Here is a 144,179-nt window from a genome sequence, read left to right on the forward strand (position 1 = left end):
GTGTTTTTGGAACTAACTTGAGCTAACGTCTTGCAGACATAAGGTTTATCTATTACTATCTCGGCCGCGTCCACACTAGCATACTGAGGATCCTTGCTTTCGGCCAATGCATAGCTAACCGTGGGATTCTTATACAGCGTTCCCTGGGATGGTGACTTTGACATCTTATCTTCTCGGAGCAAATAATCATACTGCTCAACGTGTTGAGCAAGTTCGTACATATCTCAAATATTTGCCCCCAGAAACTTCTTTTTGTATTCCACGTCCAAACCGTTTAGGACGATCCTAACGAATTCCACTTCGGGGAGAGGTACTCGGCACCAATTTCTGGCCGACTTAAACCTTGTTAGGTATTCCATTGGAGATTCGTCGGACGCTTGAGCCATCCTGGCCAACAATGATACGGACATTTCCATCCCCGGCCGATAGAATTGTTCGTGGAATTTCTCGACTAATTCTTCCCAACTCTGTACGAAGTTTGGTGGAAGATTAATGTACCAAGCGAAAGCTGAGCCTGTCAATGAAAAATTAAACAGCCGTAATTTATAGAAGTCGCTATTGACGTCTCCACACTGCGCCGTGAACCGAGCCACATGTTCTAATGAGGATAAAGACGATTCTCCGACCAAAAGACTGAAATCAGGGATCTTGAAACCTCGCGGGTATTCAAACCTCTCTACATAAGCCGGGTATGGATGGATGAATTTTGGAAATTTCGGTCCCTTCTTTAGGGCCGAGTCAATCATTCTTTGGACCTCGATCATGTTTACGGAAACGGCTTTTTCTCTCTGGCTTGGTTCGTCGGATCTATTGCCCGGTCCACCTCTTTTATCTAAATTGATTGGTTGTGGCCGGGCAGACCCTTTCTCGACTTGTACTGGAACATTCGTAGAAAGCTGTTGAGGCTGGCCGACCTGGCCATTTTCAAAGGCTTTGCTCACCAATAGTTTAAGCATCCTGGTCTGTGTGTCATTGTTACTTCGTATTGCGTCTAGTAAATCATTCATCTTTTGACCAATTGACTGCTCGACCTGTTGATATTGTTCATCGAGTCGTCTCCGAAGAAACGACCTTGTTGGTGGATCAGAACCCTCACCGTCATCGTTGTTGTAATCTTCCACTATTCCTTCAACGAACATGCATGCTGTTTGGTTAGGGACTTCTGAGTTGCGAGGTTGTCCGCCGAGATAGATTTCATTCTCTCGGCGTGTCGCGCTTGTGGCCTTGGACAACGCAACAATGATCGGATTTTTTGCCGGGTGCAAATCCTGCGCAAGGCCTTGCACTGGTAAGTCAGCTGTTGACTTTTCCATGATTGTTTTCTTTTTTACAGACCGTGTCTCAATGGTCATGAACTCCGAAGGTCTAGCACAATGGTCTCACTGGGCGTGCCAAAATGTTGGCGCTAAAAATTACAAAACCTACGTGGCACGCAGGCCGAGTAAGTAATAAGCTAACTACGTCCTTCGGTTGAATGCGAGGCGTGCCAACTTGTCGGCTGAGCTCGGCCGAGGAGTAAAATTTGTTGATGTCGCGTTGAGCGCGTTGTTGACTTCTTTATCTTGCGACTGCGACCGAGGAAGGAACACTCTCGGTCTTTGGGTTCTAGAGCCTGAATACAAGGCTGCTAGTTTTGCGAAGTTCACAAATCGTCGGCACCCGATTCGGCCACTGTGATTATATTCGTAAGAGTATAAGCACGTCGAATCGACACCAAACTATACGGACACAGGTACTAAAATGTGATGTATGTCTTGATGGTGAATGTAGTTTGGCTGTCAGAATGCCGAACTCTGAAACTCACTTGTGAGTATCCAATCATAAAATCACTCAGCGTCCAGTACGTTGAATAACGTAATTCGTAACACCTTACTACGCTGAGAGGGCTAGCAAGGTGACCTCTACCAACAAGGGTTCGAAGACCCTTCTCGACCGAGACTTAGATAGGTAACCAGTCGGCCTCGACGCAGTGCTGTTTATCCAAACTAAAGGTGCTTCTCGGTCGGCTAATTCTGCAGCAACATTGCTGTTTATCCAAACTGAAGGTGTTCGCCGGGTGCCTCCACAGTGCTGTTTATCCAAACTGAAGGTGTGTCGGCAGAAAAAGAAAAGGAAAAAATCTCAAGGTATTTGAGAGGCTTTGCGCAGGGCAACTGTATGTATAATTGAAGGTTCTTCTTTGTTGCATGATTTCTTATATTTATAGCACCCATTCCTTGAGACCGAATCGCGCCCTTATCTGGATTGGGAGTCCTTGTCCCGTTCCAACTTTACTTCGAACAAACCTACTCCCATTAGGACTTTGAACTTTCCCCTCTTCCGAGGCTTTATTCTTTGCTGACCGGGAATCCTAGTTGCACCAGGACTTCCTCAACCTTTTTGCTTATCTGGATTACTCCTTCTTAGGATAGGACTCGACCGACCCTGCTAACTGGCCCTGAATCTATCAAGCAGCCCATAGTAGTTGACATAGCTTTAGGTCGAGCCCAACCCTATGCTCGGCCCAACAATATTATTTCGGGCCCAAACAGTCTCATTTGACATTTTTTGGGATAAGAAGATTGGAATCCCGAGAGAATTTATAATTAGAAATGAGGAACATAGCGAGTTATACTTGAGTTCATAACTTGCTTTTGTGCGCATTTTTGGTTTGGCTCTTTTTAGTAAAAAATCAAATGTTATTGGTAGAGTGTGCAGTCTAGATTTAATAACAATGTTTCATGCCCTTATTCAAGTAAAGCTCTGACCAAGTCATTTGGCTCCATGGGAAGCTAGTGACTCTGAACAGCATATCCATTAACATGGAGGATCAGATTTCGTTGTCCATCTGATCTTCAAACGTTTGTCAAATCATGTAATCTTTTGGGACCAAACTAAATATATTTGGATAGAACTCGATTCCACGAGCACGTAGATTAAAATTGTTTGCGAATTGGAATTATAACAAAATATATATAAGCGAGCGAAGGTAAGGGTAAAATATTCATTTGGACTGATAAACGATTAAACGGGTATCCGTTTATAACTGCGGGTAATACCCATAACCACCCATTTAAATTTTACTGGTAAACAGTTATACCCATAACCGTTTATTTGTTTAAACGATTACCTATAACCGTAACCGTGAATTTTAAATGGACAGGTAACCGCGGTTACTCATACCCATGGGTATTTTGCCCATCCCTAGCATTCTCTCCGGATCTTTTAATCGTGTTCGTCTATCGTATATCGTGCTGTCAGAAATTATTTAGAAATTATGTATTTAAAACTGAACACAAACAATATTTGACAAATTTATGCTTGCAGGCACACCATCTTTTGTCTCTCAAATCTCTGTGAAAATTTTTGGGGTTTGTTGATGCGAGTTTGAATGGATTTGCTTGGCTTTTACTTGTGAATGAGCCTTTTTGTGAGGATTCTCTTTGGGTTCTCTTTGTGAGGATCCTAGAATTCTTTAATCGTATCTGTTTATAGTATATTGTGTGGTAAAAAATTATTTTATTTAAAATTTAACTCAAACATTACCTAACAAAAATTGATCGTACGATGTACGATGAACATATATGATTAAAGAATTTCCGAACTTCTCACAAAGAGGATCTAGAGGCACTACATCTTTTTTTCTCTCAGAACTCTCTCAAATCACTCTCTGAAATTTTTTGAAGTTTGTTGATGTCAGTTTGATGGATTTGCTTCGGCTTTTTTTACAATGGTACAGTCTGTTCTCTCAACCCTCTCTCTCTCTTTCTCTCTCTCTCTCAGACACTCTCTCATGAAATATGTAAAATGTAATTTGTGTGCAGATAGATAGGTAAATTATTGTACGACTCATAAATCAATCCAAAAAAAAAAAAAAAAAAAAAAGAGGGAGTAGAATTCTTTCTTCTATTTTTTTCCCTCCCCTTTCCTTCCTTCCTATTTGAACGGTCATGATTAAGCCACGTCAACATCTTATATTAATTTTTTATAGTAAGAGAAAGACAAAATAAGAGAATATGAGAGGAGAGGAGGGAATGTGATGGAAAGAGGAGGAGAGAGAATCCTAGTTTAAAAAAATGACAGGTGAATTATTGTACTACTCCTGCTCCCACTGCTCCTTTTGCACTGCACGTTGGGTCTCTTTGGTCCTGACTCCTCAAATATCATGGATCAATTGTTTGTTAATTTGATCATGTGATTCTGCATTTCTCTTAGCGAATCATAGCAAATAAAGAATACAAAGCCTAAAAATTGAGTAAATCATTAAAAATTGAGTAAATCATTCATTTCTTATGGTTTAAATTCTTATAATCATATAAACAAACTCATAAAGTTTAAATTCTTATAATCAAGTAGCAAGTAAAATCACAAACTTGAATAAATCCGAGAAAAAGTGGAAATTTAATGTAAAAAGGATTGATCACTTGTTAAACTTGCATTTCAACTAACACAACAATGTCCAAGAAAAACTGGACGGGGTAGTCTCAAGCTTTTCTTGCTTCAAGGCCTCATGGCTTTCTTGCTGTCCATTTTCGCTTCTTTCATTTGAAGTTTTTAGTTTCTTATTTCTCAAAACCCTTTCATCACCTATTTCTTTAGTTTGCGGAATTTGTTGTGGCACTTCAATAAGTCCACTTGAAACCTTATTTGTTTTTTTAGACAATCTTTCCTTAAAAAAAACCAGAAAATCATTTATCGTATAAGTACATGAAATGCTGTATAAAACGAAACCCCAATAAAGATTCTAAATGCATCAGGATGCATTAAAACTATTCGTAGTTGTAATTGTATTAATCTGGTATGAATCAATTCACCACAATATAATATTGGAAAGGAGAGACAATGCTCCTCAACAATTTCCTAACAAATTGTAGACGGTGTTGCAATTTAAAGTTTTCCAATAACGTTCTCTATTTTCGTAGGGTCATAGGATGCATCTTGCCGGAAATGAACTGAAATAGGTACATTGCCTTTCCTATGATTCACAACGAATGGGGTGGTGACGTACCTCATGTACAGCAGTCATGAATATATGGTATAACTCACTACCATAATGTGACCTTGGTAGAATGATGTTTATGTTAGACGAGGTCAGTATGCTGAGGAAATCACCGCAACTTGAGGAGTTTGACTTGGATCAAACTCTTATCCTCTCAGCTGTTCCTAGTTTCTAGGACTTGTTTGTTTGATTGGTTTTCTGTGGTAATTTGAACATGTGGATGTAATCTTCTCTTTGGTTTTCTGTTTGTATTTTGTTTTTCAAACGCTCCTTGTATCTAGGGTTTTCAAACCCAAACTGTAATCATGAAAGTATTATAAATACATGCATTCCATAATTGATGGGGTATGCAATTATAGTGAAACACTGAGTTAGTAAGTTTTACAGTTTATTCCCTTATGCAGATTGAAATTCGTACTCTGAGCACTATTTAACTGTTATTGATCTTCACTGCAATGTTACTATTTCAGTTCAAAATGGAGAACAAAGTATGAACTAATCAGCAGTATGTCATAATTCAGTCAAGTATAGTGATCAACTATACAACTGAGAAATTTGAGAGTAATAAATATAGTGTTCAGTTAGAGGGTTAATGTCAACAACTGAGAGCAAAAATTTTAGAGATGGTATATTCTCAACTGTACACTACACTTATCACTTCCCAGTTGAGAGTACAGTGTTCAAATGACAAACTGCTGTAGGTGTGTGTGTGTGTGTAGGTATATATATGAATATGAAAAACTGACAAACTGCTGTAGGTATATATATGAGTGCAAAAAACTAATAAAAATGACAGACTGCTGCAATTTGTAATAACATTTCTGGCACAACGTGAAAAAAGGTCTGCATAAGGCCTCTGTGTTTTCTATAAAATCACATCCAGTGCCCTTCGTCATAATCAAGATTCTAAAAAACGCTAGGCTCTAGTCATGCGGCAGGTTGGGGCCTAACACCTAGGGAACTAGGTCGACTAGACGGATATAAGTAAATCTGTTATATTTCGTGTAAAAGTGTCTACTTATATTTAAAATATATATAATTTCATCATAAATTACAAAATAGAATGATATATATATAATTGGAACATAATGAAAACATAGGGAACAAGAATATAATGTGTTTTTATTTAAGTGTGCAACAAATCTCTTACAATTTATTGTAAAAAATAAAATGCAAAATGAAAGTTATATATTTTCTGTCTAAGTGAATCGTGACCTAGGATGGTCTGGAAGGATTAGGCGAGTGTCTTGGTGGTCTAGGCAGACGCCTCAGTAGGTCTAGGTGACCTTTCTTAATTTTTAAACTCCTAAACATTAATTGGGACAAGAACCAGACACCTAACATCTAAGAAGGGCCTAGACAACCCTAGGTGGGAATTTTTATAACATTTTGGTCATAATGCATATCAAAACCGTAGTGGAGCATAATTTAAATTTTGTTTGAATAAGTTGACCAGGGAAACGTTAGTTTTTAAATTACGATATAAAGGGAACGGAAAAACATCCACTGTATACATGTGCGATGCCCGGGAAGCCGCAAACTTAAGCATCAGACCAAAAATGAAAAAAATGAAAAGGCCACGGGCACCTCCAACTTTGCCACTTTTTTGCCGTTTGAAGAAAGGGGAAGGGCAATATGGTATACAACCAGCTATATAGATTAAGATTATAATTGAGGTTTAGATATATTGATTAATACCTGTCGTTTAACATGTTACGTTATGTCGAGAGATTATGAACTATAACTATTCGTGAAGTACTATCATATATGAATGCATGACATAAATATTCACATGTTAGCAAAATACAACCTGTCAAACGTCGAGCAAAAAATTGTTTCTTTGTGTGATTTTAACGGTTGTTTTGTAATTTATTTATGAGTTTCAGTAGCAAAAGCATAAAATTTGCATAAAATTTTCTAAATTTTAGTTTTTGTTCTTTACCATATATGTATGGACATGCATCTTAACTTAGCATATTAAAAACACAAAAAAGAACCACAAACTAGTGGCTCAGTGGTAAATGACGGATTACGAGACTTCCTTAAAACTAAAAACTAGAGATCTCGGGTTCAAAACCCATTGTTGGTGTGGAAGCCAGACTTGTGGTCAGGGGTAGGCTGAAATGCCTCTGTAAGTCTTCCCGGGCCTCGGAAGGGGTGGATCGGAAGGGGTGGATAACCGTGGTTTGCCACCAGTTGTCCTCCTTTTAAAAGGAAAAAAAACACATAAAAAAGATAACTAAAGAAAGGGTTTTATTTTTTATTTTTTATTTTTTATTTTTGTCAAAGGATAAATTTTATTAAATTCTAATAGAAATGTTTACATCTTCTGCAAATATTAAAAAGAAATTCAGGATCATAAGCATCCCACATGAACGAACCACCACGCGAGGTAACATAGAAAGCCATTGCATGGGCAGCAAGGTTGCCACTCCGCTGAACATACATAAACTTCACCTCCCTAATTTGCATCAATTGAACATTCCCCATTTATCATGTTGATAAGAGATAGGGCATCATACTCTATCTCTACCATCTCATAATGCATGTCCCTACAAATCACCAAAGCTGCACGAATTGCAGCCACTTCTACCATAGCTGCATCATTGAAAAACTCACCTCTCACCCCACCAGCCATGTGCAAAAGTCCCGCAAAATCTCGCACCACCGACCCATAGCCACCTAACATTGATTTCTCATGCCATACCCCATCACAGTTAATTTTCAAAGTCCCAAAACTAGGACGTTTCCATCGAATTTGTTGCCCAGCGAAATCCGACGTTGAAGGTTTCCCGCAGTGCTCCTTCTCCCTTGTCTTTTTCGGCTAGGCATCTCTAAACTCTTGAATATGGCTTCGTGATAAAACGATCTCATCCTTTGGAGTTTTATACGTACCTTCAAAAGCCAATGCCTTCCGACATTTCCATATTCTCCAAAGGCCAAAAAACGACTTCATGTAGTAGCTCGTCTTTTACCGCTTCATCCTTAAACCATGCTTCAATCTTCTTCCAAGCTTCCAGAAAATCCACCCCTTTGACGACATCCACATCCATCTGTAAAGGCCAGCAATACCAAAAGATCCGGCTAAATTCACACCCAAAGAGCAGATGCTCCTCCGTTTCCTCAAATGAACCACACGAAACAGATGTCGTCTCCACTCGCATCCTCCTTCGGGCTAGATTCCTCCGTACTGCCAAAGTATTGTTGCAACACCTCCATATAAAAAACTTCAGTTTATTTGGCACTCTTAGCCTTCATACATCTTGCCAAACACGGTCAGACACCATACTCCTACTTCCCATCCTTGTACCCTTCCTACCCAATTCCCTATTCGCTTGAAGATCCATAGCCACTCCATAGCCACTTCTGACCGTGTACTTTCCATTCCTAGAATAATGCCAAATTAGTTTATCATGACAACCATCTAAACTAATTGGCAACCCAAATATAAGTTTTGCTTCCTCCTCTTCAAAATAGTTAAGTACCAACTCCTTTTTCCACGATCCCATAGAATGCTCAAATAACTCCCCTACCATCACTGGTATCTCCGCATGCCTAGAACGTATATGGAGCGTACATAACTTTGGAATCCAAGGATCATGTACAATCCTGATACTCTGCCCATCTTCAACCCTCCATCTTAGCCCCCGCTCCAAAATGCAACATCCCTGAAGTATACTTTTCCAACCCCACGAAGATCGCCTCCCTTGTTTTGCCTCCATAAATGATCTATCCGGGTAGTATTTTTCCTTAAGAACACGAGCCAAGAAGGGGTGTTAAAGTCACAATATATATATATATATATATATATATATATATATATATATATTCCATAATCAAGCAGCTTAAGATGCTCTCTCTGCATAATGTAGAAATCTTCAAGGAAATATATTCCATAATCAAGCAGCTTAAGATGCTCTCTCTGCATAATGTAGAAATCTTCAAGGAAAGTCTCTTCTCACATATAAGAAGAGGAGACATGAAATATCACTCCAATATCACTATTACCAACATAAACATGCATTATACTATAATCCATGTATATATTAATATACATGAGATATTTATATATTATACTACAGTAAGAGCACCAACCTATAAGAAACTCTAGTCGCAAAGTATAGTGGGAACGATAACTAACTATGATGGAATGAATGTACAAATATAAGACTGACGATGCTAGAAGTAACTAAAACAGAAAGAGGAAACATTAATCTTCCAATTTATTACTATGATGGAATGAATGTGCATATATATATAAGACTGATGGTGCTAAAGCAACTTAAGCAGAAAGAGGAAACATTAATCTTCCAATTTATTACTATATCCAAGGTCCGCAGAACATGTACAAAGTTCACGTTCCTCACGCTGCTTCTATTAATCATTAAAAAAAAAAATCATTCCTTATTTCTCTCGTACACATTCACTTCGCGTTCGTCTCTAGCACAACAAATAAAAACTAAAAGCAAAATGAATGGCTATCAAACGACTCTCATTTATTATTTGTTAAATGTTACTAGATATCTACGATATTGTTTCAACTATCTCAAGAGGCAACCACACAATGGGTAAGTTGAAAAGACTACGCGCAATAGATTGAACCAAAATCGCGCTCTCTCCCTCCCTCAACCTCCTCTACAACCCGTCTACCTCTCTCTCTCTCTCTCTCTCTCTCTCTCTCTCTCTCTCTCTCTATGACAACATGGGTCTCACCCACATTGCCTGCGGCAAAGACAGAAGGGTAAACTGTCATTTGACTGCTTGAACTATTACCCTAGTTGAAATTAATCTCTGAACTATTTTTTTTGGTAAATTAACCATTTGAACTATTTGAAATCAGCCTATTAATCTCTTGTCGGTAGATTCCATCCACTATTTTGTCAAATTCAAGGGCAAATTAGTCTTTCCATTGTTAATTTTGATTTGTCAGCTATAACCATCAATAAAATTATGACATATGGACACAAAATAATGTGTAATGGTCCGTTATGTAACTGTAGACATCGAAATTTCGGTGAAATGAATGTTAACCAATAATTAAAATTTCAACGCTTACGTGTCACATAAATTTTACATGTAGCGTGTGACTCAACGAAAAATCGAAATAAATTGGAAAGGTCATCAAATAGGACACGTGTCAATATCTGGCAGAAATGATTTATTTCATCTGATTATTTAAATCCAAAAATCAAGTTTTGGAATTCTATAAATAGGAGGCCAATGCATTCATTTCGAAGGAAAGAAAGAAGAGGAGGAAGGAAGAAAGAAAGGAAGAGGAGGGGAAGAAGAGAAAGAAAGAAGGAAATTTACATTACACCAAAACCTTGAGGCCCCTGGAAACTCTAAAGCTCTCAAGAAAATCCCGAAGGATCAAGAAAGCACTCTTCGTTCTTCGTCAAATCCTCCTTCAAGATCAAGCCCCGACGGCCCCCTTGAAGAAAGTGTTCATCCGTTCATCCTAAGATCAAGCCCCAACGGCCCTTTGGATCAACAACCTCAACAAATCCACACATCCAATCGTTCTTCAAGATTAAGCCCAAAAGCCCTTGAAGATCCGCTCATCCATCAACCTTCAAGATCAAGCCCAAAAGCCCTTGAAGAAATCCATACATCCAGTCTTCAAGATCAAGCCCAAAAGCCCTCGAAGATCCGTTCATCAACTGTTCATCCCTAGATCAAGCCCCGACGGCCCTTTGGATCAACAGCTCATCCACAAACCTTCACCCTACGAAGATAGAATCAGAGGATCAAATTACAAAGAGATTGTAACCCCAAAATCAATACAAACAAAAAATATATTTTGTACACGTATTCTTGTTTCTTGTTGCAGGAAATTTTCGTGTTCACAAATTTGGCACGCCCAGTGGGACAATCTCTACCTCTCATCTCTGTCTCCGTTCAAGATATTCAAGCACAGTCCATGGCTTCAAACAAAGAACAAGTCATGACTATCGGCACTACCTCCATTGAAAAACAGCTGGTTCAGATGAAGGAAACAATTGCAAGGCTGATAAAGACTGCAGAGGAGAAAAACTTGCAAACCGCCGGACTCATCAACCGTCTGGAGGCGCAACATGGTGTCATGGTGAAACCAAGCTCTCTTCCAACTAAAAGGACCGAAGAAGGCTTCAACCCAAATGCCTACGAACTCATGTCAAAGGCTAGGCATGACTTTGCTTCCTCTTCAAATCTTGGAAAGAAGGTTTCAAACACCGTCAACGACAAAGATCGCGACCTCACCAAAACTCAAAAGAAGTTGAAGGAGCATGGTTACGGAGTTGACAACAACCAAAGCACACCTCCAAAATCAATGGCATCAAGCAAGGGACAAGCCGTTCTTGCAACCACCAAGGGAAGAAGCATAAGCACTTCCGCCACGAATGGAGCATCTATTGGCACCACAACCACTCATCAACATGCCGCTTCAAAATTGGTACCGCTAAGCGAGCAAAGGGAACATCAAAGGCGCGAGTCTATCATCAACCTAACCTTGCTGGGGGCACCAAAGCATGCTACTAAGGCGCATAAGATGACATCCCAAAATGGCCAATGGGTTTCTTCATCAGCACCCTGGATGTCTGAAGGAAAGTCATGCCTATTGGTTGCACAAGTCATGACCATCGGCGTCACCTCTGTTGAAGAACAGCTAGCTCAGATGAATGAAGCAATCACAAAGCTCACACAGACTGTGGAAGAGAAGGACTTGCAGATTGCCGCACTTGTCAACCAACTAGATGCGCTGCCCGACGTAAAAGTCGACCCAAATATTGGCCTATTAAAGAAAGAAGGTGACGAAGAAGAGGAGCCACCAGTGGAGAAAGTTGAAGAGAAGCCGAAGCCAGACCAAGCAATGACATCCATGGGATCTCTCTCTATCCAGCAGCTACAGGAGATGATTGCAAGCACTATCAAGACACAGTACGAAGGAAGCTCGCACGACTCCGTACTGTACTCAAAGCCTTACTCCAAGAGGATTGATGCTTTGAAGATGCCAAGGGGTTATCAGCCCCCAAAATTCATGCAGTTCGATGGAAAAGGCAACCCGAAACAACATGTCGCCCATTTCGTTGAAACTTGCAACAATGCTGGGACAGAGGGAGACTACCTCGTCAAACAGTTCGTGCGTTCGCTGAAAAGTAATGCTTTTGACTGGTACACTGACCTCGAACCTGAGTCTATCAACAGTTGGGACCAGCTAGAAAGGGAATTCCTCAACCGTTTCTACAGCACTCGTCGTACTGTAAGCATGCTAGAGCTGACCAGTACGAAACAGTGGAGAGATGAGCCTGTCGTCGATTACATAAATAGATGGCGTTCTTTAAGTCTGGATTGCAAAGATCGGCTTTCTGAAACCTCCGCCATTGAGATGTGCGTTCAAGGCATGCAGTGGGGACTACACTACATCCTTCAAGGCATCAAACCACGAACATTTGAGGAGTTAGCCACCCGCGCCCATGATATGGAGTTAAGCATCACCCGTCATGGGAAGAAAGAACAGATCGCCGACTACAAGAATGACAAAGTTTTGGGGCCAAAGGTGGATAAGGCTGCGTGGAAACCCACCAAGGAAGCAATGACGGTCAACACAACTCCAGTCAAAATCCATACACGAGGCAAGGCAATTCAAACCGAAGCTTTTCGTGATCAAGAGATACGTAGACGCACTTTGAAGGAGCTTGAGGAGAAGACTTATCCATTCCCCGACTCTGACGTGGTTGCTATGTTGAAAGACTTGCTTGACAAAAAGGTGATCGACCTACCTGAGTGTAAACGGCCAGAAGATATGAACCGTACTGACAGTCCAAGGTACTGTAAATTCCATCGCTTCATTAGTCATCCGACGGAAAAGTGCTTTGTGCTAAAAGATCTCATCATGAAGTTGGCTCAGAAGGGGATCATCGAGCTAGATCTTAATGATGTGGTGAAGTCAAACTATACCACTGTCACTTCTGGCTCTTTGAACTCAAAATCTTCACCTCAACCGCTGGGGGCATGCTCCAAAACCATGTCAGTCAAGTCAAGTGAAGTTGAAGGATGGACTTATGTCACTCCAAAGAAAATGCACAAGAAACATAGGTCTCCTCCACAAGTTCACCAATCGGAAAGGGGGCAAAGCAGCTACCGTCAACCTTCAAAGCTACATGAAAGTATTGAGGATGATGAAGTTATGACACAAAGATCGGCCGTTGCCATCACGATGCGCGATTTCTTCCCCAAAGACTTCTTCAATCACTCAGTCAAGACTTCTTGCTATAAAGATTGCAAGGAATGCCTCTCTAAGATCGTTTGACAAATTCCAAAAGCTCCTCGTTCGCACGAGCCTAAAAGGCGACAACCAAACGCTCCTGGCCCGCAAGAGCATAAACTGTGTACGGCAAAATCATCACCAAAATCATCATCAAAAATCATCACTCATTTGAACTACGTTACGACTTGATCTCTTCTTTGAAAGAGTACGTAGGCAGCTCGAACATTCAACTTTGAGTTCAGTCATATCAAAATAAAAAATAAGGGTTGTATTAAAGACTTACAAATAAAAGTCAGTTTTATTACAAGGAAAAAATATTATTTTTTTTTTTAAAAAAAAAATTACATATTCTTTGTATAAATATATATATATATATAGACACCTACAAGTGGTCATTGTCCACTTCAAAAAAAAAAAAAAAAAAAAAAACAGAAGGAAATATATACAATATATATACAAATCCAGGCCCTCATCAAAGTCCAAAGGCAGATTCTCTCTCCCTTCCCTTCCTGAGGTACCCTCTGAGATTTCTCTCTCCAATCTCATTGTACCTTCACACCCTATAGAAAAAAAAAAAAAAAAAAAAAAAAAAAAAATCTTCAGAAAATCTCCCAAAAATGTCGCTCACAAGCAGCAGCGCCCTGATTCCCACCAAATCCGGCTTCGTTCAAGGTCAGTCTCTCTTACCCTCTTCCAGAACTCACCAACCCTCTCTGCCCATCAAGTCCGTCTGGCCAATCGTCGCCGTCCACGCCGCCGAGCCAGCCAAGAACCCAGTTGTCTCCGATAAGCCGCCGAAGCAGCAGGCTGCTCAGACGGCGTCTTCTTCTTCTTTGGCGACGAAGCACAATGCAGTTCCGGCGAAATGGAGCTTGGAGACATGGAAATCTAAGAAGGCGCTGCAATTGCCGGAGTACCCGAATCAGGAAGATCTCCAATCGGTGCTTCGAACCCTCGTTGAAGCCCAAATCCGGGCCCAGGCACAGCTTCGACATCGCTTCCGTTTCTGCACCACATCTTCTTCTCTCCTTCTGCTTTACTCTCCTCTCTCTCCCATCAATCGATGGAATCCATGGCTATTCCCCCCAAATCTCAATTCCGACGCAGCCCAGTTCAGCGTCATCCACTCATTGGATCCCCGAACGCGCTCGTTCACTCACTCGCTCAAAAATGGTGAGTCGACTCGTTCTCGCGTTCGCACTCGAACTCCGAGTTCGAGGATTACTCGGCTGAAGACGACGGCGGTTTGACCACACCTAAGGCCTCCTCCGTCTATGCCGGTGACGTCGACGAGCTTCTCCAGCGCGGCGATTCGTCTACACCAACTGCAGCTCCTCGGCCCAAGTCACCATCTTCTGCAACTTCTGCAACTTCTGCTTCTGCTTCTCTCATAAGCGCTTTTGAGCTCAAAAGGGTCACTGAGAAAGTGTTGCTGTCTGGAATGGCTCCCAGGTTGAGCTCCTGAGGAACATTAGAAACCAGAAAATGATGCGGTCGTATTCACATTCAAGGGTGAAAACCCTTCAGCGGGAGTAAGCGATCAACTCTTCAGTGAGCACGACATGTTATCTGGAGCTTCAATCTTCAACATGAAACGATTAATTGGCAGGGTTGACACCGATCCAGTTGTTCAGTGAAGCAAAAGCCTTCCTTTTTTGGTTCAAACATTGGGCATAAGGGTGCGTCCACTGATCGCAGCCTTGGTGAACAATGTATGGAAATCCACCACTCCTGAAGAAGTTCTGGCAATATTTTTTGTGGAACTCAAGGCAATGGCAGAAATCCAGCTAAAGCGGCCCATAAAGAATGTTGTTCTCACCATTCCAGCTTCATTCAGCCGATTCCAGCTGACTCGTATTGAAAGAGCTTGTGCCATGGCTAGGCTTCATGTACTCAGACTGATGCCTGAACCAACTGCTGTCGCGCTGTTATACGCGCAACAGATTTCAAATCAGAACGTAAACACCGGATCTGAGAAGATTGCTCTAATCTTCAACATGGGTGCTGGATACTGTGATGTAGCTGTTACTGCTACAGCTGGAGGAATTTCCCAAATAAAAGCCTTAGCAGGATCTGCCATTGGAGGGGAAGACTTGCTTCAGAGTATGATGCGCCATCTGTTGCCAGATTCCGAGACTCTTTTAACTAGCCACGGACTTGATGACATAAAGTCAGTTGGCATACTTCGAGTTGCAACACAGGAGGCAATCCACAATCTCTCCTCCCAAACTAGTGTGCAGATTGATGTTGACTTGGGAAATGGGACAAAATATGTAAGGTTGTGGATCGGGAGGAATTTGAGGAAGTTAACCGAGCAGTGTTTGATAAGTGTGCGAGCCTCATAAGCCAGTGCTTGCATGATGCAAAGGTTGATACCGAGAAATCGAGACAGTTGTGGCTTAAATGATATCGACAAAGCATGGAAAATGATGGAAATTGCAAAGTCAATAATGGACGCTGGTAAAAAGTGCAGCGGCAGTTCCGTCAACACAACAAGTGATTCAAGAAAACGAACTAATGTAAATCCTTGTTTTGGTACATCAAGTCAAGCGCAATCCTCATCTTCCGCAGGGTATTATCGACCAATAAATCAAGTTGGTTGTGGAACACGTGACATTAAGTCGAAACAGCACGTTCATACAAACACTGGCAGCAGCAGTGGCGTCCAGCACCCAAAACTTCTTTTTAGAATGTCAAGTGCTTCAAAAGAAGCAACAAATGTAACATCGAGTCTTGATATTTTGAGAAGCCAACAACTTGGAGCCTGCGATCGGAGAAGAAACCATCATCCTCCATGTTTGAACAAGTGGAGGAGAAGAACCCATCGTGCCCAGCGATGGTCCCGAAACCCGCCGATGATGCAAGGACGGTTTCGAACAAAACAACAGCAGTGACGGACGAACAAGCAGCAGCCTTTCCTTCTTTGCATAACGCTGCAGCAACCGCCGACGTCAGGCAGAAGCCCAAACAGAGACAGCAGCTGCGCCATGTCTTTGCCGTCATCAACACCCTGCAACTTGTGATGTCCAACGGAGATTTCACCAAAACACAGCAGCAAACCGTCTTCCCACAGCTTCCTGCAGCCTCTTGGGTGTCTAAAGAAGTTTTTTTTCGACATCTCTCTCTCTTTTCAGAGATGCAATGGAGAAGAAGCCATCACTCTGCACGTTTGAACAAGTAGGGAAGAGGAACCCAACATGCCCAGCTATGGTCCCAAACTTCTGTCGGTCGACGGGCCATGGTCGTCTTCAAAAGCTTTTTGGTGTTCTTCATTGAGACAGAAACCCGAAGAAAGCCCAGCCAAAGAAGAATGGGCGCTAGTGGTTGCTGACCAAGTTTCATTCGAATTCCAGCTTCAATTAGGAATTGAAAAAAAAAAAAAAAAAAAAAAAAAAAAAAAAAAAAAAAAAAAAAGCTCCAACAAACAAAGATGATTCGTGATGTTAGTCGAAGACCCTTCTGCCGCATCTCAACCTGCAGCATATGGACAAGGATTTCTGATCCACTAACTACCTCAAGCTCCTCACTCCGGCCACCGTGGTCGAAATCGGCGAAGAACTTCAGTGACCGCTGTCAAACGACTAGCCGATCGTGAAGCTCGACGCTTTGCACTACTTCAAGCTCTGGCTGCTTCTGCACCTCCGTCATGGCTGCTGCCTTTGAATGTGATCAACAAAATCAAAGTTTGTCAACTCACACCCAAAGATCTCATCCGTCTGCTTGCCTCTGCTGCTGCCTTTGAATGGGATTGACAAAATCAAAGTTTGTCAACTCACACTCAAAGACTTTCTCCGTCTCTTACCTCCTACTACTCCAAGCTCCCGGCTCCAAGCTCGACCCCGTGCCCTTCATTGCTGAAGCACCGGTATCCCGAAGCTCTGCTCCATCTTCTGCCCATCATCAAAATATATATAAAAAAAAAAAATAATAATAAAAAAAAAAAAAAAAAAGAGAAGGGAAAAGAAGACTAATGATGAAAGACATAAAAAATTATAAAGAAAGGTAATGGTGGAAGACATAAAAAAAGATAATGGTGGAATCCATCAGCCCATTTTGAAAAGAAGAGTAAAAAAATTAGAAAAAAATAAATAAATAAATAAATATATATATATATATAATAAAAACAATGATGGTGCTTCTGGAACCATGTGCAAAAAGAAAAAAAATATATATATATAAAATAAAAAGAAAGAAAAAATGATGGTGCTTCTGGCACCATCTGAAATATATATATATATATATATAAAAGCTTCACCACCACCGAAAGTAAAGAAAAGAAAATATAAAAAAATAAAAAGGCAGTAATGATGATGTTGGGAAGTAATAATGATGTTGGGAAATGATGATGATGTTGGGAAGCACTGTAAAATGCCAACTGTTTAAAATAGCAGATTGGAGGGCATGCCAACTGTTTAAATTAGCAGATTGGAGGGCATTCGGCTCTCACAATGCCAAAAGCTGAAACCACTCACAATGGCAAGCTACTGTTAGCAAGTCAAGAAGAAAATAAGGAGAAGGTGGTACATGGCACCACTTGCAAAAGTGTGTTTAAAAAAAAAAAAGGGAAATAACACATCTTGGTGATATATATGTTTTATCTGTATTTAGCACAATACACTAAAGCATGTCCATTAATCTCCAAGAAATTACAAGTGTGTACAAAAAAAAAAAAAAAAAAAAAAAAAAAAAAAAAAAAAGATGGAGCTTTCACAAAGGATGTTCACGTGAAGCCCCATTACTTGGCAAAACTCTAGAAGCGGAAGGCATCGGAGCGGGAGGCATTGAAGCTAGAGCATTCCAGGCCTCAATACTGGGTGGAACGTTAGATGACCCAGGAAAAAGATGCCTCTGGAAGAAAGTCGCAAGCCTGTGACGGTCACTTTGACGGTCACTTTGCATTCGACCATTGGATTCTTGCAGCTCATCAAGCTTCCTCTTCATGCCCGACGAATAGTTATTTGCAAGCACATGCAAACTTCTATTCTCGTACTTAAGCAGTTTGATCTCTTGCTTAAGACTTTCCACCTCCGCCATCAAGGATTCAACTTGGCGGGAGCGAGCAAGTAGGCGTTGGCCCATGTTGGACACAGAGCCTGCGCACTGAACACTAAGAGCGAGGGACTCTTGAACGGCCAACTCATCGGACCGTCCTGAAAGCAGCCGACTATCTTCAGGAGTGAGGAGGTTCCTAGCTACTATCGTAGCTGTTGTTGCGTCCTTCATCACAGAGTCTTCACCTGTAAGAGGACCGTTAGAAGATAAAAAAGAAGGGCGCCATACATTACCTTGACGGGGCACAACCGGATCGCTGCTGAGACTCAAATCTAAGCAAAGGTTCGATGAGTTAGTCATTTTTCAAAGGTGTTCAAAGAGAAGGGATATAAAAAAAATTTCAAAGGGTCGGAGACAATTTTTCAAGAATGGGCAATCTTCAGAGTGTGAATGTTGGGGTGATCAATACCGCTATAAAAAGCCAAGGCGACACGACCACCGATTCAAAAATCCGGATTTTCCTGCGTGAAGTTCGGCGACGCGTTCGCAGCTTTTCAGAAAACGCGTTCAACTTTGTCAAAAGATATCTGACAAAGTCGAAAACACGTGGAGGCCATCATCGCGACTACACGTCTTTAGCCGACAAGCGCAAAGTTCGGCGACGCTTTCTCTGCTTTTCAGAAAACGCGTGCAACTTTGTCAAAAGTGGCGCTCGTTCAGAAATCGAAGAGGCGTCGTTCAGATATCGAAGAGACGTTTGTCGACAAGGGTAAAAGAACGGTACCACCACTTGCTATTAAGAAATCCCTATATGTGTCGACCTTCGTCTCTTATGGCAAGGCAGACCTGAAGAAAATGCCCAACTCTTCCTCACCTCTGAGGGCGCACTCCCAGCAAAGCCTCTTGAAATACTCAATTTTTTCTCCCCCAAACAAGATACCAGATACCTGGAGTACAGATGACCCAGGAGGAAACGGTAGATCGAAGCATGTGGAGACAAGCACAACAAATACATGTGCCGATTCATTCACCGCTTCTTCAAAAGCAAAGGTATCTCATATCATCAAGGACGAAAGCATAGGTATCTCATATCATGCTTTTTCCCTATCTTTTCCTTTGCCCTTGTTCTCACCTGCCAAGACAAGGACAGAGAAAGCAATATGTCGGAACCTCCACTCAAACCAGTTGCCACCAAGGAGTGAAGCACCATTTAAATGCAAAGGTTGCATTCAACTCCTGCATCAGAGGACAAATACTACAAGAGAAGATGCTAAACCTGCATAAGGAAATACCACTTCTGCAAAGGGTGCAAGTAAGGCAAGTGAAAATGATACATCGAAGCATGTGGAGATAAACACAACAAATATATGTGCTGATTCATTCGCTGCTTCTTCAAAAGCAAAGGTATCTCATATCATGCTTTTTCCCTGTCTTTTCCTTTGTCTTTGTTATTACTCGCATGGCAAAGTGAAAGAGAGCAGTCAGCGGCACTTGGAGTCAGTCTTCCGATATGGAACCGACTACCTGGAATCTATTCCTGATTGCTTACCTAGTATTGCTCTCGAGTAGTCATCTTCAACGGTTGATACACTGCCAGAGAAGGGACAAGGAAACCTCAATCTTTCCAACCCTCTTCAATACGAATTGGAAAGATTGAACAAAGAAACAGGGCAGCACCTCCACCTTGTACTTGCCTGCCATATCCTGAAACCGCTCGTAGACCTTCGGGGGGAGACCAAAAGAATCCTGCTGCCCAGTTCAAGAGTAGCACAAAGGAAAATCAACGAGCGGAGGTGGCCAGAAGAATCCTGCTGCCCAGTTCAAGAGTAGTACAAAGGAAAATCAACGAGCGGAGGAGACCAGAAGAATCCTCCAGCCCAGTTCAAGATCAAGCCTCAATGGCCCTTGAAGAAATCACAAGTCCGATTCAAAATCAAGTGTTCACCACCCTTGAATCAAATTCAACTCCATATAAAAGGAGCAAGTTCAGACCTTCGGAGGAGACCAAAAGAATCTCCAGCCCAGTTCAAGGTTAAGCCTGTGGAAAATCAACGATTGGAAGAAACCAGAAAATCTTCCAGTCGAACTCAAGATCAAGCCTCGATGGCCCTTGAAGAAATTTCCAGCCCAATTCAAGATCAAGCCCCGACGGCCCTTGGATCGACATCTACATTAAAGAACTTCAAAACGCATCTCATACATGTGACAAGCACATGTCAACGACGCGCCTTGAAGTGGGGGCATTTGTAGACATCGAAATTTCGGTGAAATGAATGTTAACCAATAATTAAAATTTCAACGCTTACGTGTCACATAAATTTTACATGTAGCGTGTGACTCAACGAAAAATCGAAATAAATTGGAAAGGTCATCAAATAGGACACGTGTCAATATCTGGCAGAAATGATTTATTTCATCTGATTATTTAAATCCAAAAATCAAGTTTTGGAATTCTATAAATAGGAGGCCAATGCATTCATTTCGAAGGAAAGAAAGAAGAGGAGGAAGGAAGAAAGAAAGGAAGAGGAGGGGAAGAAGAGAAAGAAAGAAGGAAATTTACATTACACCAAAACCTTGAGGCCCCTGGAAACTCTAAAGCTCTCAAGAAAATCCCGAAGGATCAAGAAAGCACTCTTCGTTCTTCGTCAAATCCTCCTTCAAGATCAAGCCCCAACGGCCCTTGAAGAACTTCCACCAACTCAAAATCAAGCCCCGACGGCCCCCTTGAAGAAAGTGTTCATCCGTTCATCCTTCAAGATCAAGCCCCAACGGCCCTTGAAGAACTTCCACCAACTCAAGATCAAGCCCCGACGGCCCCCTTGAAGAAAGTGTTCATCCGTTCATCCTAAGATCAAGCCCCAACGGCCCTTTGGATCAACAACCTCAACAAATCCACACATCCAATCGTTCTTCAAGATTAAGCCCAAAAGCCCTTGAAGATCCGCTCATCCATCAACCTTCAAGATCAAGCCCAAAAGCCCTTGAAGAAATCCATACATCCAGTCTTCAAGATCAAGCCCAAAAGCCCTCGAAGATCCGTTCATCAACTGTTCATCCCTAGATCAAGCCCCGACGGCCCTTTGGATCAACAGCTCATCCACAAACCTTCACCCTACGAAGATAGAATCAGAGGATCAAATTACAAAGAGATTGTAACCCCAAAATCAATACAAACAAAAAATATATTTTGTACACGTATTCTTGTTTCTTGTTGCAGGAAATTTTCGTGTTCACAGTAACATTTGGTTTTTTATGTTTTCTTATTATGCTATATGTTTTATACATTATTTTGTGTCCATGTGCCATAATTTTATTTGAGTGATGTTATTCCCACCCCAATGTCTTATCTTCCTACCCACCTTTTAATGATTTTTTTTTAATTACAAATTTGTCCATTTACAAAAAGACTGATAAAGACATTAATTATCTTGTTTTGTTTAATTTAAAAGAAAAACAGGTTGGGCATGGGAGACAATTTGTCTACCTTAAACCCTAACTCATATTTTCATCTCCTTTCATTCAGAGAAAGTAAAAAAAATAGCAATGGACTTAGAAGATGACTTTTTCATTGAACAGGTAGAAGATGACGCTTCTACGAAAGAGGTAGAAGATTATGTTTCCATTGAAAAGGTAGAAGAATAATTTGTGTGTAGGTTATGTGAATTTATCCATCGTATTTTTAAATTTGTCGTTGTCAAATTCTTTTGAATTTGGATAGCTCTTTCGTTTCCATTTGAATTTGCAGACTTTAGTGGTTTTCATTTACATATTATTTGTTATATTTTTTAAGAGACAATTTTATAATTTCATATGTACGTATATATTAAAGGTTATTTTGGGAATAATAGTGGGTGAGAAAATAGCATTTTAATTTTTTAACCTTTTAAGGTGGGTGAGATTATAGCGTGGGTGAGAAAATAAGATAATGAGGTGGGTCTAATAGCTCTCTTTTATTTGTGGTTGCTATTGACAAGGAAGAATTGATGATAAAATGACTAATTTACCCTTGAATTTGACGAAATGGTGGACGAATATAACTGCAAGGGGTTAATTGGCTGATTTAAATAGTTTAAGAGATTAATTTACCAAAAAAATAATTCAGAGAGTTAAACTGCAATTTACCCAAGAAAGAAACAAATGATGAAACAACCTAACCCAAATCGCCCCAAAACCCTAAGGACAAAATGACTACCCTACCCCACTAACTTGTCATCCTCACCGTGTGATCTGAACCCAGATGGTCAGTCTCGTCATTTTGATTCCTAAAGGACCGGGCTTAAACTAATTGATGAGAAAGCCCACAGAAGGCATGATGGGCAGCCCAAACCCGGCCCCATTCGGATGACATTGTTGCAAATAAGGTGAAATTGGATGACAATTCATTGACTGTAGCTAAGCTACAGCCAATTCCTCTTCTACTTTAGAAAAGATAACAAGCAATTCAGACCATTCAATGCTGCGGGTTTTAAATATGTGTTAAACCCGTGGAATATATGAAAATCTATTTACATCCTCACGTTCAATAAGGAAAAAAATGTCTTAAACATGTTGAATATCTTACATAGCTTATACCTATTATGGTAGGAACAAAATAAGAATCTCCAAATAGAAGGACAAAGGATGTAACACAACAGATAGCTCACCAAAAGCTCCAGCCCTTTAATAGTGGTGACACATTTCCGCATATTACACATGACCTTTTTAATCGTAATTTCATTCTTCTCCTACCAAAAAAATAAAAAAATATAAAAAAATAAAATACATGACAGAATAGATTTTAAAAATCAGATACTTGTTCAATCTCTGGAACTAAAACTTTCAGTTATATATATATATATATATTAATTATGATCACATTTTGATTATTTTTTGAACAATCTATATTTATCTAGATTAAGGGAAGGGGGTGAGTTTAGCCTCACAATGGACTAGCAACAATGTGGTTCAAATTCGCCTTTTGCGAGAATCGAACCTAAGATCTCCCACTTACAAGTAAAGAGGAATATTACTATACCGTAATATTAAATAACACATTTTGATCATTGACATAAAATAGAAATCATCGTATATTTGCACAATCAAAGATTTATGGAACTTACAACCGAGAGCCAGAGCTTCAACTTCTGTTGAAACCACCCTTCTCTCGAACCCTTGGCGACTGATTCTTGCATCATCTATACAATAAAACTTGGTCAATCAATCAAAGATTTATAAAAGTTTTGAATTTTTACCTCAATTGCAACATGCAGACCCAAAATTTGATCCAAATGAAAGTTGGAGAATCCTAACAAGAACAAGGGTGCTAAATTACTGAACTTGGATATTTCTTAAAACCCCTAGCCATGATATTTTAAATTCTTAAATTTTCTGAGCAATGAAACACTATCAAAACGAACATGATTAAAGAAACTGCTAACAACAATGTTAGAGGTCATGAACTCTATAATAGGTCACTAACCATTCAAATCGAGATATGATTTCTACAATATGAAATCAAAGAAATTAGTAACTCGTTTACTAATCCATAATTAGAATGAAAAAAATTGAATTAAAACATTTCATGAAAGCCATAGCACATGCTTCAGAACATTCACATAATCATGAGATATTGTTACACAATTTAAATTCTTCAAGAAAATGAGCCCATGTAATCATCAACTCACACTTTTAACAATGAAAGTTTACAAAATTCAAGGCTTGAAATCAAACAACCATGCCACCAAACAAATTATTAGAACAGGATGCTTCTTGTGCCTAAACCCATCAAATAACACCTTATCCTTTATCAGTTATCCGAGGCATCAACATTCTAAGACGATTTGACACCACACCACACAGCACAACAAAATTTATTTGACAAAACCAAAAAATGAATCCAAAACCTCCACCAAAATACATTCACCGTTATTACCTAAAGCTTGACATTGATTGTCATTTGCAAATGTGGTTTAGATAATTAAATTTACAGTTTGTAATTTACATATTTCAATGTAAATATAATCTTTTATATTCACTAAATAAATTCAAAAAAAAAAGATTCAAAAAAAAAAAAAAATGAAAATAGGAAATATCACCTATTTAAGTATGCGGTGGTTCTGGCCCTGCATTCTTAGTTCTGTGAGATGCATGGTGGATATTAACTAAGTATGCAATATGTCATGTTTTATCAATGTCAACATTTCATTTTACTAAAAATAACCACAAAGATTGAATAATAAAACACAACTCACCAAGAATAAGCCTGCACTGCATCAACATGCACCCAAAGGAAAAATAAAATACATGCACCCAAAGGAAAAATAAAATTATAAACAAAAAGCGATTAAAAACAAAATCGCAGAGAGCAAACATGCAGCAAAAACAAAAAAAATGTTAGAAATACCGACCTTTCACTGCGATTCTAGCGGAAACTGTGAGGCTGATTCAACCTACAGATCAGGTGCCACCCTCTCCTAAAACCAAACCCAAACCCAAACGCAAGAAAGCTAAATAACAAATGAATTGATTCAATAAATTCACAAAATTAGCCACTTGAAATCGATCGGAGACTCACCGGGAAACCCAACCTTTTCTACCTGCTATTGTAAAATAAAATTGCAATACTCCAAGCAATCCAATAATCACCAGAACCTAAACCTTCCCAGTCATTCAAATTCACCGTTGCATTCATCAGTTTGCTCATTCATTCACACACAGTTATGAAAATCTTTTCTACGACCGTTGGGAGTAACGTTTAAAAAAAAAAAAAATTAAAGAAAATGAAATCCCTAATCTGGAATTGTGAAGGGCCACAACTTTAAAAACAAATAATAATTCAAACATTTTAATAATTCAACAACCAGAATACTCACATCCTTCGGGTTGATGACTGCCAAATGCAAAGAAGAGTAGTATTATAAATATTACTATTAAGCACTCAAATACGAATCCTAGAGTCCACAAACCCGATTGGATCTATAATTTTCTGCAGTAAACTTATCTTATCTGGTGGTTGCACCATTAAGTGAAAATATATAATGGCACAAAGGTCTTGCCCTTCCACATGAATTCAAAACTCATAATTATAAAACCCCAGAAAATTATAGTAATGTCACAATTTTACAACGTGTCAATCATTTATTGAACAGAATGTGCACTTTTAAATTTATGACAAAGCGTTTATTAGACAATAATGCCACTAAAACTAAAACTTAGTTGCATAAGAGAATCTCTCATTTGAAACCATCTCCAGTCCAATATCATAGGGTCTTAAACATACATTAGATAGTTTGCATAAATAAATAAATAAAAAGTGACAATGCATTTTGTTCAAATTTCATAATTTGACTATCCAATCTAGTGATATTTTATTCATAGATTTTGAAACTCAATCCAATTGGACATATGCTTGAAATTTAGTCCAAGCCAATATCAATTGCATTAATTCCGTCAGGTATTAAGTTTTCAAGTACAACTCTATCCAATTGGATATATGCTTGAAAGCTAATACCTTCGCAGAAATTGGAGCAATCCTATATCTCAAATTTTATTATTCAGTCACATTGTTTCCCAGATTTCTCATACATAAACATACGATTCGAATCCTATCACTCGAATCGCTACTGGACTTCTGACAATATGCTCACCATCTGTCCAAGTTAGGCTCCCAAACTTGTAACCTCCATTCACTCTCTCGGTAGAGAAGAAGGTAACTTTGAAGGAAAGAATTTGGCTGGTTATATTGAAACTTAAACTTTGAGGCTCAACTGTCATTTTTATGCCAGAAGGAGCCTGCACCAATACCGTATACTTCGAGTTAATTTGTCCCACATTTGTCACGGTTCTTGACACAGTTGTCGCCCTTTTGAGGTTTGGGATTGTGATAGATGGGAGGTTGAAGTTCATTCCATGACCTTTCGTTAAGCAATTTATTGTGTTCTTGGTTAATCTAGTAATCGATGCGCTAGTGTAACCAAGGGAGCAGAGGAACTGAATGTAATCCTTTGTACTAGTATCGAAGATGAGCCCTGGATCAATTGCCTTGTTGGGATCAACATGCCCTCCTCCCATGTCGAAAGGGTCAGCTTCCTTGCGCGTCAAGCCTTCAGCTGAAATACTTGTCCCATCTGTTCCAGTTTGGGAAGCTGCAATTTTCATAAAAGTTGAATGGTTAGTGTCGAAATTACATATGGTGTTGATGATTTTGGTTTGATGACTTGCCAGTAGTGACTAGAGCTGATTTTATTGCAGCAGGAGACCAATTTGGGTGTGCAGATTTAATGAGAGCTGCTATTCCTGCGACATGAGGGCACGCCATTGAAGTTCCTGATAGCAGCGCATAACCGCTGCGATGTTCAGTGTCAAGTGGGCGAAATGCAGCTATGATGTCTACTCCCGGTGCAGCTATGTCCGGCTATGTTCATAGATCAAATGACATGATGAAAATATGAATATAAAAAACGTATTAGTACTTTTATTTATGTATTTATTTCGCGAGCCTTGCAGTACCTTAAGCACTTCTGGTGTAATGGAACTAGGTCCTCTAGCGGAGAAAGACGCAACTCGCGGAGAGACCCATTTCCCAACGGTAGTTTTCGGATCACTGAGCTTTGCAATCGAATGCCTTCATAGCGTAGTGGAAAAATTAGTTTGTGTCATATATGTGAACATTTAACTTCTAATGTTGTATCCATCTTCATATGTCTTACCTTGCTCTTCTGATGTAGGAAAGTATTTGTGTCCCTACTTCATAATCTACACTGATGCATGGAATGTCGCATGAACTGAGCCCGTCATCACGAAACTGTGAGAATATAAGTCCAACCCCTCCCACGTCCTTCACGGTGGTTGCAGCAGACTCGATGTCCTGTTGATCTGATTTTGAGAAACAAAGTACTATTTTCCCTGAGGCTAATGTTGCATTGAGACTTCCAGGCTGACAATCCTTGCTTGAAGTAACATGGAAGATTGTGACACAAGGTACATAAACACAAAGATAAACCAAGATAATAATCGAAACAAAAGAATATGTCTCACGCTGAATCATCTGTCGGGTCTATAGCTATGCGTTCAGAGTATGTGATGCTAGCGAATTCAGGGTTGTATTTTCCAACATCAATAGATTGACCCTGCAAAACACAACCATTGCAAGAAATCTTAACCAACTGCTTTATATTCCAGACGTTTAACCCCAAGGATGATCTAGTTTACCCAGAGAGTTTGATTGTTTCCGAGTGTAATGGCTGTCGGAAAGGCCCTGTCGATTGTGGTGGCTGCAACAGTGATGAGCCATGGGGCAGTGTTTACAATGGTTTGAGAGATAGGGCCATCATTTCCTGCTGAGCAAACTACTGTAATTCCCTTCGTCATTGCGTGAAACGAACCAATTGCGATTGAATCACGCTGATCAACGTACGAGAACAAAGGAATCTCATTGCCCACAGAAAGAGAGATGATGTCTACTCCATCATGAATGGCCTTGTCAAATGCCTTCAGAAGATCAGCATCGGTGCATCCTTCGAAGGCCCAGCAGGCCTTGTAAATTGCCAAGTGAGCAAGAGGGGCTCCTCCTCTGGCTAGCCCGGAAGCAAGTCCTCTGTAGTTGGCATTCTTCACAAAATACCCAGCTGCAGTAGAAGCCGTATGAGTGCCATGTCCAATTCCATCCCGCGGTGACAGAAAGTCCACATTGTTGGTTTTATTGAGATTTTGGAACTGATTCTTCGCACCTTTTCTAAACCATCGTGCACCAATAATTTTTTTGTTGCAATTTGTGGAGTTGAAGTATTCCCCCTGCTGGCAAATGCCTTTCCAATGTGATGGGATAGGACCCATGGCATCATCATTAAAGCTTTCGGATTCAGGCCAAACACCTGCACAGATAGTCGCATTGGTATTCGACTACAATTTTAACTGTACTAGTATTTATCTGAAGATATGTTTGTACCTGAATCTATTACACCAATGATAGTTCCTTTGCCCATGCTCTTTGTTAAAAGATTGTCCGATGAATACTTATGAATCCCAATGAAATCCCAACTTCGGGTTGTGTGGAGCTTGTGAACGCGATTCGGGATCACTTGGACAACTTCAGGAAACTCTGCAGCTTACTGTGTTAGCCATGATTGCTGATAAAATAGTATGCTCATAATGTAATCTCTTGCTAAATACAATACCTGCTATTTCTTCTGCCTGAGATTCCGTTAATCTTGCAGCAAAGCCGGAAAATCCATAGTTGTAGCTGTATATAATCGATCTATATGCATCTTCTTTGCTTCAGATAACCCAAAGGAGATTTTTATCTTTATCTTCCATATCACCGAATGCAAATCATATCGACATTAGAACTAAAAGAACGAATAATGTAGGATAAAGCCATACCTCCCAAGCAAGGTGGTTAGCATTTTATGATGGAACTTTTTTGTCAATGCAGGATCATCATATTTCTTCTCTCCCAGATATATAATGTGCACCTGAAAACATTCCTTTGTCAGAAACCCGTGTCCAAGGAGCAAAAAGAAAAAAGGAAATGGAGCTAAAACTTGGAAAATACGCAATACACTCACTTCGCTTGTGGCATTAACAAATGTTACGGAGACATGGAGATAGTGTTGAAGTAAACAAAGAGCAAGAACCACAAGAGAGTAGTTTTTTTGTCCGCACATCCGGTTTCTTCTTGTATCGGAATCCATCAACGTGTGGATCAAAGACATGAAAACTCTTGTGATTTCCTACTGCAGGTATTGCTTCATGGTAAAATCTGCAGACTTTTATAATCCAGCCATTCCCTGCATCTCCAAATTATTTTGCAATAGTCCTAATGGACATGTGAAAAGTGGAAAATCCTTTTTACTGTTCTACTTCTGCCCTTTAATATTTGCTCAATCCATTGAAAAAGATGCAGGGCCAAAGACTTTCCAGTGTAAAGCTCCACATACGAAAATCATGCATTACCATGTGAGGGTATCATTTCGGGTAGGAATTTTTTGCTCAAAACTTTGAATAATTTGCTTTTATCTACTTCCCCAGCCCTTTGTTGTGTCAACTTGAACGGTAGGGCACACACTTTCAGTGATGTATGCCGTCAACCATGACCACCATTGCCAAGCATAATCTTTTCCAGCTCGTACAAAAACACGAATAGATTCTCTAGACAAGACATCTTTTTTTATTAAAGGACGGATATTGGGTTGATAATGCATTGAGAAAATATTGATAAGTTTTGATGTTGACATGCGTCAAAAGAAAAAGTATGAGAATGTGTATCGTATTATATACAAAGAACAAACATTTTGCCTAGAGAAAAAGTATGTCAATGTGGGTTATATTTTTTTTTTTTTTTGAGAACAAAAAAAAAAAATATATACACAAAGAACATACGTCATTTCTAGGAAAAAAAAAAAAAAAAGTATGCCAACGTGTATCATATTGTACACACTGTTGTCTTGGCATTTTTGTTTATGTACAGTGTACTTGAAGGATGTAGAGTTTAGGTGAATCATTGTGGTGCTGCAGTGTATTGCAGGAGGGCCCCTTATACACCTTTATTGGACTGCCTTTTAATTTTGGGGTCGAAATTGGACTGCCATTTTATGAGAGGGCTGACGTGAGATTCCCCAGCACACAAAGTTAAGAGTGCTGCTTTTGCCTTACATTAGTGGGACTCGGTATTCTTTTTCAAGATAAAGAAGGATTGTTTTTGCGACGAAAGGCATTTCTATAGAAGCCCCATAATGTTTGAAAAGGGAAGCATGATGACAACATAAGGTGAGTGTGTCGAGGAAGTCGATCCTATCACTAGTTGTATATAATTATATGTTAGTCTAGTATTATGCAATTAGATTTTCACATCAATTGTATATAAGTATATATCTATCTTTCTCATCACATATTACGTGACGAGAGAGATAAACATTAATAGTACACAACTCTAGTGACATCCAAGAATTTCTCGAGTAGGATGACGTAAGAAAAGTTGCAGTTACAATTGACATTTTTCTGACAAATTGAGCATGTTCATCATTAAAAGTTAATGCTAAGAAAATTTGGTGAGATTCCTAAAGCAGGTTTTAGCCCCTTAATCTCCCCACTGGGGAACCTGGTTCTCTGTTCCCCATTGCACCCACACAAAAAAAGAGAATCAAATTCCTTTGCTCTCCACTTTCATGAGAATTTCAATTCCACTTTGAAAGACAATGGAGTCTATAGTTGTTCATCAAGCATTCATACTCCCCCTCATATTATTTACAACCGTGTATTGTACAATAAACAAACTATGCTCACAAAGGAGAGGGGAAGCAGACCTAATCTTCGGAAATATTCCCGTTATTATACGTACTCACTATTCGATCATGTGTCTGTATTAATACAATTTACTGGATGAGTATATGATCTGCTCAATTGTCATCAGTATAGGATCGTATGATTTGTGTTCTAACAGATGTGGGACTTGTCACAGCATGCACCCCATCAGTCCATGTCAGGCTTCCGAAAAAGTATGCTGTATTCACTCGGTAGGTGGTGGAAACCGCAACTGAAAAGGAAATTGTCTTAACTGTAGAGTTGAAGATCAATGTCTCTGGCCTGACTAGTACATTGGTGCCTGGTGGAGGGTTAATTTAGGCTTTGTACGTTGACTTGCCAGGACCAACGTTCGTTACACTTCGAGTGGGTGTTAAAGGATTTCTTACTTAGATTTGGAATGGTAATTGAAGGCAGGTTCACATCAAGAATTGAAGGCTTTGGAACAGGACATGATGTGGCTTGTTTAACAAGTAGAGAAATAGCTGAGGTATTGTAGCCAAACGCACAAAGGTAGTTTATGTAGTCATTGGTGTCCATAATGTATATGAGGCCAGGGTTTGCTGCCTTGTTCGGGTTCACTAATCCTCCTCCATAATCAAATAGATCCGCAAGCTTCTGCGCTGCCCCTTCAGCAAAGATTGGCGCTCCAAATGGATCAGTCTTCCATGCTGCAAAAGAAAAGAAAAAAGTTTTGCTATTATTAATGTGCCGATCTAATCTCGAAACCATCCAATTTCGTTACATTATCAACACTGACTAGTGGACACTAACTATTATGGTTGTAGATCAACCTGTTGTGACTAGTGCTGATTTCATTGCAGTAGGGGACCAATCAGGCTGCAACGATTTTAGAAGTGCCACATGGCCTGCAATGTGGGGAGTTGCCATTGATGTCCCCGACAGCAAGGCAAATCCTCCATCCATTGCGGGATCATAAGAACTGGCGGCTAATATACCCACACCAGGCGCGGCTATATCTGGCTGCGACCAACAAAAAGCTATATTCAGCTTAATCTAAAGGTGCATTGCTTAACAGGACTAATGTGGTACCAAATTCTACCTTCAAAATTGCAGGAGCGATGGAATTAGGTCCTCTAGCAGAGAAGTGAGCAACTTGACTCGATACAGGCTTTCCTGTCACTGTCTTAGAAGGGCTCAGTTCTACAATAGATCTGTGTACCACAAAGAACAACATTGTCACATTTTTTTTTTTACAAAGAGAATAATGATTCTAAAATGATTAGTTGGAACTTTTGGAAAGATGTTTTGATTTTTAACGTTTTCTATGGCTTATGACTTAAAGGTGAAAATTGTTTCAGTTAATTTTGTTTAAGTTTCTAGTTTGTTAGTTTTTAATTTGTTTTGCTTGAGGACAAACAAAAAGCGAAGTTTGGGGGTATTTGATGAGTCAATATTTCACTATATATTTTACCCTTATCTTAGTATTAATTTATTAGTTATTTTGTGTGAACTTTGATACTTTGATATGTATTTTCAAAGTAGAACATCCGACATCCTCTCGAGCAAAACATGATGAAATGAATGAATTTTGGAGTGATTCAAATTGGAGGACGTTCATGTGTCTCTCAACTTGTTCATGTCAAAGTTTCATAATTTTCTACCAAGTGGTTTATTTATGGCAATGAAATAAAATAGCAGCGTGCACTGCTGTCAAAGTAACGTTTTGGGCTTATTTGGGCATTTTGGCGTCCAAGATGATGCCTTTTGGGTTCGAGGCCTTCTACAATTATGTTCGGGACATCTCAAGTTTTAATTCAAGTTGTTTTGGGTTTGTTTTGAAGCCCTGGAAGTCCAAAAACGTGGCTGATTTGTGGCTGGGCAAATTTCCTAGTTAGAATAGGAATGTAATTCCTAGTTATCCTTTTGTTATTTTATTTCCTAGTTTTTTAGAAAACCTTTTAGGGTTTTATTTTGTGGTAGTATAAATAAAGATATTTAGCCATTAGGGTGAAAAAAAAAAAGGAAGAAGAAGGAGGAGAACGCAAGCACACTTTAGAGAGTTTTTCAAGTTTATTTTCTAGGTGTTTTTCATCCTTATTCTCAATAATATTTTGTTTTATGATTGTTCATAACTAGTTTAGTTTGCTAGGGTGAAGCCTTGAGCCTTAGTAAGAATATGTAGTCTATTTTTAATTTACTTATGATATTATGCATGCATGTTTTGAATTATTGATCATCATTTTAAACTATCTAATTTTCTTAATGCTTGACCACCATTAGGATCTTTAGAAAAGTAATTTGATGCAATTTTGGCTAGAAGGTTCCCTGAAATTGACGTTGGCTTCTTGTGGTTAATAGTAATTTCACTTACGATGAACACCACATCTTAAGGGTTGCATGGTTTTTCAAAGGATTTTTATAAAACTTAATGAGTCATTCATGTTCATATTTGTTCCGAGCGTCCGGACGGGTTACATGTTAGATATACGTTATATGTTAGAGGTTATAAGTATAATATATTAAGAAAACCTAACCTTCAAAATATGCATGGATAATTCATAAGTAATTGGAAGAATTATATAGGATTGTTAAGGTGAACCCTAGGGCTTTTACAAATTGATTTTCTTTAAATTGTTCTCTAGTTTATTTATTTAATTATCTTTATTTTAAATTCATTTTTATTATGTTAAATAATAAAATCAATACTTTCTAAATTTTGTTTTAAATAATTAATTAAGAGTTGGTGTTAAATACAAATTATTCATTAACGACTTTGTTTGAGCTGCAATACTACAACAATCTTGTATTCTTGCAAATATTTTTAAGTGTTTTTATTGTATTTTTGCAAATATTTTTAAGTGTTTTTATTGAATTCTTGCAAGTATTTTTAAGTGTTTTTATCCCTACTTTTACTGATGGTAAAAATCCTATCAGACTAGAGTCCGGATGGCAAATGTGTGCATGTACTTTTGCTGATGGTAAAAATCCTATCAGACAAGAGTTCAGATGACAAATGTGTGCATGTAGACAAGCTTAATTAATCACCAACCGTAGCACTTGTTTTTGTGAATGTTAATTATGGGATCAGATCCTCTCCGGATCCCTTCTCTAGGGATCCCGGGGATCCTTCAATCACCAACGTTCAATAAAAGAGGAATGGTCAAGATTAATTTGATTTTTTTTTCTTTCTTTTTCATCGTCTTCTTCACCTTCTCTCAATCCTCACCTTCTTCTCTTCACCATTACCAGTAAATCGACGTTGCTTGCGTGACATCTTTCTCTCTCCGTCCTATTTTGCTTCTCAGTGTCACCTTCCCCTCGCCTCCTGCACAAGTAGAAAATCAATCAAGCCAACTCATTAAACACCCCAAAACCCGATCTTTACCCCCGTCCTCCATCCCTAATCCCTACTTCTTTTCTTCACCCTTATAACTCATGAATTAAATTTTCCGAACAGCCACATAATTGATTGCAAGAAGAAAAAAATTGTCAAATTTCATGTTTGATGTGAAATCATGAAACCAAGGGAGGGAGGAAGAGGAGAAATATAGTTTGGATCGATCTTCGCTTGAGCCATCTCGCGAAGATCGGAACTCAGAGGCTTGAGGAGCACCCCTAAAAGGGAAGTCGTGGAGACGCCGTGCTCATCACTGCAATGTTGAAAGAGAAGGGCGAGAGGCAGAAGTTTTGATGCGAAATTGGGTTCTAAGCTTTTTGATGGAAAAAATAGAGAGAGGAAAGAGAGAGACTTTTTTATCTTAAAACTATTAAAAGAAATTGATTACTAGCCATAGGATATCATCTAACGGCCATGAAATGATTGGTCCAGAGAGGAATGCATCCTGGTTGGTCATAGGCACATAGGTTCAGGGCCAGACCTACTACTCCAAGGATAGATTTTTCAGTGTGATCGGTACACGGAATGGTATATTACGTGTCATTATACAAATGGTGGGATATGTGTACCAAAATGTTAATAACTTAAAAAATAAAATTTACCACCACTTTTATTAAAACACGTGGTGTAACGTTTGTGTTCACGTTACAACTAAAAATTTCTCTACTCCAAGAACACTCATCCATAAACCGATTACTGGTACAAATAACATTTTAATATACAATATATACAATCCATATTAAATAAATAATACATATTTACATCTATTTATTTTGATTTAATATTTTTCATTTATATATATTTTTACAGTACAAAAACACAAAAGTTTGATCCCCGGGGAATCCTTAGAATTACCACTGCTTAGCTTTCAATTCGTCTCTAACCATCAAATGAAATGTGAATAACCTGACCTCCTTGATGCAGCATGGAGAAACAATCCATCTGGTCTACCGATCTTTGCAGAGGGATCTTCTCAAAAGTGGGCTGATCCGTTTGATTACGGAGGTGGAATTGTGAACTCTAAAGGGGACTACATAAAATACCTTTGTGCTGTTGGCTACAACTCCTCAGGTATCTCTCAACTTGTAGGACAAGTCACAGCATGTTCTAGTACCAGGCCTTCAGTTCTTGATATGAACCTGCTTTCCATCACCATTCGAAATTTGAGAGAGAATATAAACCTCACCAGAAGCGTCACAAAAGTCGGTCCAGTCAACTCAGTGTATAAAGCTCACATAGACCCTCCACTTGGCATTAGTGTAGCTGTAAGACCTGACACTTTGGTCTTCAATTCTGCCATTAAAACAATCACGTTCACAGTTGAAGTTTGCACTACCCATCGAGTGAACACCGGATATTACTTCGGCAGTCTTACTTGGATAGATGGGGAACATGTGGTAACAAGTGCCCTATCAGTTAGAACACGAATTCCGTACTATACAGAGGAATGACGCCGCTGGATTTCTTACTACGTAGAGGTTAGGAAATTTCAATGTATTCTCCTCATCGGATGATAAGTAAAGGTGCTGTGTAGTAGGATGTTTATATGCTAATCCAATTAATCAGAGAATAAAGATGCTTTTAAATTACCTTAGTTGTTTCTTAATATTACACTATCTTCTCAGATTACATTAAATGGAAAGTTCTTAGATCCCGATCCTTTTAATTTGTTTGCAGCATAAACTTATTCATTTCCTAGGTCAATAATCTTCCAAAGTTCCAAACTAATCTTTTTGCTTTATGTTTAGTCTTAGTGTGCGCTAGTAACTGCAGAATGTGACTTCATGTCTTGGAAAGTCTGGGAAACTGGAACCATTCCTCCATTATCACATTAGCACTGTTTTAAACATCGAGAAAGAGAGGATGGAGGTGGATGAGCCTGAAAATTTAAGGATAAACAAGTTCAATTAGTACTGTTTTAAAATATATATAACGATGGGATCAAGCAGATGATTTAGAAACGTTACAAGGTACTTAACGAATTATTTACTCATTTTTAAACCAATAGGTCAAAACCTGCGTGCATAATTGGTTTGATCATTTTGGGCAGAAAACACCCCAAAACACTGAACTCAGCGTTCTTGTTCCTTTACCAGGTACTTTTGAGTCTTCACTCTTCAGTCAATTGATAAAGGAAAGGAAAGGCCATATGTGTACCTTAATTCTTTCTCGTTACAAATCTAATCATTTAGGACAATTAGAGTTTGGTAGTTAATATTTTGCAGATATAAAAATTGGTGAAAAATGTGCTTGACATATTGTTTTGTGAAAATGAACCCAAAAAAAAAAAAAAAAAAAAAAAAAAAAAAAGAAAAACAATGTTTAGCTAAGTTCAAAACATCAAATTGATGTTTCATATGTTAATAAATAATATAATTCAAAATAATAGAAAATACAAGATAAATTATAAAACAAAATTAAGGTTTCAAGGAAACATAAAAGTTATGGCAAAAAATGAAGTCATGTATATGCCCACCACCATCACCCATGTCACTATGACCACCTTCACCTCCAGTCTCGCCATCATCACCACCATGGCCATAATTACCATATTCTTCACCATCATCACAATTATGGCCACCACCACCTGCCATCTCGCCATCACCACCACTGTCATCATCTCACCATCGTCACCAGTAACAACACTGAAGAAGTTCCTAATCATGTCATCATATTTTGAAAACACCAAAACAAACGACACTAAAAATTTGACATTGTTTATAGGAAAATACTTGGCACTATTAGTTTTTTCATGTCTTATTAGCTAGACCAGTGCGCACTTTGGGGGAGAGTAATAGGGGGCATTGCACAGGGTCTCTAAGCTTTTGCACACCAGGTCCCTTCACTTTAAGATTGTATAATTGTGTAAATCATTATAATTGTGGAATATAAAGGCATAAGGTCTTTTCCAGCACATGTATGATTGTGTAAATCATTAATAAATTGTATTTAGATACTAGAAGATCATTTTCTTTTGAAATTGTTTTACTTGTAAGGCAAGAAATCCCCCTTGGTTTACTATAAATAAGGGCATAACGTCTACGGAATAATATACATTAACTCCTCAAACCCTTCTCCATATTGTCCATAACACATCCTCTCTTACTCTTAGATAAAATAGGTCATAACACGTCATCAGCATGCTCATGGCCCTGCGGTAAAGAGAAATTGTTCATTTCAATTAGAAGAGTATTACATTTCAATTATTGTTATTATGATTAAACCTTTTATTTTATTGAATTCATATATTTTATTGATTATTAATTAATTTATTTATTATGTTGAAAGAGATACACGCTTTGAAGATGGAAACCCGGAATCTAGAAAAGGAACTTAAACCATCTCATAGGTCGTCCTCACTCAGTACAAAGGTAATTGTAATGCAGATCCTACAAATCCATTCACAATATTCATTATCGCAATCCAAGTTCTTCTAAAATACGATCTTAATGTCGATATTTTTTTTGTTTTTTAAGCTTGATTGCATGAACCTTCACCATAATGCATGAATCCAACCTTTTGCTTTACAAATTATAGATTTTGCTAAAATTGTAATATGTGTGAAAAAGGAAAGAAAAAGGGTTAACCCTAATTTGTGCTGATGTCATGGTTGGAAGCAGCAATCTTCCTCAACCTGAAGTCGAGCAACCAGAAGGCCATTGCCCATCGTCAGGACGACCTGCAGTCATCCACCAACAAATGGAATTGTCTCCGATGACTGGGTGACACACCCCGACCCGGAATGTCCACTAGGACCCCAAATCGAGTTGTGTTGGCCGACACCTAGAAGGTGACGAAACCATAAAGTGTGATAGTGTAAAAAATGTGAATAAATTTGAACCTAAAAGTTTCTAAAAGCCAGAGTGTGCTACGAGTGGGAGCGAACCCATTTCACACGCGATGCCAGAGCATAAGTAAAGTACAATAGTGTCGGTAAGAATCATACCCTTAAAAGTAGCCACCAATACTAAGATTAGCCATATATCCTCATCGATACAAACTCAGCAGTAAAAACCTGAATGGGGTACAAAACAAAAAGTGTGAGTAAGCAGTAAAACCAAGCTTCCCAAAACTATTACCTTTCTAACAGTAATAACCCCTCACTGTAATTCCCTTATCGTTTTCTACAGGACAGTACTACACACACACACACACACACACACACACACACATATATATATATATATATATATATATATATCTATATATCCACCCATGCTACAAAAAAACAAAGGCCAAAACCACGGGTATGCTGTGTCCATAGACTCTACAATGGATTAACAAGTAGGCCAAATGAACTTAATCAATATAAAATGATACATCAGTCGGAATCACCTAACGTGACCCGTATGACTGTACTCATATCTCATCAATCAATGCAAGTATATAAGTCGGGAGTCATCTCTAGTGACCTGTACGACTTATCCATATCTCATCAAGCATCCCTGCACAAGAGTCGGAACCACCTCTAGTGGTCTGTACGACAGGACTGGGTGTAAATAAGTACGCTCAAGTGCTACGATCACTTGAAGACTGGGCGAATAATCGGGGGTCACCTACGAGTCGGAACCACCTATAGTGGTATGTACGACAGGCATGTGCACCTACCTTGAGTCCAAGGTGAGCGTAAGGTGCGGGAGGTGAACATCACGTGTGTGCCTGGCCACGGGCGGGAGCACTAACACCGGGGTGTAAGTTTATGAGCTCTCAATGCATCTCAATATAACATGTACAACTCATGGCAACCAGTACGACAATATCGGAGTTGCCTAACACATAAATGTAGTCATGCTATAACTCCATCGATTCAACTAATACCATAAACTCACTTGAACTTACCTGGGTGTCTTGCGTTCACCTTTGCACTTGAAAGCATTCCCAATAATTATGTGTAAGTAATATACATATGGATATACCATGATGCAATCTAATACTCAACCATGTCGTAGCATTTTCAATTATATACAATACGGTGTGAAATGTACAACCAATAACGCCCTACTCCCGAACTACTTATTTTCAGGGATAATTATCCATGACAACCCATTTAACACTAATTTAACTAACTAATTCACAAAACTAAAACTTGCCTTTACCAATTTCCTTCGCATTACTCAATTTTCCAAATAAGGCTTTTGTCTCAAATATATTATGGTTGCATCTAACGTCTCGTTAGACTGCCTACGTACCCTAAACAGAGATTAAGCCATTCGTAGTTCATATTAGTACTTCAAGCATTCACAATAATTATATGAAGGTAATATACCTAATCAATTTAAAAGTGTCGATGGAACTATCAATAATATGTACGATAAAAGGAAAAGGTCCACTCACCTGGAGTCCACGCTATGATTCTCTAGCGCACGCATCGAGACGTCCTGAATGATTGGTGCCTGTGACCAATTATCGAATCACATCTCAGAACTCTTGTCAATAGAATACGTAATTCACATAAAACTCAACCTCAAGGGCATTCTAAAGTAGTTTGAGACCCATTGACCACAAGTCAACAGTCGATCAAAGATCGACGGTAAGGTCTACAACCCTGTATAACTCGACCCGGAAGATCTGCATATTAGATTTCCAATCCACAACTCCCTACAATCCACAATATGTTTCTAGAATAACATATTAAAATTTCATTACGATCCAACGGTCGGATCTCCACCAATTGCCCAAAACCAAGTGGTGGTTAACATTTATTTTACTAACTTACAAATCCAATTCGAGAAGATCTGTATGTTAGATTCCCGATCCATAAATTCCTATGATCTTTAAATATTACGTATTATAATGTATCCAAGTTTGGTGACGATCCCACGGTTGGATCGTCGATTCACATTTTTATCAAGTAACGTATCGTAACGAATTTAGGTTCCAATGATCAACCTACGTCATTCAAATAACAAAACTGAATTCAAAACATTCGACATAGCCTAAAAATAGCATTGGGGGCCCACTGGCCACGCGCCGCCGCAGGTGGCGGTCGGTCGCCCCGACTCGCCGAAAAATCCAACTATTTCAAAAAATTCTCAAACTTCACAGAAATGAAGATCTCAGTGAGTGGAGCAACTTTCATACCTTCCACGAAATCCAAAAGTGGACGGAAGATGGTCAATTTTTCCCACAAAGCCGGTGGATGCCTAAAACTTCCCGACATCGATTCGTCGTCTACGGTGGTCCAACAGGGTCAAGGTTGGTTGGTTTTGCTCCTGGGATGATGGGCTACAAAGCCCAAGTGGTGGCATCGGCCATCACTTTGCCGATTTGCAGGAAAATCAAAAAGTGTGCCCGGAGCACCGTGAGAACTGCCAACTTTCGTGGCCTCAAACCGCCACATACCGTGGTTAATCAAGGTGGTTCTTGGGTGGGTTTTGTAGAGGGGAATGAGAGCTTCAAGATGGTGGTGGCTTCGTCGAAAAAATCCATCGGAGTTGGTCGGAATAGGCCTTGGAAAATGGGTGGTCGCGAGGGGAAAATGCACGGGAAAGCTGGGAGTTTTTTTTTTTTTTTTTTCTTCTTTCTTTCTGATTGGCTGAGGGCTTTCCTCCTCTCCTCTAATTGGTTCTTGTCCCTTTAATTTAATTGGTCCACTATTCCCACAAGGTGGGAATTCAAATAATTTATAACTAAACTTTAAATAACCATTTTCAAACGTCTATAACTATACCGTTATAATCTGGACTCGCAAACGGTTTTCGCCTATGCGTTCACACCAACGAGTACTACAAGAATATGTTAAAAGAATAAGTCATACGTCTCTCTAGACAATGGTCAACATAAGTCAAAATCTTTGCCTCTATGGCATTTTTGTAAATTCACGCTTTTAAAATAAAATAAAAACGTAAAATTTGGAACGGGTTGTCACACTGGGTCTCTGAGATTTCAGAAGAATCAACCTAAAGTTTTGTACTAGGAGGAATGCTTTGAGTGTAAACATTTTTGTACTAGGTTAAAGAGTTTTTTTATATAAATCGGGTTTATGAATCATATAGAATAATCGTAAGATGTGGCTTGCTTCTTTAATCAACATTTGGTGTGGCGTGGGAAAAAGAAGAAGACTTGTGGCTGGTTCTTGGTAGAAAATGGGTGGTCCCTATGACCCGTCCCTAACTTTACGATTTTATTAATTTCAAATGAGTGAATTGACTAAAATGCCTTTAGAGGCAAGGATTTTGACTTCCGTTGACCATCGTTTAGAGAGACGCATGACTTATTCTTTTAGTGTATTTGTGGTGTACTCGATGATACGAACGCGTGGGCACAACCGGAATTGAATTTGGAGTTACAACATAGATTTTATGGACTTACGATTCAAGGGTATTTTGGTAAATTCATTATTCGAGATAAACTACCGATTTATTATTTTAATATTTTTAATTGTATGGTATTTCTGCATGGTGGAAACCACCCACGTGGGTTTCCTATCCCATTTCTTCCCATGTTCTCACTCTCCGAATCTCTACTTTGTCGATTGTCTCTCTCATTTCTCATTTCAAACTTTCTCTTTGTAAACACAGAGAATGCCCGCCTTCACCACCACTCCTTCGGCAAGCTCCACCACCACCAACGACCACCACCTCACCGTGCACTTTCCCTTTTCCTCCTTCTCTTAAACTTGGACACATTATCTCTCTCTCTCTCTCTTGGTGCTCACTGCACAAAAAACCCAACGAGGATCCGATGATCCCCTTCACTTCTCGACCTTGGTAAGGACTCGCACTCCTCCATTTTCTCTTAGTTTTCGATTTCTAGCTCGATCTCGAGCTTACTCGTAAGTTTTGGGCAGCTTTTACACAGATATCAACTCGAGGGAAATACTCCCCAGTTTTCGGCAAGGAACTTGAGATTTTGCAGGATTTCTCCGACCAACTCCGACCACGGTTGACTCAGGGAAAGGTATGATCCTAAACTACACTCATTTATCTTCATTTTGGTAGGAAGAGTGTGAAAAATGGTTGAGTTTTGAGCTTGAACGGAGCTCTGGTTTGCTGCCTAGATTCCAACCCAATCTGGCGACCCATAACCAGGTTAACTCGGTCCGATTTAAAAAAAAAAAAAAAAAAAAAGGCTCAAACCCAAACCCGGGGAATAATCTGTTAAAGTTAACTGTTGATAGTCAGTTGACTTTTGTTGACTTTTTCGATATTTTCTTGGAAACCCTCATAGGTTAACTTCGAGGTCCCGAGTCTGTTTTTGCCATCCATTTACTGAAATTATAAAGTTATAATGTAGTTGACCATCGGGGTGTCTCGGTTGACTTTTTCGTTGACTTTTTACAAATTCACACTCCGCTTTCTCAAATTCAAACGTTTTAATCAAGTTTTACTAACGGGTCCCAATATTATGCTTAGGTGCAATTAGTATCAGAGACTTCGGCTTTCCAAGTTCAAATGGCTATTTCCTCACCAGTATCTGTGAGTGGGTCTTTTCTTTTATATAGTATGTGTGTGTGTGTGTGTGTTTGCTAGTTTCCATTTATATATTTGATAAAGAATTTTCTACGTTACACCTAGATTAGGGTAACGTATATAAAATTACCATATTGACAGAGTTCATGCAATTATTCTACGTCCTACAGGATGCACATGTATGTGTATTAGTATGGATGCTGTAATGGTATTTACGATTATGAATAGTATTCAATTGACGAGGGTTATTGAATTATTGAATTATCGATTTACCATTGCATGATCATATTTGCGTTATCTGCTCATCATGTGCTGTACTGGTATTAGTACTCACCCGGGCCATGGCTAGTTTTTCACGTGTATGTTCACATTGTACCGTACGCTCACTTTGGATTCATTGTAGGTGCCGGTCCTGTCCTAGATTGCTATAGGCAATTAGGACTTGTATGTGATGCACATAATGCCAGTCTTCACGTGATTGTAGTACTAGAGCGTAAATCATTATTACACCCAGTCTTGTTCATGTCAGAATATCTTTGCATGAATTCATGTGTCAGCATATGCTGATGAGCACTTGATATGATATGTTTGTTTATACGAGATTATATGATTACTGGATGTTAGGGGTTTATATATGTAATATTGTGACGTATCGATTCTTGAGATATTGCAGACTACGGTAAGTATTTTTATACTATACGTAGTGTGTATATTTTGGAAACTATACTTGTTTTGGAAACTATGCAGTAAGTATTTTCATACTATACGTAGTATGTATATTTTGGAAACTATACGGTAAGTATTTTCATACTATACGTAGAAGGAAAGTTTGAGTTTGGAGGCTGAAAGAGGAATCATTGCAATCCAATCGCAACAGAACATCATTATCTTTTATGCAACCGCTTTAACTTGATTTCGTCTTTATATATTTTCACTATTTTATGTTTAGCAATTTGTTTCAAATTTCAAGGATGAATTTTTTTTTAAGGTGGGTAGATTGTGACAACCCGTCCCTAACTTTACAATTTGATTAATTTCAAATGAGTGAATTGACGAAAATGCCCTTAGAGGCAAGGATTTTGACTTCTGTTGACCATCGTTCAGAGAGATGCATGACTTATTCTTTTAGCGTATTTGTGTAGTACTCGACAATATGAACACGTGGGCATAAGTGGAATTGAATTTGAAGCTATAATGGAGATTTTATGGACTTACGAAGTCCAAAGGCATTTTGGTAAGTTCATTATTCGAGATAAACTACCCATTTATTATTTTCATATTTTTCATTGTATGATTCTTCTGCACGGTGAAACCCACCTACATGGGTCTTCTATCTCCTTTGTCCTTGTGTTCTCTCCTCCTCACTCTTTGGATCTCATCTTTGTCGACTGTCTCTCTCTTCTTAACCCTCACCTCTCTCATTTCTCATTTCAAACTCTTTCTTTGTAAACACAGAGATCGCCTGCCATCATCATCACTCATTCGGTGAGCTCCACTGCCACCAATGACCACCATTTAGCCGTGCACTTTCCTTTTTCCTCCTTGTCTCAAACTTGGACACATTCTCTTTCTCTCTCTCTCTCTCTCTCTCTCTCTTTCTTTCTCTCTTGGTGCTCATTGCACAAAAATACTGACGAGGATCTGGTGATCCCCTTCACTTCTAGACCTCGGTAAGGACTCGCACTCCTTCATTTTGTCTTAGTTTTTAGTTCTAGCTTGATCTCAAGCTTACTCACAAGTTTTGGGTAGCTTTTACACAGAAATCAACTCGGGGGAAATACTCCCCAGTTTCCAGTGAGGAGCTCAAGATTTTGCAGGATTTCTCCGGCCAACTCCGGCCACGACTGGCCCACGAAAAGGTATAATCCAAACTACACTTGTTTATCTTCATATTGGTAGGAAGAGTGTGAAAAATAATTGAATTTTGAGCTCGAACAAAGCTCTGTTCGCTGCCTAGATTCCGGCGACCCGTCCCAGGTTGACCTGGCCCGATTTAAAAAAAAAAAAAGAAAAAAAAAAGAGGCCCAAGACCAAACCCGGATCCAAGCTTGGATCCGAACCAGCCGACCCGGACCGATTTAGGGATTTAGAGGGAATATTCCAGGGGAATATTCCGTTAACTATTGACAGTCAGTTGATTTTTGTTTACTTATACGCATAACGCCAATCTTCACGTGATTGTAGTACTAAAGTGTAAATCAGTATTACACCTAGTCATGTTCATGCCAAAATATCTCTGCATGAACTTATGTGTCAGCATATACCGATGAGCACTCGATATGATATGTTTGTTTATACGAGATTATGTGATTATCGGATGTTAGGTGTTTATATACGTAATATTGTGACGTATCTAATTCTTGAGATATTGCAGGCTACGGTAAGTATTTTCATACTATACGTAATATGTATATTTTGGAAACTATACTTGTTTTACGGCGATGGGTTATAATGTTTTCAAAAAGGTTTTCATAAAACTTTATTTTTAGGCCCACTCACCGTTGTTTTTCGTCCTTCCAGGATTTAGGGCTGAGCTTTTGTGTCGACGAGGATTCTTAGGAAATCTTGGTATAGGTAGTTACCTTCGATGGTATGATTCTCATCCTACTTTACAGTACTTTACTTATGTTCTGACATCATGTGTGAAATGGGTTCATTCCTGCTCACATGCGCACTCTTATATTTAGGCACTTTAAGTTTAAATTTATTCACATTTTCCACATCACTACACCTTATGGCTTCGTCATAGCTTGATTCGGAGTCCCTGTGGACATTCCGGGTTAGGGTGTGTCAGTCCCAAGAAAATATTTAAGATATAAAGAGTATGGAGTATATCTAGAAAGTATGGGGTCTATTGAGAGTGTGGGATGTGAGGGTATTATGAGAAAATATATGGGTATATTAAAAAAAATTAATTAAAAAAACAAATATGAGGTGTATTAAGTATGTGAGTTGTATTCAATAATATATAGGGTGTTAATAAAATATGCCTTGTGTAAATTGTGTTGTAATTAGGTAGCTATGTGAGAACTTGTAAATTGTTATTTAATATGTTTTTGTGGTTTGGGAAAGTTGTATTACCATTGATTAAGATGTTTTCGCTAAGAGTAGCTAAGTAGAAACTCACCAAAATTACGAGCTAACTTTTCAATAAGGTGAACTGTCAATTTAGTTCCTGAATTATCAACTTAGTGAAAATTAGGTCCCTAAACTATTTTTTTTATAGAAAAATCAATCCTTGAATTATAAAAATCCGCCAATTTTATCTCTAATATTATATTCAAAGATACTATATTCAAATTTTCATCAATTTAAGTCACGTTACTTGCATGTGATATACATTGGAGGGTAGATTAGTAGTTTTTTTTTATAAAGAAATAGTGTATGGAGTTAATTTGGAGGGTAAATTGGTAGTTTTTCATAAGAAATAGTATAAGTTAACATTAGGGGGTAAATTAGACGTTAGATTCACAACCTATATGAAATGTTAAGGGCTTATAGGCGAGAAAATAACGTTTACACTTTAAAGTGTGTCAAGTGACTTAAGTTGACAAAAAATTGGATAAATTAAATTTGAATATAAAAATAGGGATGAAATTAGCAATTTTTAATAAATTTAGAGAATTATTATACCGGAAAAATAATTTAGGGAATCAATTTTCACTAAGGTGATAGTTCAGGGATTAAATCAACACTTCACCCTAAATAATAATATAGGGTGGTTTTTTGGTTAAATTAAAGTTAACCTCAAGCTCTTTTCATCAAAACTCCCAATTTTTTACCACTACTTTTAAGTTGTTGTAGTGCTCACCACCCCACTACTACTGTTAAATTTTGAGATTTGTGTAATTGATAGATTAAATCAAACTCAGTTAATGGTAATTTACATAGTGGTGAATATCACTACCAGTTAAGAGTAGTGAGCAAAAATGCAATCAGTTTGGTTAATTTGTTGTAACTTGCAACAATTCGTGAAATATAGTAAAAATTCAACTGTGAAATATAGCCAAGTACAAATTCACCAAAATTACAAGCTAAATTTTCAATAAAGTAAAAATAAATTATTCTGCAAGAAGAATGTGCGAATTTATTACATTTTATTCAATTTTTTTCCACTTGGCAAGCAAATTACTTTTTATTACAATTAAGATCATGGAGAAATGAATTTCTCCATTTACACTTCCAAAAACATATTTCTTTTTTTTTTCACTAGGCACAGCCGCGATTATAAGCACAATTTGTCGCATCTACTACTTCATTATGAAACTCTTTTTCTTTATGATCAAAATGAGGGCATATGCATTGCTCTTTTACGCATTTGCAGTTCGGCACTGAAACATGCGAATTGCACTCTTGGTCCGACAAACATGGAATAAAGAATTCTCCGGACACCTTAAAAATTGATGAACCTACAAAATGCGATGAGCCAGTACAGTTTCATTAGCCCCTTCTATATTTGTAGCAAACATAAAAATAAAAAACAAGTTAGCTAGCGCGCGCACACATATTATTGAGAGAGAGAGAGAGAGAGAGAGAGAGAGGGAGAGAGAGTAACAACATGTAATGACAAAGAGAAGCAGCTAAAAGGTCATCTTGATCGTTGACATTTTAGGTTATGTAATCAGTCAAAACCTATGAGGGATGATTTTAGCTTGTGATGTGAAAGGTGGGGTTTGTGGGTATCAATATATTGGGACAGAATTTAGCAAATTTAGAAAGAATTTTATTCCTAGAAGAAAATTGTTCACGAGATTATGTATTAATTTGAAAATTAGGTTTTTCTTATTTAGAAGATAATTTCATTCTATGTCGAGATTTTTATTTATTACGATAATATTTTTTTTTATATTCGTTGAAATGAATCTATTTTCCTTTTCAATAAATAGGGTGTCTATATCGATAGAGCTCACATAATTGAAATTAGGTTCAAAAGTATTTCATAGTTTCCTAACTTTCTAAAACTTTAAGAATAGTGAGATTTTCTTAAGTAATTCAGTATAGACCCCTCTCAAAATATATAGCAAAAATGTCAATGTAGAAAATAAAAAATCTTATCATAGAAAGAAAATATCTTCTAAATAGGAAAAACCTTTCAAACAAATCTACAAAATCCCGTTTTACCAACTTCCGTTCTATAGCTGAATTCTATGTCAGGTTTGATTCTCACAAATTCAAACTTACATACTGTTAAATCCTCTCTTGTAGCTTTTGATTGATCACATAACCTAGTACGACGACTATAAAATTGATGCTTTTACTGCTCCTCTTTGTCACTACAAGTTGTTACTCTCTCTCTATCTCTCTCCACACACTCTCATAGGGCTTACTATCTCTCTCTCTCTCTACACTCTCATAGGGCTCACTTTGCTTTGTATTTCAAAATTTCAAAATATTTCTTTTTTAAGTCTTCTCTAAAAGATTATATGTACAAAGAAAATCACTCAAGTGAGAAGCCGTATATATTATCATTGGATGAAATTATAGTTATTTTAGTGTTTTCAAGAAACACTATGTTCGTTTTTTTTTTCTTCAGTATAATTGGATGTCTTATTAGTTTTAGGTTTGTCTAATTTTTTTTATTTAATTTTTTTATTTTTTATAAATAATTTGTGATTGATGATTTGAAGCATAAACCGTTCATGGAGGTGCAGGCCAATGGAATAGTATGTATATTAACCTGTTGCATTTTGTAGGTTCACCACTGTTGAAGGTTTATGGAGGATCCCATTTTCTGTGTGGGGAACGAAGACTGCGGTCTGGGTGGCAAATGTGTACATGGTGAATGCACATGCGTTGTAGATTGTGGGAGTAAAGAAAAAGAGCTTCACGTTGAAGCAGTAGATGCGACAGAGTTTTGTCCTCGTGGCTGCAAAAATATCAACTGTACAAGTGACACTTGTTTTTGTGAATGTTAATTACATAAATACAGGTCATCTCATGATCTCATCATAAAGATCATATCAGGGTTGTGCCGTGTGGCGCGAAGAAAAAGTAGAATAAAATGAATTACAAGAGATATTTGATAGTTTAATTAATGAACTTACAAAATGCTTTTAGGAAAAAGATCTCGTGCGACCAATTTTGCTTTTAGAATATAAACTCTCAAAAATTGATCATACTTTTATTTATATTGTTGATGATGTGTTTTCATATTTTAGATATGTCATAATATTACACAAAGAGACATATGGAAAAACAAAACTTAAAGTTAATACATTTAAGAAAAACAAAAGAAATCTTTTGTCAAACGTGGAGAGTGATTTTGATATAAACATTAACAAAATGTAGCAAGTTGTATTTTTTTCTTAGTTCTTATAAGATTCAAACAAAGATTGAGTTCAAGCTAAGATAAATCATAAAAATTTAGTTCGGCATTGTGTTTAATTAAGACTTAATTTAAGTTTGAGAAGAAGAGAGATTGAGGAGAAAAAGAAGAAAATATAGGAGTAAAGAGTTGTACTAGAAGGGGGAGAACTACTGAGATTAGATGAGCTTGGAGTGGAGTATGCTGGTCAAAAAATGCTAAAGTCACCTACAAAACATTCCTTTTATTAAACTTGCTCTAGGGTTTAATACAACTTAACAAGACGGATTACATTGAGTTATTGAGGTCCATGACACTCAATGACCCCGCTATAGCTCACTTGATGCCGTTGCCCTTATCAACCGAGCAAGAAATTAATAGAAACAATGGGGCTCCGGATTTTCTATTGCAAAAAGAAGCATGAATTGAATCGATTTCCAAAAGTATCAGAAACACCATTCTATCGGTGATGTAACTATGAGAATGTGAAGGTAAAAGAGTTCCACATTGGTTAAAGAAGAAACTTTGCAAGGGCTTATAAGATGTTGAGCTACTCCCCATATTACCAATTGGTTTTATGGTGGAACCCAATTTTTTTATAGTATTAGAGCAGGTTGGCCCACGTGTGAAGCCTAACGGCCACACGTGCTCCATGTCACCCAATTCATGTTGTCCACATGTTTGGCTTGAAAATTCATTATACATGAGAGGGCGTGTGAGAATCTGAAGATAAAAGAGTCCAGCATTGGTAGAACCCTTCCCAACTTCTTCAGTAACTAGGTCAAGGCTGTCATCACTGAAAAATTTATCAATGGGTTGACGAAGTGAAAATGTAAAGTAAAACCAAGAAATCAAACTAAATGATTGAATGTCAATTTTATTTACAAGATTCATACGAGACCCATGTACACAACCTGACGAGCCTTGTCCTCTTAATCTTGAACGTCTGATGCACACAGCAGGGTTGCACACAGCTGGATTTGAACGAAGTGCAGAATAGCTTCCTTTGCTCACTCAAATGCAATATGGATATTTTGCGTTGCAAAAGATGTCATCCTTTGAGTGTGAAGGACCTCTTAAATAGGTGACCTTACACACTTTTCTTGGACTAGAAAGTCCTTCCTCAATTAATCTTCATCTTTGACCGACCAATCTAATCCTAAAAGGCTGGACTAATAAAACTAATTGACATGAGATCTTGTATGATAATTACAAGATCAATTACATACTCAATTAAATATAAATTACAATTTGTCTAAAAAATAAGCCAGATTAAATCACATTTACACGAAGGCTCTCATATTTCACGGCGTTGCTGAAACTTTTATACATGCATGTGGTGTCATTGAGTATAAACAGAACAGCATCAAGTATTTTCCCATAAATAGTCCAAATTAAGGTTTTGGGTGTCATTTCATTTCTGTTTTGGTCCCCATAATTTAAACTACATCAACTACGGTGGTGTTTGATATGTGAACGAGGAATTTGAATAGCAAAGAGTATCAGGTTCAACAAGCATTAGATAGTGAGAAAATTTTCATATTATCATTGTGTCTGATAATTCAATCGGTCAACTTGAGCAGAAAATCGCTAATCAAGGCTTCTTTGTGCGATCGTGAATAAATTTGCCAAAAATTATTACATATAATAGTGAGTTCACAGACTCGTACGGTGGATTAGCAATCCGATGGTTTAGTCTGGCAATAATGATATCTCCCAATGTACCAAAACTAGCCGTCACCCTGCTATTTTGCTGAGTTCCTTAGAGCAAGTTGTCTAGCACCCTATTGGGAGGCCGGTGCCTAATAGATTCTACTTACTTGAGACTGTTCCTTGGTCCGTAGTTAGACTAGAAGTTTTATTAGGAAATAATGATTGTAGTTATTATAATATTATTGTGTTTATGATAATATTTTTCTGATTACGTCAAACATTAAGAAAATATTATTATAGTTAATATAATATTATAATTTACCTTTTCTAGCACAAGTCAAATGCCACAAATTGTGGATCACTGCATGCATGCCGTAATAGTGGCTATGTGCTTGATTGTGATATTTGTATATAATACCTTGTACATATTTAATTATTCAATTGGAAGAAATTCATTCAAAACAATTACACACTCTATTTTCTTTACATGGCATCAAAGTATCGATCCTGGTGACTCTAGACAGACGCTTATCCCACTTCCACTACAAACACTAGCCAAATTTTTTCTAGCAAACACAACCGACATGACAGGAAAAGATCAAATACCAACAAAAAATTTTACTTTAGCCTATGCAGCCGACAGACATGCTGTTGACCTCCATCATGACAATCATATTCCTCATCATGCTGCCAATGCGAATGCCGACACACCAATAGCCCATGTTTCCAATTGGGCCCAATCCTCTTCTTCATCCAATCCATTACATGGACTTTCCAATGAACAACTATTACAACTGGTTCATGCTCTGTCCGTGATAAATTCTAGTTGTGATTCTGATAACAACAATATTTATGCAAATACTACAAGTCTGCCTCCTGTTTATGCTCCTTTAGTAAATTTTGCATTCACCAAGCCTTGAATTTTGGATAGTGGAGCTACATACCACATCACTTCTAATTGTACATTTTTCATTAAAACTAATTCATCACCTACACCCATAGTCAATTTACCCACTGGTTCTATAGCCTTAATCACTTCCAACAATACTATATTATTTAATTCTGACATTACTTTGGATAATGTTTTATGTGTCCCGTCTTTCTTTTAAATCTCATGTATGCCAGCAAATCAGTGATTCTCTAAATTGTTGTGTCATACTGTTTCCCACTTTTTGTGTCTTGTAGACTTGGCAACAGGGAAGTTGATTGGCTTAGGTAAACAACATGGTGGTCTTTATTACATGTCTCCAGTGCAGAGACACCCGTTTCTTGCCAAGTCTCCCATCCCTCCAACCTATGACACATGCGTCTCGGACATCCTTCTCCATTTCGTCTTAAGTTAGTCTCTCCTTTATTATCTTCACATAACATTTCTTTTGATAATAATTATGGTGTTTGTCCCATGGCCAAACAAACAAGACTTCATTTTCCCTTAAGTTCAATTTCAACTCATACACCATTTGATTTGTTACATTGTGATATTTAGGGTCCACATAAAATTGGGCTAGATATTTTCTTACCATTGTCAATGATTTTAAATCTAACACTTAACAACTTTTGCAAACCTTCTTCATATCCTTTGTCCACACTCAATTTAATGTCAAAATTAAAGCAATTAAGGTTGATAATGGGTTAGAATTCTTATCCATGAAATCTTTTTTCCACACTAATGGCATTGAATATCAACGCACATGTGTTTATACTCCACAACAAAACGGGGTTTTCGAATGAAAATATCGGCACATCCTTACTGTTGTCCGTGCCCTCCGCTTCTAGTCCCACTTACCTCTCTCCTTCTGGGGTGATTGTGTCTTAACCATTGTCTATCTCATTAACCGCCTACCATCACCATTACTATCTAACAAATCTCCTTTTGAACTTCTATACAATCGACCACCATCCCTTGGTCACTTGAGAGTTTTTGGTTGTCTTTGTTATGCCACTATTGTCTAGCCCACTCACAAATTTGATACCCGTGCAAAACGTTGCATATTTGTTGGTTACCCTCTTGGTCAAAAAGGCTATGCGCTTTATGATTTGGACACTCACTAATTTACCTTTGGATCCAAGAACATGTAATATCTCTTTAAATGAGTATATGAGGCGCCATAGGATAATACGTTTGCATGCCTTAAACAAGTAACTACAACAGGATCTTGTTGCACATCTTTGGGCTAAAAGAACCATGGAGTAGGCTTTTAAGTTTTCTGTTGTTAAATGTTTTTTTTTTAATCTTGTTTAAGTTTGAATAACTTCCCTAAGTAGTACTAGGGTGGAGATTGTGTTGTTTAATATTGTTTAAGTTTAATATTATTTCATGTTGTTTAATGTTGTTTAATGGCTTAGGTTGTTATAAGAAAAAAAATTAGAATTTTTTATTTTTAATTTTTAAACAAATTTGTCCCAAAAAAAAACAAAATTTCAAATCCAATGGTCACCTGGCGTTAGCCGTTGGATTTGAATGATTAGGCCGGCCGGTTGGCCGGATTTCACATCTGTGGCCTGGTGGAGCTCACGAGCCCTTTGGCCTATGTCACATCTCGGCCTGGGCCCCCACCACATCCCCGGCTTGACTCCACCATATCACGATATTGTCCGCTTTGGGCCCCGACCACGTTCTCACGGTTTTGTTTTTGGGAACTCACACGAAAACTTCCCAATGGGTTGGTCACCCATCCTGGGAATTCTCTCGTGCGATCTCGCTTAACTTCGGAGTTCCGATGGAACCTGAAGCCATAAGATCCAAAAGTGCCTAGTGTTAGGTAAAGATGGGAATATCCATATAAGGCTTACATGATCCACTTCCCTGGGCGATGTGGGATGTTAGAGCCTAACCTTCGGTTGAAGACAGTTTTCGTGTAATTTTTAACCCTATAATCCTTTGATCAAGTCAGTTAAAGATGTCCTAAGAACCGGCTGCTAATATACTCACACCAGGCCCAGCTATATCTGGCTGCGACCATCAAAAAGCTATATTATACTTACACCAAGCGCAACTATATCTGGGTGCGACTATCAAAAAGCTATATTCAGCTTAATCGAATGGGGTGTTTGTTTAGACTCACTAAAAGTTTCATTGTACCAGACTACACTAATTATTAGTGTAGTCCCATGTTTGGTAGGCAAAGGGACTTAAGTTTAATGAGAGTATCCTTCACTCGCTCCGGCTATCTCCTTCGCTAGGAGTTCTTAGCGAGGATCCCCAAATACACCGGGACTACTATGCCTTTCGTCACTCATCCTCGTCTGCTCGCTTCTCTTCCTACTCCGTCATCCTCGTACTGCTCGCCCTCATCTCGTGCTCGTCATCATCTACTCCTGATCTGGCAAATTTCGAATTCGACGATTTATTTCTTTGTTTTTGTTTTCCATATTGTTAAATTATTATTGGGTTTTATCGATTTGTTGTTTTGGGTTTGAAAACTGTGAAAATGTGGGTGTTTTTGATTTGGGTTGAATTTTATAAATCATTAGTGGCTAAGTGGTCCGAGGCAAGTGGGTGATTAGCGTCGTTCAAATTGTTAGTCTATGTACTTTGCAATGACTCTGCAATACTCTGCAATGGCAGTAGCCTGGTGCACGGGGCTACACATTTGTTCATATTAATATCAGTAATAATTAGGTGTTCCATGAGAAAAGTAAAACAATAATTATGGTGCAAATTTTGATTAGAAAATTAGGATTAAGGACAAAGAATTGTGTACCTCAGCATGTGGTGCTCTTGTCTATTCCTATCACGTCCACAATTTGATGTATATGCAAGGCTTTGGATGCGGATGCAAGGCTTTTGATTAGAAAACTAGTATTACGGACAAGGAATTTAGATGCAGATGCAGAGCTTTGGAGTTTGAGTGTTGTTTTTGGTAAATTATTAATAAATAATTCGAAAACTAGGAGCCAAATTCATTAATTGTTTGTCTATGTATCTACTTTGCAATGACTCTGCAATGGCTGCGATGGCAGTAGCCTGGTGCACTAGGTTTAGTTGCTTGTTTTTGTTTGTTGTACTTTCCCATTCATATCCCTCGATTCTATTTCATTGCTTTTTACAATTGTTCATTTAATCTCAGTTATGTAAATAAATGCAGAATAATGTTGTTGTTTGATTCCTTTTGCTAAAATACTTCAGTTTTATTTGCAGTTCTTGGTTTTTCTTGCATGGTATTTGTCCGAGAAGATCAAAGTGTTTGATCATAGAGGCCATTCCGCAAAGCTCTGCATTATATTTCTTCCATTACTATGTGCTGCTCTTGTGGGAATCTCTCATGTGATGATTACTTAATCATTGGCAGGACGTATTCGCCGGAGGTCTTGTAGGAACTGTCACAACTTCGATTTGTTACCTGCAGTCCTTCCCTCTCCTAAACCAGCGGGTTGGATGGGCACCTCAAGTGTATTTCCACATGCTCAGTGCAGAGAAGAATGTTGGCGTGTCCTTATCTTTGACCACGAGGTTAAGCTCTCTTCATATGCGAAGAACAGATATCGAGAGTCTAGACTCAAGCATGCAAGATTCGAGTGCACCAGTCCACTAGTTACTGGAAGAAGGGAAGAGATCCCGAGTTGAGTTTGTATGTCAAATAGAAATCATATAGAATGTATATATACATTTTGTATACACAACATAGTACTTCATTCGATGACTCCATATTGTATATGTAACTCCTAACATCATTCTTTATTAAATTAAAATTTTATATAAAAAAAAATGTATGACTTTTGTTCTGAATTTGCTTTGTTGGTCTTTTGGGTGATGAATGTGATGGTTTTTCGTTATCCTACTTTTTAGTCCGAGACTGTACTAAACGCTTCACCAAGTTAGTCACAAAGTTAGTCCAAGTTAGTCTAATCTAAGTCATTCCAGCGTAGTCTCTGAAGATAGTCCAGTCCGAGATAATCCAGTGCAACAAATGCACCCAAAGGTGCATTGGTTAATAGGACTAATTTGGTAGCAAATTCTAGCTTCAAAATTGCAAGAGAGATGGAATTAGGTCCTCTAGCAAAGTGAGCAGCTTTACTCGATACAGGCTTTCCCGTCAGTGTCTTAGAAGGGCTCAGTTTTACAATAGGAGATCTGTGTATCACAAAGAAAAACATTGTCACTTTTTTTTTTTTAATTTTTTTTAATTTTTAATTTTACAAAGAGAATAATGATTCTAGATTGATTATAGTGGTGTAAAAATGAAGTTACCTTGTGGAACGAATGTAGAAAATCACGCTTGAGTTACCTTGTAAAATAATTCGGTGCCAAGTCCGTTGTCAACAACAATGCAGGGGAAGTCATTGTTGCAAGCACCCAAGAGATTACTAGGATTCCTACCAATAATCACTCCAACTCCACTTGCACTTCTAACAGCAGATACGGTGCTGGCAATTTGTTCTTGCCTGGGCTTCGTTGTGAAGCAAATGACTACATTTCCAGTGTTATTTAGTCTCAGGGACCTGCAGACACTGCAAGTAAGTATTCAGTGCTATGGTTTTGGTTCCCAAAATTGAGAGAAATTTACTTACAACGGGTACACCACTATGGCGGAATCCAAGCCAATAACGCACTGTTATGCTTTTTAACTTTCCAACACTGCAGTGCATGATTAGCCTAAGATTCGCCGTAGTTGTCTTAGGTAGGTTTTTCTCTTCGACATCACCAACAAACAAGAGAACAAACTCTTTTTAAAGTGCAAATAAATACATTACCCGTATGTTGTAAGGAGGAGTTCTGGACCTTCTGGATACACCAAATCAGTAAAACCAACCTCTTTTCCTGCAAACATGGCTTGCCCCTAAAATATTTATCAAGCAAATCAATGGAGAAAAAGGATAACATATTAATGCTTAATTAGAAAAAGCTTAATCATATTAATGATCAATTTAGAGAATTAATTTGCAACATATTTTGTATGAGTCACCAGTAGAGTTTTGTTTTTTCCGAGTGTGATGGGCGTGGGGAAGGATCAGTCGATGGTGGTAGCTGCAAATCGCCACTATCTGACGATTAGGTCCAGTATTGCCTACAACACAAACAACGGTAATACCTGTTCAAGCCAAATCTGTCCCTCACACAGCTCCCTAGGGTTCTTGCCTATCGGGCAAGATTTGCTGCTTGGTGTGCTGCAATGTGAGTTTGTTGTTGGTTTGAATGGTGCCTCTGTGGGGCCTTTGTTAGGCCTTGGGGCTCACAATCAAAGCTAATATGGATCTAAGCGTGCCACTGTTATTTTTGTATAATAGACTGTTCTTTTTTAGTTATGAACTGGGTTAATTACTTGTGCCACAAGTTAATTAGACTTCTTGGTTATCAATGGATTGTCACAGATGGGTTAAGTCTGTATAAGGTTCTTTTTCTAGAAAATGAAATGTAAATAGGATTTCCTAAAGGGATTCGATACTACAACACTGGGGCAAGGTAGCAAAGCTTCTAAACTTGATAAAAGATGGCCTTCTATGGTGAATCTATGACTAAAAGGGGGAAGTCTGGACAAACTAAGGCTTTCTTGTTTTTGGCTTGTCTAAGAGCAAAGTGGGATGTCTTTCGATTGATTGGTTGAGTGTCCTTGTCATTAGTGTCCCTTGCTGATTTTATAGATGTTTTAGCCTAACTGAAGCCTTGCCTTTTGGGGAGGGCTTCTGGAACATGGTGAGTCACCAGTTTATTTGCTTGCCCATACCCTCGAACTATGCTTTTTGCTGGGAGTGAGCTGTCTTCACTTCTTCCGTAGGCTTGTTGCCTATTCCTTGTAAAAATGGTTTTTAATTCTTCCTGGGTTGTCTATTTGCCCAAGCCTAATCTCCTTCATGCTTTTTGCATTCTTGGGCCTCCATCGTCATAAAGCCCAGTGTTAAATATTAACTCAAACAATACCTTTGGCCACAACATGGAATGAGCCAATGGCTTTTGTGTCGCGCTTATCAACCTCAAACATAGGATTAGGATTGTTGGGGCTAATAGAGAGCGACAATGCATCTACACCATCATTTATTGCTTCATTAGTAGCTCTAAGCATATCAGCAGCAGCGCATATGGAATATGGTACATTCCAACATACCTTGTACACGGCCAAATGAGCCGTGGTGCACCACCTCGGACTAATCCTAGGGCAAGCCCTTTGTAACTTGCATTGGCCACAAAGGAATCAGCAGCGGTTGTAACAGTGTGCGTTCCGTGTCCTTCGTGTCCTTCAGCATCTCTCGGACACAAGAACTCCGGAAATTCTATATTGTTGAATGGTTGCTCATTGTCAGCAAGGAATGCATCTATGAACCACTTTGCTCCTGTAAGTTTTATGTTGCAGTCTGTTGTGGCATTGAAGCGCTCTCCTGATTCACATCGGCCCTTCCAACGGGTAGGGATTGGCCCAACCCTCTCATCAATTAGCATTTTCGACTCTGGCCATATTCGGGTGTCAATGATGCCAATGACAATCCCATCTCCCATGTTGGTCTCATGCATAACATTGGTGGGGGAATGAGAAGAGAGGCCTAGGTAATCCCAACTCCTAGTAGTTTGCGGTGTGTAAAAGGTATTTGGCATGACATGAAGAACTCCAGAGAACTCTATCAAGATTGAACAGCAGGAATATAATCATTAGTTATGATCCCCAAATTTTGGGGCATATATAATTGTATGTTCAAAAGTACGTACCTGAAATCCTCCTTGCTTGCGATTCTGTAAGCTTGGCTGCGAAGCCAGAGAAGCCTTGTTTATAGCTATAGACCATTGAGTCAATGGCGGCTTCCTTGCTGTGACATATGATTAAACCACACATAATTGGCAACCATTTTAGATATTTACCTTTTAGGACTAAATTAAGTCACCTTCAGACAGGCAATCAAGTTTCAAAGGCAGCAAAACCACGAACGAAGCTAATTTGTCTACAGATGTCCTTATTGGACAAGTTATTCAAGAAACCAAAAGTTTGTCCGTGCGACTTCAAGCTGCTTAATCTGAAACTTAAGTACTCATTCTTTGTGGAGAAGATTGAAGTAGCGTGACAGACTAATGTTATGTGTGTAAATTTACCTGCCAACAACTGATGCCAGCATCTCATGATGTGAAATGGTTAAAAGCTCAGGATCCTTATGCTGCTTCTCACCCCAATAAACTATGTGCAGCTACACATTGGATGGACAGTAAATATTAGAGTTAGTTATCCATAAAAAGAAGTTATGCATGCCATTTTTCTCCGCCTGCACACGCATGTTTATTTATTGCTTTGGGATTGAATAAGCTAAAAGAGAACCTAGATATATAAATAAACAAGGGTGTGCAAAAGGAGAAAAAAGTGTGCGGATATCATTTTCCAACGAAAATTGCTGAAACTAGAAGCAGTATATACTCTACTCTTGGCATCAACTGGTGCAATCAGAGTGTTCTGACCATTGAAAACTAACAGAAAACTAACTGCCACAAATATTAAAGCCACAGCGAGGCTGAACTGTCATTATTATGCATGACAGCAGGAGGTGCCTGCACCAATGCCGTATACTTCGAATTAATTTTTCCCACATTTGTCACAGTCGCCGGCCTTTCAAGGTTTAAAATCATGTGTATATCTCACGTGATAAGAGATGAACATATGATTGTACACAACAAGTGACATCCAAGATTTTCTCGAGTAGGATGACCTTGGAAAAGTTAGTTGTTCATCAAGCATTCATACTCCCTCATCTTATTTCAATTGTGAATTATATAATCAACAAATTATGCTCACAAAAGAGAAGGGAAGCAGACCTAGTCTTCGGAAATATTCACTGTTATTATACTTATTCGATTATTCAACCATGTATCTGCATTATTACAATTTACTGGATGAGTTTGATCCATTTTCAGTTGTCATCAGTATATGATTGTATGATTTGTGTTCTCACAGATATGGGACTTGACACAGCATGCACCCCATCAGTCCATGTCAGGCTTCCGAAAAAGTATGCCGTGTTCACTTGGTAGGTGGTGGAAACCGCAACTGTAAAGGAGAGTGCCTTAACTGTCGAGTTGAAGACCAATGCCTCTGGCTTTACAACTACATTGATGCCTGGTGGAGGCTCGATTTGGGCTTTGTATGTTGAGATGATAGGGCCAACATTCGTTACAGTTCGAGTGAGTGTTACAGGATTTCTTAGATTTGGAATTGTAATGGAAGGCAGGTTCACATCAAGAATTGAAGGCTTTATAACAGGACATGATGTTGCTTGTTTAACAAGCAGAGAAATAGCTGAGGTGTTGTAGCCAAACGAACAAAGGTAGTTTATGTAGTCATTTGTGCCCATGTCATATATGAGGCCAGGATTCGCTGCCTTGTTCGGGTTCACTAATCCTCCTCCATAGTCAAATGGATCCGCAAGCTTTTGCCCTGTCCCTTCAGCAAAGATTGGCTCTCCAAACGGATCAGTCTTCCATGCTGTAAAAGAAGAAAAAAGTTTTTTTATTATTAATGTGCTGACCTAATCTCAAAACCATCCAATTTCACTACATTACGGACACTTGCTAATCGCTTGGACACTAACTATTATGGTTGTAGATCAACCTGTCGTGACTAGTGCTGATTTCATTGCAGCAGGGGACCAACCAGGGTGCGATGATTTTAAAAGTGCCACAATGCCTGCAATGTGGGGAGTTGCCATTGATGTCCCCGATAGCAAGGCAAATCCTCCATCCATAGCGGGATCATACGAACTGGCTGCTAATATGTTCACACCAGGCGCGGCTATATCTGGCTGCGACCAAGAAAAAGCTATATTCAGCTGAATCTAAAAGTGCATTGCTTAACAGGACTATACCTTCAAAATTGCAGGAGCGATGGCATTAGGTCCTCTAGAAGAGAAGTAAGCAACTTTAGTCGCTATAGGCTTCCCCGTCAGTGTCTTAGAAGGGCTCAGTTTTACAGTAGGAGATCTGTGTACCACAAAGAACAACCTTGTCACATTTTTTTGACAAAGAAAATACTGATTCTAAAATGATTGTGGTGGTGTAAAAATCAAGATACCTTGTGGAACGAATATATAACATTATCTCGGTGCCAAGTTCGTAGTCAACTACAATGCAGGGGAAGTCATCGCTGCAAGGACCAAAGAGATTACTAGGATTCCTTGCAATAATCACCCCGACTCCGCCTGCACTTCTAACAGCAGATACAGCACTGGTTACTTGTGCTGGCCCAGGCATCATTGTGAAGCAAATGACTACATTTCCAGCCACATGTGTGGTATTAAGTGTCAGGGACTCGCAGACACTGCAAGTGAGGATTTTGTGTTATGATTTTGGTTCCCAATGCCAAGGGGAATTTACTTACAACGAGGATGCCAGTATGGTGGTATCCAAGCCAATCACCCACTGCTGTGCATTTCAACTTTCCAACATTGCTGTGTATGATTAGCTTGAGATACCGTCACAGTGGTTTTAGGTAACTTTTCTCTTCGACATCACTAGCAAATAAATACATTACCCATATGCTGTAGGGAATTGTTCTGGGCCTTGTGGATACACCAAACCAGTGAAACCAACCTCTTTTCCTACAAACATGGCTTGCCCCTAAAATATTTTTCAAACAAATCAATGGAGAAAAAAAAAAAGAAAACATATTAATGCTTAATCAGAAAAAGAAAATCATATTAATGATCAATTTAGAGAAGTTAATTTGCAACAAATTTTGTATGAGTTACCAGTAGAGTTTTGTTATTCCCGAGAGTAATGGGAGTGGGGAAGGATCTGTCGATCGTGGTAGCTGCCACGGTTATGATCCAGGGTGCTACATTCGAAATTGTCTGAGGAGCAGGTCCAGTATTGTCTGCAGCACAAACAACAGTAATACCTTTGGCCACAGCATGGAATGACCCTGTGGCAATCGCGTCACGCTTATCAACCTCTGCAAACTTAGGATTGTAGTTGCCAATAGACAGCGACAATACATCTACACCATCATATATTGCTTCATCAAAAGCTTTAAGCAGATCAGCAGCAGCGCACACGAAATTTAGCACATTCCAACATGTCTTGTACACGGCCAAATGAGCCCGTGGTGCACCACCTCGGACTACTCCTAGGGCAAGCCCTTGGTAACTTGCATTGGCCACAAAGGAACCAGCAGCGGTTGTGGCAGTGTGTGTTCCGTGTCCTGCTCCATCTCTCGGAGAATAGAACTCCCGAAATACTGTGTTGAATGGTTGCTCATTGTCAGCAAGGAAGCCATCTATGAACCACTTTGCTCCTATAAGTTTTCTGTTGCAGTGTGTTGTGGCATTGAAGCTCTCTCCTGATTCACATCGGCCCTTCCAACGGGTAGGGATTGGCCCAACCCCATCATCATTTAGCATTTTCGACTCTGGCCATATTCCGAAGTCCATGATGCCAATGACAATCCCATCGCCCATGTTGGTCTCGTGCATCAAATTGGTGGGGGAATGAGAAGAGAGGCCTAGGTAATCCCAACTCCTAGTAGTTTGTGGTGAGTAAAAGCTATTTGGCGTGACATGAACAACTCCAGAAAACTCTAACAGGACAGCAGGAATATAATCATTAGTTATGATCCGAAAATTTTGGGGCATAGATAATTGTAAGTTCAAAAGTACGTACCTGAAATCTTCTTGGCTTGCGATTCTGTAAGCTTGGCTGCAAAGCCAGAGAAGCCGTGTCTATAGCTATAAACCATTGAATCAATGGCGGCTTCTTTGCTGCGACGTATGGATTAAACCACGCATAATTAGCAACCATTTTTAGATATTTACCTTTAGAGACTAAATTAAGTCACCTTCAGACATGCAATTAAGTTTGAAAAGCAGCAAAACCATGAATGAAGCTATTTTCTCTACAGATGTCTATATATTGAACAAGTTGTTATTCAAGAAATCAAAACTTTGTTTGTGCGACTTCAAGCCGCTTAATCTGAAACTTAAGTACTCATTCTTTGTGGAGAAGATTGAAGTAGTTTGAGGGACTAATGTTATGTGCGAAATTAACTGTTGTACCTGCCAACAACTGATGCCAACATCTCATGATGTGAAGTGGTTAAAAGCTCAGGATCCTCATGCTGCTTCTCACCCAAATAAACTATGTGCAGCTACACATCGGATAGAAAGTAAATACTATAGTAATAAAGTTTTGCACGCCATTTTTCTCCAACGGCACACTCATGTCTATTTATGGCTTTGGAATCGAATAAATCCAAAAGAGAATCCAGAGATATAAATAAATAAGAGTGTGCAAAAGGGGAAAAGGTGTGTGTGGAACTCATTTCCCAACCAAAATTGCTGAAATTAGAGAGAAACAGATATCAAGCTTTTGAAGCAGTATATACTTACTCTACTCTTGGCATCAGCTGGTGCAATCAGAGTGTTCTTGCCATTGAAAACTAACAGAAAACTAACTGCCACAAGTAGTAAAGCCTTGTTGCTCTTACCTTTCAGCCAAAGGAAACCCATTCTCCCTCCCTCCCTCTCTCTCTCTCTCTCTCTCTCTCCCCCTCCCTCTTGATTATATACGAATGACGGATTTATGAAGCTGCAGCTAACCGAAGAACATTTTCTTGTGTCATTATATGACTTTTCATTGTTAAATCAGGTGACTGATAATTGATGTTAGCAGTCTTTGAAGACTATTCTAATATTCCAGAAGAGCTTCCAAACTCTAGGACTTCTCTCCCTTCCGTTCTTTTGACATTTCAAACATATATATGTCAGATTTGGCAGATATCTCACTTTCAATTGATGGGAATCCATGGTGTCGGTGGGAGTCAAATCAACTGATTAAAAACAAAACAGGTATACTCTATTCACAAAGACTAGGGTTTTTCTCTGTTACTCTTTTTTAGAGTTCTGAGTTTAAAGAACCCAAATACCTTTTTTTCCAAATAGCGTGACTAACATTATATAGACACTTCGCAGTTTGCGCCACTTCTAAAACGATAACAGCCTGTTAATTGCTATGACATAACTGTAAGTAGATAAAGCACACAGGTCACAAAATATTAGGTTTTAAATTTTATACTACGTGGAGAACACATACACTAACTATCATTGTATAAATGGTTGAAAGTTTTTTTTAAGTATTCAACCATTTATATTTTGACAATTTATGTACTTGAACTGTATACACTGAAAATTTTCTAATTTGCGCGGAACATTTAACAATTTATTTTTTTATTCAAACTATTTATTATTTTTTAACAAATAATATTATAATGTTTAATATCCAACAGTTTTTTTAATAATTGTATCAGACCGTTCAAATTTTATCCAACTACAAATAGGGGGTCCCTCTAAAACTTATAATAATTATAACTATTGAATAAAATTTGAACGTCTCGATGAGCCTGGTCAGGAGGATCCTCACCATTACTTAGGAGAGGATCCTGATCCATTCACTTTAGGGGAAAATTTTCCCCGTTCTGGGATCTCCACCTCATACACGATATTCTTTTTATTTCATCTTCTTTTTGTTGAAAATTAATTCATTTTTTATTAATGTAGTTGGGCGGATCTGCTAATCTACCAAGGAAGAATATGCTTTGATTGAGAAATTGAGGGAGGTAAACTTTTAGCTTCTTTTTCCAACCGTTCAGGTTCAGATATTTAATAGACATTAACAGAGAGCATATATTTTATATGTGTGAACAATTTTTTTTAATAAGTGTATTTTTTTAATATTACATAATTACTGTTTTGTCCTTTTTATGTAAATATTGTGTATCAAAAGTGATGGTAAAACTGAAAAAAATAAGTGTATGACTGTCATTTTCCAAAAAAAAAAAAAAAAAAAAGGGGTAAAATAGAGATACGGTTGTCATTTTGTCAAAAGATACAAAAGTACTATTTTGCCCCCCTTTGGTCAATATTGTGTATAAAAAATAAGGGTAAAATAGAAAAAAAAAGAGAAAAAAATTGACAATGAGGATTCTCTTCATAGTATAAAATAGATTATCTCTAACACAACCAAAAAAAGCATGACTTTGAATAGAACATAGATTTGCCAAGTGTCAGATATTTATTCGGTGGATACTCCAGCTGTATTAGGTCACTTGGGAATTGGATCCTCTCCAAGGCAAACCCTCGGGATCCATTAATACGGACCGTTGGATTTCGATCTAACGGTTACAAATAGAGACTCCTTTAAAAGTTATAATAATTGTAACCGTTGAATCGAAATTCAACAACTCGTGTTAGAGGATCTCAAGGGTCCCAAGAATCCTGAGAGTTTGCCTCGAAGAGGACCCAATTCCGATCACTTGGATCCAGGAATCCCAAATTGGCTACTTCCCCCTCTTTAAGGAGAAATTTTTCAAAGAGACGAGAAATTTTTCAAGTGACTGGTACACTTTCTGACTTGGAGTTAGCACTTAGGTTGACAACTTCGACATCATCTTTTACAATGACAACTAATATTTATTCTAAGAATATAATTTAAATTAATTAAATGAAGAAAACAGATTCCTCTCTATTCCGTCGTGCATTTTCATGGGTTTTGATCAAATTTTGCTCCGTAACCTAAAATGGCATCAACCCATCACCGAAAATGGCATCAGCCCAGCTAGAAGTCTGGGGGCTGCCAAGCCTGCCATCCATCTCCTGAAAGCGTCCTTGTTGACATCGGATGAGTTCTCGAGATCGTCGTAATTGTCCGGATCTGGATGGTGCGGCGTGGGGGCGCTGTGGTCGGTGGGGTCCTCGTGGAAGCTGAAATCTTCATCGTCGTCATCGATCGGAAGTGAGTGGCCGTTGGTGGTGGGGATCGGCCGCTGGAGATGGTGACTTTACACCTTCTACAAGTTTTGAGTTTTTGTTCTTATTTTTTATTAAACAAAACTAATCTATACCGCCGTAGTGGGATATGTGACATCATTTAATTGGAAAGGAACTCCAGCTCAGCAGCTGTACCCGTCATCTGGAAAAAAATTTCCTTCTCAGTACCACTACTCTTTTGTCCTTTCAATTCTTTTAGCAAACTTTCAGAACATGTCACATGCAAGCTATTACTTTCTCTCTTATACGTTTCTTCTGATATTTGCATTTGTTCTTTTTAGAAAGTAGAGTTGGCTGAAAAGCAATTGATTTCAGAGAGCAATAGCAAACCACTTCTCTCCAAATCTCTCTCAACATCAAAGCATGAGAAAAATTAGGGTTCAGTCCAAATTTACCGTGTCTTTAAAGCTTTGACGGCCTCACTCCTCCAGTTTCATCAACCTTTTCCTCCTTTTCATCTGCCTGAATGTAGAGCCGTCCGGCCCCTACAGCGTTTGGTCAGTAGATTATTTACAACTTTGGAAGAGAGCCGGGGAGGAGGCTTTCGCCTTCCTATTCCGATGGGCGGAGAGGGCTTTGTTAGATATCTCCGATTCTGCCATCACACAAAGATGTTGACTTCACGAAGAGGAAATGTGAGCAGCACGAGTCCGCTACTTGTTCTAGTCCTATGCCTTCTCTGTTGTCTTAATACCAGGGCAAATTAAAACAGAAAATAGCCACATATGCATCAACATATCTCAAACACCTCTTCTTTGTTTTCAGAAGCCGGAATTCAGTTCTCTAACTTATCTCTCTCATTTAACAGGTACACACTGTTTATCTGGGAGAGACGCAACATGACATCCCGAAGTGATCGTGGATTCACACCATGACTTGCTTGCCACCGTAGTCGGAAGGTAACTTATAATTATATTTTTTGCCTATTCAGTTCGTCCGATCTTATATATGGACATAGTCCTCATTTTATCTCCTTCACATCTACAACAAAACAAACAGAAGTTAGGTCAAACGATGACAAGTAACAGAACATGGAGAAAACTGCAAACAACCTTATCCCTGAACCTTTGAGATCTGAAGAGCAAATTAAATTAAGACTACACATTCATCATGTAAATGTGGGCAGCATGGATGCGGAGCAGCTTCATCACCATCTCTACTTCCAGTTGCCATATCCAATCAAATGAACAAGCATGAGTGAGGATGACCTTCTCAACTGTTTAGTAACTCGGCCACATCCCTTTTTCGTCTCATCAAAAGTCAGAATTCGGCTCCCAGCCATCACTTCTTTGAGCAGTTTGATCAACCTGCCAACAAAACAATTTGAAGTACTAACAAGAAAGAAAAAGGAAGACCAAGCCTGTGTTGAGATGTAAGCTGCATACAAGCTTAATGTCGAACTGCAGATGACAATCCTGCAGAAAGAAGTGAAGAGAACTCTGAAATCGAAGAGGTGAAGAACTTGCTATTTTTAGCAAGTAGCCGTTTGGTTCAAAATGTGCAACGGCTAAGTTTCTGTTTTTAGAATTCTTACAGCTGGGTTCTCATCTGGTTTTTTAATTGTACTGTGTTTCCCATCTTCTTCCAAGTGGATGGATGATATCCTCCAATGTCCATTAATGGCTGGAGAAGAGTTCCTAGGCCTCTAGTGTGTAGGTTCTGTTTTGTGATCAGAAAAAGTCTGATATAGTCCTTGTAAAGTTTATGCTTTCTGTAATGAAAAACACAGACTCTTGACTTCTCAACTCCCTCTCTCGAAGAACTTCAGTTTTTCCTTAAATCCTATTATTCAAGATTCAATCTTTAACGAAGATTATTAATCAAAATACCATGCCTGGTACCATTTCAAACAGCCTGCTCCTCCTAAGCGGCAGATTAGTTGCTGCAATCTCCATTTCTCCTGAGGTAAAAAATTCTATCACTATCTGCCTTCTTTTTTCCCATTGCTACCAACCATAACACTAGCTAGATTATAAATTTGAAATCTGCTTATTTCAATCTACTCAAACTCCAGCAACCCATAGGCAAAGCAAGAGAGTCGCACAACCAACTTGAAACAATTGTGTTAGCTTTAACTCTAAATATAAAAGAATAGTTGTACAATTATCAGTAAAATACTTGGTAAGTACTCTAATTCATACGTTGCAGCAAGGAATTAGGCTCAGATAAAGTGCGTCTTAAGTATTTTATTAATTTTCACATATACATTAGCTCGTAAACGGGGCTAATACGTGTTAAATTTTGAGGTACAACCACCACTAACAAAGAAGAAGAGTGCATCATTGGCTGGGAAAGTAATTATTTTAGTTAATTTCCAGTTGATCCACCCTTTTATAATAGTAGTTTTCACGGCCTCCTCACTCTTGAAGCAACATCTTGAACTTGAAGCATCAAACTTGAAATGTTTGCATGATAAACTTGCAACTCCAGGCTGATTTAATGCATCCATCAATTAGATTTGGGTAATCATGATCTAGACATTAAACTAATAGCATGGCTTCTGACCTTACAATCTTCACATCCACTTCCATAGAAATTATTCACCTTACTGTAAAATTTCTTCTCATAACAACCATTATCAAAATAAGGAGTATGAGCAAGGACTGCTGCTGTCTTCAATTGTAATGGAAACTAAGTAACTAGATTTCCTTCTAATTTCTCAGCAAATCTGATTAAAAAGTCAAGAAACAACTTTGCTTCAATTCAATTTTAATTAAACATGTACAACTCAGTAGTGCTTCTAAATATCTAGTAGACCATAAACCAAGTTATTGATAAAATGTAACTGAGAGTACCTTATTTATACAACTTTCAATGATGCATGTTTAATTAAGTGATCTAACTCTTATCTTTCATCAAGGAATTGACATCCAAATCTCTCATATACAATAAAAGACACGGTTTCTCTAGGTTTGCAGTCAAGCTTACGAAGTCTCAACCTAAAAAACTTTTAGGTGCAATAAAGATTTGCGGTTTGTAGATTAAGATATGAATTATTTTACTTAATGTGCTGATTGTTTATCCTTCATTTTTTTTAACAAAATGGTCAATCTAAAGTTGCCCAAGGTTGTTCGAGTCCTACCAAGTAGGATACACAATCGACAAACAACTAGGAGTTAGGGATTATCTTGGCCTTTCTCCTCATTACACTTCCAATATTCTTCTCAACAATAGCATGCGTGATGGTGTTACCATAGATGTATGTGACTTAGCTTGCTCTCTTTTTCTCTCTTTCGTACAAACGGACACACACACACATACACATGCAAATTGTTCTTTAGCACAATCACTCAATAAACGAAAGTAGGTATTTGGTCAGTGTCAAAATCATTTAATATAAAAGGCCTAAGGAAAATTCCACCCAATTGCAAGGGTGTGTGTACGGGACAAATCTAATGCTACAATACATTCAATTGAAAAATCATTGGAGTTTGTTGGTTCATCAATTAATTTCTTGTAGAATTTGGACTATCTTTTAAACTTGATTTCATTGGTCCTACAAATGTAAATGGACATGGTACACAGACTACCAGCGTCGTAGCTTGATCTTTTTGCACGGTGCTAGCTTTAAGGATCTTGGTTTCGGGACAATCAAAAGGGGTGTCCTAAATGCTCGGTTGGCCATTTCCAAAGTCTGTTGGAATCTTGGCCCTTCTGCATCCGCTAATGTATTAAGAGTTACAGATGAAGCAATACATGACAGAGTTCATGTCTTGTCGTTGTTAATAGGAGTCCCATTACCCCTTGCCTTTGGTGTCGATAATGCTATTGTTATCGATGCCAATCATGCTATGATAAAGGAAATTATTGTCGTTTGTGAAGTTGGAAATGGTGGACCTATTGCTCAAACAATTATAAATATTGCACCATGGATCATAAATGTTGAATCAAGTTCCATGGATGGAGCTTTTCCAACTTCCATTACCTTAGAAGACAATAAAACTTTACAAGTCTGCAATTATAGCAAATTTTAATTTTGGAATTTGAGCCAGAATTTTGTACAATCATCATCACCATTTTTCTTCAATATTCTTGCAAGGTCAATCACTGTTTAGTAGTCCATAATGGATTTACAGGCAAGATATACTCAAAATATCTTTTATTACTTTATATTGGAATATTTCCCTCTAACTTTATACTCGACGTGCTTGTAGTCATTCTAAATTTATTAGTCACGTCTCATTTTAATATTGTTATTCATTTTCCGTGTGTGTGAATCCCTATCATCACATAATAAAACCATGGTAGCTGGAAAATGTGGTTCTTTGCTTCTCAACCGATACACAAGAAATTCTACAAGAAGCTAGTAGTGTCAGTCTAATTATAGCAATGGACCCAACTGATCTTATGCTTCTAAGTGACGATGACATTCCAATTATTGAAGTTGGATGTGAGGATAGAACTCAAATACTATCTTATATCATGTCTACCAAGTATGTAAAATTAATTAATTGCCAAATGTTACATACTTGGTAGATAGGATATAAGATGGTAATCGGGTTCCATACTAATGGTCAACTTCAATAATTGGAAAGTCATCGTCACTTGGAAGCATAAGATTAGTTGGGTTCGTTGCTATGATTAGGCCAACACTACCTGCTTCTTGCAGAACTTCTTGCGTATAACTTGAGAAGCAGAGAATTATCTTTTGAGCTACCATGGTTTTATTATGTCATGAGAAGGATTCACACACACGGTAAACAGATAACAATATTGAAAATGGGCCGTGATTAATAAATTTAGGATAACTATAAAGTACGTCGAATATAAAATTAGAGGAGAATATTTGAGTACAAAATAAGAGAAGATACCTTAAGTATATCAAGCCTGTAAATCCAATTTCTGGACCTGTAAATAGAGATTGACCCTATAAGAATTTTAAAGAAAAATTGTGATGATGATTGTCCAATATTCTTGCTCAATTTTCGACACCGAACATTGTTATAATTGCAGACATGTAAAGTTTTATTGTTTCCTAAGGAAATGAAAGTCAGAAAAGCTCGATCCATAGAGCTTGTTGCAACATTTATGATCCATGGTGCAGTGTTTACGACTGCTTTGGGTTATATGTTCACAATTTCCAGCCCCACAGACGACAATAATTTCCCTTATCATAGCATTATAGTCACCGATACCAATAACATCATCGACACTAAAGGTAAGGGGTAATGGGTCTCCAATTGATAGTGACAACACATGAACCCCTTCATGTATTTTTCCATCCATAACTCAATATATCAGCAGATGAGCAAAGGGTCAGGATTCCAATAAACTTTGTAAATGGCCAACCGAGCATTTGGGGCTCCCCCTTCTGATTGCCCCGGGACCAAGATCCTTAAAGCTAACATCGTTCAAAAAGATCCAGCTGCGATGCTAGCAATGTGAGTACCATGTCCATTTACATCTCTAGGATCCATGAATTCATGTTTAAACAATGGTCCATATTTTACAAGAAATTCATTGATGAACCACTAAACTCCAATGAGTTTTCGATTGCAATGTATTGTAGCATTGGATTTGTCTCCATACTCGCATTCTTCCAATTGGGTGGAAGTTTTCTCAGCCTTTTTTCATTAAATGATTCCTACACTAGCCAATTACCTACTTTGGTTCATTGAGTGATTGTGCTAATAGACAATTGCATAGGTATGTGTGTCTATTTGCATGAGAGTGAGAAAAGGAGAGCAACCTGAGTCAAGTATACCTACCTATGATAACTCCATCGCTCATGCTACTGATGAGAATAATATTGGAGATGGAATGAGGAGAAAGGACAAGATAATCCTAACTCCTAATTGTTTGCAGATTGTGTATCCTAATTGATATGATGCAAACTATCTCAGGCAGCTTTGGATTGACCAATATGTTAAAAAATGAGAAATAAACAAGCAGAACATTAAGTAAAATCATTCATATCTTAATTTACAAACCACACATCTTTATTGCACCTACAAATTTTTGAGCTAGAGACTTCGTGAGCTTGGCTGCAAACCTAGACAAATCGTGTTACAATTGTATACGATAAATTTGGAGGCCAATTCCTTGCTGAAACATAAGAATCAGAGCACTTAATTAAATATTCTTTTTTATTGAAAGTTGTATAAATAAGGTACTCTTAGTTACATTTTGTCAATAATTTAGTTATGGTCTATTAGAAATTTAGAAGCACTGCCGAGTTGTACATATTTAATTAAAATTCAATTGAAGCAAAACTATTTTCTTGACTTTTTTTATTAGATTTGCAGAGAAATTAGGAGAAAATTTAGTTACTTAGTTTCCATTACATTTCAAGACATCATCAGTCGTTACTCATGCTCCTTATATTGATAAGGGTGGGTATGGGAAGCAATTTCACAGTAAAGTGGATAATTTATTTGGAAGTGGATGTGAAGATTGTACGATCAGAAGCCATAATACTAGTTTAGTGTCCGGATCATGCTTACCAAATGTGGATGCACTAAAAAACCCCGCATGTATTGCTTCATCCATAACTCTTAATGTATCAGAGGATGAGCAAGAGGTTAGGATTCCAACAGACTTCGACACTGCCATCAGCACAACTATTCTACTTATGCGACTAAGCTCGGTTGTGAGTTGGCACACCTACATTCACAAGAATGATGTAATTAGCTCATAGTTACTTAACCTATGCAACATGTAGGCATTATAATTTTTAGGGTCACACATTCAAATCCTTATTGGAACATGATACTACGGCAACGGTGAACCCGTTCACGTAAGTCAGTCTTCTTCAATGAAGAAATCCAATGGAGACCTCTGAAGAAGAGAGGAGGCAATTAGATGTCTTTTGTGCTTAGCTGTAAGCAATTAAGAGTAAGTAAAACCCTTCTCTTGCTGGTGTTCTTTCTCTTCATTGTCTTGCCTAACAAATGAAGACCAAATTGACTCACATCTGGCCTTCCGTTTCCAGACTGATATTGCTTCGACAGGTAAAGGCTACATTTCTACAAGAATCAGATGTTTTTGGTGAATATATATACTCTCAACTGCTTTTTAAAAGGGCATTATTGTCAGTTCCATCCAACTGGAAGAAGGTTGTGATGTTAGTTCCCGTTGGGTTGGGTTGTCCACTGAATTTCTTGCCGAGTTTTATAAGAAAGCAGTTCATGTTCTGATCCCCAATATATGCAATTGGACATGGTACTCAGGCTTTTGGCACTACAACGTTTGACTACAAGAGATGGTCGTGCGATAGTTAGAGTTGGTGTCCCTAATGTTCGGTTGGCCTTTTATATGGTTTGTTCATGAGACAATTAGCAATTAGAGGGGTTGCAACAATAACCCAACGAACCTTCCAAAACAATGTCCAACCGAGCAATTGGGGCACCCTTTTCTTCCATTCATTGTTGTCACCATTACCCTTATCAAACTCAGCAAGAAATCAACAGAAATAAACCAACGGTGCTCCAATGATTTTTCTATTGCAAATAGAAGCATGAATTGAATCGATTTCCAAAAGTATCGCAAACACCATTCAACTGGTGATGTACGTAACTAGCAAGGTCAAGGCCATCATCACCGAAAAACTTATAAATGGGTCGACGGAGTGTCATATTTCACGGCATTGCCGAAACTTTTGTACAATCATGTGGTGTCATTGAGTATAAACGGAACAAAATATTTGCCTGCTCAAATACTCATTTTGGGGCAACCTTTATTGACTTAATTAACACTCGCATCTAGTGCTTTAACATGAATCTATTTTTCTAATTTATTATTATAATGAACGGGGCATTTGAATTTGCATTTTGAAGTAAACATTTGCATTTGGCTAATGCGAGGTATATGCTAAATTTGTAGACTAAATTTGCAAACTAAATAGCATGTTACCAATAAGAAATAAGCAGGTTAAATAATACTTAAGTAGTAATTCAATCAACTTCCATTCCCTAGCATTACCCTTTGCATTTCTGCTGTGAACCCTCGTATTGCATTGGTCGTCATCGAACATGGAACTTGGTAGTTGGTATCCTCCATAATGATCAACTGCATACGGGGATTTATTCAACAAGGCTGTTGATATTTTTGATGTTTGGCAATTCCGTCAATAATTAATTGAGAATTTTATGGTTTAATCGGTTGTGATAATTTGGTGTTCTATAAATTGTGTTTTATATAGGCGGCTGGGTGGGAACTTGTGAATCGTTGTTTAATATGCTTTGATGGTTTAGGAAGTTGTATTACCATTTATTAAAGTGTTTTTGGCAAATTCAACAAAATTACTTTTTATGATAAGATCACGGGGAAACATGAATTTCTCCATTAACACTTCCAAAAACAGATTTCATTTTTTCAGTTGGCACAGCCACGATTATAAGCACAATCTGTCGCATCTACTGCTCAACATGGAACTCTTTTTGTTTATGATCCAAAAGAGGGCATGCGCATTTCCCACCAACGCATTTGCAATCCTGCACTGAACCCTACGGATTGCACTCTTTGTCCGAAAAAACATGGAATAAAAAAATTCTCCAGACACCTTCAGGCCAATACTGTTTCATTAGCCCCTTCTATATATGTAGCAAACATGAAAAAAAAAAAAAAGTTAGCTCATACACACACATATATGTGTGTGTGAGAGAGAGAGAGAGAGAGGAGGAGGAGGAGAAAAGAGGCCCCCCGGGGGGTGGGGGCCGGGGGGGGGGGGTGGATGGTGGTGTTAACAACATGTAATGACAAAGAGGAGCAGCGCAAAAGTCATCCTGATCGATGTCATTTTAGGTTATGTAATCAGTCAAAACCTATGAGGGAAGATTTTAGATTTTGGTGTGTAAGAGCATTTTTAAGGGAGGTGTCAAAATCTTAGGTGGAATGTTATTGTGCATATTTGACATCAAAAGTCTCTCTAACCGAAGTGTTATTTACTTGAAGGCTTAATATTTGATGTCAAATTTGACATCAATGTCAAATTTATTTTTAATTCATTTTAGTAGTGGGTCCCTTATTCCACTAATATTTCAACTATAAAATTTTGTTTCAACATTTTTATAATAATTACAATCATTTAAAGCTTTATTTAAATAATAAAATAATATTTGACAATTCGGTTAGAGAAATACAAAATTTGGCATAAGGCTTCAGATTAACATATCAGTCATCAATTGTAATTTGACTCTTATAATTTGATATTTCCTTTGAAGATGGTCTAAGCTGATGTTTGTGGGAATCAATATGTAGGAACATAGAATTTAGCAAATTTAGAAATATTTTCGTTCCTAGAAGAAAATTGCTCACACGAGATTTTGTATCACTTCGAAATTAGGTTTTTCCTATTTACAAGAGAATTCATTTATGATGAGGTTTTTATTTATTACGTTAATATTTTTTGCGATATTTATTGAAATGAACCTATTTTCCTTTTCAAATAAATGGGTATCTATATAGATAGAGCTCCCATATTTGAAATTAGGTTTAAAAGTATTTTTGTAGTTTCCTAACATTCTAAAACTTTCGTTGAATTTAAGAATGTTGAGATTTTCTTAAGTAATTCAGTATAGACCTTTTCAAAATATATAGCAAAAATGTCAATGTAGAAAATAAAAAATCTTATCATGGAATGAAAATATCTTCTAAATAGGAAAAACCTTTCAAACAAATCTACAAAATCCCATTTTACCAACTCTCGTTCTAGGAATATAATTCTTGCTAAATTAGCTCAATTCTATGTCCCTATATATTGATTCTCACAAATTCAAACTTACATACAACAAGCAAAATCTTCTCTCGTAACTTTTGATTGATCACATAACCTAACATGACGACTATCAAATTGACACTTTTGCTGCTCCTCTTTGTCACTACAAGTTGTTACTCTCTCTCTCTCTCTCTCATAGGGCTCACTTGGCTTTGTATTTTAAAATTTCATATCATTTCTCTTTTAAGTCTTCTCTAAAAGATTATATGTAAAAAGGAAAAAATCACTCAAGTGAGAAGCCATATATATATGATCATTGGATGAAATTATAGTTATTTTAGTGTTTTCAAGAAACACTATGTTCGTTTTTTTAGTACAATTGGATGTCCAGTTTTAGGTTTGTCTAATTTTTTATAAATAATTTGTGGTTGATGTTTTGAAGCATAAACCGTTCAAATATATGTGAGCCTGGTTTATAGTTTTGGTACAGGAGGTGCAGGCCAATGGAATAGTATGTGTGTGTGTATATATATATATTAACCTGTTGCATTTTGTAGGTTCACTGTTGAAGGTTTATGGAGGATCCCATTTTCTGTGTGTGGGGAACGAAGACTGCGGTCCGACTGGCAAATGTGTACATGGTGTATGCACATCCGCTGTAAATTGTGGGAGTAAAGAAAAAGAGTTTCAAGTTGAAGCAGTAGATGCGACAGAGTTTTGTCCTCGTGGCTGCAAAAATATCAACTGTAAAAGTGGCACTTGTTTTTGTGAATGTTAATTACATAAGTACAGGTCATCTCATGATCTCATCTTAAGGATCATACAATGGGTGGTGGCGATAAAAAAATAAATGAAATAAAATCGCTCATCTTCTTTGACTATAATTTATTAAGGGATTTTCTAACTTTAATCATTGAAGAATATTGAAATTTAAAATAAATTTGACGTTAGATTACATATTGATTATAGTCCCTTGATGTATCATTCAGTCAAAATAATTAATGTGTATTTTTTTCAATGTCTCCCTTTAAATATTTAAATTTATTAATATACACATTTTAATATATATTTTGACCAAGCAAAAGTTTTTTTAAAATTTATTAATTTTATTTAACATTCTTCAAACTTGGAAAACTCAATTAACGTACCTAAATGTTAGTACTGAAATGTATTATATTGAATTAATGTATTTAAATGTTAGTACCGAAATTTATATACCCAAATGTATTATATTAAACTAATGTACCTAAATGTGTGTACCGAAATGTATATACCCAAATGTATTATATTAAACTAATGTACCAAAATATATTATATTGAATTAATGTACCTAAATGTTTATATTGAAATGTATGTACTGAAATGTTTGACAACCCGTCCCTAATTTTAAGTTTTTATTAATTTTAAAAGTATGAATTTACAAAAATGCCCCTAGAGGCAAGAACTTTGACTTTCGTATAAGTTCATTTCCAAAGTAAAGTATTAGCAAGTTCTTTCTCTAGCCTTGGTACTTTCCAACCAACGTTAATTCCTAGATTTCCTTTCGATGTTGTACTCATCATTTGGGTGAGTATAGGCTTGTGGGTATGAGTTGTCATATCCTAGGAGTAACAGAACTCCTAAAAGTAGTAGTCACATTCTCTTCCACTACACTACACCTTATGACTTCATCATCCTCTAAGTTTAGTAGTTGTGCTTACGTGTAAACGAGGATTTTGGCAAGATCTCAATAGATGGTTATCCTTAGTGGTATAACCCTCACCCTAATTATTGTATTGTTCTTATGCTCTACCATCACGTATGAAAAGGGTTCAATCATGTTCTCCTTCGATTAGGCACTTTTAGGTTTAAATTTATTTACATTTTCCACATCACTACATTTTATCGCTTCGTCACCTTCCAGGTGTCGGCCAACACAGCTCAATTCGGAGTCCTAGTAAACATCCCGGATTGGGGTGTGTCAAATGTGTGTACCTAAATGTATGCACCAAAATGTATTATAATGAATTTAATGTACCCAAATGAAGAAGACAAAGTATATCAAAATATATTGTAAAATAAAAATTAGTTTATCTAAATGTTTACAACAAATAATATTACGATGAATGAAATGAAAATTATAACTATAATGAAATAAAATTAATACATTAAAATTAGGAAGAAAAAAGAGAAATAATTAAAACATCAAAAATATAATTAATAAATGAGGTGATTAATGTATCAAGGGAAGAAAATTAGATTTTGATCTTGCTCATGATTTTAGTCTAAAAGTCATCTTTGCCAAGGATTAAAATGAAGTTTTTTATTTGAAGCTCTTGTTAATGCTCACATATGTGGCAATTTGTTCTTCTTAGAGCAGTTCCACCGTGGGCAATAGCCCAGTGGACTGGCTCTCAAACAGGGCCAAAAGCCCGAGCAACTTGGTCCAGCGTGTGCTGACGATGGAGCCCGAACGAGCCCGAGGGAGAGGCCCGGCAAGAGTTGCCAGCCCGAGAACCCGAAGGGCATGTGACGCAAAGCTAACGTCTGGGCGACGTCAACCACGTGATGGACGGGCCGAACTTCCCTTTCTCTTTCTCAACCTTCATGGTTCTTGAACGACGTCGTTGTCTCACGGTGGATCGACGGCGGCGACGAAGCAGAAACCCCAAATTTTATACACAACATAAATCCAACAACAAAAGGCAACATCCTCAATGAAAAGTGCCCATTCGTCAGTTTAAGCAAAGCATATATGAAATTCCTCAAATCCAATTACAAAACCCATTAAAACAATACTGAAAACCCAGCACGGAAAATGGATGATCCGACCTGGATCAGATTAGACAGGGCTGAGAAGTTGGAAAAGTTGCGGCTTGGGTTCCAAGTTCATGCCGAAGATGATGACCAGGGGAATGAAGCCGTAGTGGGTGACGACCTTGGCCTTCTTCAGGGCCTACGTGCTCCGCTCCTTGAAGGATTGAGCCACTGAGCTCTCCTTCGAGCCCTTGGAGGGCTTCGCCGGAGTCTTGCCCTTGCTCTTCGGAGATATTCTCGACACCATTGAAATCTTCTTCTGGGGTTTGTGCGAGTTTTGATTTGGTTAGTCAATTGCTTGAGCAAACTGTTTTACAGATGAAAACTTTAGTAAAAATTTGACTAGTTAAAATGTGAAAAGCTGCATTAACTTTTCAATGGAATTTGCATCTTTAATCTTTAATTTTTACTTTTTTTTTTAAATAATTATTTTGTAATATTTTATAAATAAAAAAATATTAATATTTTATTGCTTATTGCCAGGGTTATTGAAATGCAATGGTGGAGATGCAAAAGGTGATTACTGTTCATTAAGGGCAATTACTGTTCACTAGATGGATAGCATAGTGTATTCTTGGGGGGAGGGTTCTCACGCTGGAACTGCTCTTAGACTATAATTTATTTATCTCTTGCTACACGCTTATACTTTATTCTTTATTATTCATTTATCATTTCTATTTAAGGTAATTTTTAGTTTGCTACTCTTAGATTTCTTGATTCTCAACATTTTATACATCAAGTTTTTTTTTCCTAAAGTGATAATTCTTGAACACTTTCACACAACCGAACCGAATCCCTTTACACTTTTTTAATGTATGTACATGACGTTTCTTTTGTGAAACTTTGTTGCCAAGTTTGAAACTAACCTAGGGCATTTTCAAGGAGTATACTTTGTTCAATTAGGGAGTATATTTCATTGGTTGTAGAGGAAAGTTTAGGAAGGCTTTGGAACTTGGAAAAGCTTCTCTATTTGCTTACTTTTTGAATGGATACAGTGATAATTTTTCTTTGCAATTAGGATTCTTGGTAGAATAAGATTGGTTTATATGATCTTGTATATATACAACTACCTTCCCACTTCCCATTTCCCACTTTCCTCATTTTCTTATTGTTAGTCTACCAATGCAGGCCTCTTTTCTTATTGTTAGTCTACCAATGCAGGCCTCTTTTCTATACTCCATATTAATAAAGATCAAGTTTTAGAAAATAAAATAAAAAACAAAAACCGTATCGAAACCGAACTGAACAAAACCAAACCAAAAAAAAAAAAAAAAAAAAAAAAAACTGAACCGAATGAAACAGAACCCACCCCTACTCAAAATCTTGTTTCTTATGTGTGTAGCAAAAAAATAATTTATAGTAAACCAAGAGCAAAAGGAGTAACTTGTCCTCCAAGTAATTACAATTCTAATAGGAAAGAATCACTAGAATAATGAGAATCTAAAACCCAAATCTAACTAGGATTTACACAATCTATTTACACTAGGGATGAGGGAATTAAATTGGTTGCGGACTCACCACTCACGCAATTCGACCCAAGACTTCTCACTCATAAGTGAACAAAATACCACTATATCGTAGTACTAAGTGACACATTCTGCACCATATAAATTTTTATTATAATTATTAATCCAATTCCAACTTGAATTAAATTACAAATATTATATTTATGCCACAAATTTGATGTACAAATTTAGTGCACCTATTATACGTACTATTGTTGCGAATGGTTTTGTGGCTACGATGATGGGTATGTTATGTATGTCATCTTTGTGGTATATTTACACTGGTGGTTTATAGTTTTTTTTGTGTTGTGATAGTCATGTCTGAGTTTTCCTTATTTGCGAATTTGTGCGTATTTATTCCAGATCAAGAGATTGGTCACTAAAGAAATGTATTCATCTAGCACTTGATAATCTCTTTGCGAAATTATGGGTTCGGATCGGAAATTTTAATTGCAGGATCGAAAATTTTGCACCCTTATTCTAGCTAAATAAACAATACTTGAAGAAAATAAGTGCAACATAGTTCCCTATATACATCGTAAACTATGGTTTTGGTGTCGCTTCCTTTGGTGTTTTGGGCAACATGATCAGGATTTGTTCAGTGTTTTTGGTTTGGACCATTTCAGTGCTGCGCTTTGGGTGAAAATGTTTCGAGTGCCAATATCTTTTTTCCTTTTCTTTTTTTTTTTTTTCTTTTTTTTTTTTTGATATATACAAGGAGGAGATGAGTTTAACCTCACAACAAACTCGCATTTGGCAAAAATCAAACCTAAGACCTCTCTCACTTAGAAGTGAAAGGAATATCATTAGATTATAGTACTAAGTGGCTAGAGTGCCAATATCTTGTCTCCAAGTTTAAATGCTAATTGTCTTTAGATGATTAAAATTGTAACAGCCAATCGGAAAGAATTAGGTATACCATACATTTATTATGGCCTTTCCTTTAGCAATTGCCTCAAAACTCGAAGAGTAGCTGGTAAAGGAACACAAGCCTGAATTCAGTATTTTGGGGTGTTTATATCGCACATGCATCAACTTAATAGAGTCATGAACAATTGGACGTACAAGTACTACATCGAAGTACTTTTACTTACAAAGAGTTGAATCGACAAAATAATTAAAGCTAAGCTTAACCCCAGGAAGATAAGTGCAATACAGGCAAATCAACTCGGTAATCTGAAAGCTTCGTAAATCTCAGACTAATTGGATTAATATACATTCTGCTAACATCATCTTTAATTACCATCCGATGAGGAGAAGAAATACATTGAATTTTTCCTGACTTCTACGTGGTATGAAATTCAGCAGCTTCAGTATCCATCTGTATAGTCCGCAATTTGCGTTCTAACTGATAGGGCACTTGTGACCACATGTTTCCCATCTGTCCAAGTGAGACTGCCGAAGTAATATCCGGTGTTCACGTGATGAGTGGTAGAAACTGCAACTGTAAACGTGATTGTTTTAACGGAAGAATTGAAGACCAAAGTGTCAGGTCTTACAGCTACGTTAACGCCAAGTGGAGGGTCTATGTCAACTTTATATACTGAGTCCACTGGACCAACATTTGTGACGCTTCTGGTTAGGTTTATATTGTCTCTCAGGTTTGGAATGGTGATGGAAGGCAGGTTCACATCAAGAACTGAAGGCTTTGTACTGGAACATGCTGTGACTTGTCCTACAATTTGAGAGAGAGCTGAGGTGTTGTAGCCAACAGCACAAAGGAAGTTTATGTAGTCCTCTCTCCCCATATCGTATACTAACCCAGGATATGCTGCTTTGTTAGGGTTCACAATTCCGCCTCCGTAATCAAACGGATTAGCCAACTTTCTAGGAGATCCCTCTGCAAAGATTGGTAGAATACTACAAGATGGACCATTCCTCGACGCTGCACGCATCAAAATCGACAGTATAGTTATGTTTCACATATATCATTAAAATGAAATTGGCCTAGGGAATTGTGAATACCGGTTGTCACAAGTGCCGATCGAATGGCTGCTGGGGACCAACTAGGATGCATTACTTTGAGAAGGGCTACAATGCCTGAGACATGAGGAGTTGACAATGAAGTTCCTGACTTCACAGCATATCCGCCGTCGACATAGGAACGAAGAGGAGAATATGCAGCTAAGATGTTCACACCAGGTGCAGCAACATCTGGCTGTCTCACAAAAAGTTTACAAGATAAAAAATATAGAAAGTTCCCAAAACCATGTTAGTCACAAAGCTTGCAATAACAAGTAAGCTTAGGGCGTCTATTAATAATGTTAGTGTACATGATAAACTACAGGTGGATACAAACAGGAAGGCAATATCTAAGTATTACATGATTATAATCCAGATTAATTTACACGATAATTAATACAAGAGACTCACACACACACACACACACACACACACACAGAGTCCGAGGACAATTAACTCTCAACACAATCAACCGTGAATTATGCTCAAACAAACTTGGACCATAGAAATGCACGGACTTGTCTCTCAATATACCACAAGGAAAGAGCAAAAGTTTTCCAAAACTAGCATTGAAATCCACAATATGCAATGGAAGATATTAAGATTTGTTTCAACATATAACTTCTTGTGCTCAGAACTTTGGATGAATAGGTTACAGTCCTATTCAAGATCTTTTTCTAATCAAAAGATAAAATCTCGCTTTACTGGAAAACTTGTTTTGTTTGTTGTCAGGTTTATGGGCGTCAAAGTAACGGGACAAGGATTTGTGTGAACAATAGCCCTTCATGAATTAAAGTAGTGATCACACCTTGAGAATTGCTGGTGTGGCGGAGTTTGGCCCCCTCGATGAAAAAGCGGCCACTTTGGCTGATATTAGCTTGCCCACTATTGTTTTAGTACGGCTCAACTTTACAAGAGGAGCACTGCAATCCAAACAAAACTTGAGGATCACAAACCTAATGATACAAATTACGGAATCAACAAAGACGATAATAGATGAATGTTATACGTACCTAGTAGACCGGATATAAGATAATATGCGGGTGCCAACCTCATAGTCAACTTGAATATTCGGAAAATCGTCATCACTTGGAAGCATGAGATCACTTGGGTTTGTTGCTATGATTACGCCAACACAACCTGCTTCTCTCAAAGCTTCTTCTGAGTAACTAGTGAAGCAGAGAACCACATTTCCAGATACCATAGTTTTATTAAGGGACGAGAGGGAATCACATATACTGCAAACAAGTAATGATATTGAAAATTAATTTGTAATTAAAAATATAGGATATTTATAAGCACCTTGAATACAAAGTAACATATTAGATATGTTGGATAATGGCCAAATTAGTTCCTTGTTTTGTGGCTTTTTCAAAGCCATGTTTTGTGGCTTTTTCAAAGCCATAATTATTTGGCATAAGAAGGGGCACGGGTGAGAGAGAGTGGAAGAGAGCAAGGAAGAGATGTAAAGCATCCAAAGAGATGGTGAGAGCATTTGGCTCTACCATGGGTAAGGGTGAGAGAAATAAAGAGAGCTAGAGTAAAAGATCTCTAGTGAAAGAACTCTTGGGGTAGAGTGAGGCTCTTAGGAAAATTCTGTGAGTGGGTGTACAAGGGATATGGGATTGGGTTATGTCGATTTAACTCATGTGTAACTTGTACTGTTTTTCTCATAGTGAAGAACAATATCTCTCCGAGGACGTAGGCAGGTTTTTGCTGAACCTCATAAATTTCTCGGTGTCTTTATTTTGTTCAACTGTGTGTGATTTTGGTGAGGTTGTAATCTGAATCTCGGTTCCGCACTAACGAACGGGCCAAGGCACAACAATTGGTATCAGAGCATCGTTGGGGGCTTTGGTTCGTTGGAGGTCCAGATTTGTTGTTCACCATGGAATTTTCAGTTGAGCAGTTTAAAGGGAGAGGCGGTTTTGCTCTTGGTAAAGGAGAGTAATGGAAGCCTGAAGAAATGGAAGCCGTGTTTAGGGATGCTTGGATCAACTGCGAAAGTTGATGTTGAGGAAGAAGACAAAGGCCTCTTTCTTCTTACCTCACTTTCAGATTTGTACGAGAACCTTGTGAAACTTTACTGCAAGGAAAGAAACAGTAAGTTTGGAGCAGGTGCAAGCTTCTTTGGTGTGGAATGATACACACAAGAGACCATGGATGATGGTGGGCACAAGACTGCTTAAGTTATTCAAGGTTGAAATCGTGGAAGAAAATTGGAAAGAGGATCTGAGAGAGACAGCAGGTTCGGATCCGGTTTCGGAGGTAAGGGTCCACAGTGCTACGGGTGCAAGGCTGGGTTAGCAAGTTTGTGGTGGAAGACTTTGAGTATGCCCTCTAGGTACTCGAAGCAACACTTCTCCTGGTGATGTTTAGTCTCAAGTGTTGCAGGGGTTTTGCAGCAGGTGGAGCTATGGTATTCACAGTTAATGAGATGGTCCTGAAGAATGAGAAGTGTGAGGAATGTTTGTCTGGCTCGACGGGTGTTGCTGGAAATGGGTGCACTGACAAGTTTCCAAGTTGCAGACAATGAAGAGGAGGAAAACCTGCTGGAGGAGACGAGGATGTGTCGAGATCCTGTCTGAAGCTAAATGTTTTTTTTGCTTGCAGCAGCTGCACATGCATTGGCAGTGACTGAATCGGAACAGGACCAACGAGGTTGATTCAGAGTGTGCATGCTGGTACGTAAGGCCAATGGACTTTGGTACAATTTGGCCAAGGTGGAGATTGTTGGATAATGGCCAAATTAGTTCCTTGTTTTGTGGCTTTTTCAAGGCCATGTTTTGTGGCTTTTTCAAAGCCATAATTATTTGGCATAAGAAGGGGCACGGGTGAGAGAGAGTGGAAGAGAGCAAGGAAGAGATGTAAAGCATCCAAAGAGATGGTGAGAGCATTTGGCTCTACCATGGGTAAGGGTGAGAGAAATAAAGAGAGCTAGAGTAAAAGATCTCTAGTGAAAGAACTCTTGGGGTAGAGTGAGGCTCTTGGGAAAATTCTGTGAGTGGGTGTACAAGGGATATGGGATTGAGTTATGTCGATTTAACTCATGTGTAACTTGTACTATTTTTCTCATAGTGAAGAGCAATATCTCTCCGATGACGTAGGCAGGTTTTTGCTGAACCTCGTAAATTTCTCGGTGTCTTTATTTTGTTCAACTGTGTGTGATTTTGGTGAGGTTGTAATCTGAATCTCGGTTCCGCACTAACGAACGGGCCAAGGCACAAGAAGATATATGATACCTTGTGGATGTGGAGTCAATCTTTGTGGATTTTGGGCATATCAAGCGTGTAAATCCGGTATGCGGACCTGTAAACAATGATTGACCCTGCAAAAATAAGTAAGACACATGGTGATGATGATGATGATGATGATTTCCAATAATATGGCTCAAAATCCAAAGCAAAACTTGCTATAATCACAAACATACCTGCAAAGTTATATTATTTCCTAAAGTAATAGAAGTAGGAAATGCTCGATCCATGGTGCTTGCAGCAACAGTTATGACCCATGGTGCAGTATTTGTAACTGTTTGAGCAAAAGGTCCATCGTTTCCAGCCGAACACACAACGATAATGTCTCTAGTTACAGCATGGTAGGAACCAATAGCAATTGCATCATCAACAATAGTGGATATGGGTATTGAATCTCCTAATGATAATGACAACACATGAACCCCTTCATGTATGGCTACATCCACAGCTTTAAGTATGTCAGCGGATGAGCAATAGCCATTAAACAGATTCCAGCAAACCTTGTACATGGCTAATCGGGCATTTGGGGCACCCCCTCTAACTGTCCCACCACCAAGGCCCTTGTAGCTAATATTGTAAACAAATGAACCAGCTGCAATGCTTGAAATAGCAGTACCATGTCCATTTGCATCTCTAGGAGACAAGAAGTCAGTGGATGTGTCCAATGGCTCTCCATACTCTGCAAGAAGTCCCTTGATGAACCAACGGGCTCCAATTATTTTTTTGTTGCAATGTATTGTTGTATTGAAATTTTCCCCAGATTCACACGCGCCCTTCCAATGGAATGGAACTGGCCCAAGGCCTTTTTCATTAAATGACTCAGACTCTGGCCAAATACCTGCTTAATCCATTGAATGCTTCTGTTAAGGGACCATTACGTATGATGTGTGTGTGTGTGTGTCTGTTGGTGTTTTGGGGAGGGGGGGGGGGGGGGGGTGTGGCGCGGGGGAGGGGAGGGGAGGGGGTGGGTGGAGGGGGAAGAGAGAGAGAGAGAAAAACCTGTGTCAAGAACACCTATGATAACTCCATCCCCCATCTTGCTCTTGGGGAGAATATTGGAAGGGGAATGAGGAGAGAGGCCAAGAAAATTCCAACTCCTAGTTGTTTCCAGCTTATGGAGGCTATTCGGTATGATTTGTACAACACCAGGCAACTCTGAATTCACATATGTTATAAACATAAGAAGCCATAATTGTAATACCAGTATTTATAAATTTACATTTGAAGTACATTTCATGAGTCCATGGCAGCTTGTGTTATCGTTGTCAATCACTGAAAACGAGACTTGACTTTATTGAATAATCTATGGCAAATATTTTAGAAAGATACCTGAAAGTTGTTGGACTTGAGACTCTGTGAGCTTGGCTGCAAACCCAGAGAAACCATGTTTGTAACTGTATATCATTAATTCTGAGGCCAATTCCTTGCTGCAGCACAAGAATCACATTAGTTAACAAACATTTTACTCAAGATTTGGATCATTTAATCAAGAATCCTAGACCAAAATTCATATAATCGATCTTTAAGTCTTTATTAGAAGGAAAACTAGCTATTTAGTTTTCATTACAAATCAACAAAGCAGTTGGAGTTGCTACATAAGATGGTGCTTCAAGAGTGAAAGAATCTCATACTCCGTATTTTGATATCGGAGGGTAGGGTGGGGGTAGTTTTCTACTTTTACAACAATTGTGCACGTGCTTATTTTCTAAAATAAAGATCACGCATCTATTTCAAGTTGGTTATGTCTCTCTTGGACTTGGGTGACAATCTTTATTTTCTATGTTGTGGTAATAAGTTTCTGTGTGCTGTGACTTGTGACTATCTATCTTTGTCTACATTTTTACGATGTCTAGAGTTTTTATAAAGAGTTTCTTGTTTTGCTATAGGAGTTTGGATATTGAAGTGATGTGAAGATTGTAGGGGCGGAAGCCATAACACAACTTCAATGCCTCGATCGTGGATGTGAAGATTGTTGTGGTCATAAGTTTCTGGGTGTTGCAGGTTTATCATGCAAGCATATATCCATATCAATTGTGAAAGAGTTAAGTTGATTCTTCAAGATGTTGTGTTAAGAGTGCATCATGGGCTCACAAGTGATGAGGAGGCAGTGAGGACTTTTATTATAAGAAGATGGAACAACTGGAAATTAACTAATTACTTTCCCCGCTACTGATGCATCCTACTTTGTTAGTGTGGTTGTTCTACCTCAAAATTTAACATGTATAAGCCAAGTTATACGAGGGAATGTATATGTGAGAGTAAATAAAGTACTTTACAAGCATTTGAGTCCAATTTCTTGCTGCAACATAAGAATCAGAGTACTAAGCAAGCATTTTACTGAAATTTGTCTGGTTGAAGCTTTTATATTCAGAATTAAATATCGTACAACTGTTTCAAGTAGGTTGAACTAAGCAGAAGTATATGTCTATAATCTAGCAAGTGTTTTGGATATATATAGCAATGGAAAAAAGAAGCCGGATGGGGGATAGAGTTTTCCATCTCCTGTGTTGGAGTTATTTTTACTTCAACCATTGATCGATAACACAGGTTTCAACCACTGAACTTTGAGATCTAGGGTGCCATTGGAACGAAAGAAGTACCTACTGCCCTCTGCTCTTAGATAAAATGAATCCTCTCCATTTCTATCCAAAACCCCTAATGAACGACATGCGTAAAGACATGAGTATTAGTTCCACAATTCTCACTGCACTGAACAAAACTTTCAGGTAATCTGATTTTGGAACTTGTATATAGAACACACAATTAGACTAGGCGAAATAAAATTGTGGGTTACCTTCCGACTACAGAGGCAAGCAATTCATGATGCAAATCAACGACCAGCTCGGGGTTGTCATGCTGCGTCTCTCCGAGATAAACAATGTGTACCTGTTAGTTGAAAGTGAGAAGTTAGGGTACCAAAATCGAATCCAGAATTTTCTAAGGAAAGAAGAAGAAAATGTGTTTGAGATATGTTGGCACACATACATTGCTTCTTTCTGTCATGCCCTGGCTATTAAGACAGAACAGAAGCCAGAGGACTAGAACAACTAGGGGACTTGGGTTGCTCATATCTTCTCTGCCTCAACAACCACAAGAAAGAGAAAGGGAGGAGGCCTGGTTGAGGAAGGCTGAATACAGTCAGCCACAGCTGCCGTGCGGGAGGAGCAAATCCGGCAACAAGGCTTTCAAGACTTTGAGTAAAAGAATTAACCAAAAGAATTTCACTCTGTTTTCCTTCTATTTTCTTCCTCTCTCTATCTCTCGTGTATAATTCTCTCTTTCCCTCACGTGCAGCATCTACTTTTTGATAATAAAACATGCAGCATCTCTTTTTTGATATGAAAATATGCAGTACCTATTTATGGTTTAGAAAAAGAGTCCCTCCACTTTCGGTGCACCGGGATCTCTCTCAGCGGAACCTTTTTAAATCTTTTAATCATGGCGGTTTATGGAAATCCTGCGGTCAGAAACTCATTTTAAATTTTTTTTTAATTGTTTTCAACTCGGTTCTCTCCTTTCACTCGCATACCAGAAAGTGGAATATCTTATACCATCGTTGGGTTATTTCAGCTGAATTTGTTGGGTTATGCCCAAAAAAGGGGTAAATTCTGCCTCTTTTTTTTTTTTTTTTTTTTTTATTTATTTTTATTACAAAAGCTTTTTAAAATATAGAGCTAAGTGAATTTTTTTGTAGGAAAATTTTATTTGAACCCATCTAACTTCTTTCTACACCTAGCTTAAACTTTAAATGTGAATTATCTATATATTTTACCCTATTGCATAATTATCATCAAGTACAAGATGAAATTAACAATAAAACTAAAATTTATCAACAAACGCACCCCAATAATTTTAGAGCTTGTTCTCTAATTGGATAGTTCGGCACCAAATTGGCTTTGGAGTAAACTATTCTTCAGCTTTGAGAACAACGATAGGGAGCTTCTCTTGCCATTCTTTGTTCTTCTTAGTAGCAGAGCTATGGATCTCATTCACAAACCTAATTGATAGCTAATTAGGTTGGGGTTAAAGTTTTATTTTTTTATTTTCTACTTTCTGCATTTTCTGAGTAGGAGAACAGAATTATGGTGTATAATGCTGAATTTTTACTTATTTGGTTTTTTTAAAGTGATGTACTTTGCAATATATGTTGTTTTATGGGCAGAATACATGGACCGTAAAACCCTTTGGGATTGAACTAATTATGCCATTAGCATGATAAGTCGGGGCGATGAGATGAGACCACTGAACTGGAGAGTTTCTCCAGCCTTGTATTGCTATTGTTTAATATTTGGTTAGGAATATGCATATGTAGTCTTCCACTTAAAAAAAAAAAAAAAATGTTATATTTAATTTCGTAAAACAATCTAGCTATTCTCAATTTGGGATGCATAGCGAGGAGCTACGAGGAGTCAACGAAATACTAATCCAATGTGTTATTTGATACCCATCACTTCCGATGTTCCTAGCGTTTCTCCTAGTGTAGTAAAAGATGCTAGTCAAAAGGATTACACGTTCGATTCACAGTATAGGCTACATTGTTCAGTTTATTTGAACCCCAATAATATGGAAGATTTATAAACAAGTAGAAAATTCACTAAATTATTCAACTTGTCCTTAGAAGTCGAACGCCATAAAGCTTTCATTCTCATAAAGAAGTAGAAACTTCACCAAATTATTCAATTTGGGATTTTATTTTTTAAATGAGTTTAAAGATAAATTTACATTATAAATTGGGTTTGTGAGGGTAGTTTAGGTAATAAATTTGGGTTTAAAGGATATTAATTCTTTAATTAAAAATAATATGGGTGTTGAGAGTAAATTAAGTGTAAAAAGAGATTATATGGGTTCAAATAAAATTTCTCTTTTCTTTAATACATTCTTCTCACTATGAATGAAGGCACATATTGAAAAGAAAAAAAAATGAAGGCACAAATTTATAGTATACAAGTACTTAGTAAAAGGAAACTCAATCCTAATCTAAGTACACACACTTATTCTATTTACAGTGGAATAATAATGTGATAATTGCAATTCTATATTGATTGGGACTCACGCACTCTCCTCAATCAAGTTATGGAACGATTTTTTAGCTACAACCTTAATCAAGTACCTGCCAAATTGATCTTTAGACTTCACAAATGGAAATTGAATAATATGTGCCTCAAACTTCTCCTTGAATGCCTATTCACTTTGACATGCTTTGTACAATCATATTGAACTGAATTATAAGGTATATCAATCGTAGCTGTATTATCACAATACATGTTCATGGATGATCCAGGTAGAAAGCCAATTTTGTTGAGTAATTTTCTTAACCATAGAAGTTCACACAATCTTTTCGCCATTCCTCTGAACTCAAGCTCAACACTAGACAAAACCACACCTTTTTGCTTTTTACCATGCCAAGTAACCAAGTTTCCCCTCACAAAAGTAAAGTATCCGGATGTGGATCTTATATTAGTGATGTTTCCTGCCCAATCAACGTCTGTATATCCTTCTATTCTCAAATGACAATCCTAGAAAACATAATTCATATCCTGGTGCAGACTTAGATATGTGAGAATCCAATAGACTTCATTCAAATGATGTTCACTAGGAGCATGCATAAACTGACTCACAACACTTACTGCATATGCAATGTTTGGTCTAGTATGTGATAAATAAATAAATCTTCCTACTAATCTAATCTGAATACTCTCCATGATCATGATTTTGAACAGTAGGTGTATCAGATAGCTTACACTCTAGCAAACCAATTTCTGTCAACAAATCAAGAACATATTTCCTTGGCAATAGAAATATACCTTGGTCTAAAAACGCGACTTCAATCCCCATAAAACACTCAAGGCACCCAAATCTTTTCATTTCAAATTCAGAAACCAAATCGTCGTAAGTCTTGCAATTTCTTCTTGATCATCCTCAGCCATATAACTAAATGAAGTAACTTTAGCAGTCCTTAAAGTTTCATTAAATTTCGGATTATGGAGATTTGTTGACCCATATAATTAAATGTATGGCAAAAATTTAATGTAAAAAATCTCGTTAAAGAAAGAAATTATATGTTAATAGGAAAAACCTTTTAAGAAATCTGCAAAAATCCGTGTTATCAATTTTGCTCCAAGGAATAACATTAGGGCCTAAATCCGGTCATACCCTATATATTCATTATCACATACAACCGACTTACAAACTACAAACTGATACATCCTTCGTGGTTTCGAGTGATCAAAAATCCTAAGATGACAACTATCAAGATGGTTATTCTGCTAGTCGTCTTTGTTACTACATGTACTCTCTCTATCTCTCTCTCTCTCTCTCTCTCTCTCTCTCCCCCCCCAATGTTAGCTAGCCAGTGTTTTTTTGTACTACATGACTGATGAAATCGAATTGGCTTGCTGTATCTTTTAGGTTCACAAAATTGGAAGGTTTATGGAACTAGATACTCTGTTCCATGCGCGCGCGATTTTGAAGGCAAAAAAGATGGAGGTCCATGTTCATATTCAAAACACGATGGCAAATGTGTAGGTGGTGAATGCATTTGTCCTCCTTTTAATAAAAAAGAAAAAGAGATCCAAGCCAGTGCAGGAGACGTGACAGAATGTGCTCATAATCGCGACTGCGATGATTTAACTTGTGCTCCTGGCTGCAAAGTCACTGATTGTTTAACTAACACCTGTTTTTGCAAATGTTAATGACTTCAATACTAAAGATGAGGATGCCAAATCATGACATAAACTCTGTTTTTAATTACCTAATTGTAATGTGCTATGTGTACAAGTTAGTTAGAGTTGTTATTGTTGTTATGCCTATAAATACCACTTTATGTAATTATTTCAGTAAGTAATGAAAGTGTAATATTTCAGAAAGATATTTTCTCTCTCAGTTTCTTTATGGTTTCATCGCCGATCGCCTCACGGCTTCTCTCGATCCTCTTCTCTTCCGCTCTTCTTCTCTGATCTCTACCCGATTCGATCCAATTTCTTGCTGATTTTGTACTCTGATCTTCAATCCTCGTTCTGTTTTCTTGATTTTCAATGGCATCTCCGTCTTCAACTGCTTCTCCTTCTGAGTCGATTCCAATTCCAAATCCCTCTTCAAACCCTAATCCTTTTTCAAACCCTAATTCCTCTCCTTATACCTCTCTCACAATCCAAAATATTGGTAGCATGGTGCCAATCAAGCTCAAGCGATCCAATTACCTCCCATGGTGTGCTTTTTTTGCTCCAATTCTTCGGCGCTATCGCCTTCTTGGTATCGTTGATGGTACCGAACCCTATCCGTCACCACTTATGCCTGATCGCTCTCTGAATCCGGAGTTTGAAGTTTGGTATGAGAAAGATCAAAACCTCCTGATCTGGTTCAATTCCACATTATCTAAAGAGGTTATTCCGTTCACCGTTGGTGTTTCGTCATCCCGTGATGTCTGGCTCAAACTCGAGCAACGATTTGGGGGTATTTCTGATGCGCATGTTCATCAGCTTCGATCGCGTCTTCAAAGCATTCAAAAAGGATCACAATCCATGTCTGATTACCTGCAAGAGCTCAAAGAGATCTCATATTCTCTCACTGCTGCTGGAGCCCCAATCTCTGATCGCGATCTCATCGCCGCCACTCTTGCTGGTCTTCCTGATGAGTTTGAGTCCTTCACGGATTCCATCATGCTTCGCTTATCCACCACATCTTTGGATGAATTGCACGGCCTGTTACTCACCAAAGAACTCTCTATGATTCGTCGCAAGAAAGCTACCTCATCCACTCTTACTGAACCCTTTCATGCTTTATCGATCAACACTTAGCCACCACTACTTCCCATACCGCCTCAGGCGTATGTTCTTCAGAATCAACCACTGCAGCACTCCTTTCGGTATAATTCGAATCGTGGAAAGTCCAATCGCTTCTCCAATAATCGTGGTAATCGGGGTCATTATCGCGGCAACAATTTCACCAGTAACTTCAAGCGCACCAATACTGCTACTCACTCTCGAGGCTCTTCTTCTGGTCCTCGGGCCCCTTGTCAAATTTGTGGCAATTCCAGTCATGAAGCCATTGATTGCTATGACCGTATGAATCCGAAGATTTCTGGTCGAATTCCTCATTCCAAGCTCTAAGCGATGTGTGCTCGTTACAGTGCCAAGTCCTCTCCCACTTGGTTGATTGATTCTGGAGCTACCTCGCACATCACCAATGACATATCCAATATTCACTCTCCTACTCCCTACACTGGTGAAGACAAAGTATACATTGGTGATGGTAAAGGTTTGTCCATTTCTCATGTTGGCTCCTCTACATTCCGTACCCCTGCTACTTCCTTTAAACTAAGTATAGCTGGTTTTTTCCATTGAAAGCAAAATCTGAGGTGTACTCTACATTTGTCGCCTTCAAAACATATGTAGAAAATTCTATTGGCAATAAAATCAAGGATATTTGTTCAGATTCAGGGGGTGAATTTGTCAATTCTTCTTTGCAAGCATTTCTTCAATTACATGGCATTTCTCATCAACTTAGTTGCCCACATACTCCTGAGCAAAATGGTTGTGTCGAACGGAAACACCGGCATCTTGTAGAGACAGCTCGTACTCTCTTAGTTGCATCTCATGTTCCTCACAAATATTGGGTTGAGGCTATCTCTACTGCTCTCTATTTGATCAATCGCTTGCCTATATCTGGTCTTCTTTGTTCTCCATGGGAATTGTTGTTTCATACTGCCCCAGATTATACTCGCCTTAAGATCTTTGGCTGCAGTTGCTATCCTTGGTTGAAGCCCTATGTATCTTCTAAGTTGGATGGTAAAAGTAAGGCATGTGTTTTCCTTGGCTATAGTTTACAACACAAGGGCTACAGATGCTTGGATCCTTTCACCAACTGGGTATACATATCACGGCATGTCTTGTTTAATGAGACAATCTTTCCTTTTTCACACCCTCCTATTTCCCCGGGTTTACCATCACTTGATCATGCTCCTCCCATCGTTGATCTTCACTTTCCTCCTTCTTCCTCTTCTCCTTCTCTTGCTCCTCCTTCTCCTCCTCCTATTGTTTCCCATATTTCCTCACCCTCCCCTTCTCATTCTCCTGGTCAATCTATTGCTCCTTCCTCTTCTGTAGCCGTTCCTAACCATCATCCCATGGTTACTCGATCCAAAAATGGTATTTTTAGACCTAAAGCTTACTCTGCTACTAAACACCCTCTACCATCCACTCTTGATTCTATTCCCACTACTTATCATCAAGCTTCCAAGCACAGTGACTGGCGTCTAGCTATGCAAAATGAGTTTAATGCTCTTCAAACTACTGGAACTTGGTCCTTAGTTCCTTCTTCCCCTTCTCAAAATGTGGTTGGTTGCAAATGGGTGTTTCGAATTAAGAAACGGCCTGATGGTTCTGTTGAACGTTACAAGGCCAGATTAGTTGCCAAAGGCTTTCACCAACAACACGATCTGGACTATCAAGAAACGTTTAGCCCTGTTGCTAAACCAGTCACTATTAGGATTCTGTTAACTGTTGTAGTTCAGTATAATTGGTTTCTCAATCAGATTGACATCAGTAATGCATTTCTTTATGGTGACTTACAAGAAGAGGTGTTTATGCAACAACATCCTGGTTTTACTGATTCTAATCTGCCCAATCATGTGTGTAAACTCCACAAGTCTCTCTATAGCCTCAAACAGGCTCCTCGGGCATGGTTTGATAAACTCTTTCAAGCTCTCAAGTCCTTTGGTTTCACTCAATCCTGCTCTGATGCATCTCTCTTTGTCATCAAAGTTCTTGTCCTCGTTATTGTATTGGTTTATGTGGATGACATCTTGATAAGTGGTCCTGATCCGACAGTGTGCCAGCAGGTTATTCAGAAAATTGGATCTCTGTTTCCTGTCAAGGACTTAGGTCCTCTTCATTTTTTCTTGGGTTTGGAAGTTCAACGATCCTCACAGGGATTATTTCTTCATCAAAGCAAATATCTTCTAGATTTGCTTCAGAAAACCAAAATGGACAGTGCCAAGCCCTGTTGTACTCCTCTGGGCACTACTAAACTGGATCACAGTGGCATTCCTCTCTCCAATCCTACTGAATATAGATCCCTGGTTGGTGCCTTGCAGTATTTGACTTGGACTAGGCCTGATATCTCTTTTGCTGTCGATCAAGTATGCCAGTTCATGCATCATCCCACTGTTCTTCATCTGCAAGCTGCTAAACGGATTCTCCGCTTCCTCAAAGGCACCTCTGATCATGGTTTATGGTTTCAGAAAAGTTCTCTTCATCTTTCTGCTTTTTCTGATGCCGATTGGGCTGGTTGTTTATTCGATCGTCGTTCCACCAATGGATTTTGTGTATATCTTGGCACAAACTTAATCAGCTGGAGTGCTAAGAAGCAGCCTACAGTGGCTCGATCCTCCACTGAAGCCGAATATCGATCTTTGGCCCATGCTGCAGCTGAAATTACATGGATCTGTAAGGTGTTTCATGATTTTGGTTTTCCCTTATCTTCCAAACCTACAATCTGGTGTGATAACGTTTATGCTATCTCTCTTGCCTCCAATCCTGTCTTTCATGCTCGCACAAAGCATGTTGAGATAGATTATCATTACATTAGAGAGTTGGTTCTTGCTAATCTGCTCCAAGTTCAGTATGTGTGTTCTAAGGACCAAATTGCCGATATTCACACTAAGTCTTTGACCAAGAACCGGTTCCTTCTTCTTCAATCCAAGCTATCTCTTGGAACTCCAACTTCTTCCAAGCTCAGCTTGAGGGGTATAAAGATGAGGATGCCAAATCATGACATAAACTCTGTTTTTAATTACCTAATTGTAATGTGCTATGTGTACAAGTTAGTTAGAGTTGTTATTGTTGTTATGCCTATAAATACCACTTTATGTAATTATTTCAGTAAGTAATGAAAGTGTAATATTTTAGAAAGATATTTTCTCTCTTAGTTTCTTTAAATACAAGTTATCATATGATCTCAACATAAGGATCTCGGGAGAGGATAGAACGAAATGAAAGGTTATGATCTCATCATATGATCTCAATATATGAAAGGTTATGATACAAGTACCACCTGCTTTGACCTTCAATAGGTGACCATGTTGTGTGAAACTACGATCCACTCAAAACTTGTCACCTGCTAATACAAAAAATGAAACTCAAACGGAAAACTAAACGATTAAATTATAAATTGCTTTCCTCCATAATTTCCTAGCAAAAATAATGAACATTGAGATTCGTCAACCAGTTCTTTCTCCTTTGTCCCTCTGGTGATACAAGAAACACATACAATCCACTACTTTCCCACATTTTGTTTCTTGTGTTTTTAGGCGTGGGATCATCGGTATCTTATTTTTAGTACAGGAGGGATAATGTTATTGTGATTGAATGTTTTTCATAACTGAAATGCACTAACTTATTTCAGTGTTCAATTTAGTCTTCATCATCATCATGAGATTGTAAGAACTCAGTTCTCACAGACAAAGGAATCCTCACGGCATGCACTCCGTCAACCCAAGTAAGGCTTCCAAAATAGTAACCAGTGTTCATCTTGTGGATTGCAGAGATTGTGATTGTGAAAGTGAGTTTTTCAACTGTGGAATTGAAGACCAGAGCAGTAGGGTTCACATAGACAATTGTACCGAATGGAGGTTCAATTGTAGCTTTGTAAATGGACTCAGGGGCTCCAACATTTGTTGCAGTTCTTTTTACTGTGATTGGATTTCTCAGACTAGGTATGGTCACGGAAGGTGGGTTAACGTCAAGGATAGAGGGCTTCTTGACGGGACATGTTGCGTTTTTCCCTGTAAGTCGAGAGATGGCAAAGTTGTTGTACCCCCTTGCACAAAGATATTCCATGTAGTCTGCTGCACCCATGTCGTATACTAGTCCAGGATCTGCTGCGCCATTGGGATTCACCAGACCACCTCCGAAGTCAAATGAATTTGCCAACTTTTGAGGAGATCCTTCTGCAAATATCGGTAAACCAGATGGGCCGTTCCTCCATGCTTCATTTAAATTCATAACACTGTTAAGTTTCACATGTATCTTATTGAAACTAGGAACATATCATATAATGTGATTACCAGTTATTACTAGTGCTGATTTGATGGTTGCTGGAGACCAATTAGGATGCATTCTCTTGATAAGAGCCACAATGCCTGTGACATGAAGAGTTGACATTGATGTTCCAGACATCATGGCATATCCACCCTCCGTGAATGAATAAGGTGAAGTTGCTGCTAGTATGTTCACACCAGGCGCGGCTATATCTGGCTGTCCGACAAAGACACAACCGACAAAGACACAACAACAAAAAAAAGTGTTATAAGAAGAGTCTCAACAGTTTACGGTGAATCTCACAGACTTGTCTCTACCAAAAAACTGTTGATAGCTTTTCCAGGAGAAACATGCATGAGATGATCTCTAGAAGAAAGCTTCTGTTCATTGTAACGTGGAGAGTCACAAATTTTCACGAACTGATGTGAACATGAAATGTACATTAAATTAGATTAGATACCTTGAGAATTGCTGGTGTTATGGAGTTTGGTCCCCTAGAGGAACAACAAGCCACCTTGGCAGATAATGGCTTGCCCACAATTGTTTTTGGAGGGCTCAGCTTTACAAGAGGATATCTGTGCACTCCAAACAAATTTTTGAGGATTACAAACAAACCTAGCAGTACTAATCACACATTTTACAATAAAATTTAAAGTACCTGGTAGACCGGATATAAAATAGAATTCGAGTGCCAATCTCATAGTCAACTTCAATGCATGGAAAGTCTTCATTACATGGATATAAAGCATCATTTGGATTCTTTGCGATGATTAGGTCAGCACCCCCTGCTTCTTTCACAACTGCTGAAGCATTTGTTATCGCCTGACGACCCATTGTAGTGAAGCAGAGAACCACCTTTCCAACTACTATAGTTTTGTTAAGTGAGAGAGATTCACACACACTGAAAACAAGCAACTCATGAAAACAAATGATAAATATATTGTAAATTAGGCAAACTGTGAGATCTGGCACGAAGTTATTAAGAATGCTACGTACCCTCTGGTGGTAATGTTGTGCCTTGGCTGATTATCTTCACCAACATACAAACCCACAGTTGAATAGTTTAAAATACAAGAAATAAAGACACAGAGAAATTTACGAGGTTCGGCAAAAACCTGCCTACGTCCTCGGAGAGATATTGCTCTTCACTATAAGAAAAACAGTACAAGTTACACATGAGTTAAATCGACATAACCCAATCCCATATCCCTTGTACACCCACTCACAGAATTTTCCTAAGAGCCTCACTCTACCCTAAGAGTTCTTTCACAAGAGATCTTTCACTCTAGCTCTCTTGATTTCTCTCACCCGTACCCGTGGTAGAGCCAAATGCTCTCACCATCTCTTTGGATGCTTTTCTCTTCATTTCGTTCCTTCTCCTTTGGCAAGGCATTTAAATAAAAAAACAACCCATTTTCTTCTCCTCCTTTCTTCCATCCGAAAGCCAAATAATTATGGCTTTGAAAAAACCACAAAACAAGGAGCAAATTAAGCCACAAAATAAGGAACAAAAAAGCCACAAAACAAGGAAACATAATCCTCATCATGATGTTCCCTCATCAATATTGTTTTGTTTCCTAGCCTAATTTGGCCACTATCCAACAATCTCCACCTTGGCCAAATTGTACCAAAGTCCATTGGCCTTACGTACCAGCATGCACACTCTGAATCAACCTCGTTGGTCCTGTTCCGATTCAGTCACTGCCAATGCATGTGCAGCTGCTGCAAGCAAAAAAAAAACATTTAGCTTCAGACAGGATCTCGACACATCCTCGTCTCCTCCAGCAGGTTTTCCTCCTCTTCATTGTCTGCAACTTGGAAACTTGTCAGTGCACCCATTTCCAGCAACACCCGTCGAGCCAGACAAACATTCCTCACACTTCTCATTCTTCAGGACCATCTCATTACCTGTGAATCCCATAGCTCCACCTGCTGCAAAACCCCTGCAACACTTGAGACTATACATCACCAGGAGATGTGTTGCTTCGAGTACCTAGAGGGCATACTCGAAGTCTTCCGCCACAAAATTGCTGCTACCTGGACCAAGATCATCCTTTCTTTTTCTCAAAGGACAATTTATCTTTTTATGCCCGAATTCTTTGCAGTCATAGCATTGTCCTCCCACTGGTCATCTGTCATTTCTTTAGGCTTCCCATCTTTTTCCTTCAAAGCTCTAACCAAGCCTTGTTGAGTAAAGACATCCTTTACTCTCATCTGCCAGAGAGTAAAATTGCCCTTTCCATTAAACTTCTCAACTGAAAACGACATGTTTGTAGTCATCATGGTGAATAATAAATCTGAACCTTCAATGAACCAAAGCTTCTAACAAAGCTCTGATACCAATTGTTGTGCCTTGGCTGATTATCTTCACCAACATACAAACCCACAGTTGAATAGTTTAAAATACAAGAAATAAAGACACAGAGAAATTTACGAGGTTCGGCAAAAACCTGCCTACGTCCTCGGAGAGATATTGCTCTTCACTATGAGAAAAACAGTACAAGTTACACATGAGTTAAATCGACATAACCCAATCCCATATCCCTTGTACACCCACTCACAGAATTTCCCCAAGAGCCTCACTCTATCCCAAGAGTTCTTTCACAAGAGATCTTTCACTCTAGCTCTCTTGATTTCTCTCACCCGTACCCATGGTAGAGCCAAATGCTCTCACCATCTCTTTGGATGCTTTTCTCTTCATTTCGTTCCTTCTCCTTTGGCAAGGCATTTAAATAAAAAAACAACCCCTTTTCTTCTCCTCCTTTCTTCCATCCGAAAGCCAATTAATTATGGCTTTAAAAAAGCCACAAAACAAGGAGCAAATTAAGCCACAAAATAAGGAACAAAAAAGCCACAAAACAAGGAAACATAATCCTCATCATGATGTTCCCTCATCAATATTGTTTTGTTTCCTAGCCTAATTTGGCCACTATCCAACAGGTAAGCCCTTTAGACTCTGGGTATACCAATTTGTAAATCCAATCTCTGTCCCTATAAATATAGCTTAACCCTACAAGAATATCAAATAATGCGTGTATGAGATGCTTCAACCTCCAAAATGCTAATTGCCCCAATCACAAAAATACATACCAGGAAAGTTTTATTATTTCCTAAAGTTATAGAAGTAGGAAATTCTCGATCCATGGTGCTTGCTGCAACAGTTATGATCCACGGTGCTGTCTTCGAAACTGTTTGTGCTGAAGGTCCATTATTTCCAGCTGAGCACACAACAGTAATCCCTTTAGCCACAACATGAAAGGAACCGGTTGCAATGCCATCACGCTCATCAACATCTGAGAAGAGGGGGATAGGATACCCAATTGACATTGACAACACATCAACCCCATCATGTATTGCTTCGTCAAAAGCTTTCAACATATCAGCTGTTGAGCATTTGCCTCCAAGCACATTCCAACAAACCTTGTAAATGGCCAACCGAGCATTTGGAGCACCGCTTCTAATTGTACCAAGACCAAGGCCCTTGTAGCTGATATCAGCCACAAAAGAACCAGCTGCAGTGCTTGAGGTATGAGTACCATGTCCATGTGCATCTCTAGGAGAATGGAATTCTTTGTCCAATGGCTTTGCATACTCGGCAAGAAGTCCATTGATAAACCAACGGGCTCCGATGATTTTTCTATTGCAATGTATCGTAGCATTGAAATTGTCCCCGGATTCACAAACACCATTCCAATGAGATGGAACAGGCCCGAGGCCTTTTTCATTGAATGATTCAAACTCCGGCCATATACCTGCCTCGATTCATTCAGTGGTTATGTTAAGGGACCACTACGTGTGTGTACACTGTACGTGTGTGTGTGTGTGTGTGTGAGGGAGGGAGGGGATGGGGGATTGAGGGAGAGAGAAAGAGAGAGAGAGAAAGAGAGAGAGAGCAACCCGTGTCAAGAACACCTATGATAACTCCATCCCCCAGTTGCTCTTGGGAAAAATATTGGAAGGGGAGTGAGGTGAGAGGCCAAGAAAATCCCAACTCCTAGTTGTTTCCAGCTTATGAAGGCTATTGTTGTGCGGAAGCTTCAAATATGAAACCAAAGCTAATACGGTAAAATATGACAAGACAAATAATCCAAAAAAAACACAAGGATTTATACTGGTTCGGCGTAAGCCTACATCCAGTTCCGAGACGGAGAGGAAATTCCACTAATGTCAAAAGGAGATTACAAATAGAGTTTTAACTCTCGAACTCAATAGCCCACATACACCCAATAGCTCTCACTCTCACAAAGAACAAATGGAGAAGATGGAAACATATACCAAATTCCTTCTCTCCCAAAAGCCACAAAATGTAGCACAAATATCTTTGATTGAGTGATCACTAACAAAAGGGGATTACAAACAAATGGGAAGGAGCAGCACTGTTTCAAATGGGAGAGCCGAATGCTCTCCCTGGTTTCTCTCATCTGCCGCTCCCCCTTGCTCTCTGTATACCACTCAAAACATAAAATGAGCTCCCTTTATTCTGCTCTCTCAACTCTCCTTTCTTTCGGCCGAACACATAAAGGACCAAAACCCACGGGTGTAGAAGAGAAAGAAATCCTTTTTCCTTTTTTTCTCTCCAAAACAAGGAAAGGTGTTTCCACCTTTGGTTTGTTTATAATTTTTATAGCCAAAGTTATATTGTCTTGTTGTCCACTTGGTCACAAATCCAACAATCTCCACCTTGACCAAGTTCCGAAAGCATCACAGAGAATCGAATCAACAATCACCATAAGCACCCAAAGTACACACTAAAGACAACGGGAACTAAATCAAATTCCCCAAACTTACCAGTGCTCATAACAATTTCCACCTCGACTCAAACTGTACCAAAGCCAACAAAAGTAGACCATTTCTCTACCGTCTTCTCCAAATTTGCAAACCATAAGTGCCTTGATCAAAACAAAAGGTGATTCAAACGAAGAACTGAAATTCTTCAAAATCACCAACGAAAGATCAAGTACACCATACCAAAGTTGGACACACAATGAACTCCACCTGCTCACAAACACCATGGTCTTAAACTGCACCAATAGACTCATTCACATAGCATGGCACATTCTCCAAGTCAAAACTGATTACAAATTTGGCAACAAAGTCTCACATACTACATACGAAAATATGCCCTTCACTCAAGTTTACCATCATCACATGAGCACCAATAGGACAACCAAAATTTCAAATTCAAATAATCAGTAGGAGATCCAAAACCATACCTCAACTGGAGTCTTCAAGAAAACTAATTGCAGATGATGGAGACCAACATACCAAATAGCAGTGGCAAACAAATCCAACCAAATGTCCATATACCAAAGTTAGAAAGCATATAACTTGCCTTCTACAAGAGGGTTCCACACAAATATTCTGCAGTGCATGTGGTGTATCCAAAATAGTGTGGTGTCTCACTATCCAAACTTTTGCAGAACTCAGCAAATTGGCCCTCACAAACTCCTCCAATGTTTCCAGCAACTTGCTCCAAAGTCACCCAATCGGAGTGGAAAAACAACCAAAAAATTATGCCGTTGAAAAATGCCAAAGAAAAGAAAACTTAGCCTTAGCCTTTTTCCCTTTTCTTCCAGCCAACAACATCATTTGTCATCATGATGTCCTTCTGCCTAAACAAATGCCGAAAGAAAAAAAAAACAACATTTTCTTTTCAATTTTCAACTGCTTCTACCTTTTCTCCTTCCCACTCAACTCGTCGACAACAGCCCACAAACTCCTCTGGTGCAGCGATGACCAACGGAGAACCCACCAAAAGCAGTACACTACACCTGCAGCTGTCGAACACCAACACTTCAACAACATCGACGGCAACATTGCAGCAAACACGCTGTTTCTGAAACCATTATCCAATCTGCGAGCTCAGTGACTGCAACATAGTCCCTTACTATCTTTCTTCAACGCCACGCATTTTGCAGCCAGCATCTCCAATTGACCAAATGCCAAAGTCATTCCTCCTGTCGAATTTTTTCAAAAAACATATTTCACCGACATATTCGATGGTTTCATAGACATACTTGTACAAAGCCCCAAGTCGAAAACCAGAGCTCTGATACCACTTGTTGTGCGGAAGCTTCAAATATGAAACCAAAGCTAATACGGTAAAATATGACAAGACAAATAATCCAAAAAAAACACAAGGATTTATACTGGTTCGGCGTAAGCCTACATCCAGTTCCGAGACGGAGAGGAAATTCCACTAATGTCAAAAGGAGATTACAAATAGAGTTTTAACTCTCAAACCCAATAGCCCACATACACCCAATAGCTCTCACTCTCACAAAGAACAAATGGAGAAGATGGAAACATATACCAAATTCCTTCTCTCCCAAAAGCCACAAAATGTAGCACAAATATCTTTGATTGAGTGATCACTAACAAAAGAGGATTACAAACAAATGGGAAGGAGCAGCACTGTTTCAAATGGGAGAGCCGAATGCTCTCCCTGGTTTCTCTCATCTGCCGCTCCCCCTTGCTCTCTGTATACCTCTCAAAACATAAAATGAGCTCCCTTTATTCTGCTCTCTCAACTCTCCTTTCTTTCGGCCGAACACATCAACCCAAGGCCACTCACCTTTTCTTCCCCAACATCATAATTGCTGCCATAATCATAAAAGCAACCACCAAAACATAAGGGACCAAAACCCACGGGTGTAGAAGAGAAAGAAAACCTTTTTCCTTTTTTTCTCTCCAAAACAAGGAAAGGTGTTTCCACCTTTGGTTTGTTTATAATTTTTATAGCCAAAGTTATATTGTCTTGTTGTCCACTTGGCCACAAATCCAACAGCTATTTGGTATGATTCGCACAACACCAGGCAACTCTTGAATTCACAAATGTTATAAGCATAAGAAGCCACAATTATAAGTACACTGCTCTTATTCATTTACATTGAAGAACATTTCATGATTCCATGGCAGTTTGTGTTATCATTGTCAATCATTGAACACTATACATGACTTTATTGAATAATCTATAGCATTGTTTTTAAAAGATACCTGAAAGTTGTTGGGTTTGAGACTCTGTGAGCTTGGCTGCAAACCCAGAGAAACCATGTTTGTAACTGTATACCATCAATTCCGAGGCTAATTCCCTGCTGAAGCATAAGAACCACATAGTTACTTAACAAGCATTTTACTCAAACTTTTGATTATTTAAACATCGATCCTAGACTAAAATTCACATAACTGGTCTTTAAGGCTTTATTTTTCTATATCCATTTATACTACCTTCCCACGACAGTGGCAAGCAAGTCATGATGTGAATCTGTGATTAACTTGGTGTTGTCATGCTGCCTATCTCCCATGTAAACAATGTGTACCTGTTGGTTGAGAGATGTATTAGAGCACCCAGTTCAAGTTTTTCGAAGAAAAATCAAAGAAAAGGCAAATCGTAAAGAACAAGAAATGTGTTTGAGATGTTGAAAATATACATGGCTCTTTACTGCCACCTTTGTTATCAATCCCTGACCAGTAAAATAGATAAGGCTGAGTAGAGCGAGTATTGAACTTGAGCTGCTCATATTGTCTCTACCACATAAAGAAAGAGAGAAGGGGAGGAGGGTGTGGAAGAGGTTGATCAATTAAGACCGAATAAAGATGAAGAATCTGAGCACTCTCTTTCGAATATATAGATAAAAAGAACTAGAGTCACAAATCACTTGCAATGAACTATACCAAGTGCATGTATATGAACATTTGATGAACTCTGCATAACGTGGTTGTTAGCCGTTATTTTTATAACAGCATTAGGCTGGTGCATGCTAGCTTGGAGGGTAGGTCAAGTCAATAAAAGTTAGGGGAAATTAGAGAATAAATAATGGGAAAAGTTAAATTTTAAAGTCTTCGATCACTTCAGACTTTTATTTTTCAGGAAAACTAACAAAAAGTTCAAAAAAAAAACTTTAGTTTTAATGAAAAATGACAAATAAAGGTGTAGTAAATAGTCGCCAAAAAAAGGTAAAAATGTAGTTTTTCATTAAAAGTAAACGATACCGAAAATGTTTCGTTAAAACTCCCTTATTTTTATACAAGCAATATTAGCCAGACCGGGGATATACTACTTGAAACATCAGGTACAAGAATGACTGCTCTTAGCAGTAGGCTCCTATTTATATATTTTATTTTCTATTTCTTTTGAAAGCTACAAAATACTAATCCTTTTTGCTTAGTAATATCTTGACCCCGAGAGAGAGAGAGAGAGAGAGTGTGTGTGTGTGTGAAGGAAATAAGGGATGATAATACAGAAGGTGACGGAGACAGATTGAATGGAAACTTCCCTGCTAATACTAATCTAAATCTTTGATCCATAACCTTCCCATGTTGACTATTTACGTTCTAGAAACAAAAATCGTAGCTTGGAAAATAACCTCTCTCTAAATCTTAAACCTTAAATGAAGACAAAAGGGACAAAAAGGTTGGCGGTGAAAACTTTTTTCGACATTGGAAGTTAAACTCCCTTCCTGCTGTCACGAAGTTTCGAAAATATTCGACAAATCAGTTCATCTAAACAGCGTAATTGTTGCAGACATGAAATTAATTATATTAATTAGACTCGATGTGCTTTTTTATGTATTCGAAGACCATTGTATTGATTAATTTGTAGTAAAATATCAATCATATTAAAAAAAAAAAAAAAAAAAAAAGGGTATGCTTGTTGATCAGATTGTACCAATTCAAATATAAAGACCAAGTCTTCTGCGATATTTATAAAATAAAATCACAGGTGAGTAACGAGCATCACAATTCACAAATGGTCGACATTTCACATAATTCTAAAAGGCTTGACATAGTTCTCCAAATCAGGTGGCATATATTGTTTACACAAATGGATTAATTAAATACCACCAAGTTTTATTAGGAGAGTAAAATGCATTCCTATATCAAAGACGACTTTGGAGTCTTTTTAGTATGGAATATGATATATATCTCAGGTGGTAATGTAATTAATCTCTAACCCATACAATGGATATTCTAGTCACGCTGCCACTCTAACGTGCAGAAGTCTTGACAGAAATAATACATTACCAAATTATGACATAATTATGTGGTCCTATCCATTACTTTTTTCGGTTATTTTATCCGGGTGTTTTTTACTACAATATATATCATATTTCGCATCTATTCAAAGTTGTGAAATGCTGGTAATTTATTACTATAGTCGAGAGGTATTATTCATTACTTAAAAGTGAGAGATTTTAAATTTGAATCTCAAGAATAACAGGTTTATAATTAACTTATTTTCTCATCCTTTTACGGTAAATATATCATTGATAAAAAAAAATGTGAAATACCAAGTGAAGAATGAACATCTTTTTAAAGGGAACCTTGACCCTACTTCTGAGGGAGGATTTTATCAATCAACTAAAAATAATAATAATAATGTTATTTGTAACACATAAAATTGACATACTCTTATTCATTTTCACTTGTAAGTGAGAGGTCTTATGTTCAATTCTCACCAATTGCAAAGTTGAATCACATTATTGCTAGCATATTGTGAGGCTTAACCTGCTATTTCATCCTGTTAATGTAGATAATATCATTTGTTCAAAATAAAAAAAAAAAACTAACATACTCTTTAATATATGTGAATTTATAAAATAATAGGGATTTACTTCTATCCAATAGAAGATGGGAAATGTCCATGCAAAATGCATTGGAAAACATTCTCTGTAAGGAGTATGATGATCTTTCCTCTTCTTCTTTTTTCTCTTTTTCTCTTCCTTTCTATTTGAACGGTCACATTTAAACCTCGTTAACATTTTATATTAATTTTTTATAAAAAAAAAACAAAATAAAAAATATGAGAAAAGAGAATGGAAAGAGGAATGGAAAGAATCATAAACCTCTCTATAAAGCAATAGGTCTGTCCATCAAGAGATGCGAAATGTCCAGTCAAAATGCATTGGAATGAACATTTACAAATATTTGTTGGCCGAGCATACAGACTATAAAATTTTCATCTTTTTCGAAAAATAAAAATAAAAATATGCATCTTTTGATGAAGGGCCTGTCAATAAAAGAGAGCTATTAGAGTAGCTACTTGACAATTGACACGTAAGTTTAGCAGGGCAAATCCTTAAAAGAGATCTTACCAGAACACATGTTACGTTGAATATGGGCTTGGGGCAATTATGGTATGAGCAGGTTTTGTAAAAGCCCACAATGAATGGGGCCGGGTTTGGGTAAATCTACATATCTATTAGGGTTGAATACATATTAGGATGATGATGATCATTAAGAAGCTGCACGTTAGCAATTACTGCAACTTTTATTATTTGTGATATCTCGTATGTTGGATGATAAATAAGCAAATGGGGCATCTCATAGGAATTACTTTGTAACTTGAGCATCTCAGAGATGCACTCTTTTATTTGTTTAAGTAATCAATCAGAGTTAGAGCTAGGACATTGGATGCAAATGATAAACGCTCTTAATTATTTAAGTTATGAGCTTTATGTTAGTACTTACCAGCTGCTTATCTCAATGAGCATATGAAATGAAAGTGTGATATTCTGTTCTATTAAGAGAAGAGCTCTTGTCAACTTTTTCCTCCACTTTTTTCAATTTTACGCTCACTTTTGAATACACAATATTAACATAAAGAGGGCAAAATAGTAATTTTACCTATTTTTACCTTTTGACAAAATGACAATCATATCTCTATTTTTCCTATTTTACCCTCACTTTTGATACACAATATTTACATAAGGAGGTAAAATAGTAATTTTGTATCTTTTGAGAAAATGACAATCATATCCCTATTTTCCCTATTTTACCCTCACTTTTGATACACAATATTTACATAAGGAGGTAAAATAGTAATTTTGTATCTTTTGAGAAAATGACAATCATATCCATATTTTCCCTATTTTACCCTCACTTTTGATACACAATATTTACATAAGATAAAAAAAATATGCAGTTATTAAAAGAAATTGTCCCACCATTGTTTTTTCATACAGGTAAGTGAAATGATGATGTTTTTTGGATAGTTTGAATGAACTGAAACGGTTCCGCATAATGAGAATGTGGGAGGAGGTGGGCGGTTGAAGAGGCTTTAATTTTGTACCTTTTGACAAAATGACAATCATATCTATATTTTTCCTATTTTACCCTCATTTTTTTGAGAAAATAATCATATACCTATTTTTCCTATGACAAAAAAATATGCCCTATTAAGATAAACTGTCTCATCATCATTGTCTCATCCTCTTTTTTTCTTAAATTTTAAAAACTAATCACATTCCTTAATAAAAAACAAAAAATAAAATGAAATTGTTCACACAGAGTATGTGGTCATCTTCTAGTATAATTTATGTACAGAGCTACCTAATAAAATAATTTGATTGTGTGATATATAATCTATAGACAGAGCTTCCAAATAAAATAATTTGATTGTGTGATATATAATCTATGAACAAAGTTGCCTAATAAAATAATTTGACTATGTGATATATAATCCATGAACAGAACTACATAATAAAATAATTTGATTGGCAGCCACCATCAAGTTTGCTCACCAGTTTCAGTTTTCAAATAGCTTATTTTAGAAGTGATCAAACTGATGACATAATAAAACTAAGAGTAGCATTTACCCAAAGCTACTGACAAGTTCAACTATAGTACCCAACATTTTAGAAGCCTATTAATATATTTTCTTCCGCAACATTTGTACGTGCATGATAGTGAAGAAGTTGAGATTTTATTATAAAATTAATTGTTAATACGAGGAGTAACTTAACTTATTTATAAGCTAATGTAAGATTCCTTAAAACTTAAATTATTTATAAGCTAATGTAAGATTCCATCTCCCATTAATGTGTGATTCATTCTCAATACGTCCTCTCACGTGTAGCGAAAATTTTCAAGTCTAACATATGGAAAAGACGTGGAGCAATGTGACTGCTGGGCTTCACACATGAGACAACCTATTATGATATCATGAAGAAAGTTGAGGTTTCACCTTAAATCAATTGGTAATATGAGGAATATCTTAGCTTACTAATAAGCTCATGCAAAGGTCCCGCTTCCCATCAATGCATGATTCATTAGCAACACTTTATCGTGAAACCTCAACTTCCTTTATGGTATCAAAACAAATTATCCACGTGTGAAATCCAACAATTACACGTGCTCTACATCACCGCATATGTAATGTCCATGTGTTTAGCTTGAACATAAAAAAAGAAAAACAACACAAAACAGAACAAAAATGAGTCTAACTGGATCTAATGAACTGCTAAATTCCTTCCTACGTAAACTTAAACAAAAGTTGATGGGAAAAATATAGGAAGCACGGGGATAGGTCAAAATGAGTCATGACAATCAAAGGCCTGTCAAGAAGGGAATTATGTGGTTAGTATCAATGGCGGATCTAGGATTTTAACTTAGGATGGTCCCAATATAAAAGCTCAAAAAAAAAAAAAAAAAAAAAAAAAAGACGAAAAAATCATTGAACAAATAAATGGCAAACTACAATTTTCATTCATAATATTGGTGCTAAACAAGCTAGAAATAGTAAATTTGTCCACGACAGGATCTCATACTTTGAAAACGTGTCATGATAGTTTCATTGTCAATACAAGAAAAAACATATTTCACAATGTAAACAACTAAGCTATCATTTAACCATTGATCCCCCATTCTATTGCCGAGTGGATTCTTAATGATATTCATGGCGGAAAATGCTCTCTTCACTGATGCAGTTGCAACAAGTAAAACCAAAGCCAATTCAATAAGTAAATACACATATTGAAATACTTGATGCAATCTTTTTTCCACCATTTTCTTAGCAAGATCACTAATGCTCTGCAACTAAGAAAAGTCACTTCTTGAACGCATATAATGAATATAAATATCGAGTTGATCTTCAAGTGCCAATAGGTCTTGCTTCGTAAAATCTTAAGGGTACAATTGAGTAAGGCGAAGTAGCTTTTCTTTGTCAAAAGCTGCAAAAGAATCATTTGGACTCAAACTAGCCAAACAAATGAGCGATTTGATACTTGTTTCATTGAAGCGATCATTTAACTCTATAAGTTAGGAATCAATGACAACAAAAAAAGCTCCACTTTGTAACGATGACGGTTGGTCTTTTTGTGGGTAGTTTACGGCGCGATCTCCCATGAGCTACATATGTCTCATCCATGTTAATAACCTCAATATGATGTTGGACACAAAATGATAATACTTTGTCAACCAAAAGGTTAAACCCCTCATCATTCCTCATGTAGAGTAGTTGTTATTTACATGTGTTGACTAAAGCCATTACATTCACAATCTCTTGATCATCCTTTTGTAATGCTTGTGATAAATCATTTATGATTCCCAATATAGATTTCATCAAAAATAGGAGGAACACAAACTCAAAAGATTGTATATCTTTCAATAACCTATTTGCTTCGGCCACACTATCATTGGTATTATCATCAACAATCATTTCAAGCACATTGACCACGGATGAGAACATAGTAATCAAACTAATCAAAGTACCATAATATGAATTCCATCTTGTAGCTCTGACACATTTAAGACTAGTTTCTTGATTTAAACCTTGTCCTGTCATAAGAGAATCATTTTCAAGAGCTTTCATAGGTTCTTTTTGTTGCATCTCTCTAAGTGCATCACGACGCGTGCATGAAGCTCCAATATTATTTACCACATTATTAGCCAATAGGAAGAATGTGTTAACATCAACATTATCCTTTGCTACGACAACAAGAGCTAATTGGAGTTGATGAGCAAAGCAATGAACATAGAATGCACAAGGTTGATCATTCAAAATCTTTGTCTTGAGTCCATTGAACTCACCTTTCATATTACTAGCACCATCGTAACATTGCCCTCGTAAATTGGAGAAGCTCAACTCATTGAAATGAATGAAGGCATCAATAGACTCCTTTAATGTGTTTGAAGTGGTGTCGGGAACATGTTGAACTTCTACAAACCTTTCAATGACTTTCCCATTTTTGTCCACATAACACAAAATCACCGTCATTTGCTCATTTATAGAAACATCATGTGCCTCATCAACCACTAGAGAAAAGAACCTAGCATTCTTCATATAACTTATGATAGTTTTAATGGTTTCAATAGAACAAGAATGAACAAAATCTTTTTGAATTGAATGACTTATTAGCTTCAGATTTCCCGGAGCTTTATATAACACAACGACCTTTAATTTCTAATCATGATTCGCAAGGAATTGCAAGAGCTCCAAATAGTTACCTCTATTGTTTAAAGTCACTTTCATCATGACCACGAAATGAAAGACCTTGTCGCAACAAAAACTTAGTGCAATCAATTGACGCATTCAAGCAAGTGCGATAAGCCATACAAGCTTCTTCTGACTGTTTGACCACAACTGTTTCATTATGTGTCTTTTAATTCATTAGATTACCAGCAGTTTCAACAGCTTTAATGTGAAAGCTACCAACCATTCCCACATGTTTTTCAAAATAGGCTCTTGCATGCTTCCAATTTTGAAAGCCTATCTCAGTAAAGACGTTACTGCCTAATTGTTCAAAGTTGACTTTGAATAGATAGCAATAAAAGCAAAATGCAACATCTTTAGATATACTATATTCCAACCAATGAAATTCCTTCAACCAATTATCAACGAACCGTTGCTTTTTATTCGAATGCAGAGTGAATGGAAAATCATGATCTTTAGCTCTAAAATGCCCCATCAATATATATGTTTTTCGGACCTTATCTCGAATATCTAGAGGATAATCCTTCATTGAAATTCTCTTTCCGGGGTCTCTCTCAAGATTATCAATAATCAACTTTTTACTCATTTTGTTGTGGAGTGGAATTACCCCCCAATTAGATTAGAACTACTTGGAATTGGAGGGGAACTGTTCAGAATAGGATTTGAACTATCCAAGTCTGGAGATGAACTATTTGGAATATGATTGCCCGAACTAATCGATGATGATTTTCGCTTGTAATATCGTTCCATACTTCTAATTTCTACACATATCAATTAATAAAACAATCTATATCAATTGATGATCATTAAGAAGCTGCACGTTAGCAATTACTGCAACTTTTATTATTTGTGATATCTCGTATGTTGGATGATAAATAAGCAAATAGGGCATCTCATAGGAATTACTTTGTAACTTAAGCATCTCAGAGATGCACTATTTTATTTGTTTAAGTAATCAATCAGAGTTAGAGCTAGGACGTTGGGTGCAAATGATAAACACTCTTAATTATTTAAGTTATGAGTTTTATGTTAGTACTTATCAGCTGCTTATCTCAATGAGCATATGAAATAAAAGTGTGATATTCTGTTCTATTAAGAGAAGAGCCCTTGTCAACTTTTTTCTCCACTTTTTCCAATTTTACGCTCACTTTTGAATACACAATATTAAAATAAATAGGGCAAAATAGTAATTTTGTACCTTTTGACAAAATGACAATCATATCCCTATTTGTCCTATTTTACCCTCACTTTTGATACACAATATTTACATAAGGAGGGTAAAATAGTAATTTTGTATCTTTTAAAAAAATGACAATCATATCCCTATTTTCTCTATTTTACCCTCACTTTTGATACACAGTATTTACATAAGATAAAAAAAAATATGCATTTATTAAAAGAAATTGTCCCACCATTATTTTTTCATACAGGTAAGTGAAATGATGATGTTTTTTGGATAGTTTGAATGAACTGAAGCGGTTCCGTTTGATGAGAACGTGGGAGGAGGTAGGCGGTTGAAGAGGATTTAATTTTGTACCTTTTTACAAAATGACAATCATATCCCTATTTTTCCTATTTTACCCTCATTTTTTTTAAGAAAATAATCATATACCTATTTTTCATATGACAAAAAAAATGCCCTTATTAAGATAAACTGTCTCATCATCATTGTCTCATTCTCTTTTTTTTAAATTTTAAAAACTAATCACACTCCTTAATAAAAAAACAAAAAATAATTTGAAATTGTTCACACAGAGTATGTGCTCATCTTCTAGTATAATTTATGTACAGAGCTGCCTAATAAAATAATTTGATTGTGTGATATATAATCTATGGACAGAGCTTCCAAATAAAATAATTTGATTGTGTGATATATAATCTATGAACAGAGTTGCCTAATAAAATAATTTGGCTGTGTGATATATAATCCATGAACAGAACTATATAATCAAATAATCTGATTGGTAGCCACCATCAAGTTTGCATCACCAGTTTCAGTTTTCAAATAGCTTATTTCAAAACTGATCAAACTGATGACATAATAAAACTAAGAGTAGCATTCACCCAAAGCTATTGACAAGTTCAACTATAGTGCCCAACTTTTTAGAAGCCTATTAATATATTTTCTTATGCAACATTTCAATGTGTATGATAGTGAAGAAGTTGAGATTTTATTATAAAATTAATTGTTAATTCGAGGAGTAACTTAACTTATTTATAAGCTAATGTAAGATTCCTCCTCCCATTAATGTGTGATTCATTCTCAACACGCATTCTCACGTGTAGCGAAAATTTTCAAGCCTAACACATGGAACAGACGTGGAGCAATGTGATTGCTGGGCTTCACACATGAGACAACCTATTCTGATATCATGAAGAAAGTTAAGGTTTCACCTTAAATTAATTGGTAATATGAGGAATATCTTAGCTTACTGATAAGCTCATGCAAAGATCCCGCTTCCCATTAATGTGTGATTCATTATCAACACTTTATAGTGAAACCTCAACTTCCTTTGTGGTATCAAAACAAATTATCCACGTGTGAAATCCAACAATTACACGTGCTCTACATCACCGTATATGTAATGTCCATGTGTTTAGCTTGAACATAAAAAAGAGAAAAACAACACAAAACAGAACAAAAATGAGTCCAACTAGATCTAATGAGCTACTAAATTCTTTCCTACGTAAACTTAAACAAAAGTTGATGGGAAAAATATAGGAAGCACGGGAACAGGTCAAAATGAGTCATGACAATCAAAGGCCCGTCAAGAAGGGAATTATGTGGTTAGTATCAATGGCGGATCTAGGATTTTAACTTAGGGTGGTCCCAATATAAAAGCTCCAAAAAAAAAAAAAAAAAAAAAACAAGATGAAAAAATCATTGAACAAATAAATGGCAAACTACAATTTTCATTCATAATCTTTGTGCTAAACAAGCTAGAAGTACTAAATTTGTCCACAATGGGATCTCATACTTTAAAAACGTGTCATGATAGTTTCATTGTCAATACAAGAAAAAACATATTTCACAATGTAAACAACTAAACTATCATTTAACCATTGATCCCCCATTCTGTTGCGGAGTGGACTCTTAATGATATTCATGGCGGAAAATACTCTCTCCATTGATGCAGTTGCAACAGGTAAAACCAAAGCCAATTCAATAAGTAAATACACATATTGAAATACTTGATGCAACCTTTTTTCCACCATTTTCTTAGCAAGATCACTAATGCTCTGCAACTGAGAAAAGTCACTTCTCGAACGCATATAATGAATATAAATATCAAGTTGATCTTCAAGTGCCAATAGGTCTTGCTTCGTAAAATCTTGAGGGTACAATTAAGCAAGGAAAAGTAGCTTTTCTTTGTCAAAAGTTGCAAAAGAATCATTTGGACTCAAACTAGCCAAACAAATGAGTAATTCAGTTTGAAGCAATCATTTAACTTTGTAAGCTGGGAATTAATGACAACAAAAAAGAGCTCCACTTTGTAACGATGACGGTTGGTCTTTTTGTGGGTATTACAGTGCGATCTCCCATGAGCTACATATGTCTCATCCATGTTAATAACCTCAATATGATGTTGGACACAAAATGACAATACTCTGTTAACCAAGGTCAAACCCCTCATAATTCCTCATGTAGAGTAGTTGTTCTTTACATGTGTTGACTAAAGCCATTACATTCACAATCTCTTGATCATCATTTTGTAATGCTTGTGATAAATCATTTGTGATTCCCAATATAGATTTCATAAAAAATAGGAGAAACACAAACTCAAAAGATTGTAGGTCTTTCAATAACCTATTTGCTTCAGCCACACTATCATTGGTATTATCATCAACAATCATTTCAAGCACATTGACCACGGATGAGAACATAGTAATCAAACTAATCAAAGTACCATAATGTGAATTTCATTTTGTAGCTCTGGCACGTTTGAGACTAGTTTATTGATTTAAACCTAGTCCCGTCATAAGAGAATCATTTTCAAGAGCTTTCATAAGTTCTTTTTGTTGCATCTCTAAGTGCATCGCGACGCTTACATGAAGCTCCAATATTATTTACCACATTATTAGCCAATAGGAAGAATGTGTTAACATCAACATTATCCTTTGCTACGGCAACAAGAGCTAATTGGAGTTGATGAGCAAAGCAATGAACATAGAATGCACAAAGTTGATCATTCAAAATCTTTGTCTTGAGTCCATTGAACTCAGCTTTCATATTACTAGCACTATCGTAACATTGCCCTCGTAAATTGGAGAAGCTTAACTCATTGAAATGAATGAAGGCATCAATAGACTCCTTTAATGTGTTTGAAGTGGTGTCGAGAACATGTTGAACTTCTACAAACCTTTCAATGATTTTCCCATTTTTGTCCACATAACGCAAAACCAACGCCATTTGCTCCTTTATAGAAACATCATATGCCTCATCAACCAATAGAGAAAAGAACCTAGCATTCTTCATATCACTTATGATAGTTTTAATGGTTTCAATAGAACATGAATGAACAAAATCTTTTTGAATTGAATGACCTATTAGCTTTAGACTTCCCAGAGCTTTATCTAACACAACGGCCTTTATTTTCTCATCATGATTCGCAAGGAATTGCAAGAGCTCCAAATAGTTACCTCTATTGTTTGAAGTGTCACTTTCATCATGACCACGAAATGAAAGACATTGTCGCAACAAAAACTTAGTGCAATCAATTGACGCATTCAAGCAAGTGCGATAAGCCATACAAGCTTCTTCTGACTGTTTGACCACAACTATTTCAATATATGTCTTTTAATTCATTAGATTACCAGCAGCTTCAACAGCTTTATTGTGAAAGCTACCAACCATTCCCACATGTTTTTCAAAATAGGCTCTTGCATGCTTCCAATTTTGAAAGCCTATCTCAGTAAAGACGTTACTGCTTGATTGTTCAAAGTTGACTTTGAATAGATAGCAATAAAAGCAAAATGCAGCATCTTTAGATATACTATATTCCAACCAATGAAATTCCTTCAACCAATTATCAACGAACTGTCGCTTTTTATTCGAATGCAAAGTGAATGGAAAATCATGATCTTTAGCTCTAAAAGGCCCCATCAATATATATGCTCTTCGGACCTCATCTCGAATATCTGGAGGATAATCCTTCATTGAAATTCTCTTTCCGGGATCTCTCTCAAGATTATCCAAATCAACTTTTAATTCATTTTGTTGTGGAGTGGAATTACCCCCAATTGGATTAGAACTACTTGGAATTGGAGGGGAACTGTTCGGAATAGGATTGGAACTATCCAAGTTTGGAGATGAACTATTTAGAATATGATTGTCCGAACTAATTGATGATGATTTTTGCTTGTAATATCGTTCCATACTTCTAATTTCTACACATATCAATTAATAAAAAAAATCTATATCAATTGATGAAACTATAAAATTATTATATGACAAACGAGAAATCAGATTCATTTATAAATTTATAATTAGGTTCTTGCCGGTGGGATTCTAATATTATGAATGCCAAAGACAAGCATGCCACAAATAGACTGCCATCACTTCAAAGAAACATTAAAAGTTTAATTCATCACCAAATTCACCACCAAACATTAAAAATAAAAATACTTCTTAAACAAAATATCTAACACCACAAGTAAATTAATATCAGATAGGGGATGGTAAAATTATTTAAATATCTAACACCACAAATAATTTAATATCAGATAGTGGATGGCAAAATTATTTAATGGACAGAGTCAAAGAGAGTACAAACCTCTTCGACCAAGAAAAAGAGGACCAGCGGCTAGCCTCCAGACCAAAGCTTTACACAGAGAAAAAAATGCAAAAGGGTTACAGATTTTCACTAGAGATATCGTCACCTCGCCCGTCGGTGCAATGGTGAACAGAAACTAGAGTGCAGCAGAGAGTTGATCGATGACGTAAGGAACAAGAGCGGGCCGAGTAGCAGACGATTAGGTATTATTGGTAAAGTGAAGATTCTAATTGCTCTATCGTGTGAAGGAGTTGAGTGCTCTATCTTGTGAGGGTTCTCAAATGAGTGAGGTTTTAAATTTTTTTTAATGACTTGGCTCAAAACGACGTCATTTTGGCCAAGTCATTGTGCAGCATCACTGGTGCAGCATCACTAACATGGGTGGTCCTTGAAAATCCTCACAGCCATTTTTCCGAGCTTCGGGTGATCCCTTTTAAGATAAAATTTAAATGTAAAATACATCAAAACTATTAATTTATTTTTAAATTATAACAACACGTGACGGTATTTCTTCCTAATACATGCAAAAATTTCCTTGGAGTGTCGGAGAATTTGGGAGTACGATATGGTAATGGACCTAATGAATTAAATTTGTCGTTGGAAAACTAAGGAAGAAAGTGCATTCACTTGAAACTCCTGTGTCCAGTGAGGAATAAATTTTACAAGAAAAAAAATATTCACTTAATTCATAAGTTCGTGGAGAAGATGAAGCATACATATAAGAAGCCTATACAATAAATTGTTTTTATAATAATAGGCTATAGTTTGTAACAAAGAAGCATCCATATAAGTCCATTTGAGTTGTCCTAATTTTGTGGAAGTGTTCGACTTGTTTTGCAGGTTTTTGACCTTTTAGGTTTGGTCTTAGAGGACTCAGGTTTCATGTCTCTTTTTTTTCATATACTTTTATGAGGAGTAAGGTTTATGTCTCTTTTGACTAAGTGTAATTTCTTTTTTAGGTATCAATAAAATTTCCCTCATACTGTCTAGGTTTTTCAAATAAAAAAAAAAACAAAAAGTCTATTTGAGTTATTTTCTTTTCAGGTTAAATTTATCTTTGTAGAAAAGAAAGTGTGTTAATAATGTTTATTCACAAACCACTGTACACAATATACTTACAAAATTTATGCACTGCACAGAAAGACACCAAACCGTACAAAGAACCTTTCCAAGAAAAAGCTGAAGGGAAAAAAATACAACGGACTTCGATCATTCACTTTTCATTTATTTGAAACAAGGATTGGTATTTAAGAGTTTTATTATGCACAAAAACTTCATGTGGAGTGATTTGAAAAAAGAGAGAGAACCAGAACATTTTTTTTTTTTTTAACTTTTCATTAATAAATGTCAGATTATGGAGATTTGTTTACCCATATAATTATATATATGGCAAAATGAAAGGTTATGGTTTCCCACATTTTAATTTTATATCATCCAAGTATTGAGAAATATTAAGTGATGCGAATACTATCTGCTTTGATCTTCAATAGGTGACCATGTTGTATGAAACTATGACCCAACTCAAAACTTATCACCTGCTAATACAAAAAAGAAATTAAAATAAAAAACTAAACAATTAAATTATAAATTGCTTTCCTCCATAATTTCCTAGCGAAAATAATGGACATTGAGATTCGGTCAACAAGTTCTTTCTTTTTTGTCCATCTGGTGATACAAGAAAACACATACGATCCACTACTTCTTTTCCCTCCTTTTGCTTCTTATGTTTTCGGGTGTGAGATCATTGGTATCTTATTTTTAGTACATATGGAATGATAATGTTATAGTTATTGGATAACTAAAATGCACTAATTTATTTCAGTATTCAATTTAGTCTTCATCATCATCATGAGGTTGTAAGAACTCAGTTTTCACAGACAAGGGGATCCTCACGGCATGCACTCCGTCAACCCAAGTAAGGCTTCCAAAATAGTAACCAGTGTTCATCTCGTGGATTGCGGAGATTGTGACTGTGAAAGTGAGTTTTTCAACTGTGGAATTGAAGACCAGAGCAGTAGGGTTCACATATACAATTGTACCGAATGGAGGTTCAATGGTAGCTTTGTAAATGGACTCAGGGGCTCCAACATTTGTTACAGTTCTTTTTACCGTGATTGGATTTCTCAGACTAGGTATGGTCACGGAAGGTAGGTTAACGTCAAGGATAGAGGGCTTCTTGACGGGACATGTTGTGTTTTTCCCTGTAAGTCGAGAGATGGCAGAGTTGTTGTACCCCCTTGCACAAAGATATTCCATGTAGTCTGCTGCACCCATGTCGTATACTAGTCCAGGGTCTGCTGCGCCATTGGGATTCACCAGACCACCCCCGAAGTCAAATGAATTTGCCAACTTTTGAGGAGATCCTTCTGCAAATATCGGTAAACCAGATGGGCCGTTCCTCCATGCTTCATTCAAATTTATAACACTGTTAAGTTTCACATGTATCTTATTGAAACTGGGAACATATCATATAATATGTGATTACCAGTTGTTACTAGTGCTGATTTGATGGCCGCTGGAGACCAATTAGGATGCATTCTCTTGATAAGAGCCACAATGCCTGTGACATGAGGAGTTGACATTGATGTTCCAGACATCATGGCATATCCACCCTCCGCGAATGAATAAAGTGGAGAAGTTGCTGCTAGTATGTTCACACCAGGCGCGGCTATATCTGGCTGTCCGACAAAGACACAACAACAAAAAAAGTGTTATAAGAGTCTCAACAGTTTAAGACTTTAAGGTGAATCTCGAACGACACTAACTTGTCTCTACCTAAAACTTGTTGATAACTTTTCCAGGAGAAAACATGTAAGAGATGATCCCCTGAAAAAAGTTTCAGTTTATTGAACTGTTGAGAGTTACAAATTAATTTTCAAGAATTGATGTCAACATGAAAACTACAGTCGCCCAGCCCTCTATACATCGAACGTCTGCATTAATTTAGAGTAGATACCTTGAGACTTGCTGGTGCAATGGAGTTTGGCCCCCTAGAGGAAAAATAAGCCACCTTGGCAGATAGTGGTTTTCCAACAGTCGTTTTAGGAAGGCTCAGCTTTACAAGAGGATATCTGTGCACTCCAAACAAAGTTTGAGGATTACAAACAAACCTAGCAGTACTCATCACACATTTTACAATAAAATTTAAAGTTCCGTACCTGGTTGACCGGATATAAAATAGAATTCGAGTGCCAATCTCATAGTCAACTTCAATGCATGGAAAGTCTTCAATACATGGAGATAAAGCACCACTTGGATTCTTTGCGATGATTAGGCCAACACCTCCTGCTTCTCTCACAACTGCTGAAGCATTTGTTATCGCTTGACGACCCATTGTAGTGAAGCAGAGAACCACCTTTCCAACTACTATAGTTTTGTTGAGTGAGAGGGATTCACACACACTGAAGACAAGCAACTCGTGAAGACGAATGATAAATATAATATAGTAAATTAGGCAAATTGTAAGGATCTGGCACAAAGTAATTAAGAATGCAACATACCCTCCAGCGGTAGGCCCTTCAGACTGTGGGTATACCAAGTTTGTAAATCCTATCTCTGTCCCTGTAAACATAGCTTGACCCTACAAGAATATCAAAGCATACGTGTATGAGATGCTTCAAACTCCAAAATGCTAATTGCCCCTATCACAAAAACACATACCAGGAAAGTTTTGTTATTTCCTAAAGTTATAGAAGTAGGAAATTCTCGATCCATGGTGCTTGCTGCAACAGTTATGATCCACGGTGCCGTGTTCACAACCGTTTGTGCTGAAGGTCCACTATTTCCAGCTGCGCACACAACAGTAATCCCCTTAGCCACAGCATGAAAGGAACCAGTTGCAATGCCATCACGCTCATCAACATCTGAGAAGAGGGGAACAGAATACACAATTGACAATGACAACACATCAACCCCATCGTGTATTGCTTCGTCAAAAGCTTTCAAAATATCAGCTGTTGAGCATTGGCCGCCAAGCACATTCCAACAAACCTTGTAAATGGCCAACCGAGCATTTGGAGCACCGCCTCTAATTGTACCAAGACCAAGGCCCTTGTAGCTGATATTAGCCACAAAAGAACCAGCTGCAGTGCTTGAGGTATGAGTACCATGTCCATGTGCATCTCTAGGAGAATGGAATTCTTTGTCCAATGGCTTTGCATACTCGGCAAGAAGTCCATTGATAAACCAACGGGCTCCGATGATTTTTCTATTGCAATGTATTGTAGCATTGAAATTGTCCCCAGATTCACAAACACCATTCCAATCAGATGGAACAGGCCCGAGGCCTTTTTCATTGAATGACTCAGACTCCGGCCATATACCTGCCTCGATTCATTCAGTGGTTATGTTAAGGGACCACAACGTGTGTATACATGTTTGTGTGTGTGTGTGTGTGGTGTGTGTGTGTGTGTGTGTGTGTGTGTGTGTGTGTGAGAGAGAGAGAGAGAGAGAGAGAGAGAGAGAGAGAGAGAGAGAGAACAACCTGTGTCAAGAACACCTATGATAACTCCATCCCCCATGTTGCTCTTGGGTAGAATATTGGAAGGGGAGTGAGGAGAGAGGCCAAGAAAATCCTAACTCCTGGTTGTTTCCAACTTATGAAGGCTATTTGGTATGATTCGTACAACACCAGGCAACTCTTGAATTCACAAATGTTATAAGCATAAGAAGCCATAATTATAAGTACAATGCTCTTTTGCATTTACATTTGAAGTACATTCCATGAGACCATGGCAGTTTGTGTCATCATTGTATTGAACACCAGACATGACCTTATTGAATAATCTATAGCAATGTTTTTAAAAGATACCTAAAAGTTGTTGGGTTTGAGACTCTGTCAGCTTGGCTGCAAACCCAGAGAAACCATGTTTGTAACTGTATACCATCAATTCCGAGGCTAATTTCTTGCTGCAGCATAAGAACCACATAATTACTGAACAAGCATTTTACTAAGATTTGGATATTTAAGCATCGATCCTAGACTAAAATTCACATGATTGGTCTTTAAGGCTTTATTTTTCTACATCCATATTTATATTACCTTCCCACGACTGTGGCAAGCAAGTCATGATGTGAATCTGTGATTAACTTGGTGTTGTCATGCTGCCTATCTCCCATATAAACAATGTGTACCTGTTGGTTGAGAGATGTATTAGAGCACCCCAGTTCAAGTTTTTTCGAAGAAAAATCAAAGAAAATGCAAATCGTAAAGAACAAGGAAAGTGTTTGAGATGTTGGAAACATACATGGCTCTTTGCTGCCACCTTTGTTATCAATCCCTGACCAGTAAAACAGATAAGGCAAAGTAGAGCAATTATTGAACTTGAGCTGCTCATATTGTCTCTATCACATAGAGAAAGAGAGAAGGGGAGGAGGTGTGGAAGAGGTTGATCAAATTAAGACCGATTAAAGATGAAGAATCTGAGCACTCTCTTTTGAATATATAGATAAAAAAACTAGAGTCACAAATCACTTGCAATGAACCATACCAAGTGCGTGTATATGAACATTTGATGAATTCTACATAACGTTGTTGTTAGCCGCTATTTTTATAACAGCATTAGGCTGGTGCATCCGAGCTTGGAGGGTAGGTCAAGTCAATAAAAGTTACGGGAATTTAGAGAATAAATAATGGAAAAAGTTAAACTTTAAAGTCTTCGATCACTTCAGACTTTTATTTTTATACAAGCAATATTAGCCGAACGGGGGATATCCTACTCGAAACACCGGGTGCAAGAATGATTGCTCTTAGCAGTAGGCTCCCATTAATATATTTTATTTTCTATTTCTTTTGAAAGCTACAAAATACTAATCCTTTTTGCTAATAATATCTTGACGCGAGAGAGAGAGAGAGAGAGAGAGAGAGAGAGAGAAGGGAATAAGGGATGATAATACAGAAGGTGACCGAGACAGATTGAATGGAAATTTTTCTGCTAATACTAATCTAAATTTTCGATCCGTAACCTTTCAATGTTGACTATTTACGTTCTAGAAACAAAATTCGTAGCTTGGAAAATAACCTCTCTCTAAACCTTAAACCCTAAAAGAAGACAAAGGGGACAAAAAGGTTGGCGGTGATTACTTTTTTAGACATTGGAAGTTAAACTCCCTTCCTGCTTGTCATGAAGTTTGAAAATATTCGACAAATCAATTCATCCAAACAGCGTAATTGTTGTAGACATGAAATTAATTGCATTAGTTAGACTGGATATGCTCTTCTATGTATTCGAATACAATTGTATTGATTAATTTGACGTAAAATACCAATCGTATTAAAAAAAAGGGTGTGCTTGTTAATCAGATTGTACTAATTCAAATATAAAGACCAAGTCTTTTGCAATATTTATAAAATAAAGTGACAGGTGAGTAAAAAGCATCACAATTCATAAGTGGTAGACATTTCACATAATTCTAGAGGGCTTGACCTAGTTTTCCAAATCAGGTGGCATATATTGTTTACACAAATGGATTAATTAAATGCCACCAAGTTTTATTAGGAGAGTCAAATGCATTCGTATATCAAAGACGACTTGGAGCCTTTTTAGTATGAATGGAATATGATAAATACCTCAGGTGGCAATGTAATTAATCTCTAACCCATGCAATGGATATTCTAGTCAGGCTGCCACTCTAACGTGCAGAAGTCTTGACATAAATAATACATTACCAATTTATGACATATAATTATGTGGTCCTATCCATTACATTTTAGGAAAACTAATGAAAAAGATTTGAAAACTTTGAGTTTTAATGATAAGAACAAAATAAAAGGTAAAGTGAATAGTACCATAATCGACTTTTTAGTGTAAAAATGTGGTTTTTCGTTAAAGTAAACAATACCGGAACCTTTTCGTTAAAGTTCCCTTACCTTTTTCGCTTATTTTATTGGCGTGTTTTTTACTACAATATATATATTATATTTCGCATCTATTCAAAGTTGTAAAATACCAGTCATTTATTATTACGGTCGAGAATTATTCATCTTTACTTAAAAGTAAGAAATCTTAAACTCGAATTTCGAAAATGACGAGTTTGCAATCAACTTATTTTCTCATCCTTTTATTGTAAATATATCATTGATAGAAAAGAAATTGTGAAATACCAAGTGAAGAATGAACATCTTTTTAAAGGGAACCTCGACTGTACTTTTGAGAGAGGATTTTATCAATCAACCAAAAAATAGTAATAATGTTATTTGGAACACACAAAACTGACATACTCTTATTCATTTTCATTTGTAAATGAGAGATCTTATGTTCGATTCTCGCCAAATGCAAAATTAAAACACATTATTGATAGTCAATTGTGAGGCTTAACCCACTCTTCTATTATGTTAATGTAAATAATATCGTTTATTCAAAATATAAAACTGACATACTCTTTAATATAGGTGAATTTATAAAATAATAGGGATTTACTTCTATCCAATAGGTGGGAAATGTCCATGCAAAATGCATTGGAATATATTTTCTGTAAGGCATATAGGATTATCTCCCTTCTGTTTTTTCCTCCTTTCCTATTTGAACGGTTACGGTTAAACCATGTCAACATCTTATATCAATTTATTATAGAAAAAAAAAAAAAAAAACAGAGAATGTGAGAGGAGAAAATGGAAGGGAATGGAAAAAGAATGGAAGAAAATCCTAATCATTTCTATAAAATAATAGGCACCACTTCTATCCTTCAAGAGATGCGAAATGTCCAATCAAAATGCATTGGAATGAACATTTACAAATACTAGCAAAATACCCGCGCTCTACTACGGGTTTGAAACCGTGACCACAATTTAGCACACCCATCCTTAAGTAATGGGACTAATTAACCTTTCCAACAATTATTAGCAACTAAAATTGATCCACAAATTAATAAAAAGAAAAGACCAAGTAAAAAACTGAACACTACTAGCAGATTCATTCATATGTACACATAATGGCAGGTCCATAAATTTATCATGAGTTCAGGTGTAAACAACTTGATTGTGCTCATGTAAAAACATTTAACTCGTTATAATTAATACGTCGGAAAAATTAAAGAAAATTTGCTAAATGACCGAAAAAATATCCGTTATTAGATTTGATATCAAATTTATAGTCAGTTATGGGACTCTATTATTTACCACGGCACCTCAATTACCAGTCATTTCCTCCACTTCTGCATCCACTGTTGCCGTCAGCAGGCTGTCAAGCATATCAATATTTGCATAAGATGAACCAACATTTGAAAAGTATAAGCAGATGGACCAACATAGAGAGAAAACACCTAAATTTACAGCAAGATGAAAGCTTAACAAACAAAAAAAATTTGGGTAAAAAATACCTAAATTTACAGACATATGCGAAAATAGGGTGCAAACATAATGTGCCTCTTTTTTACTATGGGTCAGTGAGGGTAAGAGAGTGTGTCCTTGGTGTTCTCACTCTCAGTACGACCTTGCTTGACAGAGATATGACCTTAGAAGCTGGTAAAACAGCATTGGTACTTACATTAGATATATGCAACCCGCTCTGGGAGCCATGTATCCAAAGTGGCAGATCTCACCTACGAAAGCATCCAAATCATCAGAATAATGCAGGAAAAAATAAAACCGAAACTCATTAGCATAACACATAAAATGTGGAATTGAGTACCATACAAATAATAAAACGAATTTAAAGTTTTTGCATAACCGAAAATTATACCTTTGATATATGTACCCCAAGACTCCTGTGGATCCCTGAACATTGCATGCATACGAAGATACCAAGATTCATGCTAACCAATCGTGGAGCTCTGCACCAAAAAATGGAAACACTACAACAATTTAGAAAAAAAAAAATGTTTGACATATCTGTTTGCAGGGACAGAGCTAGAAATTTCTCCTAGTGGGGGCAACCCGAAAATCAACTAAGAAAACCTTATTATAGTATGGCTTATACCTAATGTGATAATAAGGATGATTTTAAATGATGATGCATCACAATTCCAATGTTACAAAAATTTCAGTATAGTAGTGGAAAGTGACAAAGTGATAAGAAAAATATTAATACATAATTACGTAGAAGAGGTTTTTCGGTTTGAATGATAGAACAAGAGCACTTTTGCTCATATAATGTTTAATATGGAGTATATGCAATATGAAGGTATGTTAGTTATTAGATACATATACTTTCTTCAAAGATAACGTGTGTGTATTATATAATTGTAGTCTACAACTTAATAAACGAATCACTTGAGTGGGGGCATATGCCCCCAGTGAGTCTTCATTGGCTTCATCCATGTCTGTTTGAGGTTACCCACACGACATGCGGTATGAAAATATATAGGATGTTATTTAAATTGAAAATATATCTAGTATTGCTGCAAATGACATATCTACAAATCGAAGTAATATTACAAAAAAATTATATTTCACCCATCTTACATAAAAATAAAACTCTGTAAAAATTTTGATTTATAAAAAATAAAAAATGAAAGCTAAAATTATATTTAAGACCTAATATCAATTGGTAACTGTTAATTGACTACTCTCCATGATGAATGCTTCAACTGAAACATAGGTTCTAGGCAATTACATCTTTTCTCTGTTTCTCGAAAGACCAGTGACGAAAAGTTTTCATCATCATTTGTAGATCTGTAACAGAAACAAACAATGAGAAACATGTCATTCAATTCTTGATTGTTACTAAGACAATTAATGAGGATGGAATTAGAAGTATGTCATTGCATTTCTCTTTTGTTCCATTTTTAATACCTATACATATATGTAGAAAATGCAGCACATGGTTACAGACCAGAAGTTAAATCCAAACGATACATATTTACATATGCAATTATTGTAATGTTGTAATTATGTAAACACCAATTAACTAATTAGATACCTTTTGCAATTTGAGAAGCAAAGAGTTGGCACATAGACTCCAGTATAAGACTCCTGAAATATACAACGGGTTTCGTTGAAACTCTGGGAATTGCTGAAACTACTGTGGTTAGATAAACAACATAGATTTCTTAGCAACAAAATAGAAGAAGAAAACGAAACGAAAAAGAAAACATATAGCAGCAAAAATACACAACATTTTTTTTTTGTAAATTAGTTACTTAGGCATTAATCTCCTTTATAATTGATAATCATATGATCCGTACCGTCACAACCTGAACCGTTTGAACAAGAGGGGATGAATTGGCTAAAGAGCTTCCGCCTTCGGAGAGCTCGAGCCAGAGGTTGTGGACGTTCTTGGTCCCGGGCTTGACCCTCCAAGAGGCCAGAGAGTCGGAGAGCAATCGAGGCTTGAGCCACTCAGAGAGGGACTGTGGGGTGGGGAATTTCACATAGAGCCTAACTATTCAGCCGGAAACAAAGAAGGCATAAAATCCCAGGCCAAGTTAGCCTAAGAAATGCCAAAAGATCCTAAAGCAGAACATACAAAAATAACTTGCTAAAAGGAACACAAATACAGGATCTCAAAAAAAAAGGGGTGGTGCATAGACATTTAATGGGATGAAATATAATTCCAACAACAGATTTGATTGAAAGCAAAGTTGATCACAAAAAATATAATCAACAAACATTCAAGTTCATGGAAAAGGAAAAAACTGCAAAGCTCAAACCATTTCACCCTTCGTTTTCGCTTTTTTGAGCTTAAGATATGGTGGTACAAAATGGTTATCAACCGAGAGTGCGCTTAACTACTTATTCTTAGCTGCCACCATTGTTAACGAAATGATATGCATCATATTTCTATTGAACTATTGTTTTCCTGTTTATATAACTCAGATTAATATGTGGTAGATAAGTTAAAAAATGTAAGTAACCACAGAGCATTTTCTTTTGTGTTGGATATAAAATTGAAAACAGTGCGTTAATTTAATAAAAAACAACAGATACATCAGTATTGTAATATGTGTTTTTTGAGTAAGAATTTATGTTTTCATGTGTGGAGGATTTTGGTACACAATGGGAAGATTTTCTATGCCAACTTTACTGAACACAAAGTATTTAACCAAGAACTAATCTGTATTTGTGGAGGCATGTCCATGTATTTAACTGTAGTAAAAAATGAAGATCTATTTATACCGAACTTGATGAAATATGGTAACAAGCTGACCTTTGGAGGACCTGTAGTCATTTAATACTGTGTGATCTTGTGCCAACACAAAAAAACATAAAAGACAAAAAATATAACAAAAAGCGAGGGGCAAAACAACCATTCGACTTTACAAATTTGAAAACAGCAAGGGAAACAGAGAAAAAAGCGAGGTGCAAAGGGGTTCGGCCATTGGTCATCAATAGTACTCAAAACTGAGTTTTAGTATACAGGATGATGATACATGTAAGTCCTAAATCAATTTAAAAAAAAAAAAAAAAAACTCTAAATGAGGTGAACCCTATCCCTCTCTTATACTCTTATACTCTTCTATCTTCCCTTTGTTTTCCTCCCCCAATTCTAAATCATTCTTCCACCCTTGGTATGTCGATTTTATCTCACCTTAACATTTTATATCCAACCTGCAACCCAGCTCTCTTCAAATTGTATTTAAAACAATGAAGTGGTTGCATAAGAATGGTGCAAAAAGGCATAATGCAATCCAATTGCAAATCGGTCCAATAAAAAATTCAAACCAAAAAAACTCTTCATCTCTCTCATCAGACAAAAATTCTCAAATCTAATAGAATTCCTGATCACAACACATAACATAAACTAATAAAACATTACTCAAATAACGATTTAAATTTTAAAATTAAAAATTAAAGAGAATCAAATACGCATATTTGGAAAAAAAAGAAAAAAAAAAAAAAAGGGAATGATTCCATATGTAAATCTCACCCTCAACAGTTTTACAATACTACCCAACTTTTCAAAGGCTTGTTAGGCTTCTTAATGTATTTTCTTCTACAACATTTGAGCATGCATGATAGTGGAGAAGTTGAGGTTCTATTGTAAATTCAATTGTTAATATGAGAAGTAGCATAATTTATTTATAAGACGAATGTAAGGTTCTTTCTTTCATTAACGTGTGATTCATTCTCAACACGGCCTCTCACGTGTGATGAATTTTTTCAAGTCTAACACATAGACAACACGAACAGACGTGGAGCACGTTTGGCAATTGGCTTTACACTTGGGACAGCTTGTTCTGATACCAAGAAGAAAGTTGATGTTCCACTATAAATTCATCGGTAATATGGAGAGTAGATCAACTTATAAGTCTCTGCAAGGTCCATATTACCATCAATGTGATATTCATTCTCAACACACTTTATGGTGGAACCTCAACTTCTTTCGTTGTATTAAAGAAAATTATCTCACGTGTGAAATCTAACGGATCACACGGACTTGACATCATCTCATAAATGTTGTCTACATATTTAGTTTGAACATAAAAAACATAAAAAGAGAAAAACAGCACAGAATAGAACAGAACAAAACAAAAAGGAATCTAGCACTGGATCTAATGAACTGCTAAATTCACTCCTACGTAAACTTAAAACAAATCTTATGGGAAAAATATAGGAAGCGTCGTGACAAGTCAAAATTAGTCATGGCAATCAAGGGCTCGTGAAGAAGGGACTGGTGTAAGAGAGTCTAGGGGTTAGTATAGTAGTAGTACGGTTTAAAATACCCAAATCACCGTCACAAAAACTTTATTTTATTTAAATTATAACATGTTCTTATTTTTCATAATAAATTTTAAATGTAAGATTCCGACTGTGAGATTTCAAAAATCCTGTGCAAAATTTGAAAAAGAACCCCTCCTTAAAATAGTTTTTTAAAAAAAAAAAAAGATAATGTATTGATGCTACAAAACAATCATTTAAATCAAAATAAATTTTAGCACTCACTAGTTACAAGTTTACAAATGTCATTAATTATAAATAAAAAGACAAACATAACATTCAATAAATAATTGAAAGCAGTTCATTCTGAAACAACCAAATATGAAAAACAAAAAACTTCAAATCTATAACTTTGAAGTTTCACTTGAACATATAACATTATTATATAAAAAAAAATTGAAAAAAAATATATTTTTAGGGTGTTATTACTAGCACGCAAAATATCTCATTTTAGGCTGAATTTTTATATTTAGAAAGAAAACAATTACTCTTATAAGAAGTAGACAATGAGATGTTAAAGTGCTTACAAAAAAAAACAATCATGGGATTGCTCTAGCCCAAACCCACTTAACTTCGGAGTTCCGATGGTACCCTAAGCCAATGAGTTCCCAAAATGCCTCATGCTAGGTAGAGATGGGAATATACATATAAAGCTTACAGGATCCACTCCCCTGGGCGATGGGGAATATAACAATAAAATTGTCACATCGCGGCCTGGGCCCCCACCACATCCCAGGCTCGACTCCACCGTAGCATGATATTGTCCGCTTCAGGCCCCTACCACGCCTTCACTGTGACATCCCACATCGCCTAGGGGAATGATCCTTATATGTATATTCCCATCTCTACCTAGCACGAGGCCTTTTAGGAGCTCACTGGCTTCGGGTTCCATGGGAACTTCGAAGTTAGGCGAGTAGCGCGCGAGAGCATTCCCAGGATGGGTGACCCATCGGGAAGTTCTCGTGTGAGTTCCCAGAAACAAAACCGCGAGGGCGTAGTAGGGGCCCATAACGAACAATATCGTGCTACAGTAGTGGAGCGGGCCTAGGTTGTGATGGGGGCCCGGGCTGGGATGTGACAATTTGGTATCAGAGCCTAACCCTGGCCGTGGTGTGCCGACGAGGATGTCGAGCCCTTAAGGGGGGTGGATTTTGACATCCCACATCGTCCAGGGGAGTGATCCTTATATGTATATTCTCATCTCTACCTAGCACAAGACTTTTTGGGAGCTCACTGGCTTTAGGTTCCATAGGAACTCCGAAGTTAAGCGAGTTCGGGTGAGAGCATTCCCAGGATGGGTAACCCACTGGGAAGTTCTCGTGTGAGTTCCCAGAAACAAAACCGTGAGTGTCACATTCTGACCCGGGCCCCCATCACAACCCAGGCCCTCTCCACTACCGTAGCACGATATTGTTCGCTTTGGGCCTCCACTATACCCTCACGGTTTTGTTTCTGGGAACTCACACAAGAACTTCCCGATGGGTCACCCATCCTGGGACCATAGCACGATATTGTTCGCTTTGGGCCTCGACTATACCCTCACGGTTTTGTTTCTGGGAACTCACACAAGAACTTCCCGATGGGTCACCCATCCTGGGAATGCTCTCGCGCGCTACTCACTTAACTTCGGAGTTCCCATGGAACCCGAAGCCAGTGAGCTCCCAAAAGGCCTTGTGCTAGGTAGAGATGAGAATATACATATAAAGCTTACAGGATCCACTCCCTTGAGCGATGTGGGATGTAAAAGCAAAAATTTTGAGGCCCTTCAAATTTGGGGCACTGTACAATTGCACTATTCGCTCCCCATCAACGCCCCATTTGATAAGATATATCAAATCTATTAACTTGTTTTAGAATTATAACTACACATAACTATGTTTCGTTCTAATACATGCAAAAATTTCCATGGAGTGTAGGAGAATTTGGGAGTATGATATGGTAATGGACCTAAGAGCAACTCTAGCATATCAAGGCCCCCTAGGGCAACTTCTTATTGAATAGCCTTTAGTGAACAATAACTTCCCTTAATGAACAGTAATTGTCTTTTGCATCTCCACCCCTAAACTGAATAGTCATAGCAATATGTAATAAAATATTAGTATTTTTTATTTTATAAAATCATAAAAAATAATTTTATTTCAAATTTTTAATCGGTCTCATTATACCACGTTTCATTAAATAAGAAATTACAACTCAAAGTATTTGAGAAAATATAAAATTGTGGTGTAAGGTGGAAGGTAATGATAAAATATTTATAGAAAAATTAAATCTTTTTTTTTATTTTTAAATTTTTTTCGGATTTTTTATTAATTTTTTTATTAATTTTTTACATTTTTTTATTAATTTCATAATGTGGTTGACGTAACGTTAGCCAAGTATCATGTGGCCTTAGGCTCTCGGGCCACCAATTCGAGCTGGGCCTCTCACTCGGGCCCCTTGCCCAATCGCTCGCATGGGCTGGATAAGGTAGTTGGGGCTATTGTGTCATCAAAGTCGCCGGTCCATCAAGCTCTAGCTCCCGTTGGAGTTGCTCTAATGGTGATCTACTTCTCTACAATACCACTTAAAGTACTACTCTTTTCCTTGGTTTAACATCGATGGCTTCATCATGCATTCACGTCGTCTTGTCTCTCTCCATCTCTGATTCGACACCCTGGCATCAAATGGACTATATTAACCTCGACTTTAGGTCACATTTACTATAACCATTCACCAACCAACCTTTTTCAGCTTTTATGTTTTGAATTCTACTACAGAAAAAAGGTACAGTATATGGCCAACTTCGCATCTCTGTTTTTGCATGTGGACCAGACTGCCCTCTTGGCTTCATTGATTGTTTATGTCTCTGCTCCAAAACTAAAGGACTAGAAAGTTAGATTTATGCAATTCCAAAATTAAAGTTAGATGTCACTTAGTACTACGGTTTAGTGATATTCTTCTTCACTTGTAAGTATGAGATTTTAGGTTCGATTCTCACCAATGGCGAATTTGAACCACATTATTATTAGCTCATTATGAGACTAATGCATCTCATTCCCCCTTAATGTAGATAATATCGTTTATTCAAAAAAAGCATTAAAGTTAAGTTTAGGCATTATTTCAGTTTACAAATATGTATTTGTTTTATGTTGAGCTCTTTCAAAGTAAAGTTTTCTTTCTTTATTTAGATTGATGGAAATGTTATTAAAACCCCAACTTTGAATTTGGTTACACAAACATGATCTCTGTCCCTATGGGGCAAAACTAAAACAACCTCCCATACAAGGGGAAAAGACTTGGCTACTTACCAACTACTAAGTACCTCTAACGTGCGATAACTAACAATCGTCACGTAATTAGGTCATCGTCACTTGATAAGTGTGCTATTCATATAATGTGTTGGTGATATGTTAAAATCTCTTTACTATAACACACACATAAAGGTCTCATATCACACATTTAGATAAGCTTTTGTTTTTCTACATGAGGACTAGTACTCAGAATTGGGGGTGCTAAATAACTCGACAACTTGCTCAACATCAACAATACTAGAGTCAACATAAACAATACATACATTTATGAGGTTTCAAGTTTTTTTTTATTAGTAGATACCATGGTTTTAAAAGGTCGTAGACGTTAAAATCGAACGGCGAATAGGAGTCAAGTGTCTAGGAGTCTGGACCTAAGTGAAGGCCTATGCGTTTTTTTTTTTTTTTTTTTTTTTTTAATTTTAATTAAATTTTTATATAACATATAAATAAATATTAATTAAAAAATACATATGGTGCAAAATAGAATGACATATAAATAATAAAATATTAGAACATATTGAAAACATGAAGAATAAACATATAATAAGTGTTCGCCTAAGTATCCAACAAGTATTTTACAATTTATTAAAAAATAAAGAACAAAAAGGAAGTTATGTGCAAATGAGAGTCGCGACTTAAGTGATCTAGGTGGGTGCCTACATGGGTCTAGGCGGACATCTAAGCAAGCGTAGATGTCCTTTCTTATTTTTAAATGCTAGAAATTAATCGTGGTGGTAGTCAGCCGCCTAACACTTAAAGACTTTTTGGAACACTGGCAGATGCACACTACTTTTCCATTTTTCTTGAACATTTATGTTTATTTGGACTGTTTAGATCTAACTGATAAACAAATAAGATTGTGCAGAAAAATATGTACTCATTTCTTTTAAACTAAACTGGAAATCTGTAATAAGATGAGCATTTTGGAAAATATACAGAGAAAAATAAAAAATATAAATAGAAAAACAGAGGGGCAAAGGCGCAGAAAGCATAGCCAGTGCCATTTGCCAATGCATGCCATTGCTTAAGAATAAAGGGGCATTATTGGCAGTTAAAGACTTAAAGCTGCCATGACTTTTGTCATTTTCAAAAACATTTTGAATAAATATTATTTCCCCATCATGATTCATGACAGAACAACGGAATAGATGAGACATTATAATTACTGGGTGTATCTTTGCCTTCGCCAGTCACCTCCTTTAATTAGTTGTAATATTTACCCCTTAATTATTTTCATGAAATAAGTTTAAATTTTAAATTTATGTATACTCATTAGATAGATTTCAAAATTTAAACTAATTTAACAATAATAAAACGGTCAAAAATATATGATTACCAGGGAACAGGGAACCCATCTCCCCTCCCTTCAGAGTGTTTGATAGGTTTAAGAAAGGCCCCTTCCTTGACTCCATCAAATTTCAATTTCCTTTCCCTTTCCTTTTCCTTTTCCTTTTCCTTTTCAAATTTATATGTCACTGTTTCATGACATGATTTTGTTGCCGTCTGTACGAAAAGCTGTGCGCTTTCTCTAGGTTGCTGCTGCTCATATTCTTCCTAAAGCTTCCTCTCATAAACCAAAAGGGCGGTTCCTTAAAGCTGAGGACATTTTTGCAACCAGATGGGTCTCAGCAGACCTCACAAGGTCGGCAATGGAGTCCCCGCCAGATGGGTTTCTCTCTTCTGCATTACCAGCTTCTTCCTCGGTGTTCTTGTTGTCAACAGGTTCTCTCTCTCTCTCTCTCTCTCTCTCTAAGATCTTGTGCTGAGGTGGTTCTCTCAGCTTCTAGATTTGCTTCTCAGTCTAATGGGGATTGTAAATTTTCATTCTTTTAATGTTGTTTGCTGCCAATGAGCTTTCTTTTTTTCGACCATTTTGCTGCTTTTTGCAAATGATGCTCTGGTTTCTGGATTCAAGTTCTATTTGCACCATTGTTTGAAATTTAGGATGTTTGCTATCTATTTGGTAATTTTGAAATGTACTTAAGTTGCCAATTGGACTAATGGGTGCTAAATCTTGGTCGTAATTTGAAGTTACATGAATTGGCGTAATGAATATGTTGTGATCTATTGGCTTTTTAGTGTGGAAAGTAGTAGATTCAGTGATGTTTAGCGCTGGAATCTGAGAGGTTAACTCTGATTGGCCGGAAAGCAGATTTTTCAAGTTTCATAGAAATTTGGGGAGCTGGTTGATCGATTTTAAGTTGGAGGCCAGGCACTAGGAAAATGGTTTCGAGTTAACTCCTTTGGATGGTAAATAATGGCAGCCGGTTGACAAAGTTCAGTGGTGCTGAAAGAGATTTCTAGCCAGTGGAATCGGTGACAAGCCGGCAACTTGAAGACGAATGTGCACCCAATAGGATTACTCTTGATTGGCTTAGCTTTGCGCTGAATGTGCACCCAAATCTCCTATATCTCTGATATTTCATAGAAATATAAGGCGAGTGTTGACCAATCTCCACGAAAGTCCAATTCCCTCGAGACACTTGGCTGGTGAAGCCCAACTTTGGTACCCAAATCACATGAATGTGACGAGAGGATTTAACGTAACTATACTACCATACGGTAAAGTATGAGAGTTGAACTGTAAATTGCAAGGAAACAAAATTGTTTTAATCTATACAACTCATGTGATATGAGATTATATTGTCTGGTTCATAGTGTTCTTTTCTAAGTACACATGCATCGGTCAGTTGCTGATGTTTATCTTGCAGGTTTTGGGGTGATCCCGATCCAGAGAAAATTGATGAGGAGGCTTCACCACTGGAGAAAGATCAATCAAGAAGAGTTCTGCATCCCATAGCTAATTGTGAGAAGAAGGCAAGTTACAAGATTCAAATATTTATTAGCTCCATTTCTGTGGTAACTCGCTAATAATTTATCCGTTCTACTGCAGGAGGCCGCTAATGGCGTAGGAGACATCCTTTCTCAAGTCTCGCAAACACATGATGTAATCATGTAACTTCCCTTATCCTTCTATTATTTGTTGAAGAAATCTCATAAGAGCTCACAATCATTGTACGTATTTCAAATGTATACACATTAATATTGCTATGTTATTGAAATTTATGTTGCATTTTTTTCCAGGGCATTGGATAAGACAATTTCCACATTGGAGGTCCAGCTAGCGACAGCTAGATCTTCCAAATCTGGAAATGATGAAGGATCTCCTATGGTGATAAAACCAGGAGGTGAGCCATTGAAAGAGCGCCAGAAGGTTTTCTTTGTGATGGGAATCATGACTGCCTTTAGCAGCCGGAAACGAAGGGAGTCAATCAGGGAAACATGGATGCCACAAGGTTAAAATCCAAATTTTCAATATTCATTTCTCTCACTAAAAGATTAGTTGCCGGCATTGCTGTTATAAGAAATACGCATATACATTTACACACACACATAACTTATTAGTTTATCACTTTTCCAGGGGATGAGTTAAAGAAGTTAGAGGAAGAAAAGGGAATTATAATGCGGTTTGTTATTGGACACAGGTAGGCTTTATATTGCAAGTGACTAGCTTAATAAACTGCTTGCTTCAGAAAGAAAATTTTAACAAAACTTACTGGTTCTTTTTTTGCCGTCAGTGCAACTCCAGGGGGTGTTTTGGATCGTGCCATTGAGGCAGAAGAGGAGAAACATAAGGATTTTTTCCGACTAGTAAGTAACTGAGTGCCTGGGACCAAATTACCTGTTATCTCCAGTTAGTTGTTTGGAGACTTGTGCAATGCTTGATGCATATATATTGTCTTGGGACCAATCAGGGGAACAAAATTCTGACTCTTTGGTCGGCTTTTGTTAGTTAGTTGTTTTAAGATCTAGATTGTCCTTTGGTTCAAACTTCATATCACTTCGGTGGACCTTATGTATTGTTTACCATTGTATGTATGCAGAATCACATAGAAGGATATCGCGAATTGTCGTCAAAAACCCAAATATATTTTACGGCAGCTGTCTCTAAGTGGGATGCTGACTTTTATATCAAGGTTGATGATGATGTGCACATAAATCTTGGTTAGTGTGTATATATTTAATTCAGCTGTTTCTGCTATGGAAATAAGGGGACGAAACAATTGATAGAGAATCTGCGACACTAAATTAATTTCAATATTTGACAGGAATGGTTGGTTCTACTTTGGCCCGTCATAGATCAAAACCTCGTACATATATCGGTTGCATGAAGTCTGGACCTATCCTGGCGAATAAGTAAGCAGCCAAATGTTGTGCATCTCTCATTTAATTTATGTTCGTCATTCATCATCTGTACTATTTTGATAGGGGGGTCAAGTACCATGAACCGGAATATTGGAAATTCGGAGAGGAGGGAAATAAGTATTTTCGCCACGCAACAGGTCAAATATACGCAATTTCCAAAGATTTAGCAACTTACATCTCAGTGCATCAGTAAGTGCTCTTGTGCAGTCTCATTTTGCTCTGGTTTTTTTCTTGTACGCACAAAAAATATTCTACATTTTTTCTTCCCATATAACTTCAAAAAGTTCTGTTTTCCACTTTAGCCACATACTTCACAAATATGCAAATGAGGATGTCTCTTTGGGTTCTTGGTTTATTGGTCTTGATGTTGAGCACATTGACGAGCGAAGCCTTTGCTGTGGAACTCCTCCTGGTAAGTTCTTGGCAATGTGATTTATCATCACTTCAAGACATTAACCAGTTAGTTTATTTATGCATATGCCATCCAGATTGTGCTTTTTGCTTTTCTACATAATTAGATGATTCGTCCATTGAGAATACAACTCCCCATAGCTATTAAAACTCATCTTATTGATCGTCAAAAGCTCTCGTTAAAATAAGTACTTTTCTTGAAAGCCACACAAAAAGATCACATTATAATCAGTTCGTTTTCGATACTATTAAGCTCGATCTCAACTCAAAACTGTCTTATCTTTCTCAGAGTGTGAGTGGAAAGCTCAAGCAGGAAACCCTTGTGCTGCATCTTTCGACTGGAGCTGCAGCGGCATATGCAAATCGGTGGAGAGAATGGAGGAGGTGCACGAGCGATGTGGGGAAGGTGATGAAGCTATTTGGCACACTAGTTTCTGAAACTTGGCACGTTTGATTGTGATGTAAATGTGTATGAGCTGACAGAAAATTGGTTAAACAAAAACCTGCTGCCCCATTTTTGCTATTATTTATACCCCTGGGACAGTTGGTATATGATTAAGTTAATCATTGCACAGTGAATCTTGGGTCGGAAAATATGGAGAAAAATCTTTCTTGCCAACTTTGAACCGTTTGGATATTTTTTTTCGGGTTATTATACAAAATGGTCCTTGAGATTTGCATGATCAATAGAAATGGTCCATGAGATTGAAAATCAATAGAAAGGGTCTTGAGATTGTCCATCATTCATGATTTTGGTTCTTCCGTTAAAAACTCTTTGGGCAATTTTCAAAGCTTTGTAACTCAATCGATTCTTAATCAAATTCGACCCATAATATATCAAAATGAAGATAAGAAAGTGTAGAACAAGATTGTACCTATTTGGAAGCCCAATGATTGCCGGAGATGGCCGGAAAATAGCCTGAAAGGTGACTGATCCGCGAAAAAACTGGAAAACTCGTTGGAAATTGGGTAAACTTTAAAGGTTCATAACTTCTTCAATTCTCAATGAAATCAAGTGATTCAAAAACCAAAATCATATTTCTCGACGGGACGAAGAGAATGGTATCTTTCTTTACTGCTAACTCATCGTGGTTTGACCGGAAAACTGCTCGAAAGTGGCTAACTTGAAAATGGTTAGCCACTTTCAAGCTGTTATCCAACCAAACCACAGCGAGTTAGCCTTCGAAAAAGGTATCATTCTCTTCGTCTCATCAAGAAGTATTATTTTCGTTTTTGAATCACTTGATTTGGTTGAGTATTGAAGAAGTTATGAACGTTTAAAGTTTACCAAGTTTCCGGTGAGTTTTCCAATTTTCCCGCGGACCAGTCACCTTTCAGGCTATTTTCCCGCCATCTCCTGCAACCATTGGGCTTCCAAATAGATATAATATTCTACACTTTCCTATCTTCATGTTGATATATTATGGGTCGAATGTGGTTAAGAAACGATTGAGTTACAAAGCTTTGAAAATTGCCCAAAATTGTTTTTAACTGAAGGACCAAAATCATGGATATTGGACAATCTCAGGGATCATTTCTATTGATTTTCAATCTCATGGACCATTTCTATTGATCATGGAAATCTCAGGGACCATTTTGTATAATAACCCTTTTTTTTCTTTCCACTTTTATGAGTCGGGAGGATTTACATTGAACATGTTGAGTATCACGTCGCGTCTTGAACAGTTATGTATTGACATATGTAAATATATCAGAAGCATATTAATGAATTGAGACCCCAAAATGACACTGTACATATTTCTTGTAAATTGCTCTCCTTGATCGGATATTTAAGAATACAAGGAAAACTCAAATCCGCTTCATCCTACCAAATCTAGATTTGAGATTGCTTTTAATTAAATAGCTCAAATTGTGGGCCTAAGGGTTAAAGGGTAGAGAATGTCAAAGAAGTGATTTTGGGTCAAAAGATCTCTAATGGGGACTTATACACTGTAGAGTCTATACTCAAATAATGTGAAGGGAAATTTACACATGTTATTGTATTAGTAGATCAAGATATTATTTAACCGTGAAATTGTTTTGTGTAAGTCTTTCTTCACTTTTAGACCTAAATACAAAAATACGAATATAAAATAAATTTTTGGATTCGAGATGCACTAACAAGGGCAAATCTGTATTGTAATGAAGCCACCATCTTAGTGGCACAGCCACTCCACAGCCTTTCTTTAGTATCTTTATTACCGATATATTGCGCTTTTAAGGACCTCCTATCACAATAAAACTTTTTATCTTCATATTTTGAACTGGCAATACGCACTCATCGAATAAATGCGCCATTAGAGTTGGTCTTGGTGATAGAATTTATCGCCAAGAAGCCTAAAACAGTTATTGGATGTGCAGCAGGTACACTTAGGGGAATTTTTTTTTTTTTTTTTTTTTTTTTTGTGGAGCAAAGAAAACATACATTACCAACAAACAGAACAACCACTACAACACATAGGTCCAAAATTTACAACACAAAGGCCCAAGAACGAAAACACAAACTACCAACAGAGGCCCAACCAAAAGTTGAGCCCAAAACACAGCACACAGAAACACAACCACATCCACTGCAACATCTGCCAAAATCACCGCTGCAACCACCAAAATAGCAGTCGTGCATGTCGATCCAGTCAAATTCGGTCCCCAAACAAGGCCACGCCTCATCGACACCAGCATCCAAGTCCAATCTTCACGCCTAACACAGCTACAGACCCCAGAGAACCTGTAGCCAAGTGAAAGAAGCTCATGGCAGTCCACGAGCAACACTACCAACAGGGGCAGACAGCAAATCAAAGCACACCAACTCGAAACACCGCAACCAATCGCGGTAAAGGTTGACGGAAGCTGGGAAATTGGATGAGAGATAGCAAAGGGGAGATAAAATGGCAGATCGGCCAAGAAACCCTAGGAAGAAAACAGCAGAGAGAAAAGGAAAAAAAGAGGGAGAAAGCTAGGATTGGCGGCACCGGAAATGGACTCGATAGAGAACCACTCACACAGATTGGTGAGATTAACCCTTACACAGAGGGAAGGTCTCTCACGGAGAGAGAAAATTTTTACAAATTAGATACGCTTAGGGTTTGTAAGGCCATCTCTAACCGAAGGGTCCAGAGGGCCGAAAATAACCTGAAAACTGTCTCCAACCGAGGGATAGGCCAGAGGGCTGTGGAATCTGAGAGGGCCCCACGGAATCGGAGAGGGCTAGAGGGCTGGCTGCATGCAGCTAGTCAGCTAGCCAGCTTGGGGTTGGCCAGAAAAATCAGTTTTCCTGTTGGTTACAATCGACATGAATACATTTATATTAAATAATATAAATGTATTCCTGTCAGTTATAACCAACAAGAATGCTTAAGAAAAAAATTCAAATGAAATGGCTAGTTGACGTCAGCTAGCCGTTGCAATTGATTTTTTTTTTTTTTTAATTCTTAAGAATTCTAATTTTTTTTCCTATAAATACTTAAACCGTTCATTCACCATTCCTTTAAATTTAATTTGTAGTTTTTAAATATAAGTTGTAGTTTTTAAATGTAAATTGTTGTTAGATTTGAATTTAAGTTGTTGTAGTTTTTAAATTTAAATAATAAATTATGTTTGGCCATTTGATTCTCGATTAGAAATGAAAACAAATATGATCATATATTATTTATTAAAATATTAATATCTTGAAGAATCAAAAAGCTAAAACGAGCTATCTGTTGAAGATGGCGTAAGGAGTAACTTTTCCATTTGCAGGGAGCCAAGTACAGTTCCGATAAGTTGTTCTTTCTTTTAGGAAAATACTTATCTTGTGAAGAATTCTTTCAAGCAAGTCCTGACAGACAGGCTCCGTGCATACTGTCCAACTTCTTTGTACATCTTTGCTTTGGTAACTAGTCAGATCGAAAGAGCTGAAATGAGATGACATTCACACCCTACACCTGTTAAGCACTAATAAGATTCTTCATTCTTCTGTGTGTTCAGTTCTTCGGGCAATGTGTTGTCTTATCACAGGTAAACCTAACATTAGGTGGTTGGATTGTCGATTTAGAATAAAATCACCGATATATTACCAAGTGCACCATGCATGTTGAGAGCAATTCTCACGTTAGAAAAAAAAAAGGACTCTTGATGTGCTTGAAAGAGATTAGATTACATTTTATATTATCAATTAGTTTTATGGTCGAACTTTAATTTTTTTTATAGTATCGAAGCTGGTTGTCTCATGTATCGGACCCAACGGTCATACATGTTCCAAGTCACCCGATTGTGTTTTTCGTATATTAAGCTTTAAAATTCGTCACACATGAAATGACGTATTGAGAGTAAATCCCACATCAGGAAAGGAGGGATCAATTATCAATAGATTTTATGGTAGAACTCAACTTTCTTTTGTACCTATGGATATGTCGAGTGATGGTATTTGAACACACAAAACTAATATGCTCTCCAATGTATATGAGTTATACATGTTCACTCTGAATATTTTTCATTACATCGATATTCTAAATTAATTTATACTAAAGAAAAGAGAGATGGTTTGTACTCAAGACGCACTCAATTGAAAAAAAAAAAATCCCAACCATTACGACAATTCATCGTTTACAGAGTATCAGTTACCTATTTAATTTGCAGTTGTTCGAATTTGTAATCAACTGCTTGAGGAATTCTATGTGGTCGGTGGTACAGCCGAAATGCAAATTCTTGACAGGTGAAGTGGGCACATCAGATGGGATTTTCCAAAATTGAAGTCTACACTGAAGTAGAAAGTACACCGTCCATGCCCAGTGAGCTTCCTTCTCAAGGATGTCAATTCTTGAAGTATAAAGTGACCTAATTTTGGGTTCAACATCAGACACTAACAGTTTGGCCGTTGTAACGGGGTCAATGGAAATTTTATCTGTGCGGCTGCACACTCACATGAGATAGGTTAGGGATTTGTGGGTCTTGGCTTCGTCCCTCTATTTGTATCCCTTTGTTTTTTTCTTTAAATAAAATTTTAGAGATGGGTGATAGAGGAGTCATTCTATCAAAAAGTTAATCATTTCTAATTGCTCCGAGCGAGAATGAAGTAGCTTACTTTTGTAATTGATGGCTAAATCCCACGTCTTGGTTCTTTCTGACCACTCTGTGCGTGTTGGAAAATAAAGCTATTTTTATAGTTTGATGACTAGTTTGACTTGCCTAATCCTTCATCATTCTCAGTAAAAAAAAAAAAAAAAAAAGAAAAAGAAAAAGAAAAAGACCTATATGCAGAAAAGTTTGATCTCATATGAGTGTGTTGCCGTGTACAAATAACTCGATAGGATATATTCTTTCAGTAATAGATGTAAGATCCCACATCGCCCGTGAGGGCGTGGTCTTTGGGCCTTATATGTCCATGTCCAGAGCTTTAACTTCGGAGAGGCCTTTTGTGGTGGGAGATGTGGTCTGCGGACTAACACTCGGCCACAAGAACAAAACCGTGCGGTAGCTGGGTGGCTGCGACATAGTCCAGGCCCAGAATGCCAAAGCGGACAATATCCGAGAGGTTGGAGTCTGGGATGTGACAATTTGGTATCAGAGCCAGACTCACGGTCGTGGTGTGCCGACGAAGACGTCGGGCTCCCTAAGGGGGGTGGATTGTAGTATCCCACATCGCCCGTGAGAGCGTGGTCTTTGGGCCTTATATATCCATTTCCAACCACATCGCCTGTGAGGGCGTGGTCTTTGGGCCTTATATATCTATTTCCAACCTTAAGTTTCACTGAGGCCTTTTGTGGACTCCCTGAGGGGAGGGCAGGCGCTGGCTACGGCCGAGTACCGGTCCACAGAAACAAAATCGTGCGGTAGCTCTGTCTTCGGGCAGGGAATGCCAAAGCGGACAATATCACTGGAGCTTGAAGGTTGGGATGTGACAATTTGGTATCAGAGCCAGACTCACGGTCGTGGTGTGCCGACGAGGACGTCGGGCTCCCTAAGGGGGGTGGATTGTAGTATCCCACATCGCCCGTGAGGGCGTGGTCTTTGGGCCTTATATATCCATTTCCAACCTTAAGTTTCACTGAGGCCTTTTGTGGACTCCCTGAGGGGAGGGCAGGCGCTGGCTACGGCCGAGTACCGGTCCACAGAAACAAAACCGTGCGGTAGCTCTGTCTTCGGGCAGGGAATGCCAAAGCGGACAATATCACTGGAGCTTGAAGGTTGGGATGTGACAATAGATGTTCAGTGAGTTATGGATATAATCATATCAGTTCAAGTTACAAACTCCTCTTTTTGTCCCATGAATTTGAGAAATTTGTAAGTCTCCAGTAATTACGTTATTCTTTCGTGTTATAGTCATAAAAAAATCTCTATGGTACTTTAGAGTATATGATATATTTCGAACTTTTTAACTGTTACTTTTTAATTTTTGTATTTTGAAAATAGTGATCTAACAGTATAAAAATTAATATCCTATACTTCAGAGCATTGTAAAAAATTCCGTTACTCAACCCGCTCTGTGTTGTTAGTGATAGTTACAGGTGGTAAAGGGGATCATTACTTTTCATAGCCCTCGCCCGTCGCCCTTATTATATTAAAATTTTATTAGAAAAAAATTAACCAAAATTTTATCAGAAAAAAATTAACCACTAAGCTAAATGGCATAATGTATTCATGTTGTAACGCGTGTGTAGATAGTTTTGGTGTACAAGTATATTAGCCCCCTTCACTAATCTAATATCAGTTCCCTTAACTAATCTATATCCTTAGGTTCATAAAATATCAATATTGTCATATATTAATATTATAACATGCAGATTATTAACTATACATAAAAGTTGTACATAACTCAAAACTATAATTATAAAAAACATTGTAACTATACAGGATTTGGATGTATATACAATAAATATAGCTATAATGTTGGGGACCAAATTAATTTTAGACCTAATCGGATAAATGGTCCTTGTGATGATAAGGTAATCGGAAGATAGCTTCCGTGGTAAAAAAATTAGGATTTAAACCCTCGTAGTATAATCCCTTAGCAAATTTAGTCCAAAAGTAATTTTCAGTTAAATGTCCATTAAATGCAAGGATAAAAATGTACTTTAACATGTGTACACCTTCTTCTTCCTCGTCTCTATGCTCTGTTTGTAATTTGCATTTTCGGTGTTCCATTTCGGGATGTTGAACTTTGCATTATCAACACCTTCCCCAGAACAAAATATCCTGCAAACCCACAACTATCAACACAAAACCCTCTTCAGAATTTCAATCAAAACCCATAATTTAAACAAAAATCAACTAAAGTACCATTTTGTAAGTGCTGAAGAGCCTTTCAATAAAAGCAACCACAAACAAGTCAAAGAGGCATGGAGTCACACCGAGGGCGGCCCAGAAATACGACAGGGCGCCCAAAACAGAACAGCACCGGGGCCGTGAGCGTCAAGTCATCGGATTTGGGGACTAGTGCTTCTAATATGACGTCGCCGCACTTCATCACCGTGCATAGCAGCCCCAATCCCACACCCAGAAACATGTGATGGACGGCGTGGATCAACTCGCCGTCGCCAGACGCAAACACCAG

The 144,179-nt window shown here is 37.6% G+C and overlaps 6 protein-coding genes, 3 long non-coding RNA genes and 5 pseudogenes across 11 annotated transcripts in view; 4 read left to right on the forward strand and 10 right to left on the reverse strand.

The window, feature by feature from the left end:
- The first annotated feature begins 13,843 nt into the window (after nucleotides 1-13,843).
- On the forward strand, nucleotides 13,844-17,301 carry LOC137725116 (heat shock 70 kDa protein 8 pseudogene; annotated as a pseudogene).
- Nucleotides 17,302-25,539: 8,238 nt separating this feature from the next.
- Nucleotides 25,540-28,906, reverse strand: LOC137712301 (subtilisin-like protease SBT3.10). Its single transcript, XM_068451403.2, has 10 exons — nucleotides 28,763-28,906; nucleotides 28,578-28,669; nucleotides 28,373-28,470; nucleotides 28,144-28,296; nucleotides 27,408-28,069; nucleotides 27,234-27,325; nucleotides 26,906-27,145; nucleotides 26,706-26,820; nucleotides 26,418-26,610; nucleotides 25,540-26,341 (listed from the first exon to the last, which is right to left on the reverse strand). Exons 1-10 carry the CDS (start codon nucleotides 28,886-28,888, stop codon nucleotides 25,776-25,778), a joined length of 2,337 nt encoding a protein of 778 aa, XP_068307504.2. The 5' UTR covers nucleotides 28,889-28,906; the 3' UTR covers nucleotides 25,540-25,775.
- A 1,618-nt stretch (nucleotides 28,907-30,524) lies between these two features.
- Nucleotides 30,525-59,047, reverse strand: LOC137712300 (subtilisin-like protease SBT3.6; annotated as a pseudogene).
- Nucleotides 58,961-62,861, reverse strand: LOC137712953 (subtilisin-like protease SBT3.8). The gene is made up of 9 exons (XM_068452163.2): nucleotides 62,518-62,861; nucleotides 62,185-62,276; nucleotides 61,793-61,890; nucleotides 60,883-61,709; nucleotides 60,666-60,751; nucleotides 60,207-60,452; nucleotides 60,001-60,115; nucleotides 59,748-59,937; nucleotides 58,961-59,621 (listed from the first exon to the last, which is right to left on the reverse strand). Exons 1-9 carry the CDS (start codon nucleotides 62,635-62,637, stop codon nucleotides 59,050-59,052), a joined length of 2,346 nt encoding a protein of 781 aa, XP_068308264.2. The 5' UTR covers nucleotides 62,638-62,861; the 3' UTR covers nucleotides 58,961-59,049.
- A 2,392-nt stretch (nucleotides 62,862-65,253) lies between these two features.
- LOC148691164 (uncharacterized) lies at nucleotides 65,254-66,614 on the forward strand. Its single transcript, XR_015956031.1, has 3 exons — nucleotides 65,254-65,588; nucleotides 65,762-65,852; nucleotides 65,953-66,614. It is a non-coding gene; the product is annotated as an uncharacterized LOC148691164 (long non-coding RNA).
- A 190-nt stretch (nucleotides 66,615-66,804) lies between these two features.
- Nucleotides 66,805-75,571, forward strand: LOC148691165 (uncharacterized). The gene is made up of 2 exons (XR_015956012.1): nucleotides 66,805-66,858; nucleotides 75,166-75,571. It is a non-coding gene; the product is annotated as an uncharacterized LOC148691165 (long non-coding RNA).
- Nucleotides 75,572-77,284: 1,713 nt separating this feature from the next.
- Nucleotides 77,285-77,651, reverse strand: LOC137746540 (mitochondrial import receptor subunit TOM7-2 pseudogene; annotated as a pseudogene).
- A 2,435-nt stretch (nucleotides 77,652-80,086) lies between these two features.
- Nucleotides 80,087-87,519, reverse strand: LOC137713145 (subtilisin-like protease SBT3.3). Of its 2 annotated transcripts, none has more exons than XM_068452405.2 (10): nucleotides 87,111-87,519; nucleotides 86,920-87,011; nucleotides 85,455-85,552; nucleotides 85,125-85,280; nucleotides 84,302-84,963; nucleotides 84,114-84,199; nucleotides 81,885-82,109; nucleotides 81,680-81,794; nucleotides 80,875-81,067; nucleotides 80,087-80,794 (listed from the first exon to the last, which is right to left on the reverse strand). In XM_068452405.2, the coding sequence occupies exons 1-10, from the start codon at nucleotides 87,192-87,194 to the stop codon at nucleotides 80,220-80,222; spliced, it is 2,286 nt and encodes a 761-aa protein (XP_068308506.2). In that variant the 5' UTR covers nucleotides 87,195-87,519; the 3' UTR covers nucleotides 80,087-80,219. The 2 variants fall into 2 exon arrangements, with proteins under 2 accessions (XP_068308506.2, XP_088540849.1); XM_088684723.1 differs by having other exon boundaries at nucleotides 87,107-87,420.
- A 7,722-nt stretch (nucleotides 87,520-95,241) lies between these two features.
- Nucleotides 95,242-103,886, reverse strand: LOC137713349 (subtilisin-like protease SBT3.4). Its single transcript, XM_088683926.1, has 9 exons — nucleotides 103,594-103,886; nucleotides 103,391-103,482; nucleotides 103,154-103,257; nucleotides 99,187-99,915; nucleotides 98,254-98,466; nucleotides 96,822-97,185; nucleotides 96,624-96,738; nucleotides 96,190-96,379; nucleotides 95,242-96,111 (listed from the first exon to the last, which is right to left on the reverse strand). Exons 1-9 carry the CDS (start codon nucleotides 103,681-103,683, stop codon nucleotides 95,537-95,539), a joined length of 2,472 nt encoding a protein of 823 aa, XP_088540052.1. The 5' UTR covers nucleotides 103,684-103,886; the 3' UTR covers nucleotides 95,242-95,536.
- Nucleotides 103,887-109,066: 5,180 nt separating this feature from the next.
- On the reverse strand, nucleotides 109,067-110,961 carry LOC148691166 (uncharacterized; annotated as a pseudogene).
- A 2,363-nt stretch (nucleotides 110,962-113,324) lies between these two features.
- LOC137724695 (uncharacterized) lies at nucleotides 113,325-115,752 on the reverse strand (annotated as a pseudogene).
- Nucleotides 115,753-117,672: 1,920 nt separating this feature from the next.
- LOC137713537 (subtilisin-like protease SBT3.3) lies at nucleotides 117,673-121,858 on the reverse strand. Of its 2 annotated transcripts, XM_068452850.2 has the most exons (10): nucleotides 121,396-121,858; nucleotides 121,191-121,282; nucleotides 120,960-121,057; nucleotides 120,633-120,788; nucleotides 119,810-120,471; nucleotides 119,650-119,729; nucleotides 119,308-119,550; nucleotides 119,106-119,220; nucleotides 118,635-118,827; nucleotides 117,674-118,554 (listed from the first exon to the last, which is right to left on the reverse strand). In XM_068452850.2, exons 4-10 carry the CDS (start codon nucleotides 120,667-120,669, stop codon nucleotides 117,980-117,982), a joined length of 1,905 nt encoding a protein of 634 aa, XP_068308951.2. In that variant the 5' UTR covers nucleotides 120,670-120,788; nucleotides 120,960-121,057; nucleotides 121,191-121,282; nucleotides 121,396-121,858; the 3' UTR covers nucleotides 117,674-117,979. The 2 variants fall into 2 exon arrangements, with proteins under 2 accessions (XP_088540696.1, XP_068308951.2); XM_088684570.1 differs by lacking the exons at nucleotides 120,633-120,788; nucleotides 120,960-121,057; nucleotides 121,191-121,282; nucleotides 121,396-121,858 and having other exon boundaries at nucleotides 117,673-118,554.
- An 11,309-nt stretch (nucleotides 121,859-133,167) lies between these two features.
- On the forward strand, nucleotides 133,168-137,270 carry LOC137713001 (beta-1,6-galactosyltransferase GALT31A). Its single transcript, XM_068452229.2, has 11 exons — nucleotides 133,168-133,756; nucleotides 134,746-134,851; nucleotides 134,928-134,989; nucleotides 135,119-135,330; nucleotides 135,456-135,519; nucleotides 135,613-135,685; nucleotides 135,919-136,039; nucleotides 136,144-136,231; nucleotides 136,304-136,429; nucleotides 136,543-136,652; nucleotides 136,941-137,270. The coding sequence occupies exons 1-11, from the start codon at nucleotides 133,653-133,655 to the stop codon at nucleotides 137,087-137,089; spliced, it is 1,215 nt and encodes a 404-aa protein (XP_068308330.2). The 5' UTR covers nucleotides 133,168-133,652; the 3' UTR covers nucleotides 137,090-137,270.
- Nucleotides 137,271-143,716: 6,446 nt separating this feature from the next.
- Nucleotides 143,717-144,179, reverse strand: part of LOC148691167 (uncharacterized) — a 673-nt gene continuing 210 nt past the window's right edge. The window contains exons 1-2 of the long non-coding RNA XR_015956002.1: nucleotides 143,906-144,179; nucleotides 143,717-143,821 (exon numbers count right to left, since the gene is read on the reverse strand). The exon at nucleotides 143,906-144,179 is cut by the window's right edge and continues 210 nt beyond it. This is a non-coding gene — a long non-coding RNA (uncharacterized LOC148691167). The remainder of the gene's footprint in view (nucleotides 143,822-143,905) is intronic.

The sequence above is a fragment of the Pyrus communis genome, chromosome 14 (genome assembly GCF_041283825.1).
Source record: "Pyrus communis isolate YQ-2024b chromosome 14, ASM4128382v1, whole genome shotgun sequence".
In the NCBI taxonomy this organism is placed as follows: domain Eukaryota; kingdom Viridiplantae; phylum Streptophyta; class Magnoliopsida; order Rosales; family Rosaceae; genus Pyrus; species Pyrus communis.

Excerpts from the sequence above, each read along its gene's own strand:
- LOC137712301 (XM_068451403.2), bottom strand. The coding sequence starts at position 28,888 with ATGGATTCCGATACAAGAAGAAACCGGATGTGCGGACAAAAAAACTAC. Across the intron at positions 27,146-27,233 it reads GACCCGACAGATGATTCAGC|CAAGGATTGTCAGCCTGGAA; the intron begins GTGAGACATATT and ends TGTTACTTCAAG. Across the intron at positions 26,342-26,417 it reads ATCAGCTCTAGTCACTACTG|CTTCCCAAACTGGAACAGAT; the intron begins GCAAGTCATCAA and ends TGAAAATTGCAG.
- LOC137712953 (XM_068452163.2), bottom strand. The coding sequence starts at position 62,637 with ATGGGTTTCCTTTGGCTGAAAGGTAAGAGCAACAAGGCTTTACTACTT. Across the intron at positions 62,277-62,517 it reads CAGCTGATGCCAAGAGTAGA|CTGCACATAGTTTATTTGGG; the intron begins GTAAGTATATAC and ends TCCGATGTGTAG. Across the intron at positions 61,891-62,184 it reads TTGGCATCAGTTGTTGGCAG|CAAAGAAGCCGCCATTGATT; the intron begins GTACAACAGTTA and ends CATACGTCGCAG.
- LOC137713145 (XM_068452405.2), bottom strand. The coding sequence starts at position 87,194 with ATGAGCAACCCAAGTCCCCTAGTTGTTCTAGTCCTCTGGCTTCTGTTC. Across the intron at positions 87,012-87,110 it reads GCATGACAGAAAGAAGCAAT|GTACACATTGTTTATCTCGG; the intron begins GTATGTGTGCCA and ends TTCAACTAACAG. Across the intron at positions 84,964-85,124 it reads CATAGGTGTTCTTGACACAG|GTATTTGGCCAGAGTCTGAG; the intron begins GTTTTTCTCTCT and ends TGGATTAAGCAG.
- LOC137713349 (XM_088683926.1), bottom strand. The coding sequence starts at position 103,683 with ATGAGCAGCTCAAGTTCAATACTCGCTCTACTCAGCCTTATCTATTTT. Across the intron at positions 103,258-103,390 it reads CTTGCCACTGTCGTGGGAAG|CAGGGAATTAGCCTCGGAAT; the intron begins GTAGTATAAATG and ends CTTATGCTTCAG. Across the intron at positions 96,112-96,189 it reads ATCAGCACTAGTAATAACTG|CATGGAGGAACGGCCCATCT; the intron begins GTAATCACATTA and ends ATTTAAATGAAG.
- LOC137713537 (XM_068452850.2), bottom strand. The coding sequence starts at position 120,669 with ATGGGGGATGGAGTTATCATAGGTGTTCTTGACACAG. Across the intron at positions 119,730-119,809 it reads GAAATAACAAAACTTTCCTG|GGTCAAGCTATGTTTACAGG; the intron begins GTATGTGTTTTT and ends ATATTCTTGTAG. Across the intron at positions 118,555-118,634 it reads ATCAGCACTAGTAACAACTG|CATGGAGGAACGGCCCATCT; the intron begins GTAATCACATAT and ends ATTTGAATGAAG.
- LOC137713001 (XM_068452229.2), top strand. The coding sequence starts at position 133,653 with ATGGGTCTCAGCAGACCTCACAAGGTCGGCAATGGAGTCCCCGCCAGA. Across the intron at positions 133,757-134,745 it reads GGTGTTCTTGTTGTCAACAG|GTTTTGGGGTGATCCCGATC; the intron begins GTTCTCTCTCTC and ends TTTATCTTGCAG. Across the intron at positions 134,852-134,927 it reads TAGCTAATTGTGAGAAGAAG|GAGGCCGCTAATGGCGTAGG; the intron begins GCAAGTTACAAG and ends GTTCTACTGCAG.